At 41.3% G+C, this 123,826-nt stretch overlaps 6 protein-coding genes and 1 long non-coding RNA gene across 10 annotated transcripts in view; 4 read left to right on the top strand and 3 right to left on the bottom strand.

The window, feature by feature from the left end:
- Positions 1-6,601: 6,601 nt before the first annotated feature.
- On the top strand, positions 6,602-20,612 carry LOC132980689 (high affinity cationic amino acid transporter 1-like). Of its 4 annotated transcripts, none has more exons than XM_061046960.1 (13): positions 6,602-6,766; positions 12,853-13,258; positions 13,345-13,503; positions 13,588-13,759; positions 13,856-13,989; positions 14,071-14,293; positions 15,651-15,787; positions 16,039-16,141; positions 16,575-16,777; positions 16,864-17,015; positions 17,791-17,899; positions 18,022-19,979; positions 20,019-20,612. In XM_061046960.1, the coding sequence occupies exons 2-12, from the start codon at positions 12,889-12,891 to the stop codon at positions 18,195-18,197; spliced, it is 1,938 nt and encodes a 645-aa protein (XP_060902943.1). In that variant the 5' UTR covers positions 6,602-6,766; positions 12,853-12,888; the 3' UTR covers positions 18,198-19,979; positions 20,019-20,612. The 4 variants fall into 4 exon arrangements, with proteins under 4 accessions (XP_060902943.1, XP_060902940.1, XP_060902941.1 ...); XM_061046957.1 differs by lacking the exon at positions 15,651-15,787 and adding an exon at positions 15,187-15,326; XM_061046958.1 differs by lacking the exons at positions 6,602-6,766; positions 15,651-15,787 and adding exons at positions 10,891-11,032; positions 15,187-15,326.
- Positions 20,613-20,830: 218 nt separating this feature from the next.
- mtus2b (microtubule associated tumor suppressor candidate 2b) lies at positions 20,831-46,989 on the top strand. Its single transcript, XM_061045779.1, has 15 exons — positions 20,831-21,151; positions 25,496-27,529; positions 27,881-28,137; positions 28,999-29,294; positions 34,774-34,920; positions 35,938-36,036; positions 37,100-37,296; positions 42,202-42,268; positions 42,664-42,878; positions 43,304-43,409; positions 43,496-43,569; positions 43,673-43,771; positions 43,870-43,989; positions 44,271-44,371; positions 44,509-46,989. Exons 2-15 carry the CDS (start codon positions 25,721-25,723, stop codon positions 44,714-44,716), a joined length of 3,795 nt encoding a protein of 1,264 aa, XP_060901762.1. The 5' UTR covers positions 20,831-21,151; positions 25,496-25,720; the 3' UTR covers positions 44,717-46,989.
- On the bottom strand, positions 46,193-50,734 carry stoml3a (stomatin (EPB72)-like 3a). Its single transcript, XM_061046961.1, has 7 exons — positions 50,523-50,734; positions 49,183-49,286; positions 48,919-48,991; positions 48,545-48,627; positions 48,196-48,399; positions 47,365-47,499; positions 46,193-47,281 (listed from the first exon to the last, which is right to left on the bottom strand). The coding sequence occupies exons 1-7, from the start codon at positions 50,599-50,601 to the stop codon at positions 47,090-47,092; spliced, it is 870 nt and encodes a 289-aa protein (XP_060902944.1). The 5' UTR covers positions 50,602-50,734; the 3' UTR covers positions 46,193-47,089.
- A 1,683-nt stretch (positions 50,735-52,417) lies between these two features.
- slc25a15a (solute carrier family 25 member 15a) lies at positions 52,418-57,215 on the bottom strand. The gene is made up of 7 exons (XM_061046956.1): positions 56,934-57,215; positions 56,621-56,684; positions 55,620-55,878; positions 54,492-54,632; positions 54,224-54,399; positions 53,979-54,137; positions 52,418-53,134 (listed from the first exon to the last, which is right to left on the bottom strand). The coding sequence occupies exons 2-7, from the start codon at positions 56,661-56,663 to the stop codon at positions 53,013-53,015; spliced, it is 900 nt and encodes a 299-aa protein (XP_060902939.1). The 5' UTR covers positions 56,664-56,684; positions 56,934-57,215; the 3' UTR covers positions 52,418-53,012.
- On the top strand, positions 53,427-54,073 carry LOC132980688 (uncharacterized). Its single transcript, XR_009674196.1, has 2 exons — positions 53,427-53,557; positions 53,791-54,073. It is a non-coding gene; the product is annotated as an uncharacterized LOC132980688 (long non-coding RNA).
- A 2,113-nt stretch (positions 57,216-59,328) lies between the features above and the next one.
- On the top strand, positions 59,329-85,256 carry foxo1a (forkhead box O1 a). Its single transcript, XM_061046955.1, has 3 exons — positions 59,329-60,307; positions 80,605-80,796; positions 81,100-85,256. The coding sequence occupies exons 1-3, from the start codon at positions 59,663-59,665 to the stop codon at positions 82,291-82,293; spliced, it is 2,031 nt and encodes a 676-aa protein (XP_060902938.1). The 5' UTR covers positions 59,329-59,662; the 3' UTR covers positions 82,294-85,256.
- Positions 85,257-111,007: 25,751 nt separating this feature from the next.
- Positions 111,008-123,826, bottom strand: part of cog6 (component of oligomeric golgi complex 6) — a 25,656-nt gene continuing 12,837 nt past the window's right edge. The window contains exons 6-19 of the mRNA XM_061046954.1: positions 123,594-123,676; positions 123,311-123,381; positions 122,182-122,275; positions 120,785-120,913; positions 119,158-119,249; positions 118,325-118,389; positions 118,118-118,209; positions 117,106-117,223; positions 116,149-116,280; positions 115,804-115,971; positions 115,203-115,310; positions 113,913-113,966; positions 113,743-113,822; positions 111,008-111,976 (exon numbers count right to left, since the gene is read on the bottom strand). Coding sequence (XP_060902937.1) covers positions 111,829-111,976; positions 113,743-113,822; positions 113,913-113,966; positions 115,203-115,310; positions 115,804-115,971; positions 116,149-116,280; positions 117,106-117,223; positions 118,118-118,209; positions 118,325-118,389; positions 119,158-119,249; positions 120,785-120,913; positions 122,182-122,275; positions 123,311-123,381; positions 123,594-123,676 — 1,434 coding nt within the window. The 3' untranslated portion in view covers positions 111,008-111,828. The remainder of the gene's footprint in view (positions 111,977-113,742; positions 113,823-113,912; positions 113,967-115,202; positions 115,311-115,803; positions 115,972-116,148; positions 116,281-117,105; positions 117,224-118,117; positions 118,210-118,324; positions 118,390-119,157; positions 119,250-120,784; positions 120,914-122,181; positions 122,276-123,310; positions 123,382-123,593; positions 123,677-123,826) is intronic.

The raw sequence follows: 123,826 nt of genomic DNA, 5'->3' as shown, positions 1-123,826 counted from the left end.
ATAAATCAGAGCTTGTCGAGACACAAGAACAATGAGGATGAAGTGAATGTGCAGTCTGACTGCTGATTCTGTCCCAACACACACTCATGGAAACATAAGGGCTGTAGCATCATCTGCAGTCTGCTCTCACTCTGTCACCGAGTCCTGCTCACAAAAACTTTCTCTTTGGTTTTGGGAGAGGTTATCTTCATTTGGGATTCTGTTTTGATTCCCTGTAAATATTTTTCTTTCATAAGTAACTTTAACAAGCGATACTGCAAAGTGGGAGTTATAGACCACATATTCTTAATCGTAACATGAACATTGTTTCTTGGTGTTCATGTCATTACGAATCAAATAAGCTAAATAAGGTCCCTTAACTAAGTTTTAGTATGTATTTGATTGTATTCAAGTTATTATCATTATTATTATTATCAGTAACACTTTATATTAAGGTCACAAATGTGCAGAAGGGATGCACAACTTTAGAATGGGGAACAAATATTAGATCATAAGAGTGAAACTATGGTGGTCCTCCAAGCGGGCGGCCAGGGTTCGAGTCCGGCCTGTGGGTCCTTTCCCGCATGTCATTCCCCACTCGCTCTCTCCCTGATTTCCGACTCTGTCCACTGTCCTATCTCTCCAATAAAGGTACAAAAAGCTCAAAAATAAAAACCTGACTTTAGAATGGGGAATGAGGAACATGTTTTTTTTTTTTAAGATTTATTTTTGGGCTATTTATGCCTTTATTCAAGAGATAGGACAGTGGACAGAGTCGGAAATCAGGGAGAGAGAGAGTGAGGAATGACATGCGGGAAGGGAGCCACAGGCTGGATTCAAGCCTGGGCCGCCCGCTTGGAGGACTACAGCCTCCGTACATGGGGTGCGCGCGCTAACCACTGCGCCACCAGCGCCCCACAAGGAACATCTTTTGAGTGACAAAGACTTTATTAGGAGTTAATTGGACATCACTAAGACTACAGGTTTGGTGCTTTGTTTCATGAGAATAGAACATCTACTTATTGGGAGTTTTTAAAGGAGATGCACTGTTCTTGTGGTACCACTACCTCATCTGGTAATTGTTATGATTTGTCAATAATTTATGTATAATTTATGACCTGATAATACACTATTTATAAAAACATGCATGACAATGACACAAGTTTGATAGCTTAAACAAAAGAGAACATTAAGGGGAAACAATACAATATATCGAAAAGCCATTTTTGCTTAACAGAGCTTCTGTAAGCCTGTTTGAATATACACATTGTGAACTGAGTGCAGTAAGATAGTCGTCCAGACTTGAATAAGAAAAGCTCTTAAATCTTAGGACGACAAAAAAAAGGAATCAGCTCTGCACACTGCAGTACAGAACATAAAGTTTCAGTTTCCATTTGGTGACCATGTAAGCTGTGAAATGTTGTAACAGGACTGTGCAGAGCAACCGCCTCAGTGATTCCCACAACATGATGTAAGGAGGGTGAAAGACAACTCATCAGACTGTAATTCTTACAGTTTCATTTCCTCGGCATCTGCTCTTTGTGCTACTTACACCAGATTATGTGTCTTTGTGCGCTGCCGAAACGAGCAGCTTTTAATAGCAGGCGCACCATGAAAGGCAGTTTGGAAAGATCACAATGAAGCTTTTGTCGAGGCTGTCTTATAAAGGTGCTGACTCAATTCTGAAATAATTTCTGGGTTCATTCAGAGGGTATTTCTCTTCTATTATGTTTTATTCCTTTGCTGGTTATTCTGTTTCTGAACGTTTTGTTAACCCCCTGGTTTTTGGGTGGCTCACTTGATTAAGTTACTGTATTCTGAAGATGAATTCATTTTTAGAAGAAACTGTCAAGTACTAAATGAAAGCAAATGCCAAAAAATAAATCCCCCCTCCCCACCCCCCCTTAAAATAAAGCCTTCTGGCCTTTTCCATAAATGGCCCTCAGTTGTTTTATAATATTCATGCGCTGCCACAGGGGATGCATCGTACAATGTAATGCAGTCCAATCCAATTACCATGCAAATTTGTTCACAGAATAAAATAACAGAAACAACTCCGAGCGTAAAGTGAAGTGTGGCCTCAGAAATCACCTGAGTTAAACCAACACTCTCTGAAGCTGCACATCCTAAACTTGAAGCTTCACAGGGTCAGGTGTTGGACCATTGCTTTTTCATGTGGGGTTGCACTAAATTTTACAGATGTTTACATTGTTGGAAGCAACCCCTGTAGATTTGGCTGCTATACAATATGCAGCACATACAGTATATGTTGTGTAGTACTCGAGTGGATTTTTTATTAGAAACCCTGGAAGCACAGTGTACTCTGTGTTGTAACAGTTTGTCTTTGTGTATTTCTTATGGGCTCACGGGTAAAATCGCCTGGAGGGAAGATCCAGCAGAATGCAATATTGTGGAAGTCAGAATTGGGGCTATGACATGCACAAAGAGGATGTTTTCAGAGTCTGACCCAGGAGACTGCACAAGTCAGAGAGGGATTTCAGCGAGCACGCTGCTGCAGCTCGAATACAAACTGCCTGCCATGATACTCTCTTCTGTTGCTTCAGCTTTCAGATAAATGCTTGCTTAGACTCAGACAAACATTCCAGAAATTAGAAATGTGAAGTTAATTGCACAAATTTGTGAAATGTTTGCTTGGTCATGTGGCATTTTATCTGCGGGCAGAGAAGGAAAACAACCAATGAATAATTTCATGAACAAAATGCAAAGGGTTATTTAGTATTCACATTCAGTATTCACAAGTCTAGTGTAAAGCAACCAATATTATAGCTGCAGCTGGCAAACGGACGTGAAAAAAGTCTTCATATAAACCTGAATTTAAAGAGCTAAACTTGCTTCATCCCATTCTAAGTCAATGTTCGGTAAAATTCTGACAGATGCTTTGGTCAGTGTATTGTTCTTATTATCTATACTTCAAGCTAATCCTGTACAATAAACAATTAATTAATATTGGCTCAACAATAAGATTTGACTTCCTTCCTCTCCTGAATATAAACAGCACTTTGAAAGAAAGACACTTGTTCTTCATTGTTGTTTTTGAAGTCAGCTAGCCTGTGGTGTTCAGAAGAATCAACTCCTGGTGGTGTGAATGCCCGGGGCGCCAAGTCTGCAAGCTCATCCTTCTTAGAAGAGCTTGTTGTGTTTTTCTCGGATGGTAAGGTTGTGTTCTTCATGACCTAATAGTCCTTTTTTTTTTTTATGGTCAAAGGCTGCACTTCTTCAGTTCGTTTGAAGGACACTCAGCAGGGGAAAATGCATCATTAACAGGAGTGTACCAAATGTGCTGCATGAAAAATTAACAAGTTCCTTATAGGACGCAGCAGCTGCAACGAAAACATCACAACACATGGCACCAGAGAATATATGGTGGACGTGAGAGTTTTGGAGTAGCCTCATGTTTTCCCTCTCATGCATTGCTGTTTCATTTGAGTTAGAAAGGTTAGCATTCTGCTGTACTATAATATATCAAGACCCAGCAAATGTTTAAACACCCAGAAGGTGACTTGAGATAAGATATGGCTGTTCTGAATGTACAAACAGGATCATCAGAGGCTCTTCACACATTTTGGTTGGGTTGCTAATCAAGAAAGCTGGTAGTTACATTTCTCCTTCGTAAATAAACAAAGTTTTAGAATCATATATCACAAAAAAGTCCAAATTAACTGATACAATTTCTGCTATTTGATTTGTGCAATTCCACTAGAACATGTGTCATTTCTGGCTGCCATCTTTATTTGAAGGGAAACAGACAAAGGGTGAGTTCGAATTGTCCCTCCTGTCTCCTTTCACTATCCACTTTACCTTAACCCCCGGGGAAAACGTCATGAGGTTAAGGAAAGATGTTAGGAGAATTCATAAAGGACTTAGGGAAAGGCGATCGCGTTACTCTGACAATCCGACCACATTTCCACTAGGCCACGTCATTAAATGCGACGGGCCGGCGGAGGTTAATGACGTGGGTCCGCCGTGTTGAAACTACAATGTTCAGAAAATGGACTACAAAAAAAACGCATCTAAAAAACTTTCCCCTGTGCCTTCTTACCGGTGAAATAATCCTGATCACCACAAGGTTGGGATTGAAATAAAAGAAATATAGACTACCAGGCTACAAGTAACAAAAGTGAAACCATCAGCTTCCTGTCCACTCATAAATCAACATCAACATAAATATGATTGTATGAAATTAATTGTCACATTTCTGCAAGATATAACCTACACAAAATGTTTTAAGAATACAAATGTACAACTGCACAAAGCATTCTTAAGTGAATTAAATACGTTGAATAAAACATCATCTGGATAAAAATGTCTCTTATCTTTTATCCCTTACATGATCTGTGTCACTTTACGGTCATCGTTCATTTCCGTGAACGGTCGGATGCGCAACTCGCTTTAAATGTTGCGGCCGCAAGGAATTGTGGGGCATCATATCTCATCTCCTTTCGTAAAGGATGGTCCGGTGTATCCTATGCTAAAGGAGGTTATAAAGGAAGCATCGACCCACCTTTCCTTAGCTTTTAGAGAATTCGAACGGCTCTTATCATGGCCGCCACTTAAATGCTTCCGGGGTTAAGGTAAAGTGGATAGTGAAAGGAGATGGGAGGGGACAATTCGAACGCACCCAAAGACTGTATAAACATGGACGTCGTCTCTGTGATGTCACCCATTGGTTACTGAAGGGGAGATTTGAAGCTCAATCACGGATTAAAGGTTGGGTCTTTGTCACATAATATAACGCAGAGTAAGGTCTTATACCTGCTTTTTGTAAAGTGTCTTGAGAAAAAAGAAATCCTGAATTGGCGTTATACAAATAGCATGTACATCGTATAACTTCAGTAATATCATCTGACCAAAACCATTTTTTTTGTACCAGGCTGTAAACATGTTTTTATTCCTGCTGTCATATTGTTAAATTGGGTGTAGTTGTGACTTCCAGGGTTCTTGCAGTCAGCCTCATGTGGACACTTGGGGAACTGCAGTTTCTGCACTGCTGGATTGGCCTGGAGGTTGCCGCTTGGAAACAGCAGCGATTCAGGAAAAGGGTTCAAATCTTTATATTGTGTAATGCATTATTTCAGGATTGTTAGAAGATTATTTTTAGTTTTGGGACATGATGTTTATCTCTTTGACTTCAGTGTCATGGTGACACGTGAGAGGAACAAACTGAGGATGGTATGGGAGTTATGGGCCTCCACTGTTTGTGCCGCCAGCAAGGCTGAACATGTGACCGGGCCGTCTCTTAATTGAAAGCATGAAGATTAGAGGGATATCTATCTTCTAATCTGAATTTTGGCAGACAGTAAACAAAAAAAATCACTTTTATTGTGACTGATGTGATTGTAAAGATCATCGGGGTCAGAATCAGCCGCACTCCGGTGTGAGAAGAGATCAATGTGGGACTGTTGTTAGGCCCAGCAGAGAGTGCTGATATTCTGTATGCAAAACACTGGCAGTGACTAAGCTTCCAATGCAGATTTGGGACCCTCAGAGCCTCTTGTTTTCCATTGTAAGTTGTAATTAAAAGCATTCTCCTGGTGTCTCATGTCCTTTCAGTCCTTATTAAACTGATTGCAAAGTCAATACTGCAGCTCGAGCTTGTGACGTCGCTTGAGAATAGCTGATAGGGAATCTGACATAAATGCACAGATCCTGTTACTTAAGGTAGAAAAAGCAACGATATATTTAAAGAGGGTTGTTCAAGTATATCTTACTTTAGTGAGGCCCATGGGAACTGCATTAGGCCTTCTACAAAAAACACCTTAGAGCTCTGACTCCCATTTATCAAGGCAATTGGCCCAAAGGCTGAGCGGCAGTTAACCATAAATCTAGAAACGTCAGATAAAGCAGCATATATAGGCTAGCACTTCTATAACAAATTATGTCTTAGTTAGTTTTGGAGCACGGTGTTCATGTTATAGGCAGGGTAAAGAGGGGAATCATAAAGCTGCACCCAAATGATCTCAACTTCTGCAGCCGGCCCAAAAGTGATGAAAGAATCAATCTCAGACTGGAGTGAGCTGGGTCATGACTGTTTACATATGCTGAGCAATCCGGCGAGGATCGCTTTGCATTGATAATCCCCAAATCCTGGTGTAGGGTTCTTGGGCCTGTATGTGAAACATCAGGCAGAAATAAGAGGATCACGACATGGTGCTGCTCCACAGCCACAGCAGGAAACTCCTAACAGAGCAGAACAGCTTTGTCTCTCTACTGAGTTTTGCAACTTCACATGAATCCAAAATCATCCTGGAGCCATGCCATTGTTATAAAAACAACAATGTCAGGAGGGAGGACTAGCAGGGACAGTTATCAATACGTGCAAAAAAAACATTGATTCAAAGCAGCATATGAAATGAAGACCTGACGAATGTATGCATGATGTTTCTGATTCTACATCCAGGAAGCCCTCAATTTGGCGGTGGAGGGGGATTTGCTTGTAAAGACCGCCATCTGGTGGTCTACATTGTTCTAGGTAGTGGAGCAAGCAGAATCAGATTATTTTAATATTCGGGTGGAGCAACGAGAAGAGACAGCTGCGCGGAATTCTGAGTGTGTGGGCTGGACATTCGTGTGTGTGTATGGGCGCGTGAATGTGTGTGAACGTGTCTGTCCTTTCCAACACACACACACACACACACACACACACACACACACCATCTGTCAGAAGTTTGAGACTCAAGAAAGTGTTTCATGCGACTTTTTGTCAGGAGCCGAGCTGCTTTGCTGAAAGAAGACGCAGCCTTTTGTCATCGGGGGTTTATTGAAGAAGGTAAGTGGTTCAAAGTTTGGGTCATTTACTTTTATTTATTTTTTTATATCACTTCTGGCTGATCTGGCAATAAAAGTTTGTATACGTGGGGGAAACAACAACAACAGCGTGGACTCAGTCATGTGTATCCTGCAGGAAGGCGATGTTCCTTCCGCACATGGTGTGGAAGGAAGGACTTTGCGCGGCTGATGCAACGAGCTGCTACTGATACACTTTTCTCACCAGCGCACTTTTAAAGTAGCTGCACAGATCCGCACTAATGAAACACTTGTTTGGAAGGGAACTTTGTTAAGAGTTTGGGGAGTTTTGTGTTCACAATTTGAAAAAAAAAACAAAAAAAAGGGTGCGCTCTGAGCACACCGGGAAACATTGCCTTTTATAGCGCACGGAGTGTATGGAAGGAGGAGGGGGGGGGGGGGGGATGTGATGTGTGAACTTAAATGAACCCAGAGAGGAGAGGAATAAATCAGTCCTTCTCTTACATTTGCATCACTGTGAAGTTTCCGTGGCTTATATTGTAAGAAACAGATCACGAGACGACATGATGAACACTGGACCCTTTTTAATGTTTAATTTGATTTAAACCGTGAAACTGCATTTTGTTCCTATTTTTAGTGGTGAATGTTTTATTTATCTCAACTTGCTGCTTAATTACTGTAAATATCGGTTGATCGCATGGTCACTGATGTGCATTTTGGCACAATGTGTGCAGTGATATTTGAGAAATCTGTCAAACCCTTTTATGGAAAGAGAAGTTCAGCAACAATTATTAACTATTTTGTCCTCATTACATTGTACATGTTCACAGATGTCCTCACATAAATAGATAACACAGTATATTGATCATTTCCAGAGAGAAATGTTATTCTGCCTACATTTCATTGTTTTGTGCTCTCATTGTGTTTCTTTGGGTTTACTTAAGTCTCCTAAGATATTCCTCATGTGCCCATCACGGGTGTTTTCAAAAAGTCTGCATTCACTTTGAAGAGGAGGAACAGTTTATTTTCAGGATTTGACATCGACATGCTTTCAGGATAATGCTTGTGATGTTTTTTTTTTTCTCTTGCAGTTTTAGAGCATGAAAACTGGATGTTGACAGTTGGCTATTAAAACCTTTAGTTTGGAAATATGAGTGTTGGTAAAAGGCTTCAAAAACAGGAATATCAGTTTTTGATCATTTGTTTACATTTTATCAGTGTCCAGGGTTCCTCCTGTGCTGTTCCATCAGTAATCACAGACTCTGAAGTGACTCAAATAAAAGATGGGAAGATGTTTTAGGATCCTGTAATGATCCCTGTTTATTTAGAAGAGAAAACTTGTTTCTGAAATGTTCTCCAGTGATGCATGAGAATGACTTTTAAAACATGCAAACAAACTCAAACATGTCTCGGAGCATTTTGAACATACAGTTTGATCACCTGCCCCAAAAATCTGAATGTATATTCCTTTATTGAAATAACATTACAGACTACATGTCAGGCAGTGGTCACACAATTCAACGTAGACTGAAGAGTATCTCGGCAAACCAGAAACATCTTTATTTTGAACACGCGTGTGAAGATACAGTTCCTGAAATAACAGGTGCACATGTGAATGAAACTGATAGTTTGTACACTGTTTAATGTCACTGTGCTGTTTGTGCCTCAGCATGAAGTCAAACCACGAGACGGGACAGAACGTAAACAGAGAGAAGTCGACAAGGTCACATCAGCCGAGCTCCAACAGGACGGCTGTTTGTGACACGGCACCCCGCCTTAAAACCAGGGTGTCAAAATCTCCCAATCCACATCATGGATGGTACTATTATTGGCTGTACTGTTAAGTGTGTGTGGCATGGTACAATATACACACGTCATAACAGGTATCATATGACAGTTAACAAAATGACAGAAATACTGTGCTGATATTGAGGACGCTAACAAAGTGCAGGGCGTGATCGTCCCCTGATAAACATTTAGAAATAGACCATTAGATCAATGGATGTGTACGTAATGGTACACGGTTACAGTATCTGTTAACTCTTAAAACGCTTATATTCACAACACAATCAAAAGCCAAGACATTTCATTTTTAGGCTCAATCGATGTTTTATGGGTCAGTGTCATAAAAGACATTTATATAGTGAGTGATTTTGAGTCATTCTACTTTAATCCAGTTTTCTTGCACAAAGGGAAAGAAAATTGTTAACTTTAGATCCAGTTTCTCCTTCTGTCTGTAAAGGTGTTCATATCTCGGTAAAGCTGTTGCATTTATTAATGGATGTCTGCTGTTGTTTTGTTTTGTCCTTCATACCTTTAATGTAACAAGGTCGACACGGCCTAAATCCCTTGAAAGGAAAGTTTGTTTGGCTTGTGCAAGCTGTCGTTTTAATGATCGTGCTCACATGGCACTTTTTTTTTGTTGTTGCTCCGTCCCCAGTTACACCACCAGGGCAGGTGGGCTTTTTGTAGTGCTGCTAAATACCCTCTGCATGCCAAGTGGGAGCCCTGAGGTCCCTGAACCGGCTCTCTGCTTGTCGCCTTCTTTTAAAATTCATGCTTGGAAAATTGTAATTAAAGACAGTCGGCATGCTTCTCTCAAAATACGTGGTCAGAGAAATGTCAGGTTGCATACCAGGACCCTTTGGATAATGTGTTCACTCAGGCACAGGTGGTTCTGCAGGTGTCTTTGTCGGTTGTATTTCATGGAGGAAGCATTTGCAGGACATTTTTAAATTCAGCCAGCAAAGATATGCATTATGCACGTCCGGTATTATGACATGACAGTCAGTCATGTGCAAGTCAACTACCTTTAAAGGATATAATGTTTATGTTTATTTTCAACAGTATTTTCCATTGAGACGATCCCTGGAAAAAAAAATTTGTAGCTACATACAAAATGTTTGTCTAACATAAAAATATTGTCATCTATGCCAGCATCACTCATATCAGAGCCTGTATCCTGGCTGTTTGAGATGTTTAGTAGACTAAGACTTTTCATGTGTTCTACAATATTTGTCCGACAATGAGCCTGTTGTCTCCTCCTTGACTATAAACAATGTCACAGCTCGCATAAAAGGCATCCGAAGGAGAAAAACTATTTCCCTGTGGGCCAAATAGTGACGAGCATGTGACTGACTGCTATTCCAAACTCACCAGCATGCCCCGTGTTGTGTTTGGCTTCGCTGATTGGCTGAGAGGAGGGCAGGGTCCTCTCCTGCCTACCTTCCTTTTTTAGCTCAGATCCGCAGCGTGTCGGATCTCGTGCCTGCTCGTTATGCTCCTACATCTTCTCACCCCTTGTGCCCCGGCGGTAATTTAACAAATGTTTATGTAACATGTAAGGGCATATTTTCATGCCCTACTTTTGTTCACTTTTCTGACTGATTTGAGAAGTACACATTAGCTGGTGTTCTTCTGGGTTCGATGTTTACGTACGTCGGCAATGCCTGTTTTGTCTTCCGCAATCTGGTCTCATCCACATGTTAATCCAATGAAATGTCTGCCTCCAACTCTCCAGGTCATTGTAACCTAGATAGACGACACAAAGCTGTTCAAATACAGCTCTTGGCTCCTCGAGTATTACATCCTGGTGTGGAGTGGGAACAAGTTGCAACTGATATCGTCCCATTTGATCACAGTTCCGGGACAAAGAACAATTCACATTCTTAGTTTTGATATTTTTACTTTGTATTTAATATTATATTGTGTTTAGATTTGCTAACATTGTGTGTTTTTTACTCATATTGTGTGTTTTGATAACCTGCTGCTGTAATGCCATAATTTCCCAGTTTGGGATCAATAAAGTAATTCTATTGTATTCTATTCTAATTATTAGCGCCCTAATTCTCATAACAGATCTTTGTATTTTTGAACATTAAAGAGTGTAAAACCAGGTCATTGTTCTTTAGCGTTCTTGTATTCATGATTTTGCTGTTTAATGAGAAACCTTGCCAGCCAGACAGTCCGATTGGAATGGGGTCACAGTATGGCTGTCATCACAGCTGCTCTCCACAAAGTGTCTTAAGCCCTGAGGCCATGTGATGTGTCACTGTTCTATTTGTGAGCTCAACACCTGAATGGTTTGTGCACTACGAGGCGTCTGCGTCACGTGTCAAACCAGCGCTTGTAAACGTCTCCCGGCTCCGTTCATCTGAAGCAGACTGGAATCAGTCCACAGACACAGCTGCACCGAGGAAGAGCTGGTGGACTGGATTATAAGCTAAAAGAAAAGAGACTGTGTTTTTGTGTGAAGGCAGAAGATCCTGTTTGGTTTAGTGTTGTGACAGTGAGTATTGTTGGGGCAGGTCTATATCTGTCCCGTCTGTGTTTCTGGAGAGGAGGCTTTGAAATTTGATCTTGGATTGCCCTGCAGACTTACCAACTATCACAGTGTAATTGTCTGGTACGTGTTATGAAAGGAATTGCAACATCGTGATTTTTGTTTACCCCTTTCTGTTTCGTCATACAATCAACAGTCGATTCCTGCATTATTCTATATCGCAATGTCATACAACCTAGTTTAGCATATGGTCATTTGATGGAGAAAAAGTCAAGAACAACATTATATCTCAGGGAGTCTCATCTGTGGAAGGTGAAACAGAGTGCTTCTACTTCATGCACTCTCTTGTCAGAAAAACATTTGTCTTCGCAGATGATCATAGTTACAGTAACGAGAAGCTTGAGGACGTGATTGGTTCTTAGCTATTGCACTTTTTCTAAACATACAAATGTATGACACTACACATATTGATAGAATAGAATAGAATTACTTTAGTGATCCCAAACTGGGAAATTGTGGCGTTACAGCAGCAGTTTGTGCAAACACACAATATGAGCAAAAAACACAAGGTAATCCTGAAGGAAAATTCTACTTCATATATATATATATACATATATATATATATATATAAAATACAACATTGGGATGTCCACTCAGATAACGTGTTAGTCTTCTCTTGGCTATGCTGATTTTATGCAATGCTAGTTTTGCAAATTCAGAACTTGAGTTCTTACCTGTGAGGGGGCTGCACTTGGGGCCACTCATTTAAAATGCAGTGTATATTAAATAATTCAAGTGTTAATGTAAGTGAATCTTGCAAAAGGACATTTTGTAGAACTCTTTGAGTTCCAGCCAATGCTAACGGCAGGTAATATGTTCTACATGCTGTTGGCATAAAGGATGAGCTGCGCCAACATCCAGACAACTGTCCTTGCACTTAACCAACAAAGTAGATATGTTACCATTAAGGTTGTCATGATACAAGACTATATAAAAACCTGTTTCATTACCACATCAACAAAAATACAAGTCCTTGGCACCATATATTGGATAAATGTCTCAGACCAAATATTGCAGGTAAACTCCTTCACACTGTCTAAATAGTACAAACATGTTGGCAGTGTTCTCTCTCTCTTGATCACGGCAAAAATATGACAGGATCTGAAGTTAAGTTAAAGCTTCTGTACTTGTTGATGCTATTGATCATTAAAATAACGGAGATTGTTACGTTTTAAAGGAAACGTGGTATTAGTGTTAAAAACACGATTGAATTTCCGTACACCGGTGGCTAAAAACGAAGAGCGAATTTTATGTTTACTTGAATTTTTGACATGATAAAGAATGTTTTTTTTTAAATAATATACAAAGATATCTGACTATTTTAAAGTCCTTGTCTGTGTGTCCTGATAAAAGTTTTTTTTGAACAGCTTGTTGTGTAATCTGCCCCTCATGTTGGTATAGATGAATCCCCTTTTAGCTGGAATGACTTCTTAGACTCTTGCTCATTATATTGGGTTTCTATAAAGCTGTAAAATACCACAGTAGCATTGTTCTATGTATTTTAGTTTGAGACACTTTGCTAATGTTCATAGCTACAGTTTGTCCTCCATCGATGAACAGGAAGTGCAGGTAGATTTAATTTTGTTGTCTCACTATGAATGCCAAAGTTATGTCACCAAACCAGCCAACCGGTAAGGATGGCAAAGAACAAGATTTGACTTGTTGCTGGAGTGAGGCAACACATTCGACTTACTTATTCCCTTTTTGTGTTTACAAATGCAGATGAATCTAATGCTCCCGTCTTTCCTGTCTTCTCTTGTCAACAGGTAACTTCTCTTCTGTAGAGTCTTTTTTCAGCCAGCATGATTCTGGCCACGTTGAAGGACATTGGGAAGCAGCTCCTGCGGGTGAAGGTTGTGGACTGTAACACAGAGGATTCCCGCTTGTCTCGATGCCTCAACACATTTGATCTGGTGGCTCTGGGTGTGGGGAGCACCCTGGGAGCTGGAGTCTACATCCTGGCTGGAGCTGTGGCCAGGGACAGCTCTGGTCCCGCCATTGTCCTCTCCTTCCTCATCGCTGCCCTCGCCTCGGTTCTGGCTGGTTTGTGCTACGCCGAGTTTGGAGCTCGTGTCCCCAAGACTGGCTCGGCTTACCTCTACAGCTATGTGACCGTGGGAGAGCTGTGGGCCTTCATCACAGGCTGGAACCTCATCCTGTCTTATGTGATCGGTGAGACTCATCAAATGGAGAAGAAAAGGAGTTGAATGCTTCACCATATATTGTTTTGTTTTCATAAAAACTTTTACTTTGCACAGGAACTTCAAGTGTGGCCAGAGCTTGGAGCGCGACCTTTGATGAGCTGATTGGACGACAGATCGAGGCGTTTTGCAGACAACACATGACCATGAACGCCCCGGGTATCCTTGCAGAGTTCCCAGACATATTTGCTGTCTTCATCATTATCACTCTGACAGGTGAGGGCCATCTCAGGGTGGTGGGGGGCGGTTCACTGAAACATTACAATATTTTTCCTAATCGTCTCTTTAAACTGCTTGCAGGACTGCTTGCATTTGGAGTGAAGGAGTCGGCCTTGGTAAACAAAGTCTTCACCTGCATCAATGTGCTGGTGCTGCTGTTTGTGGTCATCTCGGGCTTGGTCAAAGGAGACATAAAAAACTGGAGCTTGAACCCTGATGAAATCCTCAATGCCACTAGCAACTCCAGCCTCAAGTGGGTGAAAGGAGCAGCTTATTCCCCAAATGTCAAAAGTTTCTCTTGACTTTGTTTACAATAAAGCAGATATTTGCTTCCTTTTTTTTCTTGCAGCATGTCGAAACCTTTACCACCCAAAGAAAGTCTCGGTGAGGGTGGCTTCATGCCGTTTGGCTGGTCTGGAGTGCTCTCTGGTGCTGCCACCTGTTTTTATGCCTTTGTGGGGTTTGACTGCATTGCCACTACAGGTGAGAAAGAAAAACCTGAAGATGATAATCAACACACATGATTCCTTCTCTCTGACAACCGTGGTAATGTTTCCTCTCCAGGAGAAGAAGTGAAGAATCCTCAGAGGGCCATTCCTATCGGGATAGTGGCCTCTCTCCTGATCTGTTTTGTGGCGTACTTCGGTGTGTCGGCGGCTCTCACTGTGATGATGCCATACTACATGCTGGACAAGAACAGCCCTCTGCCCGTGGCCTTTAAGTACGTGGGCTGGGAGGGAGCCACTTATGCGGTGGCCATCGGCTCTTTATGTGCTCTGTCGACCAGGTAAGAGGCTCTCTGCTGCCTCTCAGCATGAGAAGTGGTGGAGCGCTTTTAATGTTTGCATGCTTTTTTATTTTTTTTTGGGGGGGTGAACAAGTCCACTGCAAAAATAACTTTATTATTGTCATCATAATAATATATATATGTGTTTGATTTAGTGCTTCCATTCAAGGGGAAGACTTATAAAAGTGCTTGTGTAAGACTTGACATACTTGCAGGTGCCCCGTGGTGTTTTCTTGTAAACAAACAAAGCTCTTGTTTACAGTGTTACTCAGCAAAACACAGTGTGTGTATCCCTGAGGTCTCAGATAGTCGTTGAATACATTTACTCTCACATAAAGCATTTGCAAATCAGATTTCTCTCAAAATGAGACCATTTTTTTGACATTCCTTTCTACATGCTTGTAGCCCTCCCTGCACTCTTTGCTGTGTTTCATGGTGTGTTACTGCCACCTATGGATCAATGATAGAGTGTCAAACTACCGACTAGAATAGAAATGAATGAACCTGCATGTAGTAAGCAGGAGTCCAAACCCCACAGGGTTTCTTTTATACAGTTTTATATCATTTTTGACCCCAAATGTGGAACCAAAATATGAATTGAGGACATTCTTGCATGTTTTATATTTGTAAAGTGTATTCCAGCAGCGTTATAAGTTCAGTGTTCACTGATTATTGAATAGCAGAACTAAATTGCAGTGACTGCCCTAAGATGGCCAAGATTGTTAACACTGCGGTCTAATTTTGATGAAGTCTGAGGCTAATAAAAATAATAAAAAATAACATCTTACACAGAGGTGTGATTTATCTTCATTTTACCAGTCAGTCTCTTGTCATTTTTCTAACTGCGTGCATTCACCTGCACGGCATGCTTTCCTCTCTCTTTCCCCTACTAGCTTACTAGGCTCCATGTTCCCAATGCCCAGGGTGATCTGGGCCATGGCAGAGGACGGCCTGCTCTTCAAAAGTTTGGCTAAAATCAGCTCCAGAACCAAAACCCCTCTAACAGCTACAGTAACATCAGGTGTTGTGGCAGGTGAGGTTGGATGCTAAATCACTAACTGGTTTGGGTTTCTTTCTGAGGAACCCTGAAGGACACTCTTGGTGTACAAAGCCTCAACATAAGCATTCAACAAGAACCGTGATAAATCATTCTGCAATCTGCGTGAAGATAATCCTTTGAATCACATTTTATTTCACAATGTGCACCTCGAAAGAACAAACCCAGTGCGTTGGACTGTGGCTGGCTGCAGTTGAGGCCTTGTGTGAAACCAGAGTTGAAAAAGTGTTCTTAAAGTTAAAAAAAGAAAAAATGTCTGCCCCCTCCTCCTTCTTCCTTCTTCCTTCATCCTCGGCTTAGTCTCCTTGGCTCCATGTTTCCTCTTCCTCGCATTATCTTTGCTATGGCTCGCGATGGTCTGCTCTTCTCGTTTCTGGCGCGTGTCAGCGAGAGGAAGACTCCGACCATCTCCACCTTTGTGGCCGGGCTTTTGTCTGGTAGGTGGCTAAGCAGAGGCCAGAAGCAACAGTACCCCCTTGTGGAAGGAGGATGGTAGCAAAAAAAAAACCTGTATATCTTAAGGAGCTGTCATGAATATTTAGAAAATGTTTTAAAATAATTCTAAAGTACATTATCTTCACTGTGACTCTTCTTTATTTATTTTGATCTTGTTTTTGTTTTTTTTTAAGTTTAAAGGAGTTAGTCATCTTGCTCACTCTGTTTGTTTTTCCTCCTGTGTGTCCTGCAGCTATCATGGCTTTCCTATTTGACTTGAAGGACCTGGTTGACCTCATGTCCATCGGCACTTTGCTGGCCTACACTCTGGTGGCTGCCTGTGTGCTGGTCCTCAGGTAGTGTTCTTCCCATCAACTCAAAGGTTGTCAGGACACTAGTGGATTGAGGAGATGAAAAAGACCACAACATTTGAAGTTAGAGGCTCGTCTGTGTCAAAGTGCTTTTAGCACTCGTATTTAGCACCTGCACCAAACAGCTTCAGGATCTGGAGTTAAACCCTCGACCGATGACAGAAGGACAGAAGCTTTCATACATGGGGCGCCCGCTCTACCAACTGTACTAAACCAGCGCCCCTTATTTACTTTTTATATTATAAATAATGAATGCATGTTAGACTACAATTATTGAATGTGCTAATAATTTGTAGCATAGTCCCATTTCTTCAGGCCCTCATAATGAATAGGCTGCAGTGTGATGATGTTAAAAAAAACTCTGCTTGTGTGTCAGAAGTCTTGAAGTCTTTTTTTGAATCAGATATTTGGTCCGCAGGTACCAGCCTGAACAGCCCAGCGCGGCCTATGAGATGGCCAACACTCAGGATGACCCTGAAACGGAGTCTTTCAACGAGGGGAGGATGGACATGTTGCCACAACCAGACGACCACTTCACCATCAAGAACCTCCTCAGCCCCTCAAACACAGAGCCGTCCCCTCTGTCCGGGTTTGCGGTCAACATTTGCACCAGTATCATCGGTAAGATACTCGCGGAGTCCACACACCGCTGCATGATTCACCTGGTTACTGAACATCATCTGATAACCTCTTGTTCTCCCCTGCAGGCGTGTTGGTGTGTGTGTTTAGTATTGTAGCTGTCCATGGAGGTCTGGCAGTCTGGTCTCTGTTTGTCATCACTATGATCCTGGTGGTCTGTGTGATTCTCACCTTCATCGTGTGGAGACAGCCGCAGAGCAAGACCAAGCTGGCATTCAAGGTAGAGCGTGTTCTTTCACCAAACAGTGTAATTCTAAAGTCATACATACAGTATGAAAATGATCAGAACGTGAGACGTGATGTGACACAACTCTGTCACTCTCATTATCCCCTTTCTTGACACTTGGCGGTTTCTTTAAAAGCTTGTCATTCAATGTCACGGCTGTGATGTGTGAGCTGTAAAACACAGTGAACAGAGCTAATATCCTCAGGCAACAAAGAGAAGAGGACGGTTCAGAGTTCATTAACTCCTAACCTGCTAAACAGTGACACACACTTAAGCCAAACAACTACAAATGATGTGTACTCACCCTTTATTGTAGACTATTTACAAAGTGCTTGAGTTCATGAAAAAAGACCTGCAGAGAAGTGAAATGTAGAAACAGAACATTTCATCACTTTGATTTCTTTATTTGTTGATCAAATTGGATTCAGTGTAATTGCTCTCAAGAAGAGAAATGAATCTGACACATTGGCTGTCTGGAGAACATGGTTTAAAAAGCTCAAATATGTGTCCTGCTTTTGAAGAATTTGACAGCCCTTTCATAGCATCAACATTTCATCTTGCAGTTTCAGAATAGAGCCTCTAACACATTTCTTACTGAAGCCTTGAATTCTTGCTCCTACATGTGTTTGCTTAGTTGTCAGTGTTGTTGAAACAGGTAGTCGGGGATGATTTCCAAAATGTTTCTGTAACTTTGCTTTTATATTTAAGGTGGAATTGTCTTTACTATTCGTGTATTTACTAACCAAATAGATGCTTTCTGTCCTCTCAGGTTCCCCTGCTGCCCTTCCTCCCAGTCGTTAGCTTGTTCATCAATGTCTATCTGATGATGCAGCTCGACAGAGGAACCTGGATGCGCTTTGCAATCTGGATGGCTTTTGGTACTTTCTGGATTTTTTCTTCTTCCAATTTGTCAAGTATAATATTTTCTTGACCTTGTTTTATAAATAATTGTGATTTCCACAATGTTTTTTTTTTTTTGGTTTTTTTTTACCATTTGTAGGATTCCTAATCTACTTCACCTACGGTATCCGCAACAGTGCCGAGGCAGTGCTGACCAAGTCTAACAGCTACACACCAGCCTGCACGATAAACGGAGAGCCCATGGCCACGGAGAAGGATGCCTTCATACGCGACTCCCAAGACCCCGATGCAGAGGACGATGATGAAGAGTCATGAGGAAACAGGAGGTTCACTGATTCGTTCTGCAGATCGAACGTTGACATTTGACAAAACGTTTTAAAGAGGCGGCGTATGGAGATCTATGTGTGGTACTGCTATCAGCGCGTTGTGCTGTCTTTTAATTCTGGCCACAAAAGAGATGTGACCTATGTGGCTTTTTGATCTCGTTAGCCTTTTTAAATTCCAGGTCCAAAGTTTTTAAAGACATGAGATTCAACTGAAATCTTAGAACTATTCAGAAGATGCTGTTTTCTTTCTGAACAGTCCTTTTTGAATAATTTACACGTTGATGTGATTCATTTTACTGGGCACAATGAATTCTTTAAAACCAAAGGCAGAGCACAAGTAGATTGAACTATTTCTTATCCAGGCCTATGAATTTAAGAAATATAAATGCTGTTTATATTTGTTCTTGAGACTTCTTCTCAGAGCTTTTAATTGCTATATTTTATATTTTAGCTATCAACACTATTTATTTTTATCCCAACAAATCCGGACAACTTGAGCAAAAAAAAAAAAAAAAGATGTAACGGTCTAAAAAAGACTTCATGTTTTGGTTCATCTTTTCCGTATGTAGATGGCAGATTCTCTGGTTAGTGTTTGTCACTCATGTTGCTTCCTAAAGAGGCACAGTGCTGGCTACTGTGTCCTGAATCCAACGGAGATCATTTTTATCAAATCTAAGTCACTGTATTTCACTCTTTTTATGAATTACATTAATTAAGAATCAGCTACAAAGTATTCTGAAACCAGCTGAGGATGTCCCGGTCTCTTTGGTGCCTTATGTGTTGCAAGTTTACCTCAAAGGTTGAACTTTGTGTTGAGATAAAAATGTGCTGTACCTGTTCTTTTTTTTTTTACACAAACAGTATAACTCAGAGACAGTGCTCTAGATAATCTGGTACAGTTATGTGTTGTCAGTATGGCTCAGTGAGGAAAGGGAGATTTGTCATGCCGCTGGTTTGCTCAGCGCACATTTACAAGAGATCAAATTCACCAGACAGTTTTGTCTGTTGGGAAAACGCACCTTGTTAACCAGCAAAAGAGAAAGAGAAAAAAAAAAAGCTGCTAATGTGGGCTGATAAAGCAGTACAGTGGATGTATTATAAGTGCCTGTTTCCTAGATGAATGTTACACCTCTTTAGAGGATGGCTATTGCTCTATCAGAAGCTACTAGAATGAAATGCATCTTTTGTTTGTAGATGGAAATTTTGGATTTTTGAAAAACACATTTATGTAAAAAGTAATCAACTACTCTCACGTTTAAGTTCACACAGATCTGAATCTGTACAATCAGCAAAGTACGATCAGTTGTGGTTATTTATCACCCGAGGTTTCCGTAGTGATGACTCCCTGACAGTTTGCAGATTCACGAGCGGCTAAAATCTGATCTCATCATCCGTCCATTTGTGTGTGTGTGTGTGTGTGTGTGTGTGTTAACGACGAACTCAAATGCGACACAGTTAAAAAATGTCTTCACTAAGTTGCTTTTTAAATGGAAACCCTAAAGAATGAATTGTTTTGCTATTTATGCTCCAATGAGAGGAACTATCAGTGTGAGGTGAAACCAGATTCTGTTGGATGTAATTGAATTATGAGTCAATCAATGTAGCTATTTAATGACCCTCAGTGGAAGACTCTAATGATGACTTTGATGCAGATTACAAATTAAAAATATTGGATAGCTTTGTGAGTAAGCACAGTTAAGGTGGCGTATTTGTTTGAGAAGATTCCAAAGCAGCAGAAAGTCAATGTTAACCAAATAGTAAAGATGTTTTTGTTTTTCTTTGTAAATCAAATCAAGAAGCCAGGCTTCAGACTGTGAGATGTGTGAATCCACTGCAGATGATAACTTATCATTTGTTTCTGTTATGAAATGGAGATACATTATTAGCTTTTTAACAACACGTGATGTCTATATTTGTAAATACAGTTTTGCTTTCAAGTTTCACCTTATGTTACTCTAACCAAAAATCAACCAGCTTACATCCGTTAAATCTTTTGTGGCCGACACCACGGCAAATAAAGAACACTAATATCACCTGTTCCAACTGTTCTGAAGCCGTTCCGTTAAGTAGGTTTTGGTCAGGTTGAATTTCATCTCTCTTTTGGATGTATTACTTACTTCTTTATACCTGCTGAGTTACAATTTTAATGTACGAGGCTTCGTGGTATTTTGTCCTGAACACTGTTTTATGGAAACTATTGCATGCTGCACTATTTTAAAGTTTTACCATTTTAAAAAACTCAATGAAGATTTCCAAAATAAAATAAATCCGTTACTGTTTTACATCCTAAACAGGTTTACAGTGCGTCATTGTGGGAAAGGTCAAACTGCTCACTGTGTGTTGTCTTCATGCTGGTTGTGGTTTGTAAAGTTTCTTCTGTAAATAAATGATGCTGAAAGTTCAAGCCACTGAGTTTGTGTTTTTGTGACTGAGATATTTATTGTTATTCCTATGTGCTTGAAAAATGAATTATAAGTCAAACGTTAAAACAATTTGGAGTGTCTAACTTGCATTTTTCTTTACAAATGTTTTTATTATTATTTTACAAGTCCACCCCCCCTCATTATAATATTTATAACAACGAATTTCTAGTATGTAACACCTTTGCACTTCAGTGGAAAATTCCGTTTTGTGTATATGACACTAAAAAAAGCTTCAGTCCATAAAGAAGTAAAAGAAATCGACAGAATGAGCAGCTTGCTGTACGTTACTGTATGCAGCTCTAAATAAAAGATGCAGGTAAAATAAATGTGTGTTATCACCTGCAGGGGGCGTCCTGAGTCCGTGTCGACATGGGCGTAAGGCTCCTCTCGTCCCTCTCCTCCCTGTTTTTCCAGCGATGCTGCAGACTCTCCTCTTCATCACAGTTAACCTGGATTTGTCTCTGCTGCTCCTTCTCCTCCTCAGAGCCGAGCTCCTCCCAGGATAACCTCCTTCTGAACGGTAAGAACCACCACCACACACACCGGGGAAAGGCTGGATTAAGTCTGTCTCTGTATCTCAATGTGAGATCAGCGGCGGTGATCATTTGGATTTATTGACTGTACTAGATCTGCTGACAGAATGCGGATCTTCCTGTTGTTCCCGCTGCGTTCACGGTGTTAATTTGAAGGTTCTGGCTAATTGCTTCCAGAGGTGCATGTTGCAATGTAGCTATTTCATATAGACAACCTGGAAAGAAAAAAACAGGTAACCTACCTACCATAGGTGTGCACACCTCAGACACACACATATATACACATGTGTGCATGTGTGTGTGTGAAGTGAGGTCAGATCCTAGATGATGTGTTCTTACACCTTTATTTCGTTTTTTTTGTTTTACAGTGTGAGTCTTCAAAGCAACACAGCTTCCTTGTTTGTTCCCGTTTGGGGATCATGTGTGTGGATGCACTTTATTTTTAGAAACTGTAAAATGGGGAAGAAGGCACCATGAGCTGAATGAATAAACATGTGTCATATTGAACTTAAAGATTTATTTTTGGTTTGCACACTCATCCAGAGCACCCGTTTATTTCTCCATTCTGCAAAAAGGTCCAGTAAGGTAAAAAGAATCGCCAAGGCCTCTATAAGATATCAGTAAACGCTGCGGGTAATTATGCAGAATTAACATAGAAAGCATCATTCAGCATCTAATTTGAACTTAAAAAGTCAGTGGTATGTCAAACTATGGTTTTCCAGGCATGGATGTTGCCTTCACTTGTCGGCGTTACAGGCACACTCTTTGAAGACCTTTCCAATTTCCTTATTAAGTCTTGCCAACAGGAGATCCTGTGTGGGCTTTGGTTGGTTACACAAAGAAGTCAGGACCACTGGAGCATGAAAATTGGAGGGAGACTGATGCCTCCATTTTCACTCATCCTCAATATTTTATGAGAATTCCAGTTTAAGCAGCAAGTGAAGCAGCTGGTGGCCAAATGAAGGCCTTGATCTATGCCTCAGATCTTTGACTTTTTTAACGTGATGGCGCTTCAGTTTCGTTTACAAACCCATGTTATTTGAGCACAGACGAACGCATGCATTCACACCTACTTTGAAGCTCTGCACAGATTTCATAAGAGGCCGTGATGAAGGTCTCACCATCACACTGCATATCAGGAGGCAGGTGGTGGCGGTGGCGGGGTGAGGAACAGAACGATGGGGGGATGGGGAACATGCTCAGAGGAGCATGTTGTTAGGGAGAACATAAATTTCCTCAATCTCGCTCTTCCATGGCCGTGTCACCACAGGCACATTATCAGCTGTTGCAGCAGCAGGAAAACCTCGAGAGGAAAACAACCAGGGAGCGTAGATTAAAAAGGGAGGAGACATGGCACACTGACAGCATGTACAATGGAGCACAATGTGTGAGTATGTGTGTGTGGTAGTAAAGGATGTAAAGAATCTCTCTTCAGTATCTCAGAGTACTCACAGTGCACTTTTTCAGTCAGAAAGATGTGTAACATTCTGCTCCTTCCCTGGACTGAGACCCTCTCCAGAGGTTTGTGAAGAGGCTGAAATAGATTCAAATGTCTAATTATCTCTGCTGTGCTTTAATTCCAGTCCAGCATGGAGGACAGTGAAGCAGAAACTAATCAAATCCACAGTCAGAGCTGAGCTCAAAAGTAGGGCAGGTAAGATAGAGGATGTCACAATACATTTTGTATACTCACTAAACTGAGCAAAAGTGTATTGTGGGTTTCTGAGAGATGTTATCTCAAGTTAAACTTCCTCTATTTTTCTTTGTTAGATCATATAGATTAAGTGCAGGGGCAAGATATATACATATGTCCCTAGTTGTATATTATGCTTATATTTATATTATATTAAACAAAAGAACTGTCCTAAACGTTCAAACTCCCACATTCACTTTGTCACCACTTCTCAGCGAGCGTGCTGTTGCTTCGTGCAGTGGGCTGTGATTTATTGATCTGTCAGAGACGCAGTCATGGCTGCAGCAGAAACCACCCTGTCACCATATCACAGCTTCTCCCTTCAAACAGGACTTTATTTATCTAATTTAACATCTCATCAAGCTGCGTGTAACACAGAAGGCCCTTTGTCAGAGTGTCTTCACTTTCGCTGTTACTTTGAGGGAGTTCTTGGCCGCACAGTTAGTTTACAGTATTGTACGAGTTCTTTAAGGGAAGCAGGGAGAGGCAGGTATGAGGGAATCTGATTCACTGCTCTCTGTTCTGCAGTGCAGCTGCTGAGGCAGCATTTAGTGGAGTGTGTAAGCCTATGGCTTCAAACACACACACTTTTGTCCTTGCATCCTTTTTGCATTTCTTCCAAAAAAAAAGGGAGGACATTGCATTTGTGTTTTATAGTCACTCGTATTTGCCCTTCATATAAGCACCAAACTCTATTATTAGACAGCAGCACATTTTTGTCTTCATAAGAGGGAAATGAGAAGCTGTTCCCTGCTGTGTAAGTGAATTTATGCGGATCAAAATGGGGAGAAAAGAGATGAGGTACTGAACTTAAAGTGCAGGTTGTGCTGCGTGTCTTTTAAAGCTGTGTTGCATGAGACTCCTCTCAGGAAATAGATCAATTGCAGACATCTTTCATTAAGACATATAGGGGAATAGAAGCGATGGAGCACCACTGGTTTCCTCAAATTTGCAGCATTGGAAAAATCATACTCTAAATATCAGAGGTAGGGAACACAACAGCTGGGCTGCTCATGATCTCTGGGTTTATACAGCAAGTTTTAAAAACAGACACGTTAATATTTAATGAGCAGCCAGAATGTGATAGCACAAAAAAAAAGTAATTTAGGTCGCTAAATCCCCTTATAATGATCTCAGAAGCACATGCAAGTCCCACATGGTAATGACATAATTTATCCACTCTTGGAAACCTGGAAGTCTTGTTATCAACAAGTGCCTCATGACTGTGTGGAGGTCACTTGATTTGGAGCTAAAAGTACATTTCATAAGCAGACGGTCGCATTGATCCTTATCTAAAACATTAAAAAGTGAAATGATTCCTAGGTAGAGTTGGAACAAACATTAGCTACCTGTCTGTCACACAGTGCAGCATGCTGTCATTGTGTCACAACCACACAGCTCCTCTCAAGGTGAAACAAGAAGGATCCTCGTTCTCAAGTCACAAAGTGAAGTGCTGTTGTATCTTGACCTGCTGTCGACTATAAGTGCAGGGATGACGATAAGTGTTTTGACAGCAGCAATTCAGCCGTCGGGAACATTTAGCCAAGACTGATGCTGATTAAAAATGAAAGGTATTACAGAATATAACATTGCTGCAGAATATAGATGATCTTGCTATGACTAAGTCGGTCAGGATCTGACATTATTCACAGTTTGTGGTTAAACGGAAGCAAAACACTTCACAAAATAAGCTGCCCCCAAAAGGCATAACATGACATTTCAATCTCACATTGGTTCTCTTTTTACTCACTAACACATGCAGAGACAGCGCTGTTATATAACAACATCATCCACATATTCTTCTGGCAAAGGGAAAATTGATTTAGTTGGTTCTCAAACAAAGACTTCTTTAGGGCATTTAAGTCAAAGAGGTCAGTTTAGTGGTTCTGGAAGACACTTAGTCGTGTCTTGGTTTAGTTTTAGAGGTTAGGGCAACTAAGGAACCAATGAAAAGAATAGCATAGTTTTCATGGGAATGGCTGGATGTAAGCAGAACTGCTTTTTGAATTCAGAGGTTAACGGTGTCTTGTTTGCAGTTTTTCTCCTCTCCTATCTTCTTGATAAAGCCTGAATGTATTTTCCTGGCATGCTCAGTCAGTTTACATAGTCATGTCAGCAAATAACAAACCACTGGATGAAGTTTGTCCTGGTTTAAGGTTTGTTTTGCAATTGTAAAGAATTGATTGCCTCTGAAACTGGATCACATTATTATGTCCCTTAGATCTGTGAACATGATGTATTACATTGTTCTCAATGACTCCAAAGTGTTTTGCTGTTGTTATGACTAATTAAGCATTGAATTCACGACGATGCCCTTTGGACTAGCGAGAGCCTCTGAGATGTAATAACCTAATGAAATTCCCTGAAAGAAGAAAGAAGAGAAAGTAAGAGCTCTGTTCTTCCACAGGGTTTCTGCTAAAACTGTCAAGTTCACAACAACAGTCCATTAAGGGCTCTGAAAGAATGCTTGTCCAATGTCATATGTCATACATGAAATAAAGACTTTATCAATTCATGACGAAGAATTAAAAAAATCAAGTTTATTCTTTGTTAGGTTCTTTAAGAGCGTTCACCTGTTAAATATCTTCTTTGTCACGTCTTCCATCATTTTGTTTACTGTTATCTTTGTGTTTAACAGGACAAGGAGCCTGGATGTCAAGATGATCTATCTTGGTTATTAGAGATGATGTTCAACAGTCTGATCACTGGCGTGTTGGAACGACATGTGAAGATGAATTCCAGCCCCCTGCTGTGCGAGTAACACTCATTGATGGCCGCACAGACTTTTTATGATGGCTGCCATGGATGATTAATTTAAAAACTGCTCCTGAGGGTGCTGTAATCTCAGAGCTTTTTTAACAAAATGTGCGATCGAGGAGAGGCCTTGGGTGAGGGGGAGTTGCGAAATAATAACCAGCAGGGGGGCGTGCGTGCTGATGGGGATGCCAACGCCAATGAAATCGGGACAGAAGACGGCGGTAGGACGGGTGACACTGGCACTCTGTCGGGGCTTATGACTGAAAAGTCAGAGCAGGATAAAGTCATCATCTGGGGAACGGACTCGCAGTGTGATGACCCCGAGCTGGCTGAGTTCGAGATGCTGGAGGGTCAGGAGCTTGAGGCCTACCTGGTAAGAGACGGGGAGGACTTTGCGGGGCTGACAGAGCGGAAGGCGCTTCGTGAACAGTCTTCCTCCTGCGGCAAAGCCAGACCAGAACAACCAGCAGATAATATGAGCATTGAGGAGAGGCAATCTGCTCTACATGGTGCCAGTGAGCAGGACTCCAGTGTCTCGCATGTCTCTGAGAGCAGGGAGGCATCAAGGACGGAGTTAAGCTCAGAAACAGATGTCTTTGTGACCTGTCCCTCTACCTTTTCAAACATGGATACAGCTATGGACACTGCAGGCAGGACCCAAACAACAGACTCCTGGCACAATGCCTCTGGCCCTTACTCCGTCTCAGAAGACCTGACTCTGGTTTCCCAGACTTGCAGCATTGTCACAGAGAAAAGTAAGAGTGACCATCCTTCCCGCTATTCAGGAAAAAGCACAAAACACAGAAAAGATGTGGACATGAATTTGAATTCAACACTTCAATCAGAGGATTTGATATCACAGGCACAAGTTAGCTGTGGAAATTTGTGTGAGGACGTCCTTGAGGAGAGCAGGAGGAACAATAACCAGAGAAATAAAGCAGGGAATACCAATTCAGAGCAAGACTGTGATCAAAGGAGAAGTACTGAGCACAAGGGCTTACCCACTGCAACTGAGGAAAGCAACACTAAAATGGATAAAAGCACACAAGCTGATGAGACACCTGATGTGAACTTCAGCCCACCCAGAACAGGCACAAAGGAGACCCAGTCATCCATTGAATCCAAAGCCATGAAGAAACAAGGATCATTTGATTCCTCTTTAAAAAAACAAAACTCTTTTGACAGGAGTTTTAAAAAGCAGCCATCGTTTGAGAATTCCTTCAAGAAGCAGCTCTCCTTTGATAACTCTTTGAGGAAGCAGGGCTCTTTTGAGAACATGGTCACGTCCAGCTCTTCAAGTCTGGAGAGAAGGAAGCCGTGGGGAAGCCCCAGTCGACCAGCAACTCCTTCTTCCCCTAAAACTACCTCCTGTTCCCCGAAAAGACGACCGCCCGGTTCTCCAGCAAAGGTCCAGGGCATCAGGGCGCTGAGCTGTGAGCGCAGCGACTCCCCTCAGAGAGGTTTCAGTCCAACAGTCAAACCGACGGTCAAAACAAGTTTGAGCAGCAGCATCCCCAAACTGGTCGCCTCTCAGCAGAAAGAACCTGAGCCCAAGAGGTGTTCTCCTCCCCAGAAGCCTAAAAATGTCCGACCGAAAATCATCACCTATGTCCGAAAAAACCCTCAAGCAAAACCAAACACGTCGCTGGAGGCCTCATCACTAAGACTCTCTTCTTACCCCAGCCCGCCAGCTCAGAAAGATCTAAAAGCTGGTCCTCAGCCTAAATCCACACAGGTGCTTTGCTCCTCCAACCTGCTGTTTGATAAATATCGACAGGAGATGCAGAAGGCGGGACTCTGCCCTCCAGACATGGCTGTGACTGGAATGAAACCTCCAAGCAGCAGCATCGCTCAGAGGCAGAGTGGGAAGTCAAGCAGTTTTCACGAGGATATGTCTGAGAAATATCTCCAAGAGGTGAGGATGGAGCTTTAGGTTTGAGCTAGACACATAAAACAAAAGCAGGTTGTTGGTAGTTGAAGCTTAAGAAGCAGGTTAACTTGCTGGTGACTGAGAATAACAACAATTGTAGGCTCCAGTTTAGCTCAGTGGTTGGAGCACAGCCATGTACTGAGGCTGAGTCCTTGTCACAGCACCACAGGCTCAACACTGACCCTTGGCTGTAAATAATGGGCCAAATAAAGTTGCCTAATTTACTGTGAAATAAAGTTCTTCATCATGTCCCTTTATTAATAATCTGTAATATTACAAATTATTAAGTGTTACAATATTTTTCTGTGATGATCATTGACTCATGTCCCTCACCAGCATGTTGTCCAAGAGGGAAGCAGTGTGTACCGCTCCCCAAGAGCTCTGAGGCCTCAACTGGGGTTAGGGGCCGTCACCAGGCAGCCTGCAGCCAAGACAAGAAGTCAGCAGACAGGTCAAAGGTCAGCAGCCGCTCCAAGCCATTCTGCTCAGACAGCCGGGGCGTCCGCCCAGGACCATACAGGTGAGATAGTAAACTGTAATGAACTCAATGTCAGTGAGATGTCAAGTTATATTTCACTGAGAATGCACATGAAGTGTCAACAAAAGTTATCCATGACTTGTTATCAGCGATTCTAAAGAGTGTACGACAGGTTTTTCATGATATTCACTCTTTTTTTGTTTGATCCAAATAAGTGAAACAGTTTATGTGATCTTTTTGAAGCAACCCCAGATCTGTTGTTATCGAGCGGCAGTGAATTTATATTCTCGCAGAATGGTGTCTTTTTTTCCCGGCTCAACATGCGTATGGATGAGGCTCGACTTTTGGCACCTAATCTCTTTGAAGTGCAAATCATGTGACAAAAATGTAACTCACGCATCCAAGAAATGTTCGCTGCATATTTCTACCTGCTCATATTCAAATTGAGTCAGGCTCAACATATGGTGTTGTGGTGTTAATGGAGATTTCCTCACTCAGTGAAGGTTGTCATATGTTTGTCATCGTGATACCAGCATGAGATTAGTGACAGCATGAATCCTTCATTTACTCATCAGAGCAGATGTGATTTGTTTAATTATTAATACAATTCCTTTTTCATAGCCCCTCCTAATAAATCTTGTGCCACCTTTTATATCAATGTAAATGCACATTTTTGATTTTCCTCATAATAATTAGCATGATATGATCATTCGCCCTGCAGCTATGAGTACCATCACGGGCATAGGAAGTAAGAAAACTGTTCCCACCTTCATGGGAACGAAGAATGTAATGTTTAAACAAAAAGTTATTTTTTTTCTGTCTTCATTTTTTATCATTTCTCATTCATGTTTTCTTTGTTTTGGTCCAAGCTGAGGAGAAGGTTTATTTTTCTTTCATTTAGTTAATTAAATTTTTTTAGACAATTAAAAAAAAAACAAGAAAAAAAAAACAGTGAGATTGTGAATAAAACTAAGTAACAAAACCAAGTGTATCTCAAAAGGTTTGAGAGTCACCCGCAGCTTCAGTTTCAGTTCATATTCTTTGATTCGTTTACAGCAGAGCAAAAGAGGTCAGCAGAAAGGGGGCCAGAGACCACCACCAAGAGCATCCTGCTCAAAGCAGGTCAGTCTGGTCTCCGTGCCCCGGGTTTCTCCACCCTGCCAGCTGCCCGTCTGGCCACCTTTGGCTTCACCCGGACTTCCAGTGTCTCATCTGTGTCCAGTAACCAGTCGAACAACAGCAGTCACAGTGATCCCAGCAGACCTGCTCAGCGTGAGTCTTCCTGTCTGCACACACTCGTTGATTAAGATCATAGATTTTTACTACTTCACCTGACATAATAACGGCTGCATAAAAGAGAAGTATTTCAGACATACAGTGCTCTGTTTTACTACGTCTCCTCATTACTGTAGCTCTACTGTAGTTGTGGCTGCCTCTGTAACCATAGTAACAACCACTCATGTCCTTACATTCTTCACTCGCGCTAAAAACTGCAGCACTACAGCAGCTTTGATGAAGAAATCTCTAAGTCTCTCCTCTCTCTGCTGCTGCTATCTCTGTGTGGAATAGAGACACGAGTCATGAGTCAGAGTCAAGCTGGGACGTTGTCATTGATACAGCAGATTCAGTTTTTCAAAATGCTGACTCAAACCAACCATTGTCTGAAAAATGATAAGACATGATGTAAAAGGAATCCTTCTTCTTCCTGCCTTTTTGGATTGAAATCAACCCCTATATCCTCTCTTGTTAAGATTACACCTTAAACAGCTTTACTTTGAACTGGGACCAGATTTCCAAATAATTTTTATTGCAAAAATAAGTCATATTAATATTTACATTCTGTAGGATTTGACTGTATGTGCAGAAAGAGAAAATGCCTGTCTCTGTTCTGATTAGCAAGAATGATGATGATGAGTTAATGAATTCATCGCTCAAGTGTTTCCACATTTGCTCCAGTCGAAGAAAGCTGACTGCTCACTTTCTCTCCTCTCCATCTTATCTGCTTCTTTCTGACCGGCTGGATTCAAACGCCTTCTTTAGCTGCTGGCAGAAAAACAGCTGTTGTCTAATGCCCCCCCCCCCCAAAAAAAAAAACCACCATAACTACTTCACATGTCAGCAGCAGTCTCTGCCTCTCTATTTATAATCTCTGAAATGAAAAAGTGGAGCCGGCGGCTGCAGTGTGTGGTACAGGGAGACTCAGGGTGTGGTATGACAGGATAACCTGTGAAGTAGTTTTTTTTTTTTTTTACGCTGACACCTCTGACCAGCCTCTTCCTCGCCTGTGGGTCTCCTCCTCAAACTTTCACTACAGTCTAGCCAGATAATGATTTCCCTCACTGCTTCAGCTCCCCTCCTTTAAGCCTTCACATGTACACTTTACTGGGTTATTTTGTGCCATTTTTAACACTTATTCTGGAGAAAACCTCCACGGCTGAAGATGAAAACCTGCAGTCATGTAAGTGTGGCTTCCGTGTCTTTTATGGATGTTTCTCTTTGCTGTTCTGTAGAGCTGATGTGTAAATTGTTGTATTTATTTCAAACAGGAAAAATGTAATTATATTGATGTGGTATTGAATAGATGAGTGTCTACCAGCAAGTAAAAAGCTTTGGAGCAGCCCAGGCGGCGTATATACTGTATGCCTGGCAGCTTGCGCAGCAGTGTTTTCCTTCAGGCTGTTGGCTCAGATGTTCTATTAGTATGCCACCGTATGCCTCAACTGCAGCCACATCCACCGAGGATGCGATTCAGAAAAAAAGCTGTGACTGAGAGTGAGCACATCAGGATGTCGTTGAGACATCAAAACCATTTGTGCAGTTAGCTCAGAGGGAGTCTGCAGATTTCCTCTGGATTCGATCACAGTAAAATGAGCCTCCTCTGTATTTTCAGACACGTTTTAGACATGGCGCAGCTACTAAATATGACTATATACTTTTTAATCCAAATATATGTTGTGCTTAACCAGTTCCAACTTCACAGCAGATGAACCAGCACAAATCTCTGAGGCATGTAGTGAATGTAAAGCCTCTTTTCCTCTGGATGAATCTCGTCCCCTTTTGTATTTTATTATCCTAATAAGGAGTTTTTATTTTTTTAAATTGTGTGGTAATGTGAGGGAACTGTGCAGACAAATTTAAATTATTTTGACTGATTTCCTGCTTTTTTCCAAAACCTTAAAACTTGCTTCACGTTAAGGTGTTCTACTGCAGTCCTATTTAATATCATATGTTGACTTCTGTACATTTCAGTTGGGTAATCACAAAAAAATGGTTAAGATATCAGTCTGAATGCATGTCTTTTCGATATATGTGCATCCTGCAGACCAGATTGTTTGGATTTAAATAAAGATGGAGTATTAGGACACATGAGATATGAGAGAATAATAAGCTGTAACAAAAATAGTCCAAACATATGTATCTACAATAGTCCTAACCTGTGTGTCCTGTGCATTAGTCACCAGCAGAGAAGAGCTGCTTCCTCTTGTAGCTCTGATCACAGGAAGCTTACAGCAGAGGAGGGATTTGTTCTGTACATGCAGGCGAGAAACAAGCGTTTAGCGGAGTGAGTCAGCCTCCCCTCTCAGCCAATCGGCTTCTTCAGCCTCTTTTGAGAGAGAAAAAAAGCTTCTGTCGACTCTCCCAGGTGAATTCAGTCTCTGTCGCAGTGAGGAGAGTCTCTGTGATCCCAGCGGAGGTTTCACAGCAACCCTGGGACGTCGGGATATTTTAATTGTCTCTTTTCCAATCTGAATTTGTGTCGCTATGGTCGCTAATGTGGTAGACTGTTCTGCAGTATGGTTGTTTTTTAATCCCTGACTTTTGGTTCCTTGAACCATCCTCTGACTTACTTGTTCTCTGATCAGAATATTGATGTTTTTATTCAAGGTCACAAACCTGTCCCTCTGCACTCTGACAGGGTGCTGAGTGTCTTTAAGGTGCTGCATGTGTCAGTACTGGTATTGATTGATGAGCTGAATATTTCATGATAAGTAATGTGAGCGCCTTCACTTACAGTGACAGATTAAACCGAATGCAGAAAAGTCTGTAGAGTGATGGAATCTAGAAAAAGTTCAAAGTTCCTCCTGTAGAAATCTTAAACAATATTGTGGGTTAACATGAAACGAGTGAAGATCTCCCTGCTCTTTGTTCTTTCTAGGACTACTCCTACAGCCTCAGTTTGTCTATGAATCAAAGCCTTTCATTTCCACAGAAAGCTAGCGGCATCATAACAGCTGTTATGAATAATTAAGATGTTTGCAGCGTTCTGTTTCTTTTTCCTGTCCTTGTGAATATTTACAGTTTTAAATAACTACTCTCAAGGGGAAAATGGTGATCTGCACATTTGATTATTTTTTTATTATAAAAAATATTAAAAGAAAGAAAAACTACATCGACTTGAATTCAAACTATACATTACGATTCCACAAGGTTTGATTTATACCCTAAATTTGAAAAATAAATAATAAACAACCTTAAGCTCTGGTCATAAAAAACAAGACAGGAAGTGAACTAAATGAAACATACGCAAAAAGCAAAATACACCACGCCAAGAGACGTACAGTTGCAAGAAAAAGTATGTGAACCCTTTGGAATTTCATAGTTTTCTGCATAAATTGGTCTTAAAATGTGTTCTGATCTTCATCTAAGTCACAACAATAGACAAACACAGTCTGCTTAAACTAGTACCACACAAACAATTATATGTTTTCATGTTTTTGTTGAACGCAACATGTAAACATTCACAGTGCAGGGTGGAAAAAGTATGTGAACCCTTGGATTTAATAACTGGTTGACCCTCCTTTTGGCAGCAATAACCTCAACCAAAGGTTTCCTGTAGTTGCAGATCAGACCTGCACAACGGTCAGGAGGAGTTTTGGAACCATTCCTCTTTACAAAACTTTTTCAGTTCAGCAATATTCTTGGGATGTCCGGTGTGATGCCACAGCATCTCTATCGGGTTGAGGTCAGGACTCTGACTGGGCCACTCCAGAAGGCGTATTTCCTTCTGTTGAAGCCATTCTGTTGTTGATTTACTTCTGTGCTTTGGGTCGTTGTCCTGTTGCATCACCCATCTTCTGTTGCGCTTCCATTGGTGGACAGATGGCCTTAAGTTTTCCTGCAAAATGTCTTGATAAACTTGGGAATTCATTTTTCCGTCGATGATAGCAATCTGTCCAGGCCCTGATGCAGCAAAGCAGCCCCAAACCATGATGCCCCCTCCACCATACGTCACAGTTGGGATGAGGTTTTGATGTTGGTGTGCTGTACCTTTTTTTCTCCACATAGTGTTTGTGTGTTCCTTCCAAACAACTCAACTTTGGTTTCATCTGTCCACAGGATGTTTTGCCAGCAGTGCTGTGGAACATCTAGGTGCTCTTTTGCAAACTTCAAACGTGCAGCAATGTTTTTTTTAGACAGCAGTGGCTTTCTCCGTGGTGTCCTCCCACGAACTCCATTCTTGTTTAGTGTTTTACGTATCGTAGATTCGTCAACAGAGATGTTAGCGTGTGCCAGAGATTTGTGTAAGCCTTCAGCTGACACTCTAGGATTCTTCTTCACCTCATTGAGCATTCTGCGCTGTGCTCTTGCAGTCATCTTTACAGGACGGCCACTTCTAGGGAGAGTAGCAACAGTGCTGAACTTTCTCCATTTACAGACAGTTTGTCTTACCGTGGACTGATGAACATCGAGGCTTTTAGAGAGTCTTTTGTAACCCTTTCCAGCTTCATGCAAGTCAACAATTCTTAATCGTAGGTCTTCTGAGAGCTCTTTTGCGCGAGACATGGTTCACATCATAGCAAACTCAAAACTGGAGTGTGTTTTTTATAGGGCAGGGCAGCCTTAACCAACACCTCCAATCTCGTCTCATTGATTGGACTGCAGGTTGGCTGACTCCTGACTCCAATTAGCTCTTGGAGAAGTCATTTGCCTAGGGGCTCACATACTTTTTCCACCCTGCACTGTGAATGTTTACATGTTGCATTCAACAAAAACATGAAAACATATAATTGTTTGTGTGGTATTAGTTTAAGCAGACTGTGTTTGTCTATTGTTGTGACTTAGATGAAGATCAGAACACATTTTATGACCAATTTGACACCAGAAAACTAAGAAATTCCAAAGGGTTCACATACTTTTTCTTGCAACTGTACGTATTTTAGTGGTCAAGTATATTCCAGTACAGTCAGTTTCAATACACAGCAGATTGTGGATGAAGATGAAGGACCGTGCTGACTAGATCATTTTTCTGCTGATTTAAAAAACGGGGGACTCGAGCATGTCCCAGTATGAATTGGACAAAAGGCCAGAGATAAATCACTACAGTCTATGCTAACACAAGCAGTAAAAACTCTAAAAACCTGCTGTTGCTGCTGCCAATACAGTGAGTTTTGAAAGTGTGAGAAAATGCAAATGCAGGAATGTGAGTAAATGTTCAAACTGCACAGAGAGGTCCAAGATACCTTCAAACCAGCGACTGTCTTACTGTGAAACAGCTTCACCACTGAACCACTGAACCACTGAGTAAGTCAAACCTTGCCATGAGGTGGCCTTAAGGTTTTGTTTAGTTTAAATTAGAAAGTGTGTAGATGCCTAGCTAGGCTGAACATGTCTGACAGTGTTTGTTTAATATTTTAGCACTGTGGACAAAGTTCTACCCTGTATGTCAGCCTTACACCAAATGGTTACTTTAAACTAACAAAAAGAAATATGACTGACTATGTTTTTTTTTGGCTTCTCTACTTCTCCTCAGATCCCGTCAGTGGAAGCGATGACACACCTCTCCACAAAGCCACAGGGCCCCCCACTGACACGCCCCTTGCTCAGAGCCGTTTGCAGCCTCCCAACGCACCCAGTCTGCAGCGTCGCAGTTTGCCGCCCCAGCGCTGCTCCCCGCTCGGTACGTCCAATTGCGACACCCTGCCTGCAGTTCATACATATTATGTAAATGTGCACGTGGAGCTCCAGAGACTAAATGTAGTCCCAGTTTAAAGTCATTTTCAGTGGTTTTCATGAGTTTAGATGTATGAGCATGTGCTAACAGGGGGAGGTGAAATGTACTCCACATGGAAATCAAACATGAGATTTAAAGAGCCTCAAATTCACATGTTGGTATTCTGTCTTAGTTTAAGTTCATTATACTTCCCTGCCCTGAAATGACAGTTTCACCCTCTGCTTGTAATTCACAGGAATGACTTCTTCAATGTGTATTTTTCTATGTTAATGGAGCAGGAAAACAGTAAACCTGGGTGTACTGTTTGTTAATGTGTCTGCTTCTTTAAGAGACTGTTCAGACACTTTATTTCACTTCTTGGACAGTAACCCCGTTTAATACAGGAGGAGTAACTGGGGAGATTTTTAGTGTGCAAAGCTCATCTAAATCTCACCTTTCTCTCCTGGGTGTAATATATATATATATCTTTGTTTCAAAATGAGAAGAAAAAAACACTTACTGTACAGTATAAGAAAAAATTTCATTTAAAGAAAACAAACATCCTGAACACTGCTTCTTCTTTATGAATCTAACTGTTGCTTAGCATTGCATCACAGCAGTGCTACAGATCAATATGTGTGCTCCTCTCTGCTCATGCAGTGTCTTTGTTGTTAGTTTGTACACCTCTGAGCCTGTGACGGCTTCTCTGCACTGAATGTGGAGCATGAACACCATCCAGTGGTCACACAGTGAATCTGCAGGAGAAGGTGAAGCAGCAGCTCCAGCTAGTGGCAGCTGCGTCTTACTAACAGACTTCTTAGTTGGGGGTGAACAGTTACCTGAATGGAATTAAACAAGTGAGGTTTACGAACCTGAATTGATAGTGTGATTCTTTCAACTTACATTTACACTATGAGGAGTGATTTGTTGTATTCGAAATGTGCCTGTATGTTTTGAAACACAACATTTCTCTTTACTTTTCAGCCTCTAGGAAAGAGATGCAGAAAGAGGTTGAAGCTGTACTGCCACCAAAGTCCCCTCCGAAAAGATTTGCAGTGGTTTCTCCTAAACCACAGTCCCCTGGTGAGTCTTAGAGATCGTACTGCAGCCCGTGTGTGCATTATAACCCAAAACTGTGTCAACCACAGTATACATCTAAACTCTCCATTCCTAAAAATGAGATGGAAATTAAATTCAAGGAGATGCTGTTGTAGTAACGTGTGCATGTCTGTTTAGTGCAGTAAAACAAAAGGCTCGATGGTGCAACACTCTCCAACCTCTACTGTAGCTTTAAATGGTGCAGACGTTCCATCCGCCTCTCCCCCTCACCACTTTATTACAAGACCCATGACAGCCTGCTGTTGCCATAGCAACAAGCAACAGTAGCTGTAATGCTAGGATGGCTCCTTTGGTAGAAATCCTGCAGGGTCAGATTATGAGAACAAGTCAGCAGTTTGTCCTTTTCTCAGTGAGCAGACAGACAGAACAGCAGATACAGATCCAGTACAGCTAACATGAAACTCTCATATTCATATTAAGACTTGAGAAACACTGAGTGAGAAAGACTCTTTGTTCTTGTGGGAGGACAATCAATCAATCAATCAATCAATCAATCAATCAATCATTCAACCAATCAATCAATCAATCAATGCTTAATGTGTTAACTGTAGTGTTTAAAACTGAAAGACCATCAGTGTTTATATCATCTGCAGTGTTAATAGGTTGCATTTTTTTTCTTGGACGAAGCCGCCTGTTATTTAATTTTTGATTAATTGATTTCTGAAAAATTTGACGGAATCAAAGTAATTCAAAATATGAATGCAATAATTATTGTACCTTAAGTAAGTTGTCTCTTTACTTTTAGTCCCAAACAACTTACAGTGATATAAGATAGACTAAAGAATCTGAAACCAGCTAATACTTGACTTTTCTTCGATCAATAACTTGCGTGGTCATGATGATGCCACATTTGTCTTGTTGTGTTTGTTTTTTGTTCTTCTCGTTCTCTAATTATTTAAACCAGTCCAAACAAGATTTTGCTGAAACACATATTTCAGAGATTACAGAATACATACTCTATGACTGCATACTCTTTTTACCCAAATTTAAACTAAAATAATAAAAAATGTGTTATGACTGCCTACAGTTCGTGGGCGGACAGCAGGCGTCGGTGGCGCTGTTCAGACTGAAAGGAACCAGGAGTTGGACCGCGCTCTGATCCAGCAGCTGCGTCGACGCTGTGAGCAGCAGGAGCTGCAGCTGCAGAGCCTGCAAGCCCAGTTAAAGAAGGCATCCCTATGCATGGATGTGTTCAGCATCACGACCCAGCACTTCTGTCTCAAGGTAGGATGCCTCATAGCTCTGGAACATCAGTAAGACTTTTAGATAGTAAAGCAAGAAATACAACTTGTGTCAGCTCATGTTTAAAGACAGGGCTGCAGCAAGGCAGGTCCTCTCTTTCTCCTCTTTTCCTGAGGTCATCTTAAGGAAGCTTTGCTTTGGAAGCATTACATTTAAGTTAACTTCTCAGAATTTAAGCCTAGAAGGTTCCTGTTGTTTTTTATTATCTGACTTGTTAGCTCACAGATGTCATGAATTTCATCTTTTCTTTTAGAAACATTTGGATGTTCAGCAGGAATTAATTTTCCAGCCTGCGTGCCTCTGCTTTATATTGTTTCAATACCATAACTTCATAAACAGAACTTTAACATAATGGATTGATCGCCCATCCAAAGCAATTCTCCAATATCTGCCGCTTTGTTTTTCATGTTACACTTTGTAACATGAAAAACAAAGCGGCCATTTACTGGCATACACTCGTAAAAAAGAATGTCGAGCCTGTAATTGATATTTCAAACCAAAAGCTTGCAACAAGGATTTTTTACTATCATTCACTTTGCAGCCATCTCTCAGGACAGTAAACACAGCTCTGCTGTTAAAAACTACTAAGGGAAAGCTGTTGCAGACTTCTGAGTGAAACTACAAAGTGTGATTTGTCTGCTAACACAAAGGACACCTGCAGCATCTGCCTTTTGTTGTTAGTGTTCAGGAAGAACTGGCACTTGCTTTAAAATCTGATTGTTGTGGCTTTTTGAATAAGTTGTGAATCGCCCTGAAGCAGCGGGACGTGTCTGTGAAACAGTCTGTGGGGAGATACTGCAGATTCCTAAAGGGTTTCCTTTTTGGATGTGTATGAAAATGCATTTGATTGCGCTGTGTGGCATGTAATGCTGGGTGTGCCCTACAACTGATGAACGCTTGACTCAGTGGGATTTCAACCTTTTGAGTGTTTATTTCAAATAGCTGGTTGATGCATCTCATTAATTCATTGTTGTTGTGTAAGATAGTCATTTATTAAAGTCTCAAACGCAGCATCATGCAGCCTCTGGTGGCACAGACAGTTTACCTGCACACTGTAACTGACATTTCTGCTTCTCAAACCTGGATGAAGCGCTTTGTTTGTTGCCCTTTCCTGGTCCTCTGCTTCATTTAATCCATTTCCCGGCCCCACCCACACGGGTCCTGCTCTACAGTGGGAGGAGATTAATAAGATTAGAGCTGGATCTCGCTGTGCTTTTAGAGAGGCTGGTTGTCAGACACAAACAGAACTAAAAGTCGTCGTCGGAGGAGGACTTTAAAATATATCAGTCTTATAGACAAACAAGAGGGGATATGACTCCCCTTTAAAGATGTTCCTTTTAAATACATATATATATATTATGTAAAAAAGGCAATGTAGGTTCAGTTCAACATCTAAACCACAGGTGGACATGATAGCCAGCCTCAAACACTTTACCTCATATAAGCTACTCTCCATTTAAGTCCAATACAGCCGGGTTTATCCCCCAACTGGCTTTGATGTTGTAGTTTTGGGTCGATATGCTGTGATGGGTGGAGCTATAGGCTTCAATCTCTACTCCATGGACCTCCTCCTGACATTGTGATTTATTACTACTTCTCTATTCAGTTCTGCTTATATATGTCTGGATTTACAGATGAATTCAAGCAGTGACAACATATGCTGATGAGCCTTTTTGACAGTATTGGTGCTTGAACAGGAATGATTGAAGAATTTTAAGACTAATGGACTTATGCATGAACATGACCAAGTTTAAGCTGTGTATTAACAAGGAAAAGGCTTTTCACTCAAAGCTGCAGTCTGGACATCATACCTTGAGTTGCGTAGTCAAATCTCTATATGAAGCTATTTCCTCTGAGCATAGTAACAGAGAAGATAATTGGCCACTTATTGATCATCTCCCTCCCCCAATCTTCTCCGCCTCCACTCCTTTTTTTCTAAAAGATGCAAGCAGCATCACATGTGTGTGTGTGTTGCTCCCTGCCATGCGTGTGAATGTTATATGAGTGTGCTGGCGGGGCTCTAAGGGGAGGGCAGACGGAGCTGGGCTGGGGCTGCCAGTCTTTGTTCCAGCAGGAGGAATGCCGGTCGCAAACCAGGAAACGAGGTGAGGCTCCAGTCGATTCATCTCTCCTCCCCTCTCCTTCCTCCGCCTGGTTCCCTCCCTCTCTCTCTCTTCTCTCATCCGTCATCCGTGCTGCCAGGGATGCTGTTGTGTACTCGCCCGGTATGGGCCATTGCTGCTGTCGGCTCCATTTCTCTCCCCTGCGCTGTCTGGACCAAACGGTAAAGACAGCATCTTCTGCAGGCAGCAGGTTTGCTTCAGCGCAGAGGATTTCTTGATGTGGTTGTGCGCATGTGTGCTTAGAGAGAGGGGGGGGGGGGGTGTGGGGTGTGAGTGTATCAGTCTATAGCAGCATAATATTCACTCGTTTCCTGGAGACAGAGCTGGTGGAGAGAGTGAAAAACTGCAGGATTATGCTGAGTCAAAGTGAGCTGTGTGTCGCACTGTCCCTCTTTCTTCTCTCTTAGATTTTATATATTACATAACATACTAATGCTTTGCTAAGGTTTCTGTGTTACTGTACACATTGTGCCTTACTGTACGTATGTTACTGTACATCCCGGAGATTTCATGCCACCGACTGTATAGGACAACTCTGAATTAAGACTCATGATTCCTCCTTAGGCTGAGATTTCTCATCCACCTTCATCATGTCATTACTTTGCTTATGAAATGCATGCTGTAGTTGCTGCTTATTTATGTCGAGTGTATGAATCTCTTCTGAACAAAAAGTCCGAACAACAAAGCAGCTGCACATTGTTGAATTGTGGTTTACAGTCCTACTAAAACAGGATTGTTTACACGGGTGCAGACTCTGTAGAGGTTCATAAGAGCATAACAGGAACTCTTCCAGATCAAGGAGCCTAGATATAATAAGCACATTTTTGGAGGCAAACTGTACAGCGCTGAAACGATTAGTTGATTGACAGAAGTAGATGGGCATCAGTGATGGACAAACCTGGATTCTGATTGATTGTAAACAGTTTTTTAAACAGTTTTCTGATGTTACAAACAAAACAAGGTTTCCAGAAATAATCCAAAGTATAATCAATAATGCAATCAATCAGTTGCAGCTTTAAATGGGGATCATGTTGCCTTGGTGAGGCTTGAATACAGACAGATAAATTAGAATGTGTGTCACATAGCTCCCTGGAGATCTAAGCAGTGTGGGGGGTGGGGGTGGGGGGAGGCGTTAGGGCAGGACAGAGGAAATGATGGGTCGGAGCAGAGGTGGAGCTGCAGAGTACGAAATGAAAAAAAAGCAGCTGACCATCCTTCATCACTCATGATGTCACAGCAGTGTCTCCCTGATGACTTTATGTGTGCAGACCTTTTAGAGGGTGACATCATTTCTGCTGAGGCTTCCCGAGTCTCATACATATTTCACCCTCTGCTCCCTGCCTCTCTCTCTCTCTCTTTGTTTCTCTGCTGTCTGATCTCTGACTTATCTCATCTGGAGCTGTTTCACTGTGTGTTTAGGGTTGTGATCAATAGTCAGGAGGAGTCCCTAGTGGATAATGCTAAATCAAATAATTTTTGGATTTGAACGTATCCACAAACGATGAACTACTGTTAACTCTTGTGCTCCATGGTGAAGTATAACAAAATAACACTGAGGTCAAACTGTAATGTTGCAGAGAAAGAAGTTCATGTTTATGTCTGTAATGAACCAAACCGAGACACGCTTTGTTGTTGCCCTTCCTTTTACATTTAGTGATCTGTGAGCAACAAGCTGCACGTCTGATATTATGACATACACTTTAATCAGTGCAGTAGACTGTTGTGCTTAACTACCAGGCCAGTGTATTGTATTATGTCAACACACACAGGGGTTTAATTGTTATGTTTCATCACTAATGCATGGCCTCAGCCACTCTTATGTCAGGGCATCTTGGAAAACCAACAACAAAGGAAAGAGTTTTTTTTAAAAGACACTGCAGATATGTGATTTTGTAGAGTTTTTTTGTGATTATTGCTAACCACATTATCTGATAGGTTGAATCATGATAATACTTTGCTGATACAAGACAGAAACAAGCGATAAGTAGAGTAACACTGCAAAATGCAATATTGTGAATCTCTGTACATGCTTACATTTAAGGTTGATTTACTGTCATTCCTCTTCATGTTTCTCTGGTTTACACAACCGCACTGTATAATTGAATACAATCTCTAACATAAAAAAGAGTGCAGTGCTGTTATATCAGGCTGTATGACTTTAGCTTGTTGTACCTCATACAGCCTGATATGAATGAAAATCCTACAATTCATTTACAATTCATTTATCAGACACTTTTATCCAAAGCGACGCACATCATCAGAGAGTAAGTACAACACAAGCAAAGATCTAGAGAGGAGGAATCAAAATCAGTAAGTGCAAATGAACAGCTTGAAGTCTGATTGGACACACAGGTGCTGACAGGCTCTGCACAGAGGCAAAGCACAACATTGACAGCTGTTCTTGAGTTCTAATCAGTATTCATGAAAGTCTTTAGCTTTTTCTTAAAGGTGTAAAGGGACTCTGCAGATCGAATGGAGTTCGGTTGTTTGTTTCACCACCGGGGGGCGACAGAGGACAAGAGTCTAGTTAGAGACTTTAGGGCCTTGTTGTGAAGGTTGAATCAGACGCCTTTCATTGGCAGAGCGTAAAGGGCGGGAGGGAGTGTAGACCTGGATGAGAGAGTTCCTGTCCTCAGAATGTGGAATTTGTTTGACGCTGTCACGTCACTTTCCCTCAGAGTTTTACAGTGGCACAGCGGGTGTTTCAGATATCGTTAGGTGTTCAGGCCATAGGTGTTCACTGCTGTCTGTGTTTGCATTTCAGAGTGAGAGTGCCTTTGTGAAGGAGAGGGAACTGTCCCTGGAGCTCGCCAGAATCAGGGATGAAGTGGGTAAGTGGGATACAGCGTGACAGATATGGCACCACAGGGAGCAGAGAAAGCAGTGAGTCATACACTGCTTACTGTACATCATGTTTTATACATTGCAGAGGGGTGGAGAAGATTTGGCCCTGGGAATCGACTCTGCTGATCGAAATATACCACACACTGTAGAAATACTTAAAAAATAATGATGGGGTTAATTGTGTTGATTAAAAAACACATTTCAACATCCGGCTAAAATACATATAATGAATTATTAAAAGAAGATATTAGGCCAACAGAATAAGTGGTGGTTAAATGCTTTTTATCTGGAACATTGCTTTTTAGAAATGTATTTCATCACCTTTATTTTCTCTAATGAAACTAAGGAATGAAACGGACCTAAACTCTATGTTGTGTTGCAGCTTTCAGTGTGGCACACTGGGAGAAACTGCAGCAGGAGAAGGAGGACCAGGAGCGTCGTTTCGAGACGGAGCTGCGGGGACTGCGGGCGAAGCAGCAAAGGGAGCTGGGAGCGCTCGAGGAGCGGCTGAAGGCGCAGCACACGGCCAAGGCGAAGAGCCTGCAGGCCGAGCTAAGAGGAGAGCTGGAGGAGCTGCAATTCAAACAGCAGGAGCAGGTGTGTGTGTGTGTGCGTGTGTGTGTGTGTGTGTGAGTGAGACGACTCCTAAGGCCCTAGTGTTATCTGAACTTCTATGCAGACACCTGTTAAAATGTATTTAAAAAAATGACAAATTTTCATCCAATCACAGCCAATTGGTTCCAGGAATTCATGTCAGACATTGCATGTAGCCTCTTTCACTTTCCATATGACCTTTTTACCCGCATACAGCCAAAGCAGGCTAAGATGTGATTGGACAACAGTGGTCCGACCAAAATCCCGACCCTGTGCTACAAAGGTTGCAATCATATGCTGATATCTGTATAGACTAGTACACCCTTAATGTGTGTGTGCATGCACTAATGTGTCTTTATGTTTGTAAGAAAGTAACAGTTTGTTTGAAGTTATTTTTTGACTTGGTATCGTTTAAATCTTGGCCTCAGATTGAGGAGATGAGTGAGAACCATGAGGCTTCATTGATGGAGATGGAGACGGCTCACAATGACACACTGGTCACACTGCAGGAGGAGCACGCCAGGACTGTGAAGAGTAAGCAAACTATTTCAACCATCTGCTGTACCCACTGAATTGCTGCAGGTGTAGACAGATAATAATCACTTATTTTATGATGTCAGATCTGAAGATGGCCCATGAACAGCAGACAAAGTCTCTGGAAGAAGAGTTTGCAAAGATCAGACTGTCACTGCAGGTAAAAAGATTTGTTTTACACGAACATGTTAAGATACTATTTTTTGTGAGTATAATTGTAACATAAAGTATAATTGACATGTTAATATCCTCGTTTACACCAGGATCAGGTGGACACGCTGACGTTTCAGAACCGAAGCCTCCGAGATCGAGCAAAGCGCTTTGAAGAAGCTCTGCGCAGGAGCACAGATGAGCAGATCGTGGTAACTACAGCATCACAGGACAGACGCTATATAAAGTCTGTTTATTGGGTTTAAATGACTGATGGAGCTTTTTTACTAATGCAATCTGCTGTTGCCAGGATGCTTTGGCCCCATATAAACACATCGAGGAGGACCTGAAGAGTCTGAAGGAAGTTCTGGAAATGAAGAATCAACAAATTCATCAACAGGAGCTGAAAATCACCGAGCTGGAGAAAATAGTAGGCTTCAAATTTCTGCTTTTGTTAAGCAGCAAAAGAAAACAGCCTTTTTTTGTTTGAGCTGACTGAATGTGAGGTCTTCAAAATAATAAACAAAAAAAAAAAGAAATGGTAATCATACTCCAGTTTACATCTAAGCAGCGTCAAATGACACAAAGGGAGTTATGCAGCCCTTTTATTTGAAAGAAGTTTGTCTCCCATGTAAACCCTCAGTATTTAACACATTTCTATTTCAAATGTTATTGAAGAATTTAATGTTGTGCACCGCTTCTGTTTTTGAGCAGGCTGAAAAGAACGTGTTCCTGGAGGAGAGAGTGCAGGTTTTGCAGCAGCAGAATGAGGACCTGAAGGAAAGAATAGACAAGAACATCGCTGTGTCCAGGTCAGTTCACTTAAAATGCATTCTGGTGAAGATGTGAAACATAGTGCAAACATAGTTGCAAAAGGTGAAATATTTTTTTCTGCTGCAAAAGTGTATGGGTATATATATATTTTTTAAAATGTAACGTGTCCTTTCAGGCATCTTTCTGAGGAAAATGCCAACCTGCAGGTGAACGTGGAGAAAGAGAGCAACGAAAAGAAGCGTCTGAGTCGCACCAACGAGGAACTGCTGTGGCGTCTTCAGACGGGCGAGCTGAGCCCTCACATGTCCCCCAGCTCCTCCCCCCTCCATCGACCCCTCTCTGGACCAGGCTCCCCTGCCCGCCCTCACTCCTACCATCAATGACCCTCTGAATGGAAGCTCTTGTATCAAACTATTTATTTTATCTGGCATTTTATAACTCTTTGAATGTTCCTCTCGAAAGCCAGGGATGGATTTTACACAATGGAGGTGGACAGACACACATCAGATTGTTTTGTGGGGGAATGCTGCTTGTATGTGTGATGCATTTCCAAAGTAATACCCTGGGATTTTTAACGTCTGACTCGAAGAATTGTATTTACGATCAAAAAGGGAATTCTCTGTACTCTTTTAATTCTCCCTCTACAACCCCACAAACAGACGTGCTGTGATGCAGCGGCAGATGAAAGATCCGGTCATAATACATCAGAGAGCAGGATCAGAGATACTGTGCCTCATTCCCATGTTTTTCCATCTACGTCTACACTTCCACCTTCTCATCCAGCGATCAGGATGATGGATGTACAAGGCAAACGTAACATGAAAAGTGCAACCACCAACTCAAGAAGCGCCTTTTCTTTCCATTTTCTTTTCCACCAGCAACTTCGATCAAGGCACAGGCAATACAGGTCTACCTACAGTAAGTTACCGTCAAAGTGTGGCCTCTTCTCTGGGGTTAGTTTGACCTTTTGATGCTCTCATATATCAGGAGTGTTTGAACAACTACCTGTGATTGAACCTCAAACACCCATCCTACATCCTACACTTGAACCACTGAATATCAGTGCTGACCTGAAATGTAAGATCAACATCATACATCCATTGAACTGCCAACAGAATGTTACTTTATTATTGATAATAATTGATTCAATCTGTACATGAATTGCTCTCTTTAAAGCATGTTCTGTCTTCCAGTTCTAATGAATATTATGTAAGGATTACTTTAGGTGTAGTTTCCTCTGATTTCTTATCAAATAGAGAAATTAAAACAAGTAATCAATCATTATATTTCCAATTTCAGTTTCTGGGTGAGATGGCGCCCCCTACCTTCAGTCAGTTTAAATCGCTAAAGTAAAAGAAAAAAGTGCAGGATCTGTAGGAAGCACCAAAGAGGAAATAAAACACAGCAGTTATCATGTACTGTAGCTGTTGTATGTCTGCAGGTCATTGCAGAATCAGCCATAAGCGGTGCAAACATTGCAGTTCTTGTCAAAATGTAAGAAAATCCAACATCTGTTCATTATGAAGTAGGTGTCAAGTTTAACAATAGGTTCTCTTTCTTTGAGTGTACCTCATCGTTGCTCTTAAAGTTGACTTGGATTGTTGCTGTTTTCTTCATTGATGTTTGTTTTCTGTGTTTTGAACCTCACCACAAAAAGTGATTAGCTTAAGTGATTTAAAAAAAAAAAAAACAGAATGGCATACAGTCATTCACTCAGCATTTTTATCTCCCACAGACTTTTGGCTAAATTCTAAATCCAAATCAAAAGGTATCAAAAAAAGAAACAAAAGTCCTGAAAATCAGCAAACTAATACCTCATGTCTCATTGTGGAGAATAATCTCAGGTGTTGAGGAGAAGAAACTGCCATAGCTTTTTAATTTGAATGAATTGTACATTTTTTTTTATTTCATTTGTTTGCCTATGTTTACAGAACCTCTCAGCTCAAGTGTCACTTTTGCAAGATATCCTTTGTGAAAAATGATTTGGATGTAAAGAATATGTGAAACCATTTGAAAGGGATTGGTGCAGTATGCAAAGATAGATTGAAGAATTATTACTTGATTATAGTAATATGATATAAAGATCAGCTCCATAAGACACACCAAATGTGGTAAACAGCTTCAACAGGGACGCGGTTGGAGGTGATTTGCATTTTCTGTCAGGACAAGTTGATAGTGTTTGACTCTGTGGGCTCAACTTTAAGGAAAATGATTGGAAAAGATTTCTCTTTCCATCAGGTCCTCTGATTGCACTGATTGTCTCTGTGTCCCGTGGACATGGCCATGTGCTCATTAACTGAATGTTTGTCAAACACGAGAAGAAGAGCTGTTTCTACAGTTTACATCCAATGTCGGAGAAGGATGTTGTTTCATGTGACGTCTGGACTTTTGTTCATTGTTTACAGGACTTCTCTTGTAAAGAGCCTCCTCAGTAGTTCAGGAGTTATGGATGAGTTTTTATGAACGCATGTCTTTATAATGTTGTACATTATTTGTGTTTACATTTCTTGTGCATTTGATTTATCTTTCTGTTTTCCTCAAGAACTGCACCTGTAGCTTAGCTGGTGAAAATATTGTGATCAGTGATGAGACACTAATGTCTAAACTGTCTATGTTGCACTTTGTATTCAAGTATTAAATCACAATAAGAAAATAAGTGCACAAAAGGGAGTTCTGGTTTGGATATTATAATATATGATTATTTTATTCTATCCTGTGTTATATTTATAAATATAACAATAATAGTAGAGCCTATCTCACTTTCTCTGCATAAAGTTTGACATCACATCTATGGGCAGGGGGAAGATGATGGTGGAGTTCTTCTCGGCTGCGATGGCGTTGAGGGTCTGCAGGTATCTTAGCTGCAGAGCAGAAGGCGACTCAGCGATAACCAGAGAGGCTTCTTTCAGAGCCCGCGACGCATTCATCTCTCCTTCTGCAGCAATAATCTGAAAATGCGAAGAGAGACGGTCAGTTTTCCGGCCTGCTTTGTGATAAGAGTGTCAGGGGAGTCTTCGGTCGCCACCTTCACCTTAGCTCTAGCCTCCCTGCTGGCCTCGGCCTCTGCTGCCATGGCTCTCTGCAGCTGCTGGGGCAACTTCACATCCTTTATCTCCACACGCTCCACCTTAATGCCCCACGGGTCTGTGGCTTCATCCAGAGATTCCTGCAGGGAAATATTAGATAACAAAAAAACTGCAATCACTTAAAGCCACAAATCAGTTATGTTATATTCATAAATCAACCACATGACTCTTGTTCCAGCTCATCACTCTTGTAATAGCTGTTTAAAAAGAAGCAGACAGCAGCTTTATGCAAACAATCTCTGACAGCAGGTAAAAAGAAGAACATGTTATTTTGGAAATTTTATTAGATAAACAGTGGTTGAAGAAGTGTTAACACTGGATAGGCTTGTTCAATAAAGCTAATATTTGCTGACACATTTGTCAGTGTCAGCGCCTTTTGTAGTTTGCATGCCCCCTAATGGCCAAAGAAACAACTGAGGCAGCTTAATAGAGAAAGGAAACTTGAGTTAAAGCTTAACTACTCCGGTTCTCAGAACCAAATGAGGGGGGAGTTTGTCTTTGTCATTTTTCAACAACAGTGTCCTGAGGTTTTATTGACCTCCTAATGACTTCACAAACAAATCATCCAACAGGTCATGGCACTAACTAATTGTTTAAAAAGCAAACATGGAGGCCGGTATGCTGGATTTGACTTTCAGAGACAAAGCAACCAAGGCAAGGTTTATTTAACGTCTATAAATGTTTAAAAAATCTGTTCAGCCATTTATTGAAACTCAATGTTACACTGTCCCTTCTCCCCTGCAGCTCATACTGAACCTCAAACCATTTCTCCTCACCTGCATGCTGAGTGATATTCCCTCTCTGTCAGACAGCAACTCCGCCAGGTTTTTAGTGCCGAGCACATTCCTCAGGGTGGTTTGAGCCAGCAGACGTGTGGATGAGTGTGCGTTGGACACATTGGCCACGGAGGAGATGGGGCAATGTATACGAAAGTAAACCACACCATCCACACATACTGTCACTGAGTCTCTGGTCAGAATCTTCAAAGAAACAAAACTCTATTATTTTTACCACCAATTATGATTCTTCAGGGAGATGACAGACAGTTTAATGGCCGAGGCATTTTCTGATACAGGAAAGACACAAATGAAAAAAACTTAAATTTGATGTTAATAGAAAATGTACCTCTTGTGGAGGGATGTCAAAGGACACAGTTCTCAAATCAACCTTCACAAAGTTATCAGTGCAGGGCAGAACGAAGAAAAGTCCTGGAAGGAAACAAAGACCCTGCTTTAATTTCTTATACCACCATAGTCCAAAAAGAGCTTTAACAATCCATCCAGACCATCATCTAGTCCACTGTGAAAGTTATAAAAGAATATAGGACCAAATGAAACAAGTGTCACCCATTCACAGAGCATCGGAGTCAATCATCTAAAATAGCTTTGTGACAACAGTTTGTAGTTTCTAAGTAGATAAACACTAACTGTATCACTGTTTACAACCAACTTTAGAATCCCCCACTAAAGCATGTAGTCACAGGCATTATAATGACAAACCTGGGCCTTTAGGTTTCCTGTCTGTTATCCGTCCGAGTCTGAAAATGACGGCTCGCTCGTACTCATTCACTATCTGGGTGTAAGAAACAGTCAGCCATACAGAGCAGACAAGGAAAGACAGTAACGAACAATCTGTCAAAATGTGTCATGTGTGACATAAGTCAGGCAAACAGTTAATGATGACGTAATCACATAAAAGTCGTCACATGCAGTGCATGTTAATATAAAAATATATAGTCTATACTGGTTTATTATATACTCTACCTTAACACACATGAAGAGTGTGATGGGGAAGGTCACTCCTATAAAGAGGAGGGAAAAGATGACCAAAATCCAGCCGAAACATCCCAGCCTGCCTGAGTTTTTATCTGAAGAGAGAGAAATAAACGCTGTGTTCAAGTAGTGTGGTGTGTGCAGTATTTGCATGTCAGCGCATGTGTCACCAGATTTACTTAATCTCTGAGGGAAGACACGTAACTTCAAAGTGAGTCAGGTAGGGTTGTGTAAAGCTACTGAACTCTTAGTACATCTGCTATGAAATGCTGAAGCTGTAACTTTCACAGCCTTACTGTAGAATTTCACTTTCTATGGCTGCAGGTTTTCATTATCTTTAATGTGATGGCTGTTTAAAAAAAAAAAAAAAAAGCTGATCAGTCACTTAGTCTATAAAAAATCAACCAAAGAATCTGCTCAGCACTAGTTTGGTGCAGTTGCAGAAAGAAGCAGCAACTTCCTGAGCTTTAGAGTGCTTCTAATGCAAACTAAAAACTACAAATCCCACTTTTGCATCCACCAAAGTGCTCTGTGGATAGAAAGCATAGTAGCAACTTGAGTTACGAGAACATCAAATCGACTGAAGAGACAGCACACAATGTGTACGAGTCTGTATAGCAGTCTGAGTTTTCCGCTTGTCCTGGGTCTGAAAACAGTCCTAAAGCAACATTTTTTTTAAACAGACAAAGCATGTTCATTTGCAGCATCTCACTAAACAACATGAACATGAAAACAAAATCAATAAACTTAGAGGTATTCTGCACTCTTCATAATGTTTAGTTAAAAAAAGGGGGTTGGGGGTGTGTGTGACAATACATCCAGCCAATCAGGATAATGGATCATGAATAATGCTGTAGTTTAAATAGATGCATAAGAAGCGCCTGTGCCAGTTAAGACTGGTATGAACTACTCCCATGAATAAAATAATCAATTAATGAAAACAACGATATGATCAATATTTGTTAAATTGATTTTCCTTGTTACATGCCTTGTTTCTGTTTCCTTCACCTTCACTTCCGTCAACACCATAAGCTGTACTGTCGTAACTTCAATAATTATTATTTAATTGTTTTAGATGTTCAATAATTCTGAACATTTAAGGTAACAAAAAAAAATTTAAATGTTGTGTATAAAACACAAACATGCGGTAGATAGTGTTTTATAAAAGTACAGATCTAATACAATAACCTGGCTCTGAATGGTCTCTGTGGTAACAAAGAGATTCTCTGACTATCAGAGGCAATCCTACAATTTACAGTTCCCTAAAGAAACACACTCTGGATCTCCAAACAAAAGATTTTCTGTTTTAAAAGATCAACGTAAGTAATTACCTTCGACATTGTCCTCGGCGTTGATCTGAAATTTTCCTTGTGTAACCATGTCAGCCGTGCTGGACGTTGTTGAGATCATTAGTGAGTGTGTTGTCAGTGTGATGGAACAGAGCTGCTCTTGTTTACCTGTCTGTCGTCCCTGTGGGGGTGTGGCCTGTCCCCTTCCCTCATCACCTGCTGCTTTAATGATCCTGAGACACACACATACTCTCACTCCCACCTGGTGTGTGACTCTTGGACTCACCTAGTGGGTGCCCACAGGTAACATGAACTAAAGAGCTTAACCAGCCTCTATGTGACTTCTGCATTAGAAATCTTAAATTCCAGTTCTTGTGCTCTCCCATTATACTCTAACATGCACGTCCAGTAGTCTGACACCTGCTGAGTGCAGGTTATGAATAAACAATGGGAGGCATCCAAGTCAGGAAACATGAGAGCTGTGCTGGCACAAGAACATGGAGTCATGAGTGTTTCTCTTCTTACTTTATAATGGAAGATTACCAACATTTTCATTGTTGAAAAATTAGGCAGGGGGTTTTCAATGTGTTATATTTTTTTGTTGTTTCAAACTAAAATATGAAAATAAGTAAAAAGAAGATGGAAAGAGTATGTGTGAGGCCCAGTGGAAGAGAAGAAAAATGTAATGTATGTAATCAACTTTACATCTACCACACATTGTAATAGTAACAATGTGTAATTTAGAGTTATATAGAAACGTTATCTAATCTTGTTAAGCTAACAATCATAATAACCAGCATACATGCTTCTTTTTACCACCTTTCCTCAGCAAGGTCCCTTTAACCCAGGCTCAGATGTTCTTAACTCTACACACACAAGCTTCCTCTGCTCTTTTACAGTAGATATAACGTCGAAGATGAACCATTTGAAAATCGACTGTTTTAGTTTTAATTTAAAAACTTCAACTTTCTTTTTTTTTTGGAAGGTCAAATCACTTCCTCATCTTTCCAAGAAGTTGCGGTTTTTCTGAAGTTTTTAAAAAAGGACAAGTGATTCACTTCCTCCTACTAAAAAAATGTACTTGGAAAATCAGTTTTGCTTTTGATTTGCTTTTCAATTTTTCCTTTAATGAATTTATTTTTAACAGTTTTGAACTGACTTCTTTGGTTTACTGTCACAAATGCAGAAGAAACAGGCTGACTGGTGGACTTTTACCACTGAATGGCAGAAGCTTACAGGAAAGAAGGAGCTGGTTGGTGGGAGAAATAACAGAAGTAGGGTGAGGCAGACGTGATTAGAGAAGCTCGAAGGATCAAAAAAATCTGTGTTGGTATATAGCAGGCTGACTGATGAGAAAATTGAAAATGGGTAAGCTGGTGAAACATTTTCTTAAAAGTTGCAAACATTTCTGATAAAAGTGCTGAAAATCCCAAATTCCTAAAGATTTCCGATGAAATTCCTTAAAAAATTACAATGAATGTTCCCAAGTGAAGATGAAGTGTACACATGTAACTTTTCTGAAATGCTATAGAAAAAGTTTCTGCAAATTTTAAAACATTAACATGAATTAAAAACATTTAACATTTTAACAACAAAACTCCTTGAATCTTGAAATTCACAAAATGTTTCATGAATATTCCAGAAAATTTAAGATACAAGTATTTTACATTTCCCAACAACTTCTTCCAAGAAAATTACCCAAATTCTAGAAATTCTTTGATGAAAGTTCCCGGCAAATTTCCATGAGATTTCCCAATTATTTCAAATAATATTTAATTTCCGCTAAAACTCCTTATAATTTCCAAGAAAAGTCTTGAAAGAAATTCTGGCAAGGTTTTCCAAAACGTCCTGAAAATGTCTTTAAAACTCACTAAACTTTGCACATGCATTAGAAAAGGTGAAATGAGTGAATATTTGTATTTTTGTCCATATACAGGGTCCCATTTCCAACTAACCTTCTGTAGGCCTTCCATTGGATACTCTTCAACTTCAAACAAACAAGACCTTGACTTTGAGTTTTTGCAGAAGAGGGTGTGGCAATGGCAGGAAATTGTTATGAAGCTCCTATACTAGGCTCAGTGTTCTTCATATTCAACATGTTGGCTTAAAGTCCAAGCTTACACACATCACTGGACAGAGGAATATGAAATGAGAGGTGTTACACTGCTATAAGCTCCTCTAACTCTTGATATCCACCTCAAATAAGGACAAATAAAATGTTTTTTATTTGACTAAAATTTGTCATAATAAATGTTTTATCTGATCCATTGTTTCCATGTTTGATGAAAGCTGTGCATGGACCAACATTAATATAATTCAAACTTAATGTCAGTGCTGGTCTCGCCGAGCAGAATCAGCAGAGCTGCATAAATACTGAAGAGTAAAGCTTTATTAAAAAAAAAAACAAAAAAAAACATGAATTGCACTGAAACAAAGTTGTTCACACCAAAATACAATACAACCATGACAAAAGCAATTGGAAAGTGAAAAGTTAGACCAGAATACTTGGTTCAAGTGTAAACATCTTCCACATCAGACCCCCACTCTCTCCATCATTAACTTGCGGCTGAACTCATAAGCCAGGAAAAGAGCTCCGTTGGCAGGGAAGGTTCGTATCATGGTCGGGGTCAGGCCGGAGTACAGAGCAGTGATCCCTGTGGGACATCAGAGAGGCAAACAGTTACACAAGTTGTTCCCAAAAGATGAGTCAGGACTTTATCTGAGGCTGATTAGTAACACAATGCAGCGGTGTGACAATTTTTGGGAGTTAACTTTAGTTTTGTTTTGACTCTGGGATTTATTTCATGATGAGGATAAGAATGTAAAGATTGACCTCCATTAAGCTTAAATTACACATCCTCATAACAATCAATCTCAATGAGTAAGGGGAGCTGAATTTGTGGCTAGTCTTGTTTTTTAACTTGTTCTTGTAAGTAACAGAATTTATCCGACAATCTAGCTTCTAAACAGGGCTAATCATCAAGTCCTAAACCTGTTCCATGTGCTCTGATTCTAAGTCATTCTGTATCTAGCTCCCCATCAAACCAAAAGATGGTGCATCATGTGGCTGTGACTCAGTACATTAAGCATCCACAAAGAGATGAGGTGTACAGATAAACTGGTCAGACAACGCCCCCCCCATCCCGCACACACACACACACACACACACACACACTCATACTATGGGTATTTGGGCTTAAAAGAACACATCACTTTAAACACTCTGATCTGCTCTGTGCACATTTATTTGATTTCTGGACGTTGTCTGAGACAGAATGGATCAGTCATCACAGCACTGTACTCAATCAAGGCTGGTGTCAATGAGCTGAAGTGTACAGTTAATGTCCTTCAAACTGATTTTTTTATGTTAAAATAATAAAAACTAGAGTGTTTTTCACGCTGAATCTTCAGAGGGACAACATAGGCTAACTCTGTATTTTTGATCTGGTCTGAACCAGTTGAATTCATAATATGTATTATTGCACATTTCAATCTTACCCTCAGTGCGAATGATTCCCATGAAGGTCTTCCTGAAACCCTCCTGCTTCCCAGCTAAAGAGTGCACCTGGATCCTGGACTTCACACAGTCTATGGGATAGACCACCAACCAGAGACAAGCTCCCCCAAATCCACCGCTGAACATCAGAGGAAGCATACCTGCAAAGACCAAGGGGGGTTTTGTTAGAAGGGGATCAATGAATCAACTGCCTCATAAAATAAATGTTAAAACAATATAACCATACCTATACTTTCTTTGTCTGTGCCCATGTACTGAGCAAATTTGGAGCGACACAGTTCATAGGCGCCAAAAAAGCAGAAGTAACCAGGAATCTCCCTCACGATGGTGGACGACAGTCCCTGATAGAAACCAAGAGGACCGTTTGTCTTCATCACTGTCTTCACCACTGTCCACACTGTGCTGAGTTCACAAATCACACACAAAGAAAAACCTAGTCAAATGTGTGTCAGATAGACTGCTGAAGACATACTGCTCCTTTTGGTCACACTGACCTTCTCTGTCCACTCGCCACCTTGCCGCTTGCTTCCATTTCATGCATGGCCTGCAAGCGACATTTCACCAACTCGGTTGGGCAAATGGCCATGGCAGAGAAGATGGAAGCCAAAGACCCTGCGGAGGCCTTCTGGATATCACTGATGATGACGGAAGAAAAAAAGCAATGAAAGGTTTTTAGTGTGCAAACAGAAGGACCTCAGGATCATTCAATGTTTGGCCAGCAACATAAATTCCCTCCTATCGTGAACAAAATGAGAAAATATAAAATTGTGTTCCTCACAACATCTCTTTTGCTTTAGCCTGCAAAGTTCAGTGTGATAACTTTGACTCTTTGAATCAGCATCTGTTTGGTATATTAACACTTTGATGATCAATAGCCATTAGTTAGCTTTAGAAGCATTCAAACAATGCAAACATGTCGAACATGTTCCCACATCCACAGTCCACAGTCATTCTGACAAAACACCGAAACACTTCGACCATCTTGTCCAAGGTCTTTGTAATTGTCTTACCAAAGGCTGGTTCATAAGCAAAAGACTTTCCCATCAAGTCAAGCCTAACCAATGCTGTATCACGGCAATGTCACGGAAGTCATTGAGTGATTCTCTACAGTTAATCCAATTAAGGTTACCAAAAAACTTTTTATTAGCACATGTTATGAAACAAGATATTATCTGGTATTCAGATCATTGAAAGCAAGAAATGACCAAATATTTGGTGATTTCTGTTTTTGCTTTTAATCTACTTTTGAGAGTGACTTTTATTTATTTAAATCTTCAATCAATCCTCCAAATATCCCACAAATACCCAAGATATTAACTTTACAATAATATGACATTGTAGGACATCGCTTAATTAAGAAGAAAATACAATGTATAAAAAAAGGAAATCCATTTTAAGGAAGTTATAGCCGTGAGAATATTTTACGGTTGGAGTATGTCAACATAAGCGGGAAGACCTTATCACGAAAACAGTTCTCAGAAGTCATACAGAGACCACTTTACTTTCAGTTTGTGGGAAGTTGAGTCACACCTATCTGAATGTGAAAACGTTATCAGCACAGCCAGTTCTCAAGTAGACAATGTATACAAAAAGAAATGCACAGCAGCGTCAGTGTACTACACCTCAGATTGGACCCTTTCTCCATGTTGCACACGTAGCGGACCACATCCTGACAGCGACCGTAACTCAGGAAGAGCACGGCGTTCTCGCTGATGTTGGCTATGAGGGCTGGAGTCGCACCTTTGTAGAGACCACGAACCCCCACCTGCCGGAAGGTGGAGGAGAAGCAGTGGACGAAGCCTCGGTACACTTTGGGGAATGTCTGCATCTTCACCTTTGTGGTGTCAAACGGCTGACCGCTCAGCACACATGCTGTACCACCTGAAGAGGGATTACGAGATACAGTGATTCAAAAAGAGAGTTGAAACTGTCACGGCCAGTTACCTGTGTTCACACTTTTATTTTACAAATTGAAATACAATACTTTAAATCACAGCTCCACGGTGAGTGAGAGTTTGCTTTAGGAATGGTGGCCAGGCCAATTTTTTTTATGCTTGATATGAAATTTTCAGCAACATAAAAGTAGTCTGTATGTGCTGCTGAACTCTTAGTCAGACTCATCCTGACTAATACCAGACTTTCACTTTTAAATGAGAGCGGAAGGGCCGTTCCTCTTTACGCAAGTTAAGAAATTATCTGTGGTTCAGTGTTCATCTTTCTCAAAACAGTCAACTGACAGTTTATATTTATAACTCTCATTGGGAATGGAAACAAACATTTGAGATGAATAATGTAAGCCCCTTTTCAAAGAAAAAGAAGAATGTTTTAAAAAAAAAAGTTGTTCTTCAGTAGATAGAGGCAACCGTAAAAGAAATGGAAACAGGAGGTCAGAAATGATAGCACTGATTCTGGACATTTAAAAGCATCAATATTATTTGTTTTGTTTGTACTATTGTTGTAAATAATGCAAAAATCAATAAACCCTTTTTTTTTTTTTTTTTTTTACAAAATTCCTAAAAAAAAAAAAAAGGAATCATATCATAGCACTAACACTGTGTGACTAAGATTATACAAAGATAAATAAATCCATCCATCCATCTTGTTTTTCATACAGGCGACTCACCTATTGCTCCAGCAGTGAAGTCAATGAATGCCTGGGTTGCCATAATGATTCTGAGGATGTGAACCTGAAAACAACACAAACGCATTTAATATCAAACGTCACTGCTAAAGATGTGCAACAAGTGTAGGATTATAAAAATACATTTTAAAAAATGAATAAAAACGAATGTGAAAGATCCGGGAAAAAAACACATGTACGTGGTTAAATTAAAACTGACCTACATGTAAAACTATAAAATGAACGATCACAAAAAAAAAGGTTTAAATGGCAGAAGAGATAATAATTGTGTAGAACCCCAACACATGTTGCTCACCTGTCGTCTCCTCGTTCGCCTTGTATTGAATCTGTCTCTTTGTGTCACGAACAGACTCGCCTACTTTCTAATACGCAATTAAGTTTCAGAATGAGCATCTCAATTCCCGGAATAAAACTTGACATTTGACAAGAGAAGAGGGCAGTGGTCAAGATTCCTTCTAATTTCAGCCATGCTCAGTGTTTTCCATCGAGTCAGTGTCTTACAGTAGGCATAATGTACTTCCGTCTTCTCAGCAAAACTCTTATGAAATCTTTTGGATGATTGCAACAAGTCGTTTCTGCTGTGCGTTGGAGCGCGCACTTTACGCCCCTAAAGCGCACAAGGAGATGGTCCAAGTAGCCTAATAAAGCGACCTATAATAATACAGGAAACAGTTTAATTAAAGCTCCAAATTAAAGTCTACTGGTTTGGTGTACTGCTTTTGAAATACCCTTTACACGGAATCTGTTTAACAGTGCTGAGAATACTGCCCTACAAAGGCAAAAGGCAGTAACTTCAATTTTTTCAAAAATTAGGTTTTTTTTTATTTTTGGAACATTACAGATGTGCTTTATTATGTGGACAGATATCTTGAGTCAATTGTGCTGTTTTTTTTAGAAAATAGTAGATTGTATTTGCCTTAACTTCCAAAAGCCCTCGAGAAACCAAGGCAGAGTCCAGTAACTTCACTCATCAGGGTCTTTGTCTTTGTACTGCAGCATTCAGGAATGCTCAAACTGAGTTAAGGTCTTCTGCCTTTGTTTTGCTGCGGATCAAAGTGAAGTTACTGTTTCACTGCAGTGGAGTTAAGGTCTTCTGCCTTTGTTTTAATATCTGTCATCAAGCACTTCTGACACACACAGTAGCTTGACTAAAGTGCAGCAAAGAAATAGTGTTGGTTGTGTTATTTTAACCATGCAACCAAGTGAAATACAGTAACAAATGGAAGTTAATGCCTTTTGCCTTGGCGTGACCCCGTTATTATTGTACAGGCAATGCAAAGGCAGAGTACCTTAACTTCCAAATTAGGGTCAAAGGTCATGTTTGAGCTAAAGATTTTTATGAACATTAATAACCTCATGAAAAAGACAAAGAATTGCCACATTTCCAATATTCTGCCTGCAACTCATTTGGCTGGACAACAAAAAGACTTTAAAGTCATTTTTCTCAGTTCTACACTCAAGAAAGTTAAGGTCTTTTGCCTTTGTAGGGCAGTATAGATTAAATCTTCGCCCGTTAACTATCTTCAATTTGAAGAATTTGATATTAAAACTTATTTGGCAACCTGTTTTAATATGAAACTCTTAATTTCCGTGTCGGATTCAGACATTATTGTTTTGAATAAAATAATCACCATTCATTTACAGTTATTAGCCTACATAGTTGATAAATAAGTAAATGGATTCTAAAACGTAAATTAAAACGATTGAGAGCCATTAGTCTTTTCGGGTGATATCAGACTTTGTAACGCGCTGACTACTGAGAGATAAATGCGGAAGAGACACGACGCTGGCTTTCTGTAGTTGTAACATCTAATAATGGCCACACGATGGCAGTAAAGCCCCTTTTTTGCTGGAAAACTCTCAGTTTCTGGTCCAAGAAACCACTAGGAGACGTAAACTCAGCAGCTGAGGACTGAAACAACTCTATTGAAGATTGAAGAGTCTCTTTTTCCTCATGTCTGCTATTCAAATGTTTTTTAAAAAATGTAATAAGAAAATATTTCTGTTTTAGACGGAAAGCTGCAGCCCTGTTTGTTCAGCCTACCACGAGAAATGTGAAATTGTATTTGTTCTGTATGAACTATTTATAAACGTATACGTATGTTATTGTCTAAGATCACGAGGTTTTGCAGTAAGCAATATGTAGGTCTATTATTATTTGGCTGAAAAATACGTTAGGATAATGTAAAAGCTTTCTTTTAAGGGATAGTTGCTACTTTTGATGTCTTAATTTGAAAAGTAGGTCTAAGTAAAACTGGATAATTAAGGACTTGATGAAAATGAAAATGAATTCAAAAAAGTGGAAAAAAATGATCACTCTCCAAAATTTAAAGGAAAAACGAGGAAATTATTTTTTTTTTCTGGGTTTTCATATAGGCTATCCAAACATAAAAAGCCTACCCATTTTAAAAGAAAATAAATAATATATCTTAAGAGCAACGTGTTTATTTAATTCAATTTATATTTAATTGGTGATATTTTCAGAGAGTGAGAACTACTGAAAGAGAGAAGTTCATTTTTCGGTCCTCTCAGATGTTTACTAGACCCAAAGAATGAAAACATGGACCTTTTTTTTTTTTTTTTTCATCCAATTCTTTCGCTGCCATGCATTGGCTCTCTCTGAGTGTCAATCAAATGTGGGCGGTGTCAGCTGACAAATGATAGTTCCAGTAAGTCCTCACATGCTGTAGGCTACAACACAGAGAGTCAACAGGCTGGACGGAGGCACGGAACAGCACTACGACTGGATAACAACAACAAACCTGAAGGCAACTCACTTTAGACAACTTTTTTTTCTCTCATGAAAAGCTTTCTTTGACACTTTTTTTTTTTATGATTGTTTCATTTGATTTTTACCGGCTTGGGATGTGACTTTCAGTGCAGACTTTTTTTCCCCAGACGGAGCTCTGTTTTTACCGGACATATTCATCTCGTATTGGCGCACATTTCAAAGGCGAAGTAGCTACTTTTGAGTTCGTCCCAAATACATGACATTTTAACCCTCGGCTCCGTCACCTCTCGACCATGGCGGAAGCGGCCCAGCAGCCACACCTGGTGGAAATCGACCCGGATTTTGAGCCCCTCTCGCGGCCCCGGTCGTGCACTTGGCCCTTGCCCCGGCCGGAGTTCATCAACCCGGGAGACTCCAACACGTCCTCCCCGGTGCCCTCTGTGAAGCAGGAGCCGGGAGCAGGAAACAACGACTTCATCAACAACCTGAGCCTGCTGGAGGAGACCGAGGACTTCGCGGAGCAGAAGCCGGTCATCCTGTGCACTGATTTCCAGTGTCGGGAGAACTGCGTCCACCAGCAACCTCCACAGCAACATCAGCAGCAGCAGCAGCAACATCAGCAGCCGAACCCGCAACTCCCGCATCACCATCATCAACCACAGCAGCAGCAGCAGCAGCAGCAGCAACAGGTGCCTCTGCTCTCCTCCCCGGTCGGCTCGTCCACCTCGGCGGCCGCTGCTGCCGCCGCTGCCCAGAGGAAGAGCAGCTCCTCCCGGAGGAACGCGTGGGGGAATATGTCATATGCAGACCTCATAACCAAAGCTATCGAAAGTTCTCCTGAGAGCCGGCTGACTCTGTCTCAGATCTATGACTGGATGGTGAAGAGTGTGCCTTATTTTAAGGACAAGGGAGACAGCAACAGCTCTGCAGGCTGGAAGGTATGTTTTTACTATTTTGTATTATTAATTTGGGTACTTTCACCCAGGTGATCGTGTGACTGTGAGTTAGGACTTGCTTCTTTTACTGTTCCTTTGGACATGTCTGTGGTGTTTGTTTTTTTTTACAGTGGCTTCACATGGACCTTATTGTGCTTTAGTGTTTTATCTCATGTGGTATCACTGTCATATCCCAACATGGACTTCAGGCATTTTTGGCGCTTGATTGTCACTGTATTGATGTTTGCTTATTTTTTAATCGCCATCATCATCATCTATGGTTATCTATGTTATTTATCCTGCACACATTCCTGCTAATTGCTGCACAGGATCCTTCCTTTTCCCATGCTGAAAAGAAGAGCATGCATGAAGCGTTAGACAGCTGTTAACAGAGTTTTATCATTTGCCCTCCTTCATAGTCTTGTATAACCATTGTCATCCAGTTTATGGCTCTTCAGTAATCTGACCAATTGCTACCATGACCTTAGACAGTCATCTGACTTCTCCTGCAGTATGTGATTTCTATGAGTCTGCTGACTCAACAGGGTTTCTTTCTTTGCCTCATATCTTCCTTCAGTGTGCTGTGCAACAAAAAAAAAATGCTGTGAGTTCGGGGCCCAGCATGTTTAGAGACAGCTCTCCTCTCTCCGCTTTCATTTGGTCGTTTGTGATGGATTTTAAGGCTGAATCACAGTTTTCCAGATTGGACTGTGTGCTTTGAATGGAGCCGTGTTGGGCCCATGTTGTAAGGAGATATCAGAAGCATTCATGTGCCCTGGAGACAGTCCAAAACATTACACAAGAGGGGACTTATAATTTCTGATGTGGTGTGACAGGCCCTCCCACTGAACACTATTGAAGGGCGTCAACCTCCCTTTGGAGACACATAGTTTCAGTGGTGTCTGACAATAAATTGATGACAGTCTACTCTCCCAGGGGAATTCATATTGAGCCTGCAGTCACATAGAGAGAGATTTATGATGGCTTCCCTCTCTTATAAGGCTGTCTGGATCGCTGAAGAACATTAAAGCAGTTATTGAGTTTTTTTTTTTTTTTCTTCCCACGTCAGAGGCCACTCTCATGTTTGAGTCATGTGTTAAGAGGTGACACACACACACACACTTCACTCGAGAATGGAAGCGAGAATGACTGGTTTGGTTGAAATCATAAAGACGGACGTATTGGGGAAAACAGTGATATTGTGATATTTTTGCCTAAATCCGTCTGTAAAGTTGATCGAACACAAATGATCTGCATTCACGCATTTGACAGCCTCTGTTTACAAAAACAAGTATATAAACTCGTGTCGAGCTGTTGAACTTATAGTCCAGTGAGTCAGGTCATATGAGAGTGGAAAAACCCCTTCAGTGTGGTGAAATCTAAACAGTGAACAGAGCAGGGGCTGGGCACATGTGTTCCCAGAAGGTTCACTCCTTCAAGGAAAATGAACTTTTCCTTAGTGTAGAAGGTCTAATGTGTATGTCCTGTCCCTCAATTAACCAGAGTAGTGCGCTAATGAAACTTGCTGCTGTCATCAGACATGTACTTCCATTAACAGCATTTTTGCTTGTTTTACATTAACCAGCAGATAACTCACATCCCTAAACTGAAGTTGTTAATGTGGTCAGGTCAATGTATGTGACAGTAGTAAAAACTCAAGTCATATATGAGGAACCACAGGGTAGCATAAAGTTATTCTGCGGAAGAAAACAGGAATCAGGGTTACGCGTCAGTAGGCGGTAGAACCAGGCTGATTTATAAGAACAACTTTTAGGGGGTTCATTTTCACCAGCTGCTTGTGGTATTTTTTTATATTACTTTAAGTGAGAATAGATCATTTTCTTTTTGGCACCAGTCTTGTGTCACTTTGCTTAGTTGTACCGGGACGAACTTCTTTCTTAAACAAATAACTTTATTGATTCATTTAGTTTAATAACAGTTGATTGTCCACTCTGTTGTCTGCTTCATGTGCCGCAGACCGTGCTGAGAGGATTTGTGTCTGTAGGGTTGGAATGAGCTGGGGTGTCTGTGGGCTAGTGGTTGGTGCGTGCGCCCCATGTACAGAGGTAGTGGTCCTCCGGGGGTTCAGGTCTGGCCTGTGGCTTCCTTTTTATGGATGTCATCCCCCCTCTGCCCCTGGTTTCCAGCTCTGTCCATTGTCTCAGTAATAAAGGCATACGTGTGAAGAGTGAGCTATTCTGGATCATTAAAAACATTAAATGTCTACATTTTTATCTGAATGAGTGATATATCTGTGATAGGTCTTTATGAGCCCACTATATCAACCTAATGGTTTATGTGAGTCAGTCTCAAATAGGCAGTGAGGTGAAGCAACACCTAGAAAGAAAAAAAATAAGATTCTTAGTCATGTAGAGTCTGAGGTTGCAGAATGTCAGCAGAGAAAAAAATCAGAGCTTGTGTTGACTTTTAAATGTAGACCGTCTTCCCAATTAAAGTCTTGTACTTTGACATGATGTAATACGGAGGTGTGTGAGGAGTAGCAGCACCTCAGTAACCATGAAACACTGCTGTGGTCAGCACTTTCTCTCTGGTTACACTCTAATTACAAAGTTATTATATGGCAGAGTGTCAGTCACTGTCTCTCGCAGAATTTTCCACAACAGCGGTGGATCATTTACACGTCGTATAAAACGGTCACACACATTAATGTACACAAACAAACAGTGAACTTTCTCCGCGTTTTTCTCCGTCTGATAAACAGTTGCAGTGTGATTGGCGGCTCGCAGAGGCGAGCTCAGCCACCACCCGGGCTCGCTGCTTATCCTCCCATGTTGGGGGTGTAGACTGAGTAATACTGTGGGAAAGCAAAGTGCCATTCACTGCTGCGAGGGGAGTTATTCATAGAGCTCCCCTCGCTTTCTACACAGGGGGGCTATCACACATTGTCCCTCCTGAGCCAGCCGCTGAGGGCCAGAGACGAGCTCAGGAAAGATGACATTGTGGAATGAACATTTTATGGCTAGCTGTATGTTCCTTGTTGGGTTTCTTTTTTTTCATTAGTGGCATCTAGACTTAAAATACAACTTCCATCCATTTACCTTATAGGTTCTATAATTGAATTTTGGGTTTTTTTTCAGTAATGAATCAGAATTCTTGCAGCTTTTTCAGCTTCTACTGCCTCGTGATATTCTGTCTCCAGTGAGACAGACAAAAGTGTGAAAAGTGTCAATGTGAACCTTCATGACAGCATACAAACACCACCAGGATCAGAACTGTACATCGTAGGTGGTTTGTGAAAATACTGGTCTGATTGATGGTTGAGTGTTGATGCGAGCATGGGGGTCACGTTTGTTGTGGTGTCTTCTGTGCTGTAAGACGGCGATCACAATCGCAACACGAGTGTGTTTCTTCTCGTCACCGCCGGCTGTTTCGGCCTCCACAAAATATTGTTTGTAGTTCACATTAGGTTCAGTCAAAGTTAAGCCGGGATCATTTCTCTGTGTCACTGATCTCTCCGAGGCTCACCTGAAGTGAACCGGCTGAAGTTTTCATTAATCTATGATTAAGGCCGTCTGCTCTGTAATTGTTTGAGGCCCAGCTTGGTCCTCGGGCGCTGCTGATCCTCCACAGTTGGTCGTGTCTGAACTGAGTCATGGCGGCCTCCACACTTCTCAGACCGTCTGCGACAGTGTGAGATTTGAGGACAGTTGTTGCCGGGTGGGACCAGCTTGGAGGAGCTCTGTGAGAGGACTGGACTCTGTCTCTGGATCAGGACGCCGTCCAACAGGAAGAGGAGCAGATGGCACAAATTATGTATCACCAACCTTAATGGAAATTTCTGATACCCAACAGACTGCCTGTTTTTTTTTCTCCATATCTCTCAAAAGGGTATAACTGTATATTTTACAATTATAGCAATTAGCAAATCGTTCTTAGACTTCAGCACGACGCCTTTCTTAACACAGCACAATATGTACAATCCACACACATCTATACCTACCAGAAATCTCTTCTTTCTTGTATTTCTCTACTACACGTACGTCACTGCAGGATAAATATTTGGTTTCAGCTCGTGGAGTTGGGTGGCTCAGGTGCTCTTTGATGTCAGTATCAGGATCAATTCTGTCGCAGGTTTTCTGTGTACGCCGCGCTCTCTTGACCTGGAATTCCTCGGCCTACGCTGGTAAACACTCCCACGGATCTCCAAACAAAATGTGCCGGAGTGTACAAACATGCAGGTCAGAGCCGATTGGACAGAAAGCGACACGCGGGTCATTACCGTGTAAATGTACCCATTGACTGCGAACCCTTAGTAGTGTGACGGTGGAGGTATCACCGAGAGGAGAGGCTTGGATAGGCTGGTGTGTGCGTACAGGTGTTTGGGATCTCTACTTCAGACATAAGTCATGGATCCCAGAGAACGGATATTAGGAAAATAAGTTTGATCACGATCCTGATGGCCAATTTTAAAATCTCATAACAATAATCTGCAGTTTTGATATTTTTAAACATGAAATGTATGGATTGATTGCTTCATTTTTGTTGTTTTTTTGATTTGAATGTCACCAGTTAGTATCCATAGAAGATATTTTAAAGAGTCGTGGGCCAACTGGTGGTGCCATTGACTTGGAACTACATTTCATTCCTGTAATTATTGTTACTTTACGGCTAAAACACCTGATATCTGTAATAATATCGGGTGATATAGCACATTCAGTGTATTTCATCCCACTTACTAGACAGGTTTCCAGAGTGTTTGAATCTCGCCATACACATAACCATATGTATCCAATGAAAATACAATATTGTAGATATTGAGTTGCAAGACGTCACATAATGGTTTAATACATGCAGAGATGTCAAGAGATGTTCTGGACAGATTTTAGATTTTCTTGTTTATTTGCCACCCAACCCAATGAAACAGCTCAGTTAAGGTTATTCTGTAACTTTTCTGTCAGACACTCGATGTTTGAGGTAGCAGCCGTGTGTGTGTGTGTGTGGTGGTTGTGCATTTCGGTACGTGAAATGTGTTTCCCATGCACCCGAGTCACACCGCTTAAAGAAATACAGAAGCTAAGAAGTACAGCTTTCTAATCCTGAGTGAGCTCAAAGCTGGCTGTACTTTATCCCTGCGCTGCCTGTTTCTCTCAGTCTGAAAGTGTATTAGTAGGACAGGGAGCTGGATAGAACAGCAGTCCTCCTGTTTCAACTCTCTCTCTCTCTCTCTCTCCCTATCCCTCATACACACACATATCAGAACTCCCTTGAGGCAGTCGAGTAGTCCAACCCTGGCATTGCCCCAAGACATGAGGGGCAGCTGTGTTTCTCAGGCAAAGAGCTGGAGGAGCCCTCCTCGCCCTCCTCCCCATTTCCTGCCTGTGTCGCCTGCCTCTCCAGTACGGAGTTTTGCCCCAGCACAAAGCAGGGCACACTTAATGGTTTCAAGGGTTACTGGACCTCTACCCCCCATTTGGTTTAAATCCAGATGAGCGACCCCCTTACTGTCTTCAGAGAGAAATGAAGTGATGAAGAGAGAAATAGAGGGCGCAGCAGAGACCCAGCGCTCTGAGTTCAGACTGGGTGACACTTGTTAGGAGTTGCATAACAAGACATTTACTGGAATCAGGGAGCCGCAGGCCAAAGTCTGGTGCCACTGGTTAGTCAGCGGAACTGTGAGGCACTGTGTTAGAGATATGTGGGACGCTAGTCTCCTGTGTGTGTGTGTGTGTGTGTGTGTGTGTGTGAGAGCACATAACCTGGGCCTCATAATTAAAGCCCTGCTGCTGGCAGATGCACAGACTGAATGGCAGACAGACAGACGGGTCGACACAGGAAACATTCCTGCACACCCTTTATATCTTTTTTATAGTGACAGGTTATGCTAACTTTCCTTTTCTCCCCAGCTGATCTTAATCCAGTGTTTCTTTACAACTGCCCACCCTCCCCCCTTCACTTTTCATACCACTCAGTGTTTGTTGTGCTGAATCATCATAGCTGGCACCACACGAGTGCAAAAAGCAGCCAGAACACTTTGTGGGATGTCCTGGTAGATAGATAGGAGAAGACACATTATGATTATTTTGAATGCCAGTAGCTTGTAAAAAATAAAAGCTTTAACTAAAGTTATTTTATTATCTATAATCTGCAGATTATGTCCCAGAATAATCAATCAATCTTTTAGTCAAGACAATTTTGACAATATATAATATATAATATAATATATAATATAAAACAGTCCAGGAACCGAAGACTCCGTATTTGCTGTAAAGGGGCGCAGCAGTTAGGTCCTGCACAATGTACCTGACAGCCCGGGTTCAAATCCGGCCTATGGCTCCTTCCCCCGCATGTCCCCCCCCTCTCCCCTAGTTTCCCTACTTTATCCACTGTCCTATCAAATAAAGGAAAGAAGCCCCAAAATAACTCGTCATAAACACCAATAAATATATTCAAAATATATACATGTAAAATGTAGCATTTCAGTATCTTGAACAAGTAAATGTTTACGTGTTTGCTGAAACCATTCATTGATAATTCAAGTTAATACAGCAGCCATAGATGATTTATTCCATTTCTTGATCATCTTTGAAATCGACATTATGAAACACTAGAGCATATAGAATAAAATAAAAATAAAACAACATTCGAATGAACCTGAAGTTTGAACACAGGTAGGGCCACTTGATTAGGTATTTTCTTTCTCCTCGTGGTACAAAATGTGATGCAAATGGTTGAAAATAATTGTCACGTCAAAGTGATGTAACTGTGCCTGTCCACACTGATTAAGCAACAGAGTGCAGCTAGTAGCCCCTCAGATTATTTCACAACCTCATGTTTTCCTTGTGTCCAGCCTCTCATCTCTCTCTCTCTCTCTCTCTCTCTCTCTCTCTCTCTCTCTGGGTTGTTTTCTGTCTCTTGTTCCCTTTACTGAGAAAAACGTTATTAATCTCAGACTGGAATAAAGAGAGAGAGAGAGAGAGAGGCAGTGTGAAAGCAGGTCAGTGTGGCGCAGCGGGGATATCGAATGGTGTTTATGTCTGTGTGTGGCACACGTGTGTGTATTTCTGGCTGCAGCCATTCTGATGCTATGAAGTCACATTCAACCACAAAGGCGTGTTGACGATTGATTCCATGTGCTGGTGCTGTCTGGGTCGGTTGTTTCACCGTAAACCTTTGACAAGATGTCCAGAAAGCCACAGGAGGAAACCAACAGGCAACGACAGACACTGTGAGAGACATTAAATACACACGGTGGATCATGTCTGTCTGGTTTTGTCTGTCTGACTCCAGGAGGCTGCACACAGTGGAGTTCTGTCTCCAGCAGGTTCAGATTGTGTCGGTCCTTATACTCTGTTTTCCAAACTGTAGAAATGCTTCTGAGCAGACTCCTCAAAACATGCAGAACTTATACAACTGCCAAACAACTCAGCCAAAGTGTATCTGCTTCAAAACTGTCAGCAAAACTACCTTTAAATTCTTTATTTTAACATTTCACGTTGGTTAATATGTTTTCAGTTCTTAACAAAGCAGAACTTTTTCAATAATTTGTTTCAGGATTAGTTTATTTTGGGGCCTTTTCTGCCTTTATTGTACAGATAGGACAGTGGATAGAGTCAGAAATCATGGACAGAGAGAGTGGGCAATGACATGCGGGAAAGGAGCCACAGGTTGGATTTGAACCCGGGGCCACCCGCTTCGAGGACTACAGCCTCTGTACATGGGCCCTGGCGACCCCCAGATTCTACCAACTGCTGATCAGATCTTTAAACAAATGAATATTGAGCTAAACACACTGAATATGAGGACGGTCTTAAGAGTGAGAGCTTATTATGAGAGATATTTTTGATCCCAGTTGATGACATAGCTGGTGCTACAGCTGGAAACGTCCCACTCTCAGAACCTTTATCTGACTGGAAAGGACCCAGGAAAATCCCCGTAAAGTGCTCCTTTCATTTGGTGGATATAAACAGAACAGGTCGAATGTGAACATTTGCGTTCCACCCACCTCAGACGCTGGCATCACACACACACACCCTGTGGCTCTCCTGCCAGAGGTTTGTTTTGTCGGTTCTTTTTTCTGGCTGCAGACCAGAGGATGGATCATTCAGTGAACGTAGTGTCCAATAACAACACAGTGAGTGTAAGTGATACAAGCAGAGAGTAGTGCATCATTCAGCAGGACAGAGCCTGCAGGTGCCCACGCTCTGCTTGTTAGAAAAAAGAAAAGAAAAAAACAGAGATGACATCCAGTGACGGTCAGGTAAACAGTCATTCAAGATGAGTCAGAATGTTTTTGTTTTTCTCAGAGTGGGTTTGGTAGTAGCAGCTCTGTCTGCCATCACAACTTCTCCCCAGTCAGAGTAAATTTGGAAAAATATCCTCTCGGGTTAACAGGAAGACCTCCGCATTGTTTTTTACGGTGTGAGAAGAGGAACTGATGTTGAGCTCTGAATAATTTCACCATTTAAATGAGAAGTGACATTTGCTCCCCCACATGAAAAACCCAGTGTCCCATGAGTTTCTCATAGTTCATGTGTGTGTGTGTGACATTTTTTGCAGACACAGGGAGAAGGCAGAGGAACAAATTTACAGGCCCGCTCACCACCAAGGGCCCCAAACCACAGGCATTACCCAGACCCACATTGTTGTGCAATTCCTGCCCTAAAGCGATTATGCACGGTGCCTGTGAGGCTGGCCCGGCATTATCACTGAATCACACATGCCCCAATGCATGTGCCATTATACATACATGAACGCTCAGCTGGCTACCGTGGGTGGAAATTTAAATGCGCACTTTAATGAGAAGCGCCGTTGTGACTGTGCGTCAGACAGCAGGTTCCCCCGCTCCAGTTGTCACGGGAACTAATAGTTTGTTTCAAGGTCAAAGTGCGTAGCAGTGTGCATCCGAACCACCCTGAGGTGTGTTGCATTTAAGTTTGCGTCTGTGTCGCAAGTATGCAGCACTATTGTCCGTGCCGTGTGGCGAGGCTGTATGCTGACGTAGGTTTGGGAGAGGAGGGGTCACCAGCAGTTAGCTTTAACACAACATTAGCATCTACCACCACAGACAGCGATACAAAATCAAATCTTCTGAAGACACGTCGGGTGTTATTATCTTATCACGCTGGCTGATAGCTGAGACGGACAAAAAGTATAGTTCTCTGTATTTTCCAGCGTGGCTCCTCATCCAGGGTTCCTGTGTTTGATTCAAGGGAACGCAGTCGTGCCAGTCAGGCCGATTAAACGTGTCACTACATGTGGACTCATTTTTCTCTCAATGAATCATTCATGTCCTGGTTGAAGTGATTGATGAGTGATGCCAAAGACAAATAGAGGCCTTGACGTGCTGACGACAGTAGTATTTGTGCCGTCATGATAGTAATCCACAATTATTTAGGCTCATTGTGCAAAGATGTGAGTCAAACCTAATTAGTAAAATCGTTTGGATTTTTTTTAGATGAGTCACGACATGTCATGTCAGTAATTATGGCTATTACTATGAGGCGAGAAATATCATATTAAGATTAAATGTGCTCATATTGTAAATATAAAAGGTCAATTATTGGCCTTCTTTTTCTATGGTAGGGTTGTCCCAATACAAGAATTTTAATCTTGAATATGTTACAAGGAAAAGTTAATACCTGATTGGATAGCGTATGTTCTTTCCAATGCTATTGATAATTAAAATAACATCTTTTTTTTTTTAAGTTTTCTGTGACGCCCTTTTAACATTTGTGCATTGCCATCAGCAAAAATCCTAAAGCTAGCTGAAGGATTCGAATACATGATGTCTTTTCTCTAATCTGTAGCATCTCTCCTCCTCGAGCCACTTCTCCCCCTTTGAACAGAAGCTGATTTCAGCCCGAAGCTGACAGGAAGTGGCTGCTTTGAAAGCAGCAGCAGCAGCAGCAGGGCAGTGATGTCATCAGCAGAGGAAGCGACACTGAACGTGACATCAGATTCTTTGGCTTCTTCCTCTTTGAGTGTTTCCTTTGAGTTCTTTTTTTTTTCTTCTTCTTCTTCCTCTTATTGGAAATGAATCTGTGTGTTTTTGTCTTATCAGGGCTTTAAATATTCAGAATTCCTGCATCGAGATAATGTGCTCACACTTGACAAAACAAGATAAATGTTTCTGAATGAACTCGAGTTAAAAAGAGCCAAAGTAAATGCCAGAGCGAGGCTTTTGTTTCCTCGTGTGCTGCTCCTGCCCTGACCTGCTCCGGAGCCAGCTTGATAAAGGACCTTCCTTCTGACTGGAATTTAAGTCCAGGTCTCCGTGCCCCACTTTATTGTCACACATGCTGTCTACTGTCCTTCAGAGAAATGTGAGCCCTCTGGGTTTACCTGAATGTTGGGCGTCACATCTCTGCTCATACATATATGAATGCTCTGACACCTTCTCAGGCTTCTTCTTCTTCAGTAACTCCAGTGTCGTCCTGTATATTTTGTCATGCATAGTCAAATTAAAGTCAGCACATTTTCATTAGAGAGAATGTCCTTGTGGCGCTGCTGTGATAGCAACAAGGACATGTAGCAAGGACACTGGTGATAATAGAAAAGTCAATACAAGTGTCAGACAGATAAACATTTAGGATTTAAGCAGGATTTCATTTTAAGACACAGGAAGATAACTTTCTAGATGACCATGAAAATGAAGCCTGTCATGAAAATTCTCATATTTTTCCTGTTCAAACACCTCTTCTAAAGTCCTCCTATGTTCCTTCTCTTAAAATCACACATATTTATTTATTTCATGTCTCTGTTATTTCCTGTTCATAATAAGCCCACAGAAGAAGAACTACTTTGTGATAAAAGCACTATAATGACTCCCACTACAGCTCAGGTTTGTGTGTGTGTGTGTGTGTGTGTGTGTGTGTGTGTATTTTGCCTGAAAACTGCTCTGTGTAATTTTTTGAACGGGCACACAGGTAAGTACATTACAGCCTATTTCACAGACAAACAGACTACTAAATGGATATGTGGCTCAGTTACTAAATCTAAAGAGGACAGGAGCCACTCCATGAAATATATCAGAATATATTTGTTGCTGATCTGCACGTGATGTTCCCTTTCATTTGGTGATGATTTTGTTGCTCCAGAGGAACCACAGTGGTGTTTAAGAATTGCACTGTCATCACTTCTACTTATTACAAACATTTTTAAACAAAGTCTTTGAACATGATGACAGCGTAGGTGTTCATTTGTTCATTTTCAAGTCTTTAAAGTCGAACAAAGCAAAAAGGATAAGCATAAAGAATCAGCATCCTGCCGTACAAACGCCTCTGAACATCCCTGTGTTTCCCAGGTTGAACTGGGGTAACATGCTTATAAATATATAACCGCTTAAACTCTTGCCCAATGTTTTCTTCTGTGCGGGGTCAGGCCTATGGATGGACGCATGTCTCCAAACAGGCACACAGCAGAGTTCCACACACACACACACACACACACACACCCTCTGTATCCCAGCAGAGCGGGCAGCAGCCCAGCAGCTCTGCTGATCAGAGGCGAAAAATATCTGTGCTCCACAGACACTGCTCTGTGCATTTACAGACTCACATTGTGTCGCAGGGAGCAACACATGCACATATTTTAGCATGGTAAGCTTAGGCAGCACAACCCGGTCCCTGTCTGCACACATGAGCTGCGTGCTGCTCCAGTGTGAGTCAGGAAACCAGCTAGCTAAGGAGAGAAGGAGCACAGCGTGTGAACACTGAGCTGTGTCCGCTGGAAACTTGAAAGTGTTTTTAAAGTGCGTTTGTGGACATCTGTCCACATGCACATGTAAATATTCAGAAAACATACAAAATGTTCTGTGAATCTGGAAATCATTCACTCTAACAAATGAGCACCCACCGCTTCGCTGTCGGTGTGTGAATTATTATGAATGGGATTAGTTACTTCTGGTGGTCACTTTACACTGCTGCTATCAGTGTGTGAATGGGTTGGTGTGACATGCGGTGTAAAATCACTGTGAGTTTCAGAACACTAGAAGTAGTTCATCTTCTGCGCTCATTTTTGGGATCCATTTTTAATGTGGATGTTAATTGGGGAAACGATTATTAAAAGCTTTAACTTCGGTTAAATTCAGTTTCCATTAACATCCATATCCCGTTCTTAAATGATGAGATAAATTGCGGACAACCTGACTAAGAGCATAACGCCTCCTGTACTCTTTTTGCTTATTGAGCTTATTGAATATCGAGCCAAAATGTCCGTCTGTGGCCTGGGCATTTATATTGTGAAACACTTTTATTGTGAAATGTGTCTTTGCCTACATGAAGGTACTTCCCGAGCACCGCTAGAGTGAAGAAGGTGTTGATATATTTAAAAAATATATATATATAATTAGTTCATTTTCAACACAGACACGTGTGTCATTTTGAGTTTTTCATGGCCGCTTAAGAACTCAAATCTATTGACATTGCAAAATTAGGTTAATCATTAAGGGAATTAACTGATTAACTGCTATCACAGTTAACAACATTATTAACAGATTAATGTTTAACAAAGTGACATTTTTGATTAATCGTCCCCACCTCATGGTGCGCACTCCCTCTCTCCTTCAGCCAAGTTTTCTTTTGGAGCCGTTTGAAACCAGATGGGGTCAAACCAGAGGAAACAGTAGATGATTGATTATTCTGTCTCTGTGTTCTGGTTGTTTGGGTCCAAGATGAGGGCAACACTTAAGTGGGGAACTGTTCCTGAAATGTACAGTAAGAGCTTTATCCGTTATTGTAATCCCGCTGGAAAAGCCTACCTGGCCGTGGGCCCCCTCTTTCCTTTTTCCTCTTGTTTTGCCCCGTCAAACTGCAGAGTTTTGATTAGGAAGTCCCAGCTCTTGAACCCGCTGTTCCCTCCAGCTGGTCCCATACATTGCAGCTCGCAGGGCCTCATTCTGTGCTGTTTTGCGTCGAAACCAGAGGCATCGGTGGGATCAGTATCAGGACCGGCCAGCTCTTCCTGTGTGGATACAATGCAGCAGGAAGTTTGCTAATAGCCCCACCACTCAAAGGCTCGTCTCCCACTATCACACGGCGATGAAAGATCTTCGAGTGTCAGTGACTTTGCTGCCTCGCACCGTATGCACAATACCACTCACAGACTGTTTATCATTCGTCTGCTGCTTCTGTGAGACCGATCAATCTTAAGCTTACCCAGTCATCATCCGCTCAGGCGTCCAAGTTCAGCTCTGTGTGTTTGTGAGTGTGAGTGTGAGTGTGTGTGTGTGTGTGTGTGTGTGAATGTTTGGGGGGAGGGCGGCTGGTTGCCCTCAGATTCCTTGCAGAGGATTGTGAAAAGGAGATCCTGGCGAGAGGCCGTCAGTAAATACATTTGCAGACAGATTTGCTTCTGCATGACGTGCGCATTCTGCCTCTCCATCTGCGCTTTACAACAACTCATATAACTCAGCATTTGACAATGACCGTGTTGAAGAGGGACTTTTCCTGGAAGTCCTAGACCTCTGCATGGACTCAGAGAACTCCAAAGTGAATTTAAGGAGATCCACAGTGAACGCTCTGTGCCCAAGCCTCCTCGCTCCCCTCTATTTGCCAAATTGAATTATGGGAAGTTGACATCAGCAGGTGAGAGAGGGAGTCTTTTTGCAGCAGGAGTGTGCAATCAGCTGTGGCTGTTGTGAACGAGCATTATGTCCCTAAGGAGTGACTTTCAAAGGAAAAGGGAGGAATAGAAGGCTACAGAGGAGAGGGCAGAGATGATCTATTTCTGGTTCAATCCATATCCTAGGGTTGTATCCATTTTTAATCTGAGACTTTTTTAAAAACAGAAATTGCGGTTGAACAGAGTTCTTTTTATATCGTTGCTAACAGTGATGCATTGATTCTGTCTCGAACAGTCAAACCTAAGGCGCAGTGCGGTGAGTCTTGCTGCTACGCAACGCTAATGCACAACAATCATTCAATGATGTACAGACTATTTCAGTCAAACTGGGGGTAAAAATAAGATTTTACCTTTCCTGGGCTCCACTTTTTATTTCCATGTCCTACTATGGTCACACGCGTATCGAATTGATCAAAAAGGTCAGTGAGTGTCACTGCTGAGCTCAATACTAGGGCTGATGATAACCATCAAACTGCAAACACATGAAGTCATCACACTCTATTCAGATTGCTCTCTGAATGTGGTCATGTGAAGCTGTATTGCCTTGTCATTAAGGGTGTGTGTGTGTGTGTGTGTTAGAGAGATTCCTTGTGTGTAGCTAAGTGTTTAGATCAATATGGCCAGACTTTACCAGTTTCCTTGAATTCTCAATAAATAAACAACACAATCACCCTGTGATAATTACTGATAAGCTGCCACATCAACCTAACTAAATACAAATACTGTCTGGTGGACTGCTTTGCAACTCGAGTCAATAATCATGAATTAATTGATTGTTGTTGTCAGACACATCAGAATATCACATCCAGGAGCCCCATTTGTTCTTAAGTTGAAGTTACAATAGCTCTTTTCAGGGTGTGATTCCTCAACAACGCTGTAACGAAGCTCCCCTGTCATTCGTACGCTCACATTGATTCCACAAAGACGTGATGCTGGTGTCCCGGTGAATGACACGTTGCTTTTACGGCGTTGCGCAGGAGAGCACGGCGTGCGAACTCGTACAGCTCCACGTACACAGTCAGACATGCGCGCACACACACACACACACACCACAGGACTGCTCTCCCCTTCCTGGCTGTGCTTACCCGGTCTCTGCCATCCCTGCAACTATCCTCCAACGGGGCTGCAGAGGTCGGATCACTTGGCCCCCCATTATGCCTCTAAAACCGTTCAGTGAAGGTGAAGGTCACAGGGGCCTAAATCTCGTGCCTTGAAGTGGCAGTCTGAATCGTGCTAATAACTGATTTTCTTTTGAAAGCTACTTCACTTTGAGGTCTGAGATGTTTTCTCCAAAAAAACTAATTTTTTTATGAACAGAAACCAACTTTTCATCAAACATTTTAACATCGTTTAAGAACTGTGACTGAATAAAATACACTAACCCAAAAATAGAGCACAAAAGAACTCATTGATCAAAGAGGAATGAACTGGATCTGGCAGCATCTGAAGGCGGCGTTTTGTTACCATTCGTTTTTTATTACTGTGGGAAACACCCACTTTCTCGTGGCACCAAAAAACTGTTTGATGTTTGGTCCTCTCATCGATCTTTGGATAATAAAAATAAGTGTGTTACCTCTTCCCTCTTGCTCATGTTCGTGAGGGCCCTTCTTAGGCGCCAGTGTTATCATTTGATCAGCCTTGGGTGCCGGTTCACCACATTGTTCCACCTCTGGGGAACCAGCTTTTAAAAATCAATCAGAATCAGTTTTTTTTATCGGCCTCTGGATCACAGTACATGAATCTGAAAGGAGGGGGGAGTTGATCTTTGATGACTCTGTCACTGGGGAGAGGTGGTTTCCCTTCATCACTTGTCACCCCCACCATCTCACCTGCAGCTGCGTGCTCAGCTCCACGCCGTAGTTAAGCACGCAGACCTGCTGAGCTGGTGTGAGACTAATCATAGGTTGACATGTTTTCTGTCTAAACCACACTGATCTAACTCGGCCCATGCTCAGCACAAAGCTCCAGACGTTAGCAAGCTGCAGCTTTAGGGATGCTTACTCTGGTGGTTAGAAAAAGGTGTGCCGCTTAGTGTACAGGTCGTCCTCTTCACAGCCGCAGACATTACACAAAAGATAGTTACTGTGCATGGACCCACCGACAGCCAAGATTGAAACATGGCAGATGAAAGATGTGAAAGTCTGTTCGGAACAACGCTTAATGAGTTCAGTGGAAACAGTGCGGAGAAACCAATGTTTTTTTTTTTTTTCCATATCTCTGATAAATTCATGTGAAACTGCTCAGACAGCCGCATGCGTGCAAGTTTGTACCTGCTGCAAACTTTCTGTCACAGAGGCGGCAGCGTCTCCGAAGACACTCTGTAGCTGCAGCTGTACAGGCTCTGCAGCTGAGGTTTCCCTTGTGGCTTCTCTTGATTCAAAGCAGGCCTAAATGTAGGTTGTGTTTTGCTCTGCTGGGGAAGTTTTTTTTTGTTTTTTTATTAGATGAGTTGACATTTGAGCAGCTCTGAGAGCGTCAGCACCTCGGTCAGTGTGCCAACATGTGTCTTCCTGGCACTCTGTAGTCTCTTTTTTTTTTTTTACGTAGGTACTTGGCTTCTGACTGCAAAGGAGAACGCGAGAGGAGAGGAGAGGAGAGCACAGGAAAGGGAGAAAGGATGGGAAAGGAGGAAAGAAGGAGGAGAGTGCTGATATGAAGGAGTAGGGAGGAGGTGAAAGCATGCAAGTCAAAAAAGGACAGGAGAGAAGAACAGAAGGAAGGAAGGAAACAACATGTGGACCAGGAAGGAGACTATATGTGCAGAGAATAGACGAGAGGAGATCTAAGGCAGAAAAAAAAGGTCATGGGGAGTTAAGACAAGGCAAAAAAGGAGAGGAAGGAGTTTAAGAGAGGGAGGAGAAGGAGAGGAGAAATAAAGAGAAGGAATGAGAGGAGAAGGAGAGTCCCACTGAACACTGTGGCCTTTCAGTAGTGCTGCCAGAGAGGGAGTTTAAAGCAGCACAGTGTGTTCTTTACCAATCCATGCCCACTCTGTCTCACACAGCCCCTCTTTTTTCATTTCTGAAATAGCGCACACACACACACACACACACACACACACACACACACACACACACACACACACACACACACACACACACACACACACACACACACACACACACACACACACACACACACACACACACACACACACACACACACACACACACACACACACACACACACACACACACACACACACACACACACACACACACACACACACACACACACACACACACACACACACACACACACACACACACACACACACACACACACACACACACACACACACACACACACACCACCTAGACGCCCAACCAGTTGTTGAGTCATGGCGTATGCAGTCTTGTAATTCAGTTTCAGGAGTCACACGACAATGTGAACTTTCATTTAATGGGTATAGTGTGACATCAGGGCTCATCACAGCTTGTTGCTAAACATAAACTCTTAGGTTGTGTGTGTGTGTGTGTGCGTTTTAGGATGGTGAGCTAAATCTGAGTTGTCCACTTGGATCACAACGCTGCGGCTTCACATTCCATGCCTTTTTCTCCGGCTAACAACCACTGTTTCCTGTGAGGCAGGAAGTCGGCTCCGTTTCCTGTCACAGTCCTCTTTCATGTGGTCACTTCCTCCTGTTTTGCCAGCGTTGCTCTGATCTGTTGCCTCGGTAAACGGAGGTGCTGCTCCTGGTGGTGGGCTCAGGCACAACACAGACACTGTCGTTTTTTAAAGTCTCCCAGCATTGAGCGATACCATCCATCTAAACTGTCTCCATCATCTTGTTTTCCTTTTATTGCCGGGAAAAAAAGAAACAAAAAAATAAACTCCACTTTCCGAGATAGGACATTGTTATTGTCACATTTTCATACAACAGAAGACAGAGTGGCCCTCATGTGAGGGTTATCGGAGTTCAGTTGTGTGAAATTGTGGGTTTTGTAACCTTGCTGAGGAATGTTGATTGTGATGGCTGCCTGGCTGGGAATCCTGCCTTTACTGTTTCCTAAGAGATACTAACACGTTGGCTCTGATTACGATTGAACTTTGCACACAGTGATTAGTTGGAATGTTAAGATTCTGTGTGCCGCAGCCAGAGATAAATATGTGTCACATTCAGACGCAGGATCCAAGAGAAACACACTCTTATCTTGTAAAACATATTCTTCATTGAAATGGGAAACGAGAAAACATCAACAAAAGTAGCAGGCGTCTGTCCTACTTCTTATTTATGTTTGCGTGTCTGTTTTGAAGCGTGTGTTCATCCTCCAAATAATCGCTTTTAAGTCAAGATATCTCCGGCTGCAGTGGATTGAGCAACAAAATCAAAACCATTACTGCACCGCTGGTGGTCGTGATGCCATTCCATTAAAAACATGAGCCTGCACACACAAACGCACACACACACACACACACACACAGACGAGGCTTTTCCATTGGCCCCAGCAGACACCCTTTAGCCACACTCCCCACACGGTACGCTGAGTCCTGCTGAGTTCTGGTATTTCCCATCAGAGCAGTTTTATGACCCTTCACTTGTACTCCCTCTTCTTCATCTAGACTGTTTTTTAAACTCTTCTCCATCACAACAACACCCAGAGCATGACTGTGACATAAACTGAGCGGGGGGGGGGGGGACTCTGAGCGTTTCTCCTCCTGTCATCAGGGTGATATAGGGCTGTAACAGGACATCCCGGCGTCTGCACTCACATTGCAGTCATTCCTCGCTGCAGCACAGCTGAAATTACCAGCACTCTCCGCGGTCATGGGAAGGAGAGGCTCATGACCAGACTTCACTCCTCGCCTTTTGTCATAGCTTGCAGTGTGCAGGAGAAGGGTGGGGGGGGGGGGGGGAAAGCATTCTCTAGGCTAATCAGAGAGGCGCTGTCACGTCGGTCAGATCATGCAAACTAGCCGGAGACGATTGGCCGAGGCAGTCAGGTCATTTGAAGAATAATGTTCATTCATTGATGATTACATTGGAGGAGAGTCTGACTACGCCAGTGGAGAAAAGAGAGAGGAGGAAGAAGTAGATCAAAGAGACATAAGATGTTAAAGAAAAGCCAAAGACAGATTAAACAAGGTGTTGATCTTCACTAACGTAAAGGTGAAACAGGTAAAAACAGTTCTACGATCACTTCTACAGCTCAAAGAGGAGCTCTCCAATGTCTGACGGAATTGCCGTGATGATGTCATAGTGATGTCATCATCTCTTCAAATTTCACAACATTTAAAAGGCTTTACATTTAACAGAACTCTACCCAAGTTAAAACTCAAAGCTTTTTAGTTTCGAAGATGTTTGAATCTACATTCAGACAAGGGACATCAATCAAGTTGCATTGTGGGAAATGTAGGATGCCAGAGATTAAAGTCTGGAAGTACTCCAACTCCAACAAGAGTCACTCGTTAATGTTCTGAAGTAATTTATTTGCGAAAAATCTGAAAATGATGAACAAACAGATTTGATCTTTTGCTTTGCTCATTTTCTCTTGTTTCTATTATTTGGGAATGTGTGTCTTTTGGTTTTAGACAACACTTTGATCACTTCTCACAATTTTAGGGTCATTCTTTTTTATTTTACAGACTTTTAAAAGACTACACAAATAGTTGATCGCTGACTTGAGAAATGAAATGGCATGGCAAGGTTTGAAATGGAGATATTTTAAAGTCACAGCATTAGGAGATGAGGAGAAGCAGAGGACAGACTGAACCAGATGTGAGGCAGTGACTCACAGCAGGAACAGGCCTGATGACGTTAACCACTATGCACGCTAAGCTCTGCATGTGTGTGATTGTGCGGCGGGACTTCCAGCTTTCTTCCAAAACAACAAGCTGTACGCATGCACAGTAACGTCTGGCCAAGGCTCATTACTTCATGTTAGGGCCCGGACACAAAACCGCACAGAGCAACAGTGTAAGTTACTCTCTGAGGGTAGATGGTCACTTAGGCAACAGTTTGAGATGATTTAGAGTTTAGAAATAGTGAAAAAACAAAATCATTTTTGGACTTCAGAGTTGAAAGTGTCCCAGCACAGTTGTAGCTCTAATAATGTCCGACAGAAATGTTAACTCGCTCTCTTTGGTTTGCTTATCAGACGGATTCTCGCTCTTGTTTGCAGACATTTAACAATGCTTCACTTGCTTCCTGCACAAAAATAAGTTTTTCCACTGAGGGTGTCACTAAGGAACGCTCGAGCGCACTATTAACGTGTCTGTGAGAGGAAAGATTAGTCTGTTTCCTCCCTTTGATTTCTGTGCTGCTTTAGACAAGAGACATAGTCAGGTGGAATGTGATTGTTGGTTTAATGGTGTTTTTCAACGGCCCTCTGTGTTTTTGTGAAGGAAATAAAAGGCCTGCATGTACAGTATGTTTGGAGATAAGGGTGTGCAGTTTAAACCTTGCTCACTGCAGGATGCATTGCTCATTCAGTGAACGTATTCGGCACCTCTTATGTGTGAGTGTGTACGTGTTCGTGTACATGTCTTTCTTTGGATTGCAAATGGCATTAGATTGTTGAGTGACCTTAAATCTCCCCTTTCTCCTCTGCATTAAGCTGTCAGGCCCTGTGTGTTTTTAAAAGAGAGCCACCTGCACGGATGGATTTGCACCTTTATACTAAGGCAGATGTGAAATGTTTTTTTTCGGGGAAAAGGGCAAACACACACCCCTCTGTTTGTCCGCTCCTCAATAAGCCTTTTCTCTTTCCCTCCTGCAGAACTCCATCAGACACAACCTGTCGCTGCACAGCCGCTTTGTCCGCGTGCAGAATGAGGGGACGGGAAAGAGCTCGTGGTGGATGCTAAATCCGGAAGGGGGGAAGAGCGGCAAGTCCCCGCGACGCAGGGCCGCCTCCATGGACAACAACAGCAAGTTCACGAAGAGCAGAGGAAGAGCGGCGAAGAAAAAGGTACAGAAAGTCAAAAGTGGGATTTACATTTGGTGGATGATTTTATGTTAGCCAATATCTTTTCTCATCACAACTGTCCATATTTCTATGAATCATGTTATAGTTTGATGATAATGTCTTAACTAGTTTTTTTTAAAACTTTCTTATGTGTATTTAGCCTTTGATTAGCAGTGCTCATGATTTTTTTTAAATTGTTGTTGCAATGGTGTTTTTGACATGTTTCAATGGTCAATGGTTTCAACCTGTAAGATATGATCCACTGACTGTCTCCACTCCACTAAGAGTCTTCTTTTACCCCAACAGCTGTCCCTGCAGGGCGGCCCCGACGGAGGAGCAGACAGCCCAGGCTCCTTCTCCAAGTGGCCCGGCAGCCCAAATTCCCACAGCAACGACGACTTCGATGCCTGGAACAGCTTCAGGCCTCGGACCAGCTCCAACGCCAGCACTCTGAGCGACCGCCTCTCCCCCTTCATGCCCGAGGACGACTTCGCCGAGGCAGACGTGCACATGGGCTACCCAGGAGCCCCTGGGGCCAAGATGACAGCCACGCTGCCCAGCCTGACGGAGATGACGGGATCTCTGGGCCACAGCTCTGAGAATGTCATGGAGAACCTCCTGGACAACCTCAACCTGCTTTCTCCCAAAAACTCACAGGTTGGAGGAGGCGGGACGACCCCCTGCTCCTCCCAGTCCTCACCCTCTAACATGATGCAGCAGAGCCCAGGGTACCCTGCGTACAGCTCCCCCAACATGGCCCCGCAGCCCCAGCAGGAGTACCGCAAGTGTGTGTATGGCCAAGCGGGTATGAACACGCTGTCATCCATGCCGCTGCAGACGCTGCAGGAGAGTAAACCCAGCTTTGGGCCAGGTCTGGGACAGTACAGCTGCGCTGCAGGGCTTCTGAAGGAGCTGTTGACAACAGACACAGACCAGCATGGAGACCTCATGCCCTCAGTGGACTCAGTGGTGTCTCAGTCCAGTGGGGGCTGCATGCTGCCGCCATACAGCAGCAGCAGCCAGCACGCGGCTAAACTGATGGGAGGAGGAAACGGACACCCACACGCTCTCTCCCACACTCGCCCTCACAATGTCCACAACCAGGCCCCATTAGCATCACCCGCAATGAACGTACGTCTGCTCATGCCCCTGAGCCACAGCGGGGTCACCACTCTTTTGCCTTCAGCCAAAAGCCAGATGCAGATGCCTTATGGCCTCTCCAGCCACCTGAGCGGTGGAGGAGGGATGCCCGGCGGATTCTGCCCGCTGAATACCAATGGATACGGACGACCTGGTCTACCACAGCCCTCGCACACCGAGAAGCTGCCCAGCGACCTGGACGACATGTCCATCGAGAAGTTTGAGTTTGACATGGAGACAGTCCTCCACGACACGCTGATGGACGGCGCCCCCTTGGACTTTAACTTTGAGCCGATGGTGACCCAACAAGGTTTCCCCCACGGAGTGAAGACCACCACACACAGCTGGGTGTCAGGGTAGAAAAGTTCTGTTCAACTGACCTGTTGTTGCTGTTTGGTTGAAAACATCAGAACTTAACGGACAGACTTAAAGGATCGTACAAACGTAGTTTCTCCGCCATCAACATTTCTTTATTTTTCCTCACAATACTCTTCAGGTGTCGTCAGGAGTCTGAAAGCGGCTGGGTCATCTGAGATCTGAGACTTCATCTCCATTAGTGCCCCTGACCTGGTGAAGATAAAAACTATCACATATATGTACAAACTTAGTGCCAAACTGTTTGCCTTAATATAAGAGCCAAACTGAAACACACCTCTCTGGTTTACTCCTTAAGGTCACTGATAGCAGCATCACAATCTGTACAAGTGTTTGAACTCATACTGTGCTGTTTACTGTGTATCCACAATCAAACTTCATGTACGTACAGAGTAGTGATAAGTGATTACCACTACAGGAGGAATATGAAGGTAATCTGGCAGACTGACATGATGTAAAGTTAGAGACTTCTCAAGGGATCCTCGGATGATGTTACACAATAACTCACTTTGTCATTGCCTGAATGTACATAATGTCATTGTACACTTTGTAAGATCAGTTCTTGTAGTGAATTTTTTTTTTTTTTTTTAAGTATGTAAATAGTGTTTACAGAGCGGAAGCAAAAACCAAGGCAGCAGAAATGAGCTCACAGAAAAAAAAAAAACTGGATCCGATTCTTTTTAAACTCACGTCTGTGTTTGAGGATTCTTCTTAATGAGGCTGTAAAACATGAATAACCTTTCTAATTTCTTGTACATAAATTAAGAATGTATAATACCATGATGTAGAAGATGTTTACTAGATTAAGTATATATTTGAGACTAAATTATTTGTGGTAAATATATAGATTTATGCTGGTGCATTACCTGCACTCAGGCATCAGAAATGTTCGGAGTCGTTTTTTCACTCTTGACCTTAATACCACAGAGGCCTGTTTATAGTGCCTGACACAGCAGATTTAGAGTTTTTTATCGTCATTTTTATGGTCCAGAAGATGCTCAAATCCAGCAGTTTTAAGAAGTACAGTGAATTCTTTATCCACAGTGTCCTTGTTTTGACTTTTCTGTAGGAGTGAAGAAGAAGTGAGCGAGAGTAGGTCGTTTGAGTAAGGGGTTTCCTGAACGCATCACAGCGCTCTGAATGTGAAGAGGTCGAGGCTCGTTGGTGGATAAAAGATATTCTCAGTGACGCTGTTGTTGTCACGGAAGAGGCTGAGTCCAAGACATGTCTGTGACAGTCACTAGAGACACTGAGATAGCAGCCTGACCCCGCTTCAGCTTCAGAATCTTTGGACTTCTCTGTTTTGTCTCTAGGTTTTAGCGTGACTGACCGATGTAACTCAAAGTTGCTTTCTGCGGAATCCGCTTTTTCTGCTTTTAATGAGACTCTACTTTCACTCTGTCCCTCCTACCTCTACCTATCTGTGTCTTTTTCAACATTTTATATAACCCTGACACGTGACTTGATGGCTCCAAACATCTTTTAAATAACAAGTCTGATAATTATTTTTTTTTAAGATGCCCTTGAGAAGCGCCACTAAGTGTTAAGTATCTTATCATGCTTGTATATTTGCATTTCTGACTGGCTTTTCTAAGTTCTTGCTGTGCTAACAATGAGCTTGTCCGTCACACACGGTGACAAAGATTGTCTCTACATTTGTCCAGATATTGTTGGAAGACTTGACTGCGTCTCCTGAGGTCGTCTTAAGAGGCCGATCGGCCGTGTTACTTTGATAAAAGAAATTTAAACTGCCTTTTTGACATGACAGATTATTGTGTGATTAATCCAAACACCACATATATAAGTGGGTGTCTGATTATGTGTCGATAAGTGCCCTAAGTATGTCGGTTTGCAATGAGGCGGGACTTGTGATGAGTTCAGGGACAACAAGAGAGGATGAAAATCCAAGCTTACATGCCGGAGAGCAGTGAAGGCACATGATCTGACACAGCTGACATTGAGAAAGTCAGGGAGCAGAGCAGGTTTAAAAGAGTCAAATTCAATTGTTAACATTTCAAAAGGCCCTCTATGGACGCCGAGAAAGAAGCTGCTGTTTGGCTTTGGTGCCAGGTGTTGCCTTTTCTTACCCAAACATGCCACAGTGTACTATAGCCAAATCTGCCTTTGAAGTTAAAGTGATATATTTAGCATTTCTATCATGTGATATGTTCAGAATTATATATATATATATATATATATATTTGTGCCGGTCACTCAAGCCAGGATAAACTGTAATGAATCCATGTAGTTAGTGTCACAGGGTTCACTTTGAAAGTTAAAGAGCTGTACTAAGTAAATTATATCTCTACATTTTGAAAATGATTGAATCTATGCATTGTATTTCTTAATTGTGTGTTGCTATTGATATATTTTCTTTTCCCTTTGAATTTATGACAGAGATATTTTATTGTAACATAGCGCTGTGAGATATTAATGGTGTCGTTGTCGTCAAAACTCTATGTTCCAGATAGTTCTTCTATGGGGAAAAAATGAAGTTGATTTAGAAAGTAGATGATGCAGTGATTCATATGCTAAGCTTTTGTAAACTGACAATGTTGTATTTCTTGTAGTTTTTAGCTACAGTTTTTAGAAAATAGCTTCAAAAAGCAAATGACTAGAAAAAGTAAAAAGGTATATTGAATTTTTAAAAATGAAAAACACAATTTTTAGTCTGAAATGATGTCCTGCTCAGAACACAGACTCTGGACCAATTTTGTAATTTTACGAGTAGAAATATATATATTGCACTTTTACTTACATTTTATAACAAAGTGCTCCTCTGACACGAGGAAGAGTTCCCATTACACATTTGAATATCAAATCTGTTACATTTAACGTATACACAGATATCAATTGGGCTTGTGCTGTTTGATTTGCAATCAATACCAATATGTTACTTGTTCAATATTAATGTATTAAGACCTGAATAAATGTACTTCTGTGTTAAATGTGTGTGCCATTTGTCATTTAACAGTAAGAGAGGTATGAGGATTTTAATCTCAACACCTGGGAGTTTAGTCTTTTAAGATCCGTCACCATGTAATGAAGAGTGCTGGGAGAAAACCAGTAAGAGCTAAAACGTTATTAATGGAAACATCAGTTGGAACGACCCAGTTAACCTATTTTTTATATAAAAGTTGAAATGAAAAGTAATCTGTGCTACTGTAACATAATGACTTCTGTTTCTAATACAGGCATATATATATATATATACATATATAATCCTGACACAAAGTTCCTACAGGTATACGATTGGATGTCTGGTTGAAAACTAGCTCAGCCTACATGTTATGGCGCCTTGTTTTAAGTCAGAGCTCTGTGCTTCATAATATTGGCCAAAGTTAATATCACCTCAAAAGATATCAGCTACTGACCCAAGTACACAAATCAGTATAAAAACCCTCAAGTGAGTATTTTGCCCTTGTATCTAAACTGGTATTTCCAGATGAGATGATGGTCTGGCCTATTTATTTAAACCAATAGACCAACTATACATTACTGGGTTAAAGTGACTCTTGTGGTGTAAAAAGACGGTCCTTAACAAGACATCCAATAAAGTCCCGGAGTTCTTAAAGGTGAAGTATTATATTATGTATTTGTCTAACTTTAACAAGTCAGGAGATATAGTTGACAGTAACTACTATAAGAGATCTATCAGCACACTTTAAGATATCAACAGATACAGATTCAAGTATTTTATTAAACAGTTTACTGTAATCAAGTCCCTGCTTTTACTTCCACTCAGTTTATCTTGTAAAGAACACACTGTTACAGGAGGATGAAGGACAGGAGATTTAAGCCATGTGCACAGACTTTGAAAAAAAAAAAAAAAGACTGAAAATCTCGTCTTGAATGCTGCTCTCCCAGTTCTGGCGTCTCAATTCTTCTCCATAATGATTCCTCCTGGCTTTTCCTTACAGCCACATTCCGCACCATGCACCCCCTACCACTGAACCCAGTCACCCCAGACTGCAAACTGCACAGCTTCTCTGGGCCATGTGTCTTTGACTTCGAGTTGTAAGTACAAGATAACCTTTAACTGAACAAGCCGCTGGGGATCCGTCTCATAAATAGTCCTGGCTGTGAAGTTTTCCTCAGAAGTGACTGTTTAGACTCATTCCAGAGCTCATTTGTTTTAAAAAATGAACACTTTACAATTTGTCTCCTGCTCATCCCTAAAGGGGTTAATTTCACAGTGAAGAAAATGTCTATAAAAATCATTATCAGCCTCCCATCACAAGAGCTTGACAACCCTGTTTAATGAAGAAGGATTAAAGTTTGTTCAGCCTGGAGCATGGAGACGAGAGCATGTTGGCCTAAGAAGTAGCACTGTGTTCTATGTCTCCCTGCGTAAAGGAAAGAACTTGAGTGTTTGAATTTCTTTACAGCGCACAGCAATGTGGGCCAAGGTTTTGGTGTCAGAGTTTAGAGGGGGGGAGGGGGGGGGGGGGGGGGCAGAGAGGACGCTTGTGAGCACATAGCTGAGGAATGTGGGTGTGGACTCCTGCCAAAGGCATATGTGATCCTTATGTTCCCCTGAGTAAGAGAAGGCAAATGCAGTTAGACGGTTGGGGCCATGTCAGGACACACTGGTGCAGTGTGAGGACGTGGTAATATGTCATGGAGTTCACTCTCTATGCTGCTTTTGTTTGTAGTATTTCCCTGTGCCTTTGTATTGAATTTGAGACTTTGAGTTAGAGAAACTTAAAAGAGGAGTCTTTGCACAAGAGGGGGTGATGGAACCATGACTGAAAGAAAAACAACTCCTTTAATAGGAATTTTGACATTCCCTTCAGGACACATTTAGTCAATATTTACAAACACAGAACCCTCAACACGAGAATACTCTTACTTTTCTTTGCGTTTGTTGTAGTTTAGAGGTAGATGCATGCACCCTGTGTACTGACGCTGTCATTTTTGCGCTGGGTTTACTGAAGGCCTCGGCCCAGCATGTCTTCCCCAGTCTCCCTATTTATACTTCCTGTCTCGTTTGACTGTCTATCTTATAAGGGCAATGTTCTAATAAAAAATAAGGACATAATTAGGAAAACTTAAAATCAACTTTCCACCCCTTGCCTGTTGATAGTGAGATTGTTCCAGTTATTACAAGTATTACAGGAGAAGATAGTTGATGGAACTGAATTAAAGCTAAATAAACTATTCACTGATTAAGAAAATAGCTGAAATTAAGATAGGAGAATAAGATAATTAGAAAGACAAGGGACATAAACAAAAGTACATGCGGTTCATAGTCATGAAGTGCAAAATCCTGCAGTTCATCGAGTGTCAGCTTGAGGCTGGCTACATGAGCTCTGGAAAATTGAAAAACCAAATAGGTCTGATTCATGTCTCGATCAGCACACACTGTACCGACCTTTTGTTAACTGTTATGTTTTGATTTTATAACCGATAGGCGTTATTCACAGTAAGACGCGTAGCTGTCCTGACTGACAGGCGGCCTGTCTTAAAACACGCCTCAGCTCCAGCTATTAGTCTGTCGTTAGGTTGGGACAACTTTTCCAGCATGGTGACCGCCATCGATGGGACTCCAAAGCCCCCTGCAATAACAGATTGGTGACGTCACTCAGGCTTGGTCCACTAATATTTACAGTCTATGGTTATGATGCGAATTAGGTGTAAGATCCACAAAGCTTTATTCATATGAATTAAATGAGATTACAATTGGACTCTGGCTTCACTTGGGCTAGAAAATAATATTCTTGGGAAATGTAAACAGCAAAACCAATCTCAAATTGATCCAATGTAACCAATGAAAAATGTTAGAAAGGTAAATACAAGATAGCATTCGAGACTTATTTTATCTACTGTACTTTTCTTTTCCAGCCATCAAGCAAGTCTGAACATGCACATTTGTGCATGAGAGAGAGAGAGTGTTGGAGGTGTGTCTCCAGGGCTCTGTGAGCGACACAAATAAGTCTCACAGAGACTTTGGACCCAAAAGACAACCAGCAAAGGGGCCTGTAACTACTGAAGTGCCGATGTGGAGGACAGAGCCCATGGGTGGCCATCAGCATCAGCTGAGCCTACCTCCTGCACATTTGAAATTGATCCAGTAGATCCTAACAAATAATTTAACATGTCTGACAGTTCATCTGGTTCATTTTTTGTTTGATCTACCTGCTTTTTTCCTGTGCAAGACAAACTGATATGTTTTTACATTAAGTCCCACTGAAGTCCTAACTGCATCAGAGTATTAAAAATCAAATGAAAATGAAAATAAGGTTTGATGACTTGTGAATCAATGGGACAGAACAGGATTGATGTCTTACCAAATTGAATTGATTGAAATGAATACTATTTTTAAATTGATATGCACAGCTCATTTAGTTGAGCTATAAAAAACCTTCCTTTGGATCCTCTGGTATCCCTTGAATAGGCAGTAGCTCAGTCTGTAGGAACTTGGGTTGGGAACCAGAGGGTTGCCAGTTCAAGTCCCAGTGCGGACCAAATATGGAAGTTGGTCTGGTAGCTGGAGAGGTGCCTGTGCACTGCTGAGGTACCCTTGAGCAAGGCACCAAACCCCCTACCCACCACCAGCTCAGGAGCAGCTTCGTCACTCTCTCCATTAGTGCATGTCCATAGGATCCTGTTTGTGCATGTGTGTATATTTCAGCCTGTGTGTGTGTTGCATGACTTACAGAGTGTAAAAACAGAATTTCCCCTTGCAGGGATCAATAAAGTAAATCTTAATCTTGAAGGAGGTTGGGATAAAGACTTGTGGATTAACTTGTTTAGCCTGCTGCCACCCAGAGGTGCTACTTGTCAACAGGCAAGGCAGGCAACTGCTTGGGGCCCCAGGCCAGTAAGGGGCCCTCGCATGCTGACAAACTGCAAACTGCAGCAGTGGCTCAAAATGTGCAAATTTAGGAATGACAGTAGGAAACCTCCCCAATGGGGCCCCATCTGACAGCACTCACTCTCATTGCCCTGCTAACATCTCATGTATTATTCCTGTGAAAACCAAAGTTCGTCAGTGAAAGTCACTGAAGGAAAATGAAGAGAAATTTTCCGCCTGGGATTCAAAAGAAAGAGGAAGAGCATCGGGACACTAGCCGACATAATGGTGGTTGGAGGGGCCCCCAATTAATTATTCCCAGGTTCCCAACAGACTCTAGAATCACCACTGCTGACACCAAAGTCCTCAGTGTGCCTGTAGTCCTGTGCATTTTGCTAGGTGGAGAAATCATAGCATGGAGTGAGCTAACAACAAAGGCTAATCATTTTGGATGGATCAAGCTTGTTACCCCACAACTTCTTTGGCTTCTTGGAATATCTGCAAAGCTAATGTTTTAAGTGATGTTGGTAGATACGTTCAACCAAACAAAGAAGGCAGATGAAACGAGGGGGGAAAAAAAATAAAGAAAAGGCAGACAAAAGAAAGTAAAGCAGTTAACTATGTGGGGTGCTTGCAATAACGTGAGCAACTTCCCAGCGATGGTTTGAAATCAACAAAACATTTGTAACAAGGTACAGTTTGACATAATGTACATTTTCTGAGAGGGCTCTGGCCTCTAGACGTATGCAAAAAAAAACGTATCAGCAGAGTAACTGGATGTAAAAGCTCTGCGCTTCACTGCAGAGCTATGACATTTGTCCATTTGCTCATTCAACATTTGGCTGGTTGGACATGAGCTGATGCCACGCAGTGCGGTGCACGAATGACACTTGAGCAAATCTCTTATAACTGCCATCAAAGAAAGGCTTTATTAGCTCACTACGGTGCATGATGTTTTTTGGAGACGATGCAAGCAACTTGAAAAAGTTCAAGTCCGTATCAGAACTTAAAAAGTCGAGCAGTGCATCACCCCGGTTCATCGTACATTGCCACTTCTTTTCTTTTTTTCACCGTCCTATAGAAACCCTGTTGGTTTGATGTGAAAAATTTGTATCTGTCTGGGGCCCTGTGCTCAATTATATAACAGAATTAAAGACACTACAGGACAGTTGATTCTCTATCTATGCTCTGTATAACAATGTAAAAAGGAAGGAATAGATACTGTTATATCGTTGTTGTTTTTTATTTTACTATTATATATTTTTTTATTATTATCATTATTTTTCTTTAGTATTATTATATTATTTTTGTGGGGTTTTTTTTCTTTTCTTTTCTGTTTATTTTTATTCTTTTCTGTGTTTTGTGCTTGTCTTTTCTTTTTGCCCCCTGGCATGGTTATGTTATTGTAATTTATGTGTCTATGTGTGTGTGCATGTCTGCATGTGTATATGTATGGGAGGGGAGGGGGGGTATGTGTCATGCTACCAAAAAAAAAAAAAAAAATTGTCCTTAATGATTATTGTATCATGATACCTGTCAAATTAATAAAGAGATATTATATATTAAAAAAAATAAACCCTGTTGGGCCGACAAATGCAATTATGAAACAGCACACTTTTAGAAATGGAAGCGAGACAAAACGAGAAAGACGAAGCAGAACAGAGAAAGTAAAATAGAACCAGATGTAGTAGCTCAAATGTTGTGAAAGTTGAGAGGAGACAGCAAAGCCTGAGGATGTGATTTGTGTCCTTACTTGACCTCTCCAGGAGCTTTGATAAGACATCCCACAGGCATGGCACACACACACACACACTGATCTGATTCTTTCTGTCTCTTTATGAGCATCACTGCTCCTCCCTGTGTGATGAATGCATCGCTGGAACTGATTAGACACATATGACTTTAGGTTCCAGGTTAGTTACATTCCACATCAGTCTTTGCTCTCTGCAGCCTTTGTACTGTCACACTGTCTTCCTCGAGGAGTCCTTGTTAACCACCTCTGACATCATATTAGTCTCTTTCATCGCAGTACTACATATATATATATTTTCCCGGGGGGATCTTGGGAAATGGAGCTAGACAGAGCAGAGTCTGTGAGAAAGACTTTTCCTGAAGACTAAAGTGTGTCAAAGCCGCCTTCCCCGTACGGCTCAAGTGGGGTTCATTTAGGGGTTCTCTGTTATACTCTCTGGTGATAGCAGGAGAGTCCAATGAAAATTCAGGGTATTTCAAGCATTCAGAATACATTGAAAGTCCATGTCTGATGCTTCATCGATTGAACTTGACAGCCTGGTTCTATCGATGACTAACTCAGCAATGCCCGTAAACAATGAGAGCCCTTTTCCTAGCTCCACCACAGTTGCCTTTGTGTTGCTCAAAGCTGTTACTACATGCAGTGGGAGAGGAGTCTATTTATGGTGGTTCACTCAGCCTGGCAAAGGCTCGCTCTCAGCCATATTCCATGATTTATATAAAAAAATGCCCCTCTCCACCCAGCTCTGGTTTGTGGTTAGCTGCGACTGGCACGCGACTCATGGTATTTCCTCCAGAATGATAGTAAGAGAGTGAGACACTGGCACTCGCAAGAATAAACACGGTCCTCTGGAAGGCACACAGGATGTAAACAGTGAAGTTACTATGGTAAAATACAAGAGGACAAAGAGGGAAAGAAGGAGGGAAAAGAAGGACAAAGTAAAACATCAACAGAAAGAAGAAAAGAAAGAGTAAGGTGAGGCAGGGTTATTTGTACAGCATCTTTTAAACACAGAGGTAATAGCTTTACAGCACGGATGTATCAAAACAGAAGAGACTTGGAAAGCACAAGCAAAAAAATCAAAACCTAATTTTTTTTGTTAATGTGTTGTAGGAAAAGTTTTGTTAATGGAAGAGGTTTCCTGTTGTTATTCACTGCAGAGAGCCCCCCTTTTAAAAGAGAGATGGAAAGAAGCTCAGGCTTTGACTTTCATGTAAACAATGATTTCTCAATTCACCATTCCTTTAACAAGAAATACAGTAAGTGAAAGGTAGGGTTACATTTTTTTTTATTTTTATCATCAGCAAATCTCTAAACACATCACTACTGAAAACTTCCACAGAGAATAAAGCGTACAAAAATAGGATGCCGTGTGTGTTCTTTGCTGGCTCTTTGCTCATGGTACAGTACATTTTCTTGCTTTTGAACACTCGCACTAATTTGCATGGTAAAGTTCCAATTTAATACCAGTGGGCCCACAAAGATTTTCTGCTCTCTGTTGTAGAGTGAGCTGTCCCAGGAGGTTTTCATGGCTGTAACTCTTCGTTGTTGTTTTCCTTACTTGGAGCGTTTCTTACTGACAAATGCTGAGTTGGCCACTTTGGTTCCTGAGAATAAGACTTTTACTTTTAGTGTGTTGTTATCAAAATGCCCCTTTTTAGTTAGTTACACTGTAAGACACACATCTTAGTATTAATAACTGGTTTGCTTTACGAGTTGTAAGTGGAAGTCATCAATGGCAGGGAATAGGAAAAGGTTTGCTAATTCAACAGGTGGTGAATTTATTCACGGGTGTAATAGATTCTATGTCCGCTGGCTCTACTCGTGCATGTCATAAGGGGTTTCAGGCTTGTTTACGTTTTATCCAGGAACACAGCGGTTACCTGAGCCTCGGCCTGATAATCTGCATCCAGGGTACGTGTGGGCGAAAACCAAGTGTCAGCAGGACATTTGAAAACAACACCATCAACAAACACTCAGCGTGGCTGACAAACACTGATGGTTGATCCTAACAAAGCAGCGTGTGTGTTTGGGAAAAGTCTGGCACTGAGTTTCAGGTGGCGGCAGCCCGTCTCTGTTCAAACCACAGGATTCGTCCCCGTTCTGATGTCAGATTTATCTCCTGATAACGGAGTCAAGAGCAACATCATTGTCTGATTTTTCTTGTCTAGATGTCACGAGATTGGCCCATGTGTTCACTCTCACAGAAGAACGTCAGCACTGTGTTGCTTTTATTAAGAATACAATTTCACCCTTGGAGAAATACTACAACATTCCTGTGTTACAAGCAGCCAGCAGAAAGGTTCACAGCTAGAGTGTCTGCTTTGCCACTAACATCTTCATACACGCAAAGCTGACGTTGAAAAAAAGTCTTTCAGTATACACCCAGTGGAGAACAAAGTAAAGGAAGTGGAAACCGAAACCCCCTTTTCTTTTTTTCAAATGAATAACACAGATTCCTTTTTCATCTTACAAGCAACCAAAAGGGTTTGTTCTGTCTCAGCTTTGTTGTGGCGACTTCTCTCAAATTTTATTACAAGTTATCAATTATTGAAGCTTAAATGTGCAGTCTGTAACCTCCCTTTTCTTCTTTCATCCCCAAATTTATTTTCTCCACTTTCATTTTTGAAGGTTTTATATGCATAGAGGGGCTGTAAAGTTTTTTTCATGTTTTGTTGCAGACATAAATACTGAAACAAATACTATTCTCAGCCACGTGGAATATGTTTAAAGACAAAATGTTCCAATGTCTTTCGAAAACAAATGCAGTTTAGAGTGTTAAATAGTCATGAGATCACTGGCTAAGTCTTTAACTTCACCCTTTATTACTTTCTTTAAAAGGACATGATTTCAATGTTAAACTGCTACTTTATAGATGTCTCTTCATACTTCAATGACTTTTTTCTCTGCTGCTACTTTATTTTGTTATATTACAGGTATCACCACTTGAGCATATTATCATATCTTGTGCTTTAAAATTACTAATTTGAATCAACCAAAAGTAGCTTTGACCCATGACTTTGTCAAAACAGGCATTTCCTATGTCATGACTTGTTAATGTCCTGTATTTATATTTCTTGTGTGACTTTTTATAACGATATGGATATAAAGTAAACGACTGGAAGCATATCTCTGATCCCACAATGCATCTTTAAGCAGAAGGATAATATTCAGTGCTTATGTGTAAATGCAGGTGATTCATCTTGAGTGTTTTTTATGACTTAAAAGAATAATGTGCAACATTTTAAATATAGAAGAAATCAATTATATCCTATGTAAATATCTCTCTAGGTCATGACTCGCTACAGTGAATGAGAAGCATGAGTCCTGCCTGCTGTGTCGTTGTCAGAGCTGTGTTTATATCAGCTTAACATGGTCAGGAGTATGCAGTAATGGTGTACGCTAACATGTTATTATGTTGGAGTGTTTTGAAACATCTGGCTTAAATTGTGTCAAGTGCAAACATATTTGTCTGAGTGGTGTGTGTGTTTGCATCGATAATGTTGCGTAATAGACGCTGGCCAGTGTGCAGAGCGCTATGAGCTGGATGGTCTCAGGTAACTTTGCCTGGGCAGCACGGTCAGAGCCATGAAGGGGCCAGAATGGCCAATTTGATGAACTATTTGTGCTGTGTTGCAACAGGCTGCTTGAGGCTTTCTTCGCAAGTCCAAGTTGCACATTTGGAGTATTTTTTCTAAATTTGAATTAATTGTGATTAATCACACGCCTCTTGCAACCATTGAATGACAATAATATTGAGATTAAAAAGTAAAAAAGCCACAACAAAAAGGGTCCATTCCCTCTGCTTCTACAGTCTAGACCTGGGAATGACCTAGAAAGCCCTGCCCAGGGATCCAACAGTGTGGGTCAGGGAGATCAGACAGTCAAAGACTGACTAAAGTCATATTTCTTTGTATAAGGTGAAGTGCTGTGGTGTTTAATGTCAGTCTCCTTTAGGGGATAAATGATCCTGCTTCTACTCTAAGTCCCTTATTGCTCCTAATAATATTACGGAGTTAACAGTCCATTATTGGTCAAATGTGTGTTCTGATCTACTCAGTTATTGACTTAGAGAGTTCAGGGAGGAGCCCATGTCAATAAACTGGCCTGCCCCATGCTGGCTGCACCATATGGAGAGGTCTGCTTGTAATTCGTGGGACAGGCCGGGGCATAGTGCCAGGGAATTAGAGAGGCGGGCGGCAGGAGACATTTTAATTTGTGCTGCCATGTGCAAAGGCATGCACCTCCAACCTGGGTCTGTTCCTGTGATTAGACTGGCCGGCGTATTCTGAGAAGAGGGGAGGAGCGGGAAAACATGGGGAAATAAAACAAGACCCAGGAAATGCTATTGATTATATCTCACATGAACTGTGTTATTATTATGATGTCAGCTTGAGTTTTATCGAGAAAAATATTTGAAGTAATGCATCATCAGACACACATTTGATCCCTATTATTATTACATAGACAGAGAGAAGTAAAACACAATTTCTTAGACAGCTCGTAACTCTAACATGGCAGAAATCAGTGACACACCTCATTGAGAGATCCACTTATCAGTTGTGTCATACTGACAGCAGCTCAAATTACTAAAAGTTAAAGGTCCGCTTATAATTTAGAATCTAAAGAGGGTCAGCAATTCTAATACTGATAAAACTGCTATTCCCTTCTTGATAGCGCCAAACAAAGTGAGAGACTAGCTGGTGAAGAAATTGGACAGAAGGCCTCTTTGGAACCAGATATTTCCTTCAGGAGAGTGGAGACTAAAACATACTTAAAAGGTGAGTCAATATTGGAAAAACACTTGTCAGGTGAACCAAATCTTCCAAAACAGTAATACATCTGTTTCTGCTAGATGGTTTACTATGCTACTGCTGGCTAACACATTTGTCATTATAGCCTAAGAGCATAAAGGGTAAATGTTGAATCTGTTTCAGCTCTATGACACACCATAAATGATGAACTTCTTATTTTTGTTTTTATTATTTTCTTGAAAGTGGTGACAGATTGTTAACAAATGGTTATGTAAGTCGTTTGCGCAGGTCCTACATGTACAAAAATTACGTAACAATATTGAATGTGCTTGCAACTTCACTCACTGAAGAAATACATTCAGGGACAAAGGGATAAAAAAAACATTTGGTCTATTTATTGAAGAAAATAAAAATTAACAATTACATTTTTGACTTAGTTTCAACTTTATAAAGCATGCTTTTATGGTGTACTGACATTATAAATTCAATAATCTCTATTGCCACTGAAAACTGTGAAGGATGTGTTCATGTTAACCATAAACGTAGATAATGTGTATCGTATACCAGGGTCAGGTGAGCCTGTTTAATGGTATTTTCTGATTTCCTGATAAAGCATTTGAAGGTTGAGTTTAATTGGCATGTAGAAGTGTCACATTAAGCTCTGTGTCTCTCATTATCTCATCATGGTGTAATTCTGAGGATATATTTGGCCCAGAGGGACGAGCTGCCGTCTCTTCTGGCTTAATGCAGGAAGGGAGCACCTTTACATCACCACGGTGACAGAGTCCCCTGAAAGAGGCAGAGCAGCACATTAACAGCCACTTAAGATCGAGAGCTTCAGTCTAAAAAGAGCCTTTCACGATTTAAAGAAAGGAAACAGGCTCTCCCTACCCGAAAATCTAATTTAATCCTGACATTGTTGCAGGAAATGTTTGGTATTTTCCCTTATTAAAAAACCCCTCAAAATCTCAAGTCAGTTTCCCAAAAAGCTTCAGAATGTAAATCTGCCCTGAAAATAGAGACATGATGCCTTAAAGATAAATATGAAAGTAAAAGACACATAGACTTGAGCTGCCCAGTGAGGTCTGAGCCTTCTTTCATTTTGCACTGTGATTTATGATCAGTAAGCCTGTGTGGCAACAAAGAGCTGATTGCATTCACCCAGGGCCTGTCAGGTGTAGAGCTGCAAGCATTCCTCTGTTTCCTGGGATTATGGGATATAAACAGTGAGATACAGTAGGTCCAAACCCGGGGCAGCCTGGGTTAAGGGAACGACCTCGCTCTCATTAGTGAGTTGGGGAGAGGACAGGAGAGGATGGCAATTACCACTCTGAGTCCCACGGGGGGGGCCAGGGGAACTCTGAGGGGACTTGTTAGTTGAGTGTGATACTCTGTGTGTAAGGGGACACCTCCTCACGTGAGACACTGCTTTCTGAATCTTAAAGATATCCACAGTTATAATTCACAAGTCATTAGAACTGATTCAACCGTTTTAACAGTGACACCTGAGTATTAGTCATGTGTGAGGGCAATGACATTATGACGTTATTAGTTTGTTGGTTTCAAACAATTGGACATAAACACATGTGTTAAATGAAGTTTTAGCATCAAAAGACAAAGCCCATTACACTCCCTTACAACAGAGAACTTATTGATGTCAGAAATATAATTTTGGAAGACATGAACTGAATGGACTTTCAAACAGCTGAAATAGCAGAAATGTGATCACAGCAAAATAAGCTGTACTTTAACTTTAAGTTAAATCACTTCAACCTTTGAAAAACAGGACGCTGGAACACTGAAGCTAATGTCTTGTTGAAACTGGATTAAAGCCAGGCTGTAAACCCTGCACTCGTGGCAGGGTCCTCATATGACCTAAAGCATACATTTCACAACACAGTATGGAAAGCATACACTTAATTACCCTGTGATGTGATGTGCTGAGATGGCATTCATTCAGGATGGATTTAAGCATTTATATAATGCCTGCGGTAAGCCATGAAGACACAAGACATTTTAACCCTTCATAAGGAAACAAGCAGCCTGAGTGCTGCTCTTTCTTGCATTTCTTGGTGTCAAGCATGTTAAATTCCCTTTTCATTGTACTGATTTTTTACTGTCTGGTTGTGATTGGTCACATAAGATACGGCCAAACTATTTAATTAGGTCAATTGCTGACACACAGGGTGTGCGGCAGATTACCAATGGTTTTAAAACATGACAGTATACGGGGTAATGACACAAGCTATCCATGAGGTTTGAAAGAAGTCTAGAAAACCACCAGATCATCCAACAACTAGTTTTGAATTTACAACCCACAGCTACGCCAAAACCTTTGAAGAGACTGAGATAATACCAAGATTGTTCGAAGCTCATGTCTTATCTTACCTCAATATCTATCTTAACCACTGCACTGTGGTTTTTAGACTGCTTATATTTTAACGTCTGTTTTTGCTGTTTTTATCAGAATCAGAGATCAGAATTTATTTATCTTCTCCTTGATTTTTAAAGCTTTTTTTTTTTTTTTTTATATTTCTTTTCAACTTGTCACGGTGTTTGGATGTCTTGTCTGAAGCACTCTGAATTGCCTTGTAGCTGAAATGTGCTATATCAATAAACTTGCCCAGACTTGCCTTGTGTCCAAGACATTGTGCAACAGTTCAACAGAAGAGAACTGATGAAGATAAAATAGAACGTTTTCTTTCACTTTCAACACCTGGCTTACTTTCCTGTTTTAAAACTATTTGCTGAATGTGGTTAATGCTGTATTAATGATGTCACCAAGCCTTTGAACTACGGCCTGATCTACAGATTTTAAACCATTGTCCATTTACGTAGGGCTCGCTCACTGATATACAATGACACAAGGTGCAGCAGTCAAGAGAAATCTTTTATCCTGTTGTGCGTCACACTACAAACTTTTTTTTCTCAGCATGTAGGACTGTAGATTTGTCTGAATTCAAATGTTTAATAAATAAGAAATGGAAACATTTAATGATTAAGATAAAGACTAGGGAAGCAATGATAGTCATTTGGTTTCCAACACTATCCGCTGTCCTCTTTAATAAAAACATAAAAGCCCCAAAAATATATTTAAAAAAGATAAATACCTAGTAGCAATTCAATAGACGTTAATCTCAGATTCCAAATTCTCCAGTAACATTTAAATGATTTGCTTAAAGGACACATCAGAATGATATATACATAATGGTAAGGTATTTAAAATAATGAAACTGCCTCTTTAGAAAGTATATAACGTATTAGTCACTCTGAGACCCATGCAGACTCATACAGTGTGTAGATAAGTGCATGTGGGTTGTGGGAGTGTCGCTAATGACTGCTTTCCCTTGAGCTTAATCAAAGATTTGTACATTTAATTGCTGTCAAGTCAGCGCTCACCACCTGCCACGTCTTGCCACACATGTGCTCAGCTCTCTCTCTGGGAGCGTTTCCATCTATCATCGTGCCTGAAGGCTGAGACAACACAGCCTGCCGGGCAGCCTGCACTGAGCCGTCCAGCCGGGCTCAGCCAGGCCTGCACAGCATGGACCCAGAGAGGCTGCTCAGCACGTCGGGCGTTCTGTCAGCACCTGGGCCTTTAACCGTCAGACCATTCCTCATTTTATCAAAAGCAGACCAGCCTAAAACTGACACTGAATAAAGCCCGTGAGATGTATGTTTTTGTTTTGTTCTCTCACAGTGATATTCACACGGCCGTCCACAGCCTGGTCCTGACATGAGATACATATCAAAGCAATGCAGTTCTGTGAAACGCCGCCAACCGCGCTCCTCTGTAGGCCTCACCCTGACTCTCACACTCGCCGGTATCGCCCTGTGTGAAAACTGGTGGTCTGCTTTGTCCCTCAGCGCAGCGCAGGATGGAATTTAGGCCTGATCTGTTATCAGTCCCAGCTTGTTTTCCCAGCTGATGCCCAAAGGCCCAGTGTAACGAAGCCACGCTGTAGCCACACCGTAGCATGAGCTGCGTGAAGATTTGCCTGAGCACGAGTCTTTAATACGTTCGGATTTTCAGCGCTACTACAATACCCTGTACATGACAGGCATCATTTGACCCCAAAGGCCTTAGTCTCCAGTGAGTGACAAATAAATGTGATCAAATGCATAATAGATTAAAAAAAACAACAACAACCACAAAGTATCACGATCCAAATCATTATCACCACAATAAGTACCTGTGGATTTACAAAATACTAAGCTTTGAGTAGAAAAGTCTGTAGCACTGAAAACAACTTAAAGGTCCCATATTATGCTTTTTCTGGTTTTATATGCCCTTCAGTGTGTTTTCCAAGTGTCCTGTGCATGTTTAGGCACATCTATGTGCAAAAATTCTGCGGAAACGCGGCTTCTCCTACGTCCTCCTGTTAGCTGTAGCATTAGCCGCATGTAACGCTCGGTTCTAGCCCTCCTCGATAAAAATGTGTCAGTCCAACGTCATTGTCAGTGTGAGATCACTGATCTAAGCCCATTGGCTCGTTGTGGCAAGCCCTGCAGCTCATGTTGAAATTTCCGAGACGCGTGCTGAGCAACTGACCAATAACGACAGAGCGGATCGGCAGACCAATCAGAGCAGACTTGGCCCACGTGGGGTCTAACAGTGTGGGCTCAACAGAGTGTAGCTGACAGACTCAGAGCTTAGAGGGAGCAAGGAGGAGCAGTACATGAAAACAGACACTTTTCTCGGACTTTAGCTATTGTGAACGTACAAAAGTAGGTACATAGATTAAATATACGAACCCCAAAAAGGGCATAATATGGGCTCTTTAAAAAATGACTTCTATTAAATGGAAAAGGTAAGTGGACCTGGACTTGTTTTGCACTTTTGCAGTCTTCTGACCACTCAAATGGCTTTACAGTACATGTCACATTCAGCCATTCACACCCACATTCACACACTGAGGGCAGAGGATGTTATGTAAAGTGCCCAATAGTACTATCCCATTAACGTGCAGCTGACTGTCCAGTGGGAGCAGTTTGGGGTTCAGTGTATTGTTCAAGGACACTTTGACACTGGTGACTGCCAGAGCCGGGGATCAAAACCCTGAACCCAACTGAGAGATGATTGACAACTGAGTCACAGTTGCCCCTTATACTACTTATACCTCAACTGACATCGTGGCGGTTTTAACTGCCCCTCTCCAGTCAGGCAATGTTAAATACTCACAGAGTTTGTATCAGGGCAGTTTCACACATAACCAGGCTCTCACACAGGTTCGCATACAGTCTAGTGGTGGCTCAGGTGTTACAGTTAATCTAATGTTTTACTCATCCTTCAGAGTTTGCTGATTATCCCACACACAGCTCCCGACTAGACAGAAGAAAACAGGCCTGTCCGGTACGCTGGGACTCACTTTGACTACCTGCTGGCAAGTCTGGACAAGGTGTCCTGTAGCCTGGCGTCTCCTGGGGCCAGAGCGCTGTATGCAAGGCGTGATCTAGACCTGCTCCCATGGGTGCCCAAGCCAGGGAGCAGGTGGAAGACTACAGCTGCCTGTATGACTCCCAGAGCTAATCAGTGGTCCGACCTCACACTGTATCTGCAGGAGGGTGTACTTGCTTCAGTAGTGGCCCCTCACACAGGTTAACAATGACTTCACTTTCCTTCATTGATGGTTAAAATATTTCAAATTGAAGATAGACCAGTGACTTTCTTATGAAAAAAAGATTAGTTCAGCGATGTACTGAAGATGTTTGGGACTATTTAACACATTCTCTTGTATTTGATAACTGACTGCTGCATTTGTGTGTTTTTTTTTAATCTTTAAACCGTTTTAACCTTTGTTGTTTGTATTGCATGCTCTTGTATGTACATTGTTTGACATCCTCATTTTCTCACTTGTTGAGCGTTAGATAATCAGTAACACCACTCACACTACTGTCCACTCAATTAATATGTGGAACCTGACTGAACAAACTTTAAATAATTCTTCAATTAGTTTGTTTGCGATATGGGGATTGACTGAACTTTCAAAAGATCTCCTTTCACTCATCTTTAAAGATAAACTAATCCTCTGAATTCAGGTTTATATATTCATTAGACAGATATGACCATGGTGTTAAATTCATTTTTGCATTGTGCAAGAAAGCAAGAAAAGTTAGGTGAAAGCTGTAACTTTTAAAGACTTGATTGTAAAGTATAAAAAACGTTTCCTACGTATCCAAACTAAAATATTGTGAACTGAAAGGGAAAAGCAGAAAACAGCAGCACAGATTACTACATGATAGTCATCGATACTGTGTGAAAAATTCCGTTTCACTTTGTGAATAATATTCCCTGCTGTTGCCCTGCAGCCTGCTGAGCTGAAACCAGCCACACAGACTGAGAGAAAAATCTCTCCACAGTCCCCTCCTGACTGAAGCAGCTTAAAGCAGAAGCTTTAACTGGGATTCACCTGCTCAGGAGCGGTTTAATTATTACAGAAAGCTGAGGCAGCAAATTCAAGAATGCTCACTGATTTGTATGACTGCACACCTGTTGTTATTTCTTATTGCATAACGCAGAATACTCCTGCTCGGTTTGACTCACTGTTTCTTCATCACCGAGCTGTAATCTGGAGAAAATGAACCAGACGACCCAGTTTGAGGACTGGACCTGCAGAAAGGAGGCTGGACCATATGGCCTCTCTTCAGTTCACAATCTCTCTCATATCGTGACAGCAGATGCAATCTGAGTGGTTTGTTTCGCTGACTCACATGTTTGGACCACCCACATATGAGAGAGCCAGGCTAAAAATCACACACTGTTTCCACGACAACCATAATTTATACCTACAAAACAACTTTTTCTTTCGTCTCACTCAAAAAAAATGCAATCACATTATAGCTTCTGGACTCAAAATGTCCTACGTAGCGCATTTCTGCATCGTTTAAGCACATGTGGTATAACATAGAGCTTAAGTCTTTGCCAGGAATAGACTTTACAGGTAAACTTCAATCCAACCAAAACACGAACTGTAAGACCCTAAAACTTTGAAAACAGATCTGTCTGATAAACTGGCATGCTGGCTTTGAGGATGTTTAACCAAGTCAAAGGCAAAACGAGTACAAATGACCATAAATCATCTGAAAGACGAGTGGAAAAGTGTTTTGTTCAAGCCTGATCTTCCATTCTTGAATTTTATCTTACTTCCTACGGTGATTTCCTATTCCAGGTCAAACGCAGCTTCCTACTTCTCCATCAATGTGGAGTATTTCATATGCCGGAGCCAAGATATCACTTAAGAGAAAGTCAAGACCTTTTAGTGTATGAATGGGAGGAAATGGCTGGAGAGTTTACCCACCATGCCAGTCATTTGATAATAATACTCTTTCTTCTCTCCTGTATTCAATAGCACAGCTTGTTTTCTCTGCAGTGATTTGATTTGAAACTGACCGTGGACTTTCTGTGGAAAGTTTTCAGATCTCTCTCCATCCCCCTTCTCAGTGAAAACAGGGCCTGATCTGGCCCCGTATCGGCCCCCAGCTTGTTGGGACAGCTGCTCAGATGATCTGGGCTCTCTGCAGGTTTCATGATTCATTTTCTGAGTCAACACCACCAACTTGAGCTTCAACTTTAATGCAGTCCTGATTCACGGGCAGAATACTGAAAGATTACTCAATTTGTTGTGTACAGTATAAATACTGTGTGTGAATGCCACACTGCTGCTGTTTCCTTCTTTCTGATTTTGCAAAGCTTGGGTTGAAGACATTCCTCTCTTCTTTTTTATCTTGCCCACTGGGCCTTTCTTTTTGCTTCTTTGTTGTCATGAGATTTGTTTTAAGAGTTAGTGATATAATAAAGAATATTCTGCATTGCTTGCAGGATAACAATTAGTTTTCTTGTGACAAAAAAGATCAGCTGAATCCGTGCTACAGCTGACAGCCGTCCACGTGAGTTCTATTACATCCAAACAGGCTATTTGGGAGGGATGATTTTTTTGTTGCTCTAGTTTTCTCTCTGGAAGATTTGTGTTTAATGATGTTTTTTCTTTCGGCTCACTGAAGTCTCATTTTGTTTAGATTGAATGCCGATTAGGCATCATCTCTGACTCTAGGCCTTCTCACTTCCACAGTTTGCTTTGATCAGTTGTAGGAGTGCTAAAAACTTGAAAAGTGTTTGTGAATTTCAGCTCCTTCAACAGGTTTGTAAATCACTTCTGTTTCCTAAGAATGTAGGTGTGGCTATTTTGAAGGCCTTTCTTCCATGATCATCATGTGCACACTTCAGAAAAGTATTTTGACAAACATGTTTGAAAATGAGCCCTGATGGTTTAACTGGTGCATTACAGAAATGTTCTGAATGTGCACTGTCCCTGTAACTTTAAACTGTATGCACTCGTTCTCTTCATCAAACTCCAGAGTGTCCAATGATGCAGAGATTATCTTTTAAAAAGAACAAATAAGGGTTTCACCTTTTGGTAAGGAGCTCTTCACTGAATCGTGTCATAAAGTTCTTCCTCCAGATCTCTGTAATCATCACATCCTTTATTAACAGAGACACACAGCTAAATATTTCCACCAATTTGCAATGACGTAAAAATATATATATTTATAGTAAAGCTATTTTTAACATGATCCTGTTGTATTTTTGACCCAACATATTATATAACTACAAAGAATGTGTGTAGTGACTTGGAAAATTGCAGTAGTACTTATGTGAGAGAGCATACTCTTATTTTTCTCTGTAGGGAATTACCAGAAAAGCTCCCAGTCACACCCATACGATGAGGGAACGGGTGAAGGTTTACACTGTGGCTGAACTGGCTCACTCTGGTTACTTCTCCTCACCCTGGACTGAATTAGCCGTCCGTCTTTCAGCCGGTACCTCCCTTACCAGTCTGGCATGGAGAGTGTGTGGGCGGGGACGGATTAATGGTGTCAGGCCAACAGTTTTGTCCGAGCCACTCCCAGTCTGCGTAGAAAGCCACTAATCACTGATCTACCTCTGCAGACTACTCAGAGTTCCCTACTAATGCTAAATATTATTGTTGTGAGTTGTAGGTCTAGTGACTCACACTTTCCATTGACTTCTTACTCATTCAGCCGCTACAATGGGAGGAGTGGCTTTATGCTGCCACAGTGATACACACATTCCCACACACATCTCCATACTCCATACCAGCTGTACAACTGTAGTTCATACCAACATAATCCAGCTGAGCCCCACTCAAAAGCAGCACAAGTCTTTAAAAAACTCTAAGCACATTTCTGTCTCTGTGACTTACAATGGCTTCAACATGTAACAAATCATTTGGCAACTTGTTTACAAGCTTGATAATAAGAACATCCATTAGGAAGTGAAGAAAATACAAAACATAAAGTGCAGCTAATGGAGGAAAAATCCAATTTTTCAAAGCCCTAATGTTCTATGATTATAAACACATTCACACATGTATGTTACACAAATATATGTTCAAAAACACTGTAAGAGTGGATTTTTCATAATATGTCCCCTTTAAAATACAACTACACTAAAAACCATAGATTGGAATACATGGACGTAGTCTCAGTGACATCAACCAGTGGTTTCAGTAGCTATTCATACCAAATCCAGACCAGGCTGTCAACATGTTTATTTCTGCTCTAAAGATTGTCTTTTTGACTGGGTGTGCATGTGATTTCCGGCCTCAAGTGGAAATTTGAGGAACTGCAGTTTTTTTGCAGCTTAATTTTTCAACACCAGTAGGTTGCTGCTTGCTATAGACAAAGTTTTTTTTTTTTTTTTTTGGCCTTTACAATGTTGTATTAAGCTTTGGCAAACACTTCACAACACATACCAATAAACCCATTAAGAATTGATTTACTGATAATTAAAATAATCCTTAATTGCAGTCCTACCTTATTATTATTATTACCTTATACATTATTTTACATATAACAATAGAAGAATATGTAAATATTGCACAACCCCTGTGTAATATGTTTAAAACACTAAAACAAAAAAAAAAGACTTGACCACATAACAAACACAACATGCAAACAAACAGCGTTCAATGTTTTTTGTGTCAGAGCCTTAAAGTGTGTCTTTCCGGAGCCTCAGCCGTCACTATATTGTGATTGATGTTGATTCATAACAACTCTCAGACAAGCCAGTCAAATGTTAACAGGAACAGTACGTTCTAGAAATATTTCATAACTCTATTCTAAAAACTCAGACTCCATCTTTAAGCTGTTACTTTCTCTGCTGTTAAAGTTAACTTCTACTTAGTGATTGTGTGTTTGAGTGTGCTGTGATGTAGTCCTGATAGACAGTCACTGGGGAAGCTTGTGTGTGTGTGTGTGTGTGTGTGTGTGTGTGTTTTAGTGCACACTATGGGGAGTCAGCATACAGGCCCACTTCACGTGGTTCGGAAGGTGAAGGGCTATTAGGGGAAAGGTGAGTATGGGACTGCTGCTCTGGGTTACTCAGTAACTGGGTCTCTCTCTCCTTCCCCTCCAAGGCCTCTCGTGCTGTTCCTGCACAACCACCCCCACACCTAACACCCCCCACACACACACACCACTTTTTAGTGTATGTTCTCACCTCTTGCCTTGTGTTCTTTCTGTAAAATTAATTAAAAAAATACATTCATTCTCGTTTTGTAAACCTGATTATTAGTCATAAATATCCATAATATGAAGATGTCTGGAAGTGTCATATAAGATAATAAAGGTACCCTCATAACAACACAAACAGGAGACGACAGCATCTGCATCTAGTTGAACAGAATGTGAAAACAGGTCAGAGCAGGAAAAATTCTCCAAATATTCAAACTAAATATTTGCAGATAAGAAAAATGTGGAATTTCAGAAAGACCTAGTTAAAGGTAAAATGAAAAACATTGTTCTGTTAGGCCATCAAAAGCAGGGCCAGATCAAGATAAACAATACATCTAAATGATGACATAAAGACGGTGATTCTTGGGAATTGTGGTCTCAACCTGCTGATCTGAGTCTAACTGCGATACAGTCTATGAACATTTTGTAGAATTATGTCTCCACTGATGGAGCAAAGAACCAGAGCGGACGTTGCCCTCTTTGACTGGATCACAGCATTGCATCACGTCCATCCAGGCATCAAAACACAGCCGTGAGTGATGCAGCTCCAGCCTGTGCTCAGAGCCGTGTTTGTTTACTGTCCCTAAGCGGGGGCACATGAAAGTGGGATGACTGGGTCAGCGGCCGTGACCCCTACGACAAGAACTGTCCATATGACTATAGCCTTCTTCCTATCCTACACACACACACACACACACACACACACACACACACACACACACACACACACACACACACACACACACACACACACACACACACACACACACACACACACACACACACACACACACACACACACACACACACACACACACACACACACACACACACACACACACACACACACACACACACACACACACACACACACACACACACACACACACACACACACACACACACACACACACACACACACACACACACACACACACACACACACACACACACACACACACACACACACACACACACACACACACACACACACACACACACACACACACACACACACACACACACACACACACACACACACACACACACACACACACACACACACACACACACACACACACAGCTCGGCCCTATTCTTTTGCTCTAGAATTGGAGTCACGAGACTGTGCTTTGAAGAAGAGCAGAGCACGGACACTTTCAGACCAATCAGAGCAGAGACAGTGCTCTCTGTGTGAGTAATGATTGACAGCATGTTGTATTAGTCATAGAGGCATTAGTCATGCTCAATTTATTACATGTTCTTGTTCTCTCTTCTGTTGGTGTGAAAAGGTCTGTCTGTCTCTCAGGTTCAGGGATTTGGTTGTGTTCTGATGGAAAATGTTCTTTTCAAACTTTTTGCAAAAATTGCATCAAAACGTTCTTGATTTTTATTTTTGTATGTTTTTATGAATTATTATAATGAATTAAGAATACATAATTTACAGCTTCATTAAATATATATCTTTCAGTAAAACTAAGTCTAGACTATTCTTCATCTTATTAATAGCTGTTATAATAATAATAATATCATGAGCACGGGTGACGACAATCCAACACATTTGGTCAGTCGTGAAGCAATTCGGAAATCCCTGACATGTTTGTGTTTGGCTCAGGAATCCGGACAAAGTGTTCATACTAGCACAAGCAAACATGTTTCTGCTGGGAGGAAAGGCTTACACAATGAAGTATCAGAGCCACACGCGATACTGTACAAGGATTCTAGGGCACCATCAGGAGGTCCAGCCTTCTCTAACAGCGCAAGGGCAAGGTAGCTCCATCATTGGCTAATCTTTGGCTGGAGAGAACCAGTCAACTCTGTGCTCTCCTCTCATCCCACAACTATCCAAACACTGTGCTGTTAGCCTCTCTGATATGCTTTGTTTATCAGGCCACCTGGACATGCATCTGGTCAGCCAGGGAGTATGCCTGTCAAAAGCAGGGCCAGATGGACTTGCATTAATAACTGTGTCTAATGTGTCAAAATCACGGGCTGCAAATGCTGACTGTAAGGCAGTTTTTTTTTTTTTTCTTTTTCTGAAGGCCTGTGATTGTGGTGAGTGCACAGAATGAAACGCTGAGGAGGGCGATGGGAACGGCACAGATTCAGAAAATAAATTAATTACTGTGCACTTGTGTTTCAGGTCAGTACTTAACAGTGCCCCCCTTTCTTTGCTAATAGACAAATTACATAATAGCCAAAGAGCGAGAGAGAGAGAGAGAGAGAGCGAGAGCGCGAGAGAGAGAGAGCGAGAGAGAGAGAGAGAGGTTTGACATAAAGTAACCTCTTCTAATAATGAAAGCAATGTGCAGAAATAATTATGAGTAGCATTGATATGAAGCAGGGGATACTCTACTCATTATAAGACAGATGGCCATGCCTTGTACACAATGCATGGAGAGCATGTTACATAAGTAATGTCTTTATTGTAAATGCCATTATTAGAAATGTCTCGGGTCAGGAGGCGACTGTCTCCATTCAAACCAAGAATACAGCTGACGTGATTACATCTAGAAACATAATCTTCTCTATGTATTGACAAATAACAAATAGATTTTCTGGGAATAAGCAATGTTTGTGTCCAGTGTTTAACAAGGTGACAGGAAATTATGCAATAGTCAGTAATCTCCAGGAGTAGCAGTCTGTGAACATTAACACCGTTCACTTTACAGTGTCCTTTCTCTGTATTTTAGTGGCACAAAGTCCAGCTTTAGACTGATTTAAAAATAATAATAAAAAAAACATCCTACCGGAAAGAACATTATCTGTTTTTGAAGAGTACAGCTGAAAGGAAGAAGAATGCATTTTACCTGAATCATAAGGTCACTGCACAAACCAGCAGGTTTTTAAAGGTTTAAAAAGCTTTCTTTTCTAAGCTCAGTTTGTTCCAATTCCTCCATAGCCTGCGGTTTATCCTTTTAGTCCTACTGTGGCAATTTTGACTTAATTGACCTATTTTCTCAAACAACTGTAATATTACATTCATTATAATCAATGTTACTTCAGAATGCAAGGTCATACTCCATCAGAACAGGGCGGTGAGTGGGGGTCAGAGTGAACCGTCCATTTAAATGATATGTACAGTATCTTGTTATTAAAAATGAAATGTTTGGAAGAGATAATATCAGACAGTTAAAGTGGGGTCTTTAGACAAACTATATTGGCAATATGTTGGCAGCTTTCATTCTCTATCTAAGCACTCTTCTAGCTGTATGCACATGAGACAGTTATATATGTCATTGGTTAATGGCCATTCTATTACTAATAGTGAAACATATCACTATGTCAAATGATAAATGAAGCGTTCAAGATGTACAGTACATTTAAGATAGTCTCTTCACCATTAGTTCTGATATTTTCCTCATTAAACTATAAGACTTTTCCTCTATAAGACGTCATCAAATCTTGTCTGAAACTCAAACCATCTGAACAGCGTCACAATGTTTCGACACAAACCCTTCTTTCATCACGTTCAACAAGTCACCAAATTCTACTCCGCGGAGCTGGTGACTAATTTTCAAGCAAAACACAACTTCTTTTTTTTAAAGGTTTATTTTGGGACTTTTTTCCCTTTATTTAGAGATAAGACAGTGGACAGAGTCAGAAATCAGGGAGTGAGAGAGTGGGCCAGAGGTGTGATTCGAACCCGGTCAGCCCGCTAAAAGGACCATTGCCTCTGTATATGGGGTGCTCGCATTAACCACCAGGCCACCGGCGCCCCTACACATGACATGTCTAAGCATCAACTTGGAGCAACATCTTACAGGTCAGTAAGCCTGTAGTCGGATGTGGGATTTTTATCAGTGGCTGTGCGTTTATTTTTTTGTCACTTTTCTTTCACCGTTTTCTGAAGTCTCATTTTGTCAGCTCTGGATTGATGTTATTCAGCGCTCACTAGAGAGAAACTCAATATTGCTGGTACTATCCTTTAACCTAGATTCCTGCTGGTGTCATGCTTCAGCAGGCACAAGCTTGGTGACTGTTGTCATATGGAGCGGAAGATGAGCTGAATGTTTGCCACCCTGTCCACATCTACCTGCCTCTAAGTGGTGACTCCATCACCTCTTACATTTGCTAACTCATTAATACAGCGAGCAGGAGGAAAAAGCTCTCGCACGCTGAAATGATGTGCAGCAGAGAAAACCACGGTCTGCAGTGTGTGTTGTTTCATATGAACAATATATTGTTATTTAATAATCCTGCTTTTGCTTTCTGCCAAAGAGTGCTGAGTAAAAACACTCCAGAATCCAGCTTGTATCCGACCGAGCCAAGCAGAATTGGACGACAGAGCTGGTCTATTTAAAGGACTTGAGAGAGCGTCCAGATGCTGGATTTGTGGTATTCCATTTATTCCCAGTACTCAATGTCCCAGCCAATGATATCTGAGTAACATCCGGTGAGCTGGGGAAATCCTGGGACTCAGTGCTGGCAGTGCTGCCAAGATCAGGCCCACTGCCATGAACCTTGATGTCAGATAGCAGAAATGAAAAGCTGCCTCTCAGGCCAGAGACCATAACAACCGAGCCGATCAATACTCACTTATCTTAACGGCTTCACAGGCGCCTTACTGCGGACTCTATGGGCCTGTGGGTGCCAGGACTTCAATGATATGATATCACAAGCCAACAATGTCACAATTCTCCAATTTTATGGAGCTTGATTTTAAGAGAGCTTGACAAAATCGGAAACCAACTGTACTGAATTTATTTAAAAAGATAACGTAGCAATGGGATTCTTTGCCGAACATCTTTGTAGGGTTTGGATGCTCAGAGCAATTTATTAAAGTTTCACTTTTAAGATTTAGATTAATAAAATCTTAAGATGTCATATTTACACTGTACGTATACCTTTCATTTAATGGAGAATCACAATAACCAATGCTTTTATTCAAGTAGCCACAGCATTATCATTGAAACTTTTCATAAACTAAAACATCACTTTGAAGACGAGAGGCACATGAAAAAAAAACGTTGATGGAGGTTTAAATTGTTCTGAAGGTGAAATTATTCTCCACGCTGTAAGTGACTCATCTAAAAGGTAGGATTGTTGGTAAATGACTAAATCCAGAATCATAATAGTTTTTTTTTTTTTAAACTTCAGCAGGGTAGTCATTTTTTTTTTAAAAGCAAAAGAAGATGGTTCAACAAACTTTCCATTTTCTCCCTACGACTGAAAACAGTTGAGATTGGAATAAACACACGGTTTGTGTTGAAGCTCCTGAGGTCTCTCTTGGCCTTGATGCGGACCTTTTCCAGCCCACTTTTAAGAATGTAAAAACAACACAAGTCTCCTCGATTCTGTGAATCCTTTTGTTTTATGTGTCCTTCAATATTTCCAATAAAAAGACATTGTTTTGTACAGTTATGGACTCCAAACAGAGTACATGATGTGAAAACAGACAGAAATTAGACATATATGTTTTACAGAGAGAAAAACATTCCTGTAGCAGTGAAAGTAAGTGGATCATATATATTTATATAGAACATGTTCTTGGCTGCTTCCACACAGGAGTGTCTCTCTCTGAGGTCAGCAACCCACAGAGCCCACAAAGAACCCCACCTTCAGGACAAGTTTTATATACATTAGTGTTATTATGCTGTACACAGCTCTTTAAATAGCCTGCAAGCTGCCCTTCACTGTGGCTCACCTCAAATGTTTTACATCAACCAGGTGGGACAAGAAAGTCTCAGGACAGCAGGGTCTGAACCTGCTGAGGTGATCTGGGTACCAGGTTCTCAGGGTCTTTGTAGTTGTTTGCTGGGCTGGTCAGCGCGGCGTAGACCTCACTATAGGCTCTGCACACCAGCTCTGTCGACTGACGGAAAATCTGCTCCCTGCAAGAACAGATCAAAGTCTTCAGATTTGTATAATCACGAAACCTGAACCAGCATGGAGTCGGTCTTTCAGTTCTAATAGTTCTAATCTAATTTAGTCTTCACAGCTCGGCTGTAATTAGTCACTGATAAAGAGCTGGAATAAGTCAGCCATGAGTAAGAATTTGTCCCAATTACTTTTTATGTTCAGTGACCATTGCGTGCCCCCACTGTGTCCAAACATTGAGTGGCAGTATGTGGTGCACACTGCCATCTATTGATACATACTGGAGCATTAATGAACAAGCATCAGGGTTCAGCTATTTCTTCAAAAGCCAATACAACAAAGAAAAGAGAATGATTGTGTCCTTCTGAAAAGATCTGCAACCATCTTTTAAAGGGTGAAGTAACAGTAGAGTATTCTTTTTTATTTTCTGGATTTCTTGTAGCGTCTCTGTTTCATATCAAATTCAGGTACTTCATACTGATTTCTTTTTCTTTGCTTTAATAATGTAATTTCCTCTGCCAGATGTGTCTGGTCCCTCTTTCATGGCCAATCACAATGGCACAATAACATGGCTGCCAATGTCTCTTTAACCAAATATTACATCACTAACCAAACAAAAGGTCACTTAAATCTTTTGTTGACAAGAAGGATTGTTTTGATAAACCTCCACAAGGATATTTCTAAATTTAATATTTGGCCTTTGTCACACATTTTGGTTGCTCTGATTTGTTGTATTCTCTGAAGGATTTTGGTCCGTGCTCATTAACAATGCCCCCTAGAAATCCAAAATGATCTAAGAGGTAATGTCAGGGCCACAACAATTAGTCAATAACAATCAATTATGGGGCACAATTATGTGAATGGTTGTCTGTCTCTGTGTGTCAGCCCCATGATTGACTGGCAATATCAAAAGATCCTCATTGGCTGTGACATCCACATCACTTGATTATTTTGACGAGGAGTGAGAAGGAAATTAAGGGGCCCAATGAGAGCACATATGATATATCTTCTTAATTGGCCCACAGAGAGCAAAGAGCCTCAGTGAGGTGTACAAAATCTAACTCGAGAGAAAGTGCACTAACACAAAATGTGAAATAAAGAGAGTCTAAAAGTACATTTCTGTTATTTGGAGGCTCCAGGAGTGTTTTCTGAGAGCTGGTGGATGTTTTTGTGTATTTAGGTGAGCAGAGAAGCAGACTTGAGAGAAAACAGGGGAGAGAAAGACAGAGAGGAGGAATGATTTCAGGGAACGAGTGTGAGTGAGAAATGGACCAGAAGCTAATTAATGGCGTCCTGCCCATCAGTCCTCCCGTGTCCATTAATAGAGAACATTAACCTGAGGCACAGAGTGCTCCTCAAGCCTGCTGCACTTCCCAGTAAACGTGACTCATAGAAAAAGTCCTCCAATGGAGCAGCTGCATAGAGCTAAAAGCTTGTGAATTTTCTGATCAGTAAGACAAATAGCAGTCTAGCGAGCTGCTCTCTTAATGTGTCGCTGGCTTTAGCAATTTAGCATCCAAACAGGCTGTGTATTTACAGTGCACATTTTTAAGTGTTTTGTTTGGCATACAGTAATGATCGCATTTCATCTGGGAAACTAATGAATGTTGAAAAATAATTAGCTCACTGCCCTGTTCTATTTTTAACACACTGAATATGCACCTTACCCGCTAAAAACAGCATGCAACGTTGTAAACATTTCACTTGACGCCTGAATATTGCATCCACGTAATTCTTTGCCTGAACAGGATTACTGTCATCAATAAAAACAGGAACTCACTTGATGGCTGCACTGAGCAGAAAGTTGAGCTGCGGCATCACGAAAGTGTCAGGCGATGACAGGTACCGGTCAAACTGGACCTGTTGTTTACAAAAGAGAGTAAAGAGCAGGTGTGTAGCCATAGTAACGTAGTGATAATGTTCTGCAGTCATACACACAGTTTAACTCACCATTGCTGCTTTGACAGAGGAGCTGTCCATGCTGGGGAGGAGGGACAGAGGACCCTGAAACACAAAAATGAACATCAGCCCTAAATCCAGTTCAATGTGTAATGAGCGTTCAAACAGCAACAACAGTTCAATCTTAGAACCGAACCAAAGCTCAGGAAAGTTTGTGTACAACATGATCCGTTTCATAATACAATCTAAATGAATCTCCTTTTGTATGAAAGTACTGTTACTATGTACTGTTGCCCTGATTTACAAAACTGAAATGATTTATTTGAATATATTACATTGAGACATCATGATTTGTAAACAGTAGACATACCCTACCTAAACTCCCATACCCTATCATGTTAACAAGACAAAAACTACACTAGGTAAACACATGACTGACTCTGAACACAACAGCAGGTACCTTTCGGGCAATTAGCTGACACTGATTATCCACAGAGGCAACATTAAGTCAGGCTTAAATGGCTAAATGGCCAACATTAAAAGCAACATTTACGAGGTAGATCAAGGGTCACAGCTAGAGCGCGGCACCTCAAGGGGTTTTATGGAGATACGGGTGCATTGACAAAATATGAGCGTACAAACTCAGCTGCTATCTACTAACCACTGTTTTAATCACAGTTTCCTTGTTTTTGACTTATTTGTGAGGCGTTTTACAGACACACAGATCCTCACAGATCCTCAAAGTTATTTTGGTGGTTGTTTGGGTTTCATGTGGTTAGAATATGGCATGTCCCCGAGTGAAGACAGCCAAACTAAATCATTTTACACAAAAGGAACCAGACAAAGGACACTAGAGTTGAGATGAAATCTGCAAAGAAGTGACAGTTTTTGATTGAGTTTGGTGTCAAGCTGCAGCCGCAGAAGAAGAAGAAGGAGGGTGTGGCGTGTCCTCACATGACCCGAGGATTCAGGACTCACATGCTAAACCACAACCATGGGTCTCAGTCTAGTGAGTTACAACGTAGAAGGAAGAATACTGAGTATCAGCTCTCTCATCTGCACAGGACACTTCAGGAGAAGCTAATATATTATAATAGAACATAATAAGATCTGTCCTTCTCTCTGCCCCTTCCTCATCTGAAAATCTGACAAATGCTATTATGCACTAATAACTACATTTGTCATATGGTAACCATAGTGATAGCACTAATCAATACAGGTAGGGCCTATATGCTTTAAAAGGGGACCATTAGGAAAACCAAGAGGAGAGATGTGAGCGAAAACCCACAGATCTATAACTTCACGAGTGAGTGTGTGTCCATGTGGAATGAAGTGCTTCACCTGTTCAGCACTGTGCTGCTGCACACAGCTGTAGATATAACTCAACCCGGCTCTGGTCAGCACGTAGGATGCCTGCTCGTTGATCAGGGTGTCAAGATGAGCCTCGATCTAGATAATGTTGGAGAGACAGGCTTAAAATCCAGTCCAAGCCTTGCACTGTGAAGCAGCGGTACTTGTGGTTAATGGACAATGACTATGCTATTGATAATGAAACTTCCACAGGAGCTCTTATGGTGCTCAGTTATAAAAGAAGGGCTAAAAATAGAGAGATAGATAATGCATTTGAGCATGAACAACAATACATGACGCAAACCCTTCTGTGACACAGTAAATCAAATCTTTTTTTTTTTTTAAAAGATTTGTGCTCTATGGCTTTTAAAGGGAGGAAGAAAAATAATTACCTTTTTTAATGAACAATATAGTGACAATGTGATGACTGTAAGCTGAGCACTCATGATGAATAACATGAGTATTTCATGATTTAGTTTGTCTAATGTGCACACCTCTAAGGTATGGTGTGTAATTAGATTCACGTCCTTGACTAAATGTTTTTAAAGGAAAGAGATCATTCTAAAAATTCAAATCATCTGATTCAAAAGACCTGGAACTCGAGCATCTCAAGCCTTTTGTCCGTGAACTCAAAGAGAGCCAGCGTGGTCTTCATGACGTACAGCGAGTTGACCATGTAGGTTGCCATGTCAGCAGTGCCAAGGTTGCTGGCTGACACGGTGCACAGCTGAAGGAGGGGATCTAAGATGCAAGAGAGCACCTGAGAGACAAAGGACAACAGGGCCACAAGAGAATATGAAATATCACATACACCTGAATTTTTATAGGTTTTATTAACAGTTTTTAATACCTTCAAACCTCATAAATATAACCTATGAAGTGATTTTACTATATTCTATTCCACTATCCTGATCATACTGTGCCAGTGCTAGTTTACCTGAGCAAAGTCAGCCTGGCGGGCATCCAGAGGAACTACAGATGAATCGTGTGAGGCCAGCACCTCCCTGAGGAGGGAGAGGGTCTGAGTGAGGGAGGCTGTGGGTCCAAGGTCTGCAGGTGGCAGCTCCACCTGCACAAACATGACAGGACCAGAGGAACAAAAGTTTAAGTAAATGGCACCAAAAAAAAGTTATTCTAGCAGGGGTGAGTTTTGTGTGGACTTTTACCACTGTGACAAGCTGTCCTCATAACATTATCAAAGAATTAAACATCCTAATGAGCAGCATGATACAACTGCGCCCTGCTGCTTGTCTGAGCCTCAACTTGATCAAAGTCAGCAGAGCTGTTATAATGAAGAGAGTGTGATTTCATTGGCCTCTGGATAGGCAACACAGAAGTCAGGCCGGCCACCTTTGTGCAACTAATAGAGCAAATTATGAGAAGGCTGTGTTCCTGGTATTAGCTGGAATTGACACCAAAACCCTGAGGACCTCCAATGTGATTAACTCTGAGCAACAGGTATAATTCTTGTAACTGATATTGATCAGTTCACAGCCAGCGAGTCATGTGAAAGAGCTTCTGCTCGTGCTGAGGTATATTTGGATGCCAATTTGACTAAACGTTTACAAGACTGCTGCTTTTTGGCAGCTAGCGCCTTTTCAACGCTGCGGCCGGCAGGCCCAAACTGTTTACAAGCACAAGTGAGTCAGAAATAGCCTTGTTGTCTTGGAGGGTTTAGACAAAGAGCTATATACTATGTGTTTTCCAAAATACTGAACTTCTGCACTGTCAATTAGGCCATTTTATGAAAGAACATTGAGAACTGTCTCTTCTTAAAAGAAAAACAAGATTTATTTTTCTTCTTCTGAGGTGATTATAATGATTTCGCATCAATCATTTTCTCACAAGTGTACATCATATCATAGAGATGACTGAATTAGATATCAAAGGGTACCTTATCCATCAGCCTGCTTGCATGGAGGCTCAGGCTGTTGAAGAACATCTTTTTGCTGAGGACGTGCATCTCCTCCATAGTGATAAGCAGCGAGGCCACACTGGTCCCAATGATAGAACTGAACAAAGATCCAAGAGACGAGTAAGTCAGCTAAGATAGCAACCGATGATGGTATACCAGAGATGTTCTTATACCACTATTTATGTTATACTGATTCAGGCACCAATACTTATCATTGGCTAATGCAATTGCAATAACAATTTACATTTTTTAAGGTGGAAAAAACATATTACAGACATTATTCTAGATTTGACTATGTTGTTGTTTGTTATTTTTACATGATCATTTATCATTCATCATAAGTGCTGGTTTTGGATCAGGGTATAGACGGATGATACTAGTACTAGATACTAGGCATCAGAACAACTCAATGTTTTACATTAAAAATTGTAATTTTTTATAAACAAGAGCTGTTTTTAGTCCAAATCTACACTGCCAGTTTTCAATGCAACAGAGGAAAGCAGACAAATATTTACCTAAGGATAAAAAAAACTGAAAAACAGTCAATTTGCAATGTGCAAAAATCTATCAAAGCCTGTTACGTTAAACAAATGACACAAGGGATAATACAAAAGGGTTGCCTTTAAATGTTTTAATGCTGGAATCATCATCCTTTGTGTCATTGGGACTGATAGCTATGATGACTCTTTGTTGAGTTAAAGTACCTGCCCCACACACAGAGGCGGCAGAGGAAGGAGAAGCAGCAGCTACATGACCAGCAGTCCAGCTCCTCCACCTCTGACACATCTAACCCGTCACCCATTATTTAAAAAATCCCTCTGGACAACGTGGAAGCGGGCGGCCCGGGTTCAAATCCGACCTGTGGCTCCTTTCCCACATGTCATTCCCCACTCTCTTTCTCTCCCTGATTTCCAACTCTATCCACTGTCCTATCTCTACAATATATAAAGGCATAAAAAGCCCCAAAATAAATCTTGAATAAAACAAGTACCTGATGGTGTGGTGGTAGAATTTGAGCAGGTTTGAGAGTTTGTACAGCAGCACGGCTCCTGGCTCGGCCACTATGACCTGTTCTATCCGAACCTGTGAGACACGTACAGGGTGAGCACATGAGCTGGATATGACAGAACAATGTTTCCATACAACAAAGTCAGTCAGTGTTTGCTCTAAAGGTTCTTAAAGTAATACTGTTGCTCACTTTCAGCGGCCTGCAGACTCCCTCAGTGATGTGCCCGACCACATCCTGCATGTTCTCCTCCACACCTAACCAGAGAGGAAGAAATGTATAGAAATAAAAGGGCTTAATTTATGCATGTATTAGTCTAAGGGTTTCATATATTCATGTAAACTCCTGTGCAATCATTTCTTCAGTCCACTTTGTTAGGGCAGCTATTAGTAATCCTATCATTTCAATTAGGGGAAATAAATATCCACACTTTGTGTGAAAGAGTTGTTTGTGATTTTGGATTTTATCTTGTGAGCTTACTGATCTTAGTTGAGTGTTGAGTTGTTTTTCCATAATTTTGCATTTATTTGTATGTTGTAGAGCCCGTTCGATATGGGATTTTTTGGGGCCGAGACAGACATTAATATTAAGAAGAGAAAAATCCGACACCAAAATATTGGCCGATATCTTTCTTCGCATTAATTGCATTAATTCTCACATAATTGTTAGAAGTGAGAACATCCCAAAAGGGTGAAAGAATATGAATGTTGTCACTCGATGGCTTGTCTGTTACAATTTAGCATTAAAAATTTGACTAAAAACCAAAAGTAGACTTTTATCTTCATTGACTTCTAATAGCTTTATTTTAAATCTTAAATAATATGAAAAAACAAACAAGTTCAAGAGAAGACAGGACAGGATGGCTGGATATGATCACACACTTAAAAACTCGAACCTCACTGAACAACCTGCTACATCAAGTATATTCAACAGACGAGCATCAAATAACAAGATGTTACAAAGAAAACGTTTCCTATGAGGTTTGACATCTGGTGACTGTAACTTCCAAGAAGGAATCATCATACCTTGCACAGTGACCTGTTTGAGCAGAGCTTCGAGATGCTCCTTCTCAGAGGCGGTGGCTTGGTGAAGCCAGGCCAGCATGTCCCCAACATACCTGAAAAAAACAACCAAACGTGCCGCGTTAATCAGAATGTCAGAGAGAGGGCAAACCCAGGGCTAATCACAGTGACCACAGCTACATCCAGGCATGGGTCATCATGTTTCACTCACCTCGCACACAAACGGGTTTTGTGTTACATAACGGTGGAAAACAGTTAGGTTAACCTCCATCCCTGTGTGTGTGTGTGTGTGTGTGTGTGTGTGTGTGTGTGTGTGTGTGTGTGTGTGTGTGTGTGTGTGTGTGTGTGTGTGTGTGTGTGTGTGTGTGTTTGTGAGCCTGGGAATGAATGAGAGGGCATATGGAGGTGAAAAAGAACTTGATGTTCTCAGAAGCACTGATGCTGCCTATAAAGTGGAGGTGATTTTGTGTTCCACCACATGTGTGGTATTCTGAGAAAAATCTCCCATTTAGCTCCTGGGCAGAAAGAGGGGAGAGGATGTTCTACAGCAGGAAACACAGACACACTCAGACAATACTTAACAAAATAGACATTTAACATCCCCTTCAATTGCATTTAAGATCTAAGAACCCATTTAAGAAAAGATATTGGAAGTAAATCTAATCTCTTTTTTTTTTTTTATATCTGTTACTCCTAAAAGCCTCTCGTGGACCAGGGGTGCAAGTTAGTATTTCACTATAAACACTACGAGCAATGCATCTGGGAGTTGTGCATGCTTAAATGTTACAGCACCGATGTTACTGTATGTCCACGTTAAATTAAAAAATACATAAAAAATAGATTTAGTTTTAGGGAATAATGACATTTACAGTCACAGTAAGTAATAGAAAAAAACGTTCTCTAACCATTAATGCCACACTGTGTTTAGTCTGAAGCTCGGTGAAAAAGAGTTTTGGTAGGGAAATTCTGAGTTTAATCATTTTTTTTAATCATGGGATATTTTTTCAAGTTCATGCACATTACTACACCTTAGTTATAAAACAAACAACTGGAATTCATCCGCTCTGGTTGTTGTTACTATCAAAAAGGTAATTGGCTCATTTAAGCCGAAACTTTGAACCTATCCATTAGGGCTGGGCGATGTAGCGATGTGGATATTTTTTTCTGGAACTAATTAATAAAATCAGAGTAAGTTCAAAGACAAATCCACATGGCGCCAAACACCAAATGTGTTTCATTAACAGTCGGCTGCACAATGTCTACATGGACATGATAAATGTCATTCAAATAAACTAAAAAAGGTGAATTGGTAGTTTTACGGAAGAGAGGTATAATGATATTTTAATGCAACATAAATTATAGCGATATAAACTATATTGTCTTACCCTTTATCTTGTTTGCCAATATATATCGATATACAGTTTTAGGGGATAAGTGCGCACATTTTTATTAAGCTAGGCTACACTCAACTCAGACATAAAAAAGAATGCTTGAGTTATTTCATTGATCTCTACATCGATGTCATCCATTCAGAGTTAAACATCATTTAGACATTTCTTTGTGGTTCTCTTTTAGTTCTAATGGTTAAAAGTTAGTAAAGTTAAGACCACAAATGGAACTGGTGATTCACCTCATAGGGTCATGTGAATGCATCTCTATGGGGCGAGGCGTGCCTCCGGGCCCCCCGCGAGCGAGGGCGTCAATGAAGCCTCGTACCACCGCACATCTGCGTGTAGTGCCGAACTCATCCAGCGTGTACCTGACCAAACAGAGGAGAGAGAAAAAAGGCAAACTTCAACTCCCCAACCTCATGTGAAAAGATGGCAGCCTCTGTGTTTTTCATGCAGAGTGTTTGTCGGAGGTCAGACACTGACACACATCAACAATGAAGGCTGCTTTTCCTAAAGGAAAGACTCCGGGGTTGTTTTGATTACTTGGCGGTGGTGGCCTCTGTGACAGACTAAACACAAGATAATTCTGAATTAACATTCCAGGAACGCTGGTCTCGGCTCTCTCAGCCTCAACATCCACAGCTCGACCTTGAAGCTCTTTCTTTGTGGGCACTGAGACAGGTGCATCACGGAGAATGCAGACAGAGAGAAGGAAGTCATGAAAACACATCCTGGGGTAACGTGTGAAACTTCCCTTCGCATGATGTTGTTTTGGACAAAGTTCAATTCCCAGTGAGCTTCAGGAAACCTGTGTAGTCTTATGCAACCTGTTGTACTGTGTGTGCAAAAATTTTTTTCCTATCCTTAAGTGAATATTACTTTTTATAAATAAAGACATCTAGTGTTTAAAAATGAATCCAATCAGTTTGCTAGTTCTTCTTTATTTCCTCTCTTAGTCAGTGCTCTCTCAGCTGGGCATTAGCAGAATTACTCATACAAACACGGGATATTTTCAGAGCACTAAACCTTTTTTTAATCAACATTTTTTTTCTCTCAAGGCTTGAAATATAAATAATATTCACTTGTAAGTTGTACTTTTTTAGCAGTACCAGTCAGTATTTACAGATGGAGTTCTTTGTGATGACAACACTTTCACAGTAAGGTTTTAGTATGTCTGCACTTGCCTACAGCTGCCCGCTCTGTTGTTTTCAGATGAAGAACCTCCACGTTTGACTCAATGAGAACACAGACACAAGAATCTCCTTAGCTATAGGTCCTAACAGTGTGGGCGAGGATTCTGAGTGCCCACAGAGCCACTTTGTTCTGAATGTTGAGGCTTCTATGGTGAATGTCAGTGAGGTGCAGGACCTGCAGCTATTTGGTAAAGATGAGTAAGAAGAATGGTTTTGAAAAGATATTTAGCGAAAGACTAAAGTTTCTATAAATGTGAATACACAAGAGAAAATCTTTTCCATCTCCTCATTTTAGACACCACTTAAAAATCCAGTACTACACAGGTGTACCTGTTCCTAACGCTTTTAAAAGACACATAGACATGGACAATGTTATTGAGAAGAAGAAAAATGAGGAGACAGCACATAAAGCAGGTTTTTGAGAGTGTGAGTTTTTATGTTACTTGTAAAGGACAGGTCGGTCCTGCAGGGCCTCCATGGCTTGAGTCAACACAGGGCTGATATCACAGGACTCTTGAGTCAGTCCTCGACATTCATCTTTGAAGAAGGAAGAATAAAAGGACATTAATGTATCTTTAGGAGTGGGACAGTCTCATATACCTATTTTAAAAGCAGAAATTACTGTGTTGTCCTTGATCTATTTTTCAAGTGGTTCTATGTATGGTTCACCTGAAAGCAAGAAAACACCTGAAAAGACCAAGAACATTTTTCAATCATATTTCCCCATGAGTCAGAAGTCAGTTAACGCTTGCATCAGACAAATGAAATAATGAACAGACGGGGACCGATCTTATAGACTTTTGGGGAAGCAGGTTCATTACAGTCCACTTCTGTCAGATCGGATCCAATGTGGGTCAAAGTATTTGATGTTGCATCAATGTGAAGACAACTGTATGCCTCAATGTTGTTCTCCTACATCACCAACCGAAGAGTGCATTTAAAGAGAACCTTCAAAATATGGACATATCTCTATTCAATTTAGAGAATTTACAAATAATCACATTAACTCACATGTGTTTGATTATACCAGTACTAAAATGATTACTTGATTTGGACATGAAAGCAAATCTAAGCAACATCAGATTACATCCACAGGAGAAGTCATGAGGAAGGTTTATCTGTCTTTACTGTATTATTACACCAATAAGGTTTCTGTGATGCAAAGCTTTTATTGACATTTTGATTTCTATGACAACAATCAAGAGATCTAAGATGAGGGAAATTTTGGTTTCTGGTATTTTTTGGTTTAAACTCCGAGTCAGAGATTATGAGTCACATGTGTCTCCTACTGAGGCCAACGCAGGCCATTACTCACACTTCAAAAAGCACTTTTATATTGAGTTGTTGCAGACTGTAGACAAACTAAACAAAAGAAATCCAACAGTACCATCTTTTTCTTGACAAAACAAGACAGACTTATTAAATTGGTTTTCTTGCTATAAAAAAATGTTCTTAGTTAATTGTCTGAATTGGCAACATTACAACAAGTTCAGTATGGAAGTCTTGCAGAATAAAGGTCAAGGTTTTTCCCCTCAGTGTGCTCATGGTATTAACTGTGTGAACTGTACTCACTCTGAGCCCAGCGGTAGAGCTGCTCATATGATGTCTCCTGTAACACGGCCATCTGCTCCATGATCTCTAACCTGGAACCAAGACAACATGTTAAATACCCATAACCTGCATCATAGTGTCAGATCCCTCACAGTGACGGAAATACCACACCTGGGTGAGCCTTTTTTCCACTTGTCCTTTACACGTTCAGGTAAAAAAAAATGAATACCATGAATTTAAGAGTAGAAGAGATGTTTTGTTTATTCTGTCTGTGGTGAAGCAACGAGTCAAAGGAGCGTCTTACCCTGCAGTCTGCTGGTTGGTTCGCAGAAGGATTTTCACATCCTCGTGGATGTGCTTCACTCGACCCAGAGCTTTGAAGAAATCCTGGGAAATTAACGATGTATAAATGAATATATGAAGAGCAGTATGGATTTAGAAACAGAATGTGACTTTCTGTAAGTACAGCTTTTATTGTAAACATTTGTTGTTGTAGCCAATGAGCATAGTAACAGACCATGCAATTTAGATGGATAT

The sequence above is a fragment of the Labrus mixtus genome, chromosome 9 (genome assembly GCF_963584025.1).
Source record: "Labrus mixtus chromosome 9, fLabMix1.1, whole genome shotgun sequence".
Lineage (NCBI taxonomy): Eukaryota > Metazoa > Chordata > Actinopteri > Labriformes > Labridae > Labrus > Labrus mixtus.
Note: the sequence above shows the minus strand (reverse complement) of the source record. Positions and strands in the feature narration are given on the sequence as shown.

Bases quoted from the DNA above. Each gene is read 5' to 3' on its own strand.
- LOC132980689 (XM_061046957.1), top strand. From the start codon at position 12,889: ATGATTCTGGCCACGTTGAAGGACATTGGGAAGCAGCTCCTGCGGGTG. The intron at 13,990-14,070 runs GTGAGAAAGAAA...TTTCCTCTCCAG, and splicing joins TGACTGCATTGCCACTACAG to GAGAAGAAGTGAAGAATCCT. The intron at 17,016-17,790 runs GTAGAGCGTGTT...CTGTCCTCTCAG, and splicing joins AGACCAAGCTGGCATTCAAG to GTTCCCCTGCTGCCCTTCCT.
- mtus2b (XM_061045779.1), top strand. From the start codon at position 25,721: ATGTGCGATCGAGGAGAGGCCTTGGGTGAGGGGGAGTTGCGAAATAAT. The intron at 42,269-42,663 runs GTAAGTGGGATA...GTTGTGTTGCAG, and splicing joins CAGAATCAGGGATGAAGTGG to CTTTCAGTGTGGCACACTGG. The intron at 43,570-43,672 runs GTAAAAAGATTT...CGTTTACACCAG, and splicing joins AGATCAGACTGTCACTGCAG to GATCAGGTGGACACGCTGAC.
- stoml3a (XM_061046961.1), bottom strand. From the start codon at position 50,601: ATGATCTCAACAACGTCCAGCACGGCTGACATGGTTACACAAGGAAAA. The intron at 49,287-50,522 runs GTAATTACTTAC...CTCTCTCTTCAG, and splicing joins CGCCGAGGACAATGTCGAAG to ATAAAAACTCAGGCAGGCTG. The intron at 48,628-48,918 runs GTTTGTCATTAT...GTTTCCTTCCAG, and splicing joins CAGGAAACCTAAAGGCCCAG to GACTTTTCTTCGTTCTGCCC.
- slc25a15a (XM_061046956.1), bottom strand. From the start codon at position 56,663: ATGGCAACCCAGGCATTCATTGACTTCACTGCTGGAGCAATAG. The intron at 54,633-55,619 runs GTGTAGTACACT...CGTCATCATCAG, and splicing joins GAGAAAGGGTCCAATCTGAG to TGATATCCAGAAGGCCTCCG. The intron at 54,138-54,223 runs GTATGGTTATAT...TGGTCTTTGCAG, and splicing joins CACAGACAAAGAAAGTATAG to GTATGCTTCCTCTGATGTTC.
- foxo1a (XM_061046955.1), top strand. From the start codon at position 59,663: ATGGCGGAAGCGGCCCAGCAGCCACACCTGGTGGAAATCGACCCGGAT. The intron at 60,308-80,604 runs GTATGTTTTTAC...TCCCTCCTGCAG, and splicing joins ACAGCTCTGCAGGCTGGAAG to AACTCCATCAGACACAACCT. The intron at 80,797-81,099 runs GTACAGAAAGTC...TTACCCCAACAG, and splicing joins GAAGAGCGGCGAAGAAAAAG to CTGTCCCTGCAGGGCGGCCC.